At 43.7% G+C, this 144,179-nt stretch overlaps 2 long non-coding RNA genes across 10 annotated transcripts; one reads left to right on the top strand and one right to left on the bottom strand.

Annotated features, from left to right (window-relative positions):
- Nucleotides 1–13,831: 13,831 nt before the first annotated feature.
- LOC127493075 (uncharacterized) lies at nucleotides 13,832–34,621 on the bottom strand. Of its 2 annotated transcripts, XR_007923020.2 has the most exons (3): nucleotides 32,671–34,621; nucleotides 19,737–19,809; nucleotides 13,832–15,522 (listed from the first exon to the last, which is right to left on the bottom strand). It is a non-coding gene; the product is annotated as an uncharacterized lncRNA (long non-coding RNA). The 2 variants fall into 2 exon arrangements; XR_011388764.1 differs by lacking the exon at nucleotides 32,671–34,621 and having other exon boundaries at nucleotides 19,737–20,167.
- A 38,306-nt stretch (nucleotides 34,622–72,927) lies between these two features.
- On the top strand, nucleotides 72,928–143,704 carry LOC138849703 (uncharacterized). Of its 8 annotated transcripts, XR_011388760.1 has the most exons (5): nucleotides 72,928–73,105; nucleotides 75,482–79,155; nucleotides 89,890–89,976; nucleotides 110,488–110,538; nucleotides 114,518–118,231. It is a non-coding gene; the product is annotated as an uncharacterized lncRNA (long non-coding RNA). The 8 variants fall into 8 exon arrangements; XR_011388762.1 differs by lacking the exons at nucleotides 110,488–110,538; nucleotides 114,518–118,231 and adding an exon at nucleotides 141,027–143,704; XR_011388761.1 differs by lacking the exons at nucleotides 110,488–110,538; nucleotides 114,518–118,231 and adding an exon at nucleotides 102,664–103,963.
- Nucleotides 143,705–144,179: the final 475 nt, after the last annotated feature.

The following is a 144,179-nucleotide window of genomic DNA, read 5'->3' as shown; positions in this document are numbered from 1 at the left end:
TGCCTCTTATTCACTGCCACATAAATGCATTTTTTGTGCCAAATCAATCAGTAGAAATGAGAGCATTAAATCTTTGTATGTCAACATCACTGGAAAAATAAGATTTAAGATTTTGGTACATAGAATGGGCAGAAAAAGGGCACTTACTTCTTTTTGAAATTGAAAATACAGTTAACGCCCAGGACTCTGGCATAGTGATTGGTTCTAGTCTAAAATATGCTAATGCTTCTAAACATTAAGAAATAATTTTAAAAGATTGATTTATCTATTTGAATGGTAGAATGACAGAGACTGAGGGAGAAACAGAAAGAGATCTTCCATCTGCTTGTTCACTCCCTAAATGTTTGCAACAGCCAGGCCTGGGCAGGTCTGAGCACCACTGGGTCAGACCCAGGGCTCCCACGGAGCCAAAAACTCCATCCGTGGGTGGCAGGGGCCAAGGCACTTGAGCCATCAGCTGCTACCTCCAAGTCACATTAGCAGGAAGCTATGTCAGAAGTGTGGAAGAGCCAGGACTCTTAACCTGGATGCCAGGTTTAATTCTCTTCCTATTGGCTGAACTTACTCTGGACAGCTTTACTGTAACGAGCTACCATATTGCTGGGTTGGAGCTGAAAACAACACTTCATGAGAATGAAAATCCCTGGTTTTGGTTAGAATTGGAGGCTTGTGCTGGTGTCTGTCACCACGGTTTGGCATCTGTTGGTGCTTTGGACATAATCAAATATACCTGTGACCCAAGCCAAATCATACAGAGGTAGAAACACACATGGAGATTCCTTCTGATGGTTCACTCCATGTAAAAGGGGACTTCGAAAAGTTCATGGGAAAGTGTAAATAAGAAGAGAGGCTTAGGCAGGCGCTGGGGCACGGTGGGTTAAACTGCCTCTTGGGATGCCCGCATCCCGTATTGGACTGCCTGATTTGAGTCCTGGCTACTCCATATTTCTGATCTACGTGAGTACCTACCACACAAGTTGGGAGACCTGGATGGAGTTTCTGATTCCTAGCTTCAGGGTGGCCTAACTCTGGCTGTTGTGGACATTTGGAGAATGAACCAGTGGATAGAAGATCTCTCTCTCTCTCTCTCTCTCTCATCCTCATCTCTCTCTCTCTCTCGCCTTTAAAATCAATCTTATTTAAAATAAGATAAGGTTACTCTTGGGCAAAATGAATTTGTAATCCATTTTTTTTTGTAAGATGCATTTTCTGTAAACTTCTTGAACCCCCCATAGAAAGGAATATTAGTTATCCAAAAATTACCTTACAAATTACCACAGAGTCGGTACCTTTAAACAGTGGAAATGGATTTAGTTACAGTTCTGGATGGATGAAGCCTGAAATCAGGATGTTGGTGAACATCCTTCCTCTGGAGGTTTTAGGGGAAACTCTGTCCCATGCCTGGCTTTTAGCTTTTGGTGTTGCCAGTAACCCTTGGCATCCTTAGAATGTAAACACGTCACTCCAATTGCTCCCCGCCTCGGCACATAGCATTCTGTCTATGCACTTCATGTGTCTGTGTGTCTTTTCTTCCTGTAACAACACTGGTCATATTGGATAAGGGTCCATTCAAATGTCCTTCTCTTAATCTATTACATCTGCAAACCCCCCATTTCAAAGTAAGGTCACAAGTTAGGACCCCACAGCCCAGGAACCGCACAGCAGATACACCACGACCATTGAGTTAGCTCTTTAGTTAGATGCCAGCCCAGCCACACCTGGTCTCAGCCCTGAGTCCCTGTTCTCATCTCTCACTTTGGTTTCTGAGTCATCTCCTATTTTGTCTTTCCAGCGTGACAGACTAGCCAATGGGAACTTTGATCATTTTATACAGGTTTCTGACTGTGAGTAGTGCTCTTAGCATGCCCCCTCCTTACCCCAAGTTTTCGAAATAGAAACCTTTGATTAGAACCTGGAAACCATTTCTAGCAATCTCTCCTGTTGGTCCCTTTCCTGTGCTCTTCTTTGCTTCCCTGTTCTGCTTAGGTTTTCCACTGTCATCACTTCAGTCGTCTTGCTGCAACTCCCTTGCTTCTTCACCCTTCTCACCCACTTGGAGCCCAGACTCAAGTAAGTCCAATGCTTTGGTCCCTGGGTTCACACCTAAGCAGCTGAGCACTGAGGGGAAATCAAACCAATGTTTAACTCATCAACTTACTCTTCATTTACCCACAGAGACATTTCATTTCCTCCATCAGAGCCTTAATCCTATGACATCACTGCTCTCCCCCCACACATACCTCTCTCCTCAACACTTAATTCAAGGAGGAAATGCACAGGTACCTTCTTTTTGGCAACACATCAATCTACAGATTAACCTTAATCTGCTCTGTAACTTTTCTCCTCCTTTTCAACAGAAGCAAATAAAGTCCATCTAAGCAGCTTCCCCTGGCCTCAGTCCCTTCCTGTCTTTTATATACCCAAATACCTAGTTAGCACTGTCACCTGTACCTTCACTCTCCATCCCCTTTATTGGTTCTCTTCCTAAGACATTTTGAAAGTCTCTTTTATTTTGTATGAACTAAAAATCCTCCTTTCACCAAAAAAATTCTCTCTTGATACTTGCCTTCATCACAAAAACCATTATAATATCCTTCTTTATCTTATGCCTTTGGTTTTGATTCTCTGTCTTCCCATTTTCAGTAAAACACCTCCAGTTATTTACTGGTGCTGTCTATAATTACACACATCGCTTGTTAGATCCAGTAGACTCTCTCAGCCTACCACTCCAATGTCATTAAACACTTGCTTGCTGCTGAATCCAATAGCGTTCTTTTGCATTTAATTTATTATTAGTAGTACTAGTATTATGTTTTGCTTTTTTTGCAGTGTGCACTAATTTTTTAATCAGTACTTCTTGAACTGCTCTCTACGTAGCTTCTTGACACTTAAAATTTCTGGTTTTCTTCCTAACTCTCTGTTGTGTCTTCTCATTCTCATGGTATTTTGTAGGCTTTTCCCCCTCTCACTCTCATAAACATTAGTGTTCTTTGTTCCCTGTTCTTAACCATCTCTGTTCCTTACGCTAAACAATTTCCCATGGGATTTTTGCTGCGCCCATGAATTTTTTGACTGGCAGTTCGCAAATCTGTAGTTTTTGTCCCGATTGCTCCAGAAACTCATGTTCCCATAGCTGTCTACTAGACAGCTTCACTTAGATATCCCATGGACACCTCAAATGGCCCATGTCAAAAATCAAGTTCAGTCTCTGCTCTCCAGTACTCCCCTTCAACTCTTGCTACAGCTCCTGTGTTCTCCATCTAAGTTAATCCTTACTCCATAACCCCAGACCAGAGACTGGATGTCAGCTATGCAGGTTTCCCCTGGGCCTTACCACACCATAGTGCTCCTGCCTGCCTTTGCCAATAGCCTGTTTGGGTTTTTATTTTTATTTATTTATTTTTTGCCTAAGGGCCTAAAAGGAAGCAACAGAAAGCTGTTCTGTCTGGTGAAGAGTAGGCTACACATGCTGGGAATTAAACCCCTCAGCCAATGATGCATGGGAATTGCTTTGTAATTCCCTAGCTCCTCTTGGACAACATTGAGACATTTGTCTTTTATCATTTCACAGGCTTTCTGCAGGAGATATGCTCCAGACATTCACAGCATCATGAGTATGTTAGTCACCTTTTTTACTGTAATGAAATACTGGAGGCAGCCTAATGTGTGAAGAAAGGAGATTTGTTTCCGCTCACTGTTCTGGAGGTACAAGGTCCAGGGGCTTCGTCTGCTGGCATTCTTGTCAGCACAGTCCCAAGGCAGCAGGATGAGCATCATGTGAGAAGACAGTGCACGCATGTGTCTATGTGACCTCTTATGAAGCCATGAAAAATTAATCATGGGGCTCTGGCCTGATGACCTCATCCACTGTAATCACTTCCCAAAGGCCCCACCTCTAAACCCCATAGTTAGATTATCTTCCTACCCTCTAGCAGTGCATTGCTATATACTACATACCCCTACCCCTCGTCCCCTTTAAAGAAATCTTAAATTGTACTGCTGTGTTACTTTTTTTTTTAAGTTTTATTTATTTATTTATTTGATAGAGTAGGGGAGGGGTGGAGGGAAGAGAGAGAAACTTCCATCTGTTGATTCATCCCCCAAATGCCTACAGCAGCCAGGATTGGGCCAGGCCCCAACCAGGAGCCTGGAAATCCACCTAGGATTCCCATGTGGGTGTCAGGAGCCTGGGCCATCACCCACTGGCTCCCAGCCCCATTAGCAGGATTCTGGATAGCACAGAGCAAGGGGGACTGGAACCAGGCACTCTGATGCACGCACCCCAAGTGGCGGCTTAACTCCCTGCAGCACAATACTGCCCCCAAGGTCCACCCTTTATGGGCTGTCTTTCCTTCTCTGTGTCACTTCCTCACTTTCCTGCCAATATTTTCGTTCTTCATAAGTCAACTATTTGCACTTGACCCCTTGCCTGGAGGTCTGTTTTCTGTAGCAACCCAAAGTCAGACATCATCCTTCTTTGGAACCCCTCCATTTCCTCTTCCAGTGAATCATCCCCGTTTTATTAATTCTCCTTCACAATCATCCTGAGAAGCCGGCCACTTTCTTCAGCCCCACTGCAGCACTCAGTCTCCTTCCTGCCTCCCTTCAGTGTTGTGGCTTCTTACACTTTCTCCTCCCTTAGGCAGTGATCATTTAAATATGCAAATTTGATTAGATCACCAGTACCCTAAGCTGTTCAGGTCTCATTTACATGTAACTTCCTGTGGGAAGCTTTCCTTGATCTTTCAATTCTCGGGACCCATTAAAGAGAGCCATTTCCCTTTTAAAGTACCTCTCATACTGCACTAATTGGCTTGTATTCATCACTTGACTGTAATCTCTCCAAGGACTGAAACAGTGTTTTTGTCTTTTCTTTCCCCATCCTTTTCCGTTCCTTGTTTCTCTTTGTTGTTGTTACACCCCTAGACTGTAACTCCACACAGGGTACAGGGTACAAATTAAATATTTGTTAAATTAAAGGATGCTTAACCAATCATTCCTGTCTCATTCATCTTGGCCAGTTTCTGGAGGGCCAGAATCTCTGATTCTTTGCAGACATTCTGTGATAATAAGTGAGACTTATTAAGTGAGATAATAATTTGAGACTTGATTCGTGTCTACTCTTACATTATAATCTAGGTTTTTGTTTTTTTGGAAAACAGTGACTGGTGATCTCACTAGGATATATAGGTTTAGCAGACTGATTTTGTCTAATCTTAATAAGTCTTACCCTTAATAGGTATAAAAAGAAGTGTGGACATGATGATAGCTTAGAGTCTCCAAATTCTTAACATTTAAACACGTTCATTAATAGTTTATATTTATTATTTATTTTATTTATATTTATTCCAAGTTGACAAATAAAAGCTAATATATTTATGAAGTATATACAAGACATTTTGATGTATGTGTATATTGTGAAATTATGAAGTCAAGTTAATTAATAGATCCATCACCTCACGTACTTGTTTTCTGTGTGTGTGATGAGAACATTTCAAATCTACGGTCCTAGAGATTTTCAAATACGCAATACATTAGCATTAACTGTGGTCACTATGCTGCACAGTGTCTCCAGGATGTTTTCCTGCTATTTGAATCTTTATATTTTTTGACTGGCCTCTCTCTCTTCTTCCCCGTTCCTCAGCTGCTGCTAACTACCATTCTGCTCTTTACATGTAGATTCCACATATTAGTGAGGTCATGCAGTGTCTGACTATCTGGGCCTGACTTCCTTCACCTAGCATAGTACCCTCCATAGAGTGAGCATAGTGTTCATTCATGTTGTTATAGATGACAAAATTTCCTTCTTTTGTTTTAAGTCTGAATCACATTTTTTAAAATGTGTAGATCTATCAGATTTTTAAAAATCCATTCACCCATAGTGGACACTTGGATTTGTTTTTCCATCTTTGTGAATGTGGATAGTGCGGCAATGAACACGGGAATACAGATAATCTCTCTCCTACATATTGATTTCATTTCCTTTGGGTATAGAACCAGCAGTGGAATTGCTGGATCATATGACAGTTCTATGTTTAATTTTTTGAAGAAGCTCCATACAGATTTCCGTAATAACTATGCTAAGTTACATCCACACAAACAATGTCAGAGGACTCCTTTCCCCCCACAGCCTTTTCAATGCTTGCTACTTTTATTTCTTTTTGATAATAGCCATTCAAACAGGTATGCAATGATATCTCGTGTTTTGTGTTGCATTTCTCTAATGATTAGTGATGTTGACCATTTTTCATGTACCTTGGACATCTATATGTCTTTGGAGAAATGTCTATTCAGGTCTGTTACCCATTTTAATTTTTTTAGCAGGGTCACTTGTTTTCTTGCTATTGAGTTGTTAGAGTTCCTTATATATTTTGAATACTAACCTCTTATGAAATGTATGTTTGTAAATATTTTCTGCCACTCCATACATTGACTCTTTACTCTGATGATTGTTCTCTTCGCTATGCCGAGTTTTAATTTGATACAATCTCATTTATCCATATGATTGTGCTTTTGGAGTTACATCTAAAAAAATCTTTGCCAAGACTAATGTCAGGAAGCTTTCTTGCTAAGATTTCTTCTAGTAGTTTTACAGTTTCAGGTCTTTATGTTTATGTCTAAGCCTTCATTCATTTTGATGTATTTTCTATCCATGAGATGAGATTAGGATCTGATTTCATCTTCTTGTATGTGGCTATCCAGTTGTCCTCATTTTAATTGAAGAGACTGTCCCTTCTTCATTGTGTGTTCTTGGCATCCTTGTTGAAGATCAATTGACCATAAATGTGTGGATTTATTTCTGGGATGTCTATTCTATTCCATTGATCCATCTGTCTGTTTTTATGCTAGCACCATACTGTTTTCATTACTCTTTTGTAATATATTTTGAGAGGCAGCGTGATGCTTCCAGGTTTGTTCTTTTTACTCAAGACTGCTTTAGCTATTTTAAGTCTGTTGTTATTTCATATGGATTTTAGAATTTTTTTCTGTATCCATGAAATATGTTATTGAAATTTTGGTAAGCATTGCATTTGATCTGTACATTACTTAGAGTGACATGGGCTTTTTAGCAATATTAATTCCCCTGATCCATGAATATGGGTTATCTTTCCCTTTATTTGTGTCTTCTTCAGTTTCTTTCATCAATGTTTATTGGTTTTCAATGTATAGATCTTTCTCTAAATATTTAATTTTACTGGATGCTGTTGTAAATGGATTTTTTCTTGATTTCTTTTGTGGTAGTTCATTATTCTCTTATAAGAATAAATTTACGTCACATCATTAGTGCTTATTATCATTTGAATGTTAATAGAATCTATTAACATAGGCATGTTTGTATTTAAAAAGAAAAATAAGCTACACAGTTTTACAAAATTCAGACTTCAAAGCTTTGTTCATATCCATGCCTCTAATGTTGAAGCTTTCTTTTCACACTTAAAAGTATCATAAAATTGCATCTATTCATTCTAATTACATTGATGGAAATGGGTAGCCTGGACTCTAAGTAATAATATTTGCATTATAAAATTTTAACTACCAAATACTAACCACTTTATTTTTCTCTTTCCTTTTCTTGTGTGTGGGGTAGGCACTAAAAGCATGAGTTTTAGGATGAGACAGACAGGCTAGATAGAGTCTTGATTCTACTAGTTATGAAGCTGTATGACCTGAGGTAGGTTATTTCACTTCTCTATGCCTCAGTTTCCTTATTTGTTGAAAAAATAACGTGATATCTTCTTCTTAGACTTGTATTTATGTTCTACTTAAAACTATTGGTTGAACTCTGTAATTAATACACAATTACTCTTAGGTGTTTAATTAATGCTATAACTAGTACTCAAATAGTATTTTATACTTTGTGTTTCTGTGTGGGTGCAAACTGTTGAAATCTTTACTTAATATATGCTAAATTGATCTTCTGTATATAAAGATAATTGAAAATTAATCTTGATGTGAATGGAAGGGGAGAGGGAGTGGGAGAGAGGAGTGTTATGGGTGGGAGGGAAGTTTTTTTGGGGGGGAGCTATTGTAATCCATAAGCTGTACTTTGGAAATTTATGTTCATTAAATAAAATAAAATAAAAATTAAAAAATTTAAAAAAAGATGAATGAGACCACAGACACTCAATGAATGACATTGTTATTATAATCATCATGGTTATTATATTATCTATTGGAAAATAAACATGTTATCTCATTTAGTCTTTATAACAATATTGTAATATGGGCCATGCTATCATCTATATCTTTTTTTTTTCATCTATATCTTAAATAAAGAAATTGAGGCTCAGCAACTTAATTTGCAACCACCATAGTGCTATGTTTTCAGTGTGCCTTGACTCCCAAACCTGATGCAGTTTCCACAAACTCTTATGTTAATCATATGAAAAGGGTATTATATATCTGATTATGATGTTGGACGATGAGGCCTTTGGGAAGTGATTATATTGGATTAGGTTATTGGGGTAGAGCCCTTGTGATTGAATTCTGGTGGCCTTATAGGGACAGGGCCAGAAGATGCATGCACTCCCTCTTCCTGTGTGCCTCCTTGGAACTGTGCCACATCACCACAGGCTGAATCCTTGGAGCCACCCAGTCTTGGACCATGAACCTCCTGAACCAAAATGAACATCTTGACTTTATAAAGTTAGACTGCCTGGGTATTTCATTCCAATTACACGCTGCAAATAAAATAGCAAATAAATATAGAGCACTCAAAATATAAAGTTCTCATCACATGTCAGGATCCATTCTAAACTGTTTTCATGTGAATTCTTTCATTCCTCAACTGTAAGAACTAGATCTTAGCATCATCTTCAGTTTGCAGAAGGGACTGAAGCTGACAAGTGTGCGATGACTTAAGCCAGTGTAACTGGGATTCCAACCCGGGTAGTCTGGCTTCGGAGAATGTTATACTCCCTCTGCAGTCCAGTGATAGATCTGCATGGGATGTTAAAACAGTTAAAACCTGTTATCCTTAGTGAAATAAGCCAGTCCCCAAAAGTCAGATACTATGTGTTTTCTCTGATATGTGGAAGTTCATACAGAATACAACAAATATATAGGAATGAAATGGACAACTTGTGTTTTGATTGTTGTTTTTAGCCCTTGTTTTCTACTCCTGTGGAACTTTGGTCTTCTTACTTGTAAAAAGTTGAATATTATGGTTAGTGGTGAAATAAGCCTATGATTTTACAGTGGATTGAAAGTATGTCTTGGGTCTGGCGCCGTGGCACAACAGGTTAAAGCCCTGGCCTGAAGCGCTGGCATCCCATATGGGCACCGGTTCAAGACCCGGCTGCTCCACTTCCAATCCAGTTCTCTGCTATGGCCTGGGAAAGCAGTAGAAGATGGCCCAAGGACCCAAGTCCTTGGGCCCCTGCATCCACGAGGGAGATCCGGAAGAAGCTTCTGGCTCCTGGCTTCAGATCAGCACAACTCTGGCCGTTGTGGCCAATTGGGGAGTGAACCAGTGGATGGAAGACCTCTCTCTCTCTCTCTCTCTCTGCCTCTCCTCTCTCTGTATAACTCTGACTTTCACATAAATAAATAAAATCTTTAAAAAAAAGAAAGCGTGTCTTTGCAAAAATTAAAGAAAAAAAGAAGGAAGAAGGTGGATAGAGAGAAGGAGAGTTAGAGGGAGGGAAGTATGTTTATCTTCTTAGAACTGAACCTATGAAATTCATGAAATCTGTTCTTTTATATTTATAAAAAGGAAAAACAAAAAACAATTAAAATCATGAATACAGAATAGGAAGTTTGAGGAAAACACAGAAGCCCATTTTAATTTTAAATTTAGGAACATCTAAGATGTAAGTTGTACCTATTTTCCGATACTATACAGGGTCAACAAAACATTTCACTGACCTATCTCCTTTTGAGCTGTTCACAGTGGCAATTGAAATTCTGTAACAAAAATTGCCATAACAGCCTAAGCTTTGGGGAACAAAACAATTTTAATCTCAGTGTCTTAGACAACTATGGATTTTATGTTGTTTTGTTCAAACCAAACTCAGAAACTTCGTTCTCTCGGAAAAAAAAACTTGGAACTCTCATGGAAAATGTTATCCTTCTCTTTTCTCTGTAATATTGATATACCTGTCACACTCAAGCAGGACCCATGATTAATCTTAATGTGCAGGGCTCCTACCCGAGGCCGGATGCTTGAATTTGCTTCATCCTATGCAGTCTGCTTTAATTTTGATTAATTGCCATCAGGAATAATAATTTCTCAGGGAAGATCATTAGGAAGCTACCAAATCGATTATGTTTAGTTACAGAATATGTAAAACTCGTCACCACCACCGACATGATCACAGATGCCCTTTATGTTGCATGTACAGGAACACTTAGATTTCACTTCAACTGGATTTCATAACAAATTAAAATAGAGTTAGAAATGCATTTTCATAAATAAATAGTCTTTCAGTTTGCCTTTTCTGTTCATCAACAGATTCTCCAAATTCTACCATGAAAATCAGTGGTCATAGATGGTAGGCATAGTGGAAATATTATGCTTTCCATATAAACTTGTGAATATATCTCAGTATATATTTGCAGTAATTCATTGGGAGGCTCATAAGCCCCTCATGCATAAGAAAGGACACAAGCTTACTTATAACCCCACCCAAGACCACTGCCTTAGTTGAGGCGTTGATTACTTCACATTGTGGCTAATGCCCCTGCCTCCTATCTGCAGCTTCATCCGGTCTTGTGTAGTCCACACTGCCACCAGAGCAACCCTAAACACAAATATTATATTATATCACCACCCTATTCAGTTCTTAATAGTCATAGGGCATCTTTTATATAAGGTGTGAACCCTTACTTGTAATATTCAGGGAAAACATTTTAACTGCTCTTCCATGACTACAGTAGTCAGATTAAGTCAAGAGTGCTGTGGTAATAAACCTTCTCCACTTCTCACTGGCATGATGCAGCAGCAGTGTGCTTTTCTCTCATTTGAAGTCAGCCATCTAAGGGATGTAGCTCCTTGGTAGAGATTTGATTGCAAAAGTTGGCCATCTTAGTACAAGTTCTTCTCTTTGATGGCAGCAGCAAGAGAAAGGCATGGAGAATCGTGCCCTGGCATGGACAAGGTTTTTCCTGGAAGTGGCACATGGCCTCAAGTCTCACAGCTCATTGGCCAGCATCTGTCATGTGGCCCCTGCTTAGCTTAGTGGGGCAAAGAAATGCATCTTCTCCCTGAGAGGGCAGGACAACTGGAAATACTGGCAGGCATTTGGGATATCTACCATCATAGCCTCATATATGAAATGTGAACAACTCAGCATAATACGTAAGGAAGATCCTTCATGCCCAGACCTCTGCCCACTTCACTAGCCTTCCTGCTGTCCAGCTTCTTCTTGATGCACCCCATCCACGCATGTTCAACTGTTTGCTTTTCCCTAAAACACATTGCTGTAGCCCGTCCTTGCGCTTGACCCTCAGGATGCCCTCTTACTGGGGCCGGTCATCTTCACATTTCAGGATTTACCTAATTACCCCCCTACTCCAAGATGCCTTGCTCATTGTGTTGCTCCTCCAAGGTGGCCCTTTTCTGTGTCCCCTTGCTTCTTGGGCTCATTTCTGCATGACCTCTATCACATTCTATCATCACTAAATATCCATTTCCTCCATTGGACTGTGAGGTTGTTGAGGGGCAGAATTTCTGCTTTATATCTAGTGCAGTAGAGCCTAATCCCTCCCCCCCACCTCCCTTTTCAGAATCTGCTGAAAGCTCCAAGTTCTAACCTCTACACAAGTTACTGTAAATTTTGCAAATAATTTCAAGAAATTCTGAAACACTCTAGATCTGTCTGTAGAATTTAGGAATCCATGGATCCTGAGTTAAGAAGCTCTACACTAGTTCCTGGATACATCAGAAACAGTTACCACTTTAATTACTGCTTCATACGTGACAGATGTGAGCACTTCATGTGATCTATGCCATGTATTCCTCACAACCATCCTGTAAGGTGATCCTGTAATTATCCCCACTTTGCTGACGAGTAAACTGAGCGACTGCATTTCAGGAACTTATTCAAGACCATTCCTGAGGCCTGCCCTCTTAACTACAGCATCATATTGCCTTTCAGCCTTACTGTGGTACTGCACATAGTACTCTACCTCAAAGGCACTCCATAAATGTCCATGGAACTGGGGCAGGTGCTTGGCACAGCAGGTAAGCAAATGCTTCAAATGCCAGCCAGCACACACCAGAGTACCTGGATTTGGGTTCTGGCTGCACTTCTCATTTGAGATTCCTGCTAAAGCACCCCTGGGAGGTAGTGGTGATAGCTCAAGTGCTTGGGTCCATGCCACTTACGGCTGAGAGTCCCCAGATTAAATTCCTGACTTCGAACTTTGGCCTGGTCCAGCCCCTCTGGCGCAGGCATTTGGGGGAGTGAATGAACAGAAGGGAGATGTTTTTTGCTTTGCAAATAATTTTTTAAAAAAAAGATTTCTATTGGATGAATCATAGAATGAATGCAAACAACAGTGATATATCCCAACAGCTATAAATAAAGTTAAAAATTGCTCAGAATATAGAGGATTAGCAATCAAATGGTTTGTAACTACTGGGGTCTTTCTCAGTGGGAGTAGAAATCATAGATCACAAGCTATGTCCAACCTTCAGGTATCTTTAAGGTTAAGGGGTAGAAAAGGAAATAACTTTTATTGATACTTATTGTATAGATTGAGTTTTTTTCCTTAACAGACCACATTGTGCAATAGTGCCAATATATCTTAGGACTGCAACTGAATTTTTAAAAATATGTATTTATCTGAAACACAGAGATCTTCCATCCACTGCTTCATTCCCCGTTTGTCTACAATAGCGCAGGCTGGGTCAGGCTGAAGCCAGAGAGCCCAGAACTTAGTCTGGGTCTCACAGGGTGGCAATGACAGGGGACGCAAGAACTGAGCTATCACCTGCTATTTCCCAGGTGTGCATTAGTAGGAAGCTGAAATTGGACAGCAGAGCTCGGTCTTGATCCCAAGCACTCTGATATGTTGATGTGATGCTTGCATCCTAAGCAGCATTTAAACTGCTGCATCAAACACCTGCCCTCATCAATTTTGAGCCCAAAATTGTCTATGGGGAGGCACTAAAATGAAAAATGTAGTATTACGTTCTTGAAGGCAGGCATTAGTAAACCACAGCAGTTTGTAAAATGCTGGCTCCCTGTGGCATCAACCAATGGAAGTTTTACTGCTAGAACGGAGAAAGGAAAAGGAGGTACAGGGGTAACTTATTTCTTTATTTTCATAAAGATAAGACTTGGGCCGGCGCAGTGGCTCACTTGGCTAATCCTCTGCCTGAGGCACTGGAATCCATATGGGCCCCGGGTTCTAGTCCCGGTTGCTCCTCTTCCAGTCCAGCTCTCTACTGTGGCCCGGGAAGGCAGTGGAGGATGGCCCAAGTGCTTGGGCCCTGCACCCGCATGGAAGACCAGGAAGAAGCACCTGGCTCCTGGCTTCGGATTGGTGCAGCGCGCCGGCCGTAGCGGCCATTTGGGGAGTGAACCAATGGAAGGAAGACCTTTCTGTCTCTCTCTCTCACTGTCTAACTCTGCCTGTCCAAAAAAAAAAAAAAAAAAAAGCAAAAAATGATAGCAAATATGGTCTCTAGTCTAGAGCTCCTGCTCCTGCTAGGATCAGTGGTTCAAAATGTCAAGTAATTGATTGGAGGAGGGGCCTGGCAGGTATGATTACCCCATTTCATGAACCTTGAAGACACAGAACAGAATCTATGTGACACAACATTAGCAATTCTAATATTGTCCATGAGCAGTTTTAAACATAAGAAGGCCGAGAAACAAGAGCGCATCTTCAGGATCATTTATCCTAAGGCCCATCTTAGTGTGTTTTTGAATCTGATTCAGAAGGTCCCTCCCAGGTAAGCTTTGAATCACTTGTAGCCTGTGTGTGGAGTTCGCCCAGATTTGCACAGGGCCAGTGGATAACTGTAAAGCTCTAGGCGATGTGAATTTCCATGCCTGTTTGGGAGTGGGTGGTGGAGGGTGTGGTAGGAGGGTGTTTCCAGGTCAGCCTCAGGGGTAGGTGACGCTATTTATTGTCCAAGTTTGTGTCCTCAGTGGTCAAAGGACTTGCAGTTCCATCTCATGTATAGCTGGTTATGCTTTCCCTGTAAGTCTTCCTTCCTTCCCTTCCTTCCTTCCTTCCTTCCTTCCTTCCTTCCTTCCTTTCTTTTTTTGCCCACACCGTTCATCTTCATTGCTGGCTTTGGGTATCTTGGTTTCTCAGTGTCAATGTGTTTGGCTTAAGGAGGATGATTTAAAGCACAAAGAAAAACATTTGGAACTAAACTTAAGGACATTTTTCTGGTTTTATTTTTCTGTAACAAATACTAATGTATTAGCAAGTTATGAAAAGATATTTGCTTGAAAAAGTTTTTAAAATTTTCTAATATTGTCTTGAATACTCTTTATAATTAAGCTGTTTTAGATAACTACCGTCTATATGGAACTCTTAGTTTGAAATACAGTCATTTTCTCTTATAAATCATCTGAAGGGGGCTAAATCAAGCCAGCTTTCCACTGAGTTACAGTAATGGAGACTCTAATTATCCAGTCTGCATCTCAAGTTGTGTTGTAATTCATTAAAATTCATTTTTGCTCCTTTTCAGTTGGATGCATTTCAGCACTAAATTCTAGTCTCTTCCTGTTTCAAAAAAAAAAATGTAGACAGTGAATAGAGTATATTTGGATCTCATTTGTTTGTTAATTTGATTTTGTAATGATCTCTTTGTCCCTTCATTTCTGTAACCCATGACTGTGCCTATCTTACCAGTCAAAATGCAAATTTTCCTAGAGCCTAGCCCCTGCAGTTCCATAGCAAAAGAATCTTGATCTTTCAGAATGATTTGCATGTGGTTGAAGATTCCCACCACGCAATGGATTTGCACCTGGATGTAAATCCAGAGTAGGCTCCAGGCAGGAGAGGGAGCTGGTCTTTAAAGGGAGACAGTGTTACAGCCTGTGGAGAATGCAACCCTAGGCTCGGAACAGAAGGACAGTGAAGCCTGGGGTTTTGCCCTTCTGGAGGGTCTGCATAGGTGTGTAACCACTGATGTTGGCAGGTCAACTGCACATTATCAGAGCTGTCAGATTTCCGTCAGTGGTCTGGACTTCAGCTTTCCCAGATGTCTCTGAGCAGCCGGACTCCGAGAGGTTATCAGGTCCCCTGTCTCTTGGTGGGGTAACTTGTATAAACTCTGCGTGGGAATGTGTATCTTTCCTGCCCGTGGACCATATTGTCTTTGTTCCCAGGCACCCGGGGAAGTCTTGAAGTATTCCTGCTAAGAATGCACAGCGTTGGTGTTGCCCACATGAAGTTTATCTTTGCTTGTTCTGGCATTTGCTCTCTGGGGAGGTTTATCCAGGGAGTAGTTTGTCTCAGGTGTGAGGCTGATTCTCATTTCTTCTTCTCACCCAGTGGAAAGAGCAGGTCTTTCAGTGTCAAATCAAATATAATTCCATCAGGAAGAGTAGACACCTAGGAGAAAAGGCAACTGAGAATGACAAGATATAGTGTATTTCTTCCTCAAACATTTAGAGAAGAAAGGACTATGACTGACCCTGGAAAAGGACTATGACTGACCCTGGAATTCTGCTTTGTATTTTAAGATGTGAGGTGCTTACAAAAGGGGAAAGGAAGCTAGAAATAACTTTTCTTACATATCCAATTACCTGAGCAGTATTTTACAGACCCAAATAGAGAGAACACAATTTTCAGATTGCACGTGATAGCCCAATATGTAGAAAAACGAAATCAGATTGCTCATCGTGTATTCTTTTACTTAATGTAGGTTTTTTTTTTTTTTTTTTTGACAGGCAGAGTGGACAATGAGAGAGAGAGAGAGAAAGGTCTTCCTTTGCCGTTGGTTCACCCTCCAATGGCCACCGCGGCCGGCGCACTGTGGGCGGCGCAACACGCTGATCCGATGGCAGGAGCCAGGTGCTTCTCCTGGTCTCCCATGGGGTGCAGGGCCCAAGCACTTGGACCATCCTCCACGGCACTCCCTGGCCACAGCAGAGAGCTGGCCTGGAAGAGGGGCAACCGGGACAGAATCCGGCGCCCCGACCGGGACTAGAACCTGGTGTGCTGGTGCCGCAAGGCGGAGGATTAGCCTGTTGAGCCACGGTGCCTACTTAATTTAGTTTTACTAACAGGAATTTTCAAAAGTATTCCCCTATTGCTAATGCAGTGATTATACTGGCTAAGTGTTATGCACTATAACAAGATAAAAACATTCGAGCTGATTAGGAATTTTATCTAATTACATTGGTCCATTAAAAGATAGTGTCCCTAGGTTGGCTAAACAGCAGAAGTACAACAGCTAAAGCTGTTGCTAGAAATTCAAAAGCTGCCTCCTTTCACTTTTTCTTCCTTTGTCCTGTGGAACATAGAGTACCAAAGGATGTTATTTATATTATTTGGGATGTATGTCACATTTTTAAAAAAGATTTATTTATTCATTTCAAAGGCAGAGTTAGCGAGAAGGAGAGACACAGAGATCTTCCATCTACTGATTCACTCTCCAAATGGCCACAGCAGCCAGGAACTTTATCCGGTCTCCCACATGGTTAGCAGGGGCCAAAGCAACTTGGGCTATATTCCGCTGCTTTCCCAGGCACATTAGCACGGAGCTGGATCGGAAGTGGAACAGCCAGGATTTGAACTGTCGTCCATATGGGATGCTGGGTCATAGGCAGAGGCTTAATCCAATATACCGTATGCTGGCCCTGTAGGATGACTTTAATAGCTTTCTCTGTAAGTTCCTTCTGCAAGAATCATTCCTTTCAATTGGTAACCATATTTATAATTTAGGCCTTAAATTCCTGGAAACCCTTGGATTTAGCTTAAGGAGTCCTGAAATCTACGAGGTATTCCAAAGAGTTCCTAGAAAATTGAATTAAATTATTATATTTTGGTACAAAAATTTTTGAAATTCATGTAAAATTTTTTCATACCATGCATTTATTCAAAAATTTGGATCTATCTCTGTATGAATGGATTTCAGTTTTTTTGCACCAAAATAAACTTATCTTTTTTCTTTTTTTTTTTTTTAAAGCAGAAGGATTTTTAAATTTTAATTTATTTGAGAGGAAGAGTTCCAGAGAGACAGAGAGAAAGGTCTTATTCCCCAAATGGCCACAGTGGCCAGAGCGGAACCAATCCAAAGCTGGGAGCCAGGAGCTTCTTCCGGGTCTCCCATACAGGTACAGGTGCCCAAGCACTTGAGACATCTTCTACTGCTTTCACAGACCATAAGCAGAGGACTGGATCAGAAGAGGAGCAGCCAGGACATGAACTGGCATACATTTAGGATGCTAGTGCTGCGGACAGAGGTTTAGCCCACCATGCCACAGTGCTGGCTCCAAGCTTATCTTTTCATTCCATTCTCCACCAACTTTCTGAAGTATCCTTATGGATTTATTATCAAGGACAGAAAAAATAATGATTACAGTATCTCTACTACTATTTTTCACAGTATGTAGCTTTTTAATGATCAATAAAAGCAAAACATGTTGCTTTCATGGTAGCTTTTGATATTCTCAATCAACAGAATCTAAAACAAAACTACTCTTCTTAGCAGAAAAATTAACTAGGCTGTCCTACCTGAAAAGTTTGGACACTACTAGATACTAGGAGTATAAAGTGTCACCAGAATGACGAATTTCCATTTCAACTAAAGTTCCTTGAGAGCACATGGTCAAAGAAGTTATTGAGTTCTCAGGATGAATCATGCTTACATAACACACTGGTCTCAGAAGTGCGCAGCGTGAGAGTTTGTGGGGAAAAGGAGCACCTTCTAATGCCCTGCTGATACAGAGTCTCTGCTTTGTTTTCTCAGTGCCCTCCAGTTACCACGTTACAACTCAGCAGATGACCGCTGGCCATAGATGTCTGTGAACTCATTTTCGTCATGCTCCCAAGCAGCCAGGATCCACTGAGTCATGGTTAAGAGAGGACTCAGTGAAAAGTGCCCAACTCCACCCCATTCCCCACGGCTCCCGCCTCGGGATTGTGCCTGGGTTGGGACACCTGGGGCAGTGAGAGATGGCCACCTGGAGGCAGATACCCCGGAAAGCACAGACAGAATTATGAAGAGAGGAGGTCCCTAGCAGACGGAGCACACCTTCAGTGTTCAGAGTCTGCCCCTGCCACTCTGATATGGAAACAGAACCCGTCCTCTAAACGTCAAATACAAAGAACAAGGGAAGGCGGGAGGGGCCACATTTTGAATCACAACCCCCAAGTTGTCAGCAACCAGGAACGCGTCTACTTCCACACTGAGTAGGCAAATAAAACCACTTATTTTATATACTCCACAGAAGTTTTTATTGTTTATAAATAATTACAGCTCTCTTTCATGTTTCAACATTCTGGGCCTAAGGAGAGAACGGAGTTGGGCCTGTTAACCTTCGCATGCAACTCGGAGGCGGTTTATGGCTGGCCAGGTGCAAATGCCCTATCTAATCTTTCCCTGTGCCTCTCATGTAGCAGCTGCAGCAGTTGGAGGGAGTTAGGGAGTGATTAAATATCAAGGAAATGTTTGTGCCAATACGGTCCCTCTTCACGGTGGCATGAGACGTTCACAGGTTGTTTTCCACTTAGGAAGAATGACAATTGTTAGCCAGAAAAAGCCATTCCACTAAGATCTCAGCAATAGGGGTGAGGGTAAAGGGACCCATCCAGAGCCTAGAGGGAAATTTGGGACCCTCCATCAGTCTGCTTCCTTATAAGCATCCTGGCCCTTATAGGTGCAGAAGCTTTGACATGCCCTCTCTTTAGCACCTCTGGGTCCCTGTGATTGCCAGTGGGACATCAACTACTCAGAATCAAGCTATATTGACTTGAAGAATAAAAGCTCTCTGTAATCCCCTGTTAATGGCCAAGGATAGGTTCACAGTATCACTTAGAGTAAGGTGAATTGAGGTTTCAAAGAGAACGTATGAGGCAAAAGGAAGGTTTGTAGGAGCTATTTGAAGGGTTTGGTAGTTCATAAGCGCTGGCTGTGATAATCAGTGTGGGCTCTAGGACTCAGTGGATGGCTGAGTTGGTACAATGCATCTGAGCCCCGATTTCCTTATCGGCACAACAAGCAGCTGAGTATTGAAAATGGCATTTATTATTACAAGCCTTATTAAAGGTATACCACAGGGGCTGGCATTGTGGCGCAGCCTATGAGGCCAACATTCCATATCAGCACAGGTTCGAGTCCTGACTGCTCTACTTCCAACCCACATCCCTGCTAATACGCTTGGTAAGGGAGTAGGGAGTAGAAGATGGCTGAAGTACTTGAGCCCCTGCCAGCCACATGGGAGATCCAGATAGAGTAACAGGCTCCCGGGTTTGGCTTGGACCAGCTCTAGTCTTTGTACCATTTGGACAGTGAACCAGCAGATGGAATCTCTCTCTCTCTCTTTCTCTCTCTCTCTCTCTCCCTTCCTTCCCTCCCTCTGTCATTCTGCCCTTCACATAAATAAAGTAAATCTTTAAAAACAAAAAATAAAGGCATGCCATGCACCAGAATGGAGAGATGACAACTATAAAGGAAATAGGACACAAAGATGCACTCTATATGATTGAATAACCATACAACGCAATATTAGCAGAGGTAAAACAATTACCTATTGACATGTCAATTTTTACAAAGATATTAATGAAAAATCAGCCTGGTGAATGGTTTTGCAATCGTTTACCTTCAGTGTTCCATCCTTAGCTCTTCTCTATTTCTTTTTCCTTCCACATTTCTCGAGAGGACTAAGATGGCACCTGTATCAGGTAGAAATTGCATTTGCTGAAGACAACAGAAGCTTGGCCACAGGCTTACTCAAATGAGTTGTTTGTTGGCCGGCACTGCGGCTCACTAGGCTAATCCTCTGCCTTGCGGTGCCGGCACACCGGGTTCTAGTCCCGGTCGGGGCGCCGGATTCTGTCCCGGTTGCCCTCTTCCAGGCCAGCTCTCTGCTGTGGCCAGGGAGTGCAGTGGAGGATGGCCCAAGTGCTTGGGCCCTGCACCCCATGGGAGACCAGGAGAAGCACCTGGCTCCTGCCTTCAGATCAGTGCGGTGCGCCGGTTGCAGCGCGCCGGCCGCGCCGGCCATTGGGGGGTGAACCAACGGCAAAAGGAAGACCTTTCTCTCTGTCTCTCTCTCTCTCTCACTGTCCACTCTGCCTGTCAAAAAAAAAAAAAAAAAAAAAAGAGTTGTTTGTGTCACATGACAAGAGTTTGAAGGTTTGCAAGGACTGGTATTGTGCCCCGGGCAACTTTTCTCCACTCCCTATTGTTCTTAGAATTTGGTTTTCAATTTACCTGGAAGTCCACCATGACTTCTGCTTTTCACCTTGTTGGTGAGAACTGTATCACAGGATCACTCTAAGCTGCAAGTTTTGCTGAGAAATAGATTACTCAGTTGGGGCCCATTGCTAGCTACAACTGAACCAAATCACGCATTTGTCAGTAGAAAAGGAGGTGAAGATGAATTTTGAGTATGCAGTTAGCAGTGGCTGTCATGGGACTATAATTTATTTATTTGATAGAGTTAGACAGTGAGAGAGAGAGACAGAGAGAAAGGTCTTCCTTCCATTGGTTTACTCCCCAAATGGCCGTTACAGCCGGAGCTACGCCGATCCAAAGCCAGGAGCCAGGTGCCTCCTTCTGGTCTCCCATGCGGGTACAGGGGCCCAAGCACCTGGGCCATCCTCCACTGCCTTCCCGGGCCACAACAGAGAGCTGGACTGGAAGAGGAGCAACTGGAACTAGAACCCAGCGCCCATATGGGATGCCAATGCCGCAGGCAGAGGATTAACCAAGGGAGCCATGGTGCCAGCCCCGGGGACTATTCTTTAACTCTATAGTTCAATATTTCCACCTGTTCTCTAAAAATGTTAACTAAATGTTAGCAGTATCGCAAAATCTGTGTCTAGAAAGGTGTTCGTCTTTGTCTTTCTGATCAGTACATTCGTGTGACACTGCTCTTGACTGAAGAACCCACACTCAGAGAGCTAAGAGCTGTTAGCTCCTTCCTCGCCTTAGTCTCAGAGGGCACAGATGGTGTTCAAGGCTAACTCCTCCACCCTGTGTTGGCCCTTCCACTTCCTGGGTCCCCAACATACCACATTCTACTAAGTCGTTTCACCTGAGCTATTCCCTCATTCAAAAAGTTGCCAACCTAAAAGAAATAACCCCTACAAAACATCATTTGTAGAATCGTATGCCTTGTAAACAATTGCTTCTTCTAAAATGTCCTTGCAAACCACACTTCATAAAAGAATAATGGACAGGGCCTGGCGCTGTGGCTTAGCAGGTTAAGCCGCGCCCTGCAACACTAGCATCTCATATAGGCGCCAGTTTGAGTCCCAGCTGCTCCAATTCTGATCTAAACCTCTGCTAATGGCCTGGGAAAGCAGAAGAAGATGGCCCAAGTCCTTGAGCCCTTGCACCCAAGTGGGAGACTCCAGAAGAAGCTCCAAGCTCCTGGCTTTGGCCTGGCCCAGCCCTGGCCATTGAGGCCATTTGGGGAGTGAACCAGCACGTGGAAGATCTCTCTCTGCCTTTCAAATAATAAAACAAATCTTTTTTTTTTTTTTTAAAGTATTGGGCATATTCTGTCTCTACCTCCTTACCTCCCACACACATGCCCTGGACTTGGTAGTATGAAGAACCTCCCCTGTGATGCAAAGTTCAAGTTCCCACTAAGGGGCAGCCCTCTTTATAAATCACACAAGTTTACAAACTGGATGCTCCTCCCTGGGGCTCTTCATTTGTCTGATGTTCTTTCAGGAAGCATTCATAAACCTCTTACAAATTTTGTTTTCACAAATGTGCTCTCTTAAATCAATATAACTTTTAATTCATTCTGAAACTGACCCTTAACTCTGCATGGTTTCATTGACTATACAGGTTTTCTCATTACATTATCCTTAACACAACAAGGCTAACCACACCTGCTCTTTTATACATAGGAAATTATTTTGGTGAGTGTAACTGCATTTATTTACTTTTGAAGATTGATTTATTTGAAAAGTGCAGTGACAGAGGAAGAGGGAAAGAGAGAGAGAGAAAGATATAGTTTCCATTGCTAGTTCACTTCCCAATGTGTGCAACAGCCATGGCTAGGATAGGCAGAAGCCAGAAGCCAGGATCCCATCTGTGTACCCCGATGTGGGATGCACGGCCAAAGTAACTTGGGCCATCACACTTTGCGTTCCAGATGCGTTAGCGGAAGGCTGGATTGGAAGCACAGAGTAGTCAGGATTTAAACCAGGCACTGCGATATGGGATGCAGGTGTCCCAAGCAGTGGTTTAACAAGACCTGCCACTACATTTAGTTTATCATGAAAGCAGTGATCTATTGAGTGACAGAGTGAATGAAAGTGAGCTGGTTCCATTTTGAATTATCAGCTGGCTAAGCACCAGTGACAGGAAGGATCTAAGGAAAGAAAACCCACAGTCGATCCCTAGGATTGTCATTTCTCCAGTCCTACACCCTCTGAGAGTGCAACAAACCTGAGTCACTTTGGCAGAACCTTTGGAAGTAGAGAATTTCACAGAGGCATGGAAAACCATATCAACTGAGAGCTGAATACAGTTATGTTTATGCACTTCCCCAGCTAGAATATGAATATGGTAAGAACACTGGTGGTGTTGGGAAGTTCTCGTTCTCACTGATTTTAAGCCTTAGGCCACTTCTGCAAGCAGTAGTTATGATAAGCAGTACACTTCAAGGAAAAGTGGCCCAGTTTCTAAAGATAGACGTGAAAAGCAATACAAACTTACTATCTTGTTAAGATAGCAAGTATGTTTTTCTTACCAGACAACTTACTTTGTGTTTTTTGTTGTTGTTTCTTTTGCAGGTTTTGACCTTGACTATTTGCAGAGCGTGATTAGAATAAGAAATCGCTAACTAGAGGATGGAAGGAGAGGCCAGGTCCAGGACCAGTATGGGTGGAGGGTGAGTAGGGCTATGTAACTGCATCATTTGAGATGAATGAGACTGTGAGAGGGTGTATTGGATCATTGCGTGTGTTTTGAACTAGCACTGCAAACTTTTAAAAATATACCCACATGTGTTAAGTATTGGTGTGCATTACTCGCTCAATGTTTTCATTCCCAGCTTAAAATGTATAAGCCTGAGACAGATAAGGCAAGTGATTTACCCAGTGTCTGCTATTTCCTAGCTTAAAAGGCTCCCCCCTTGCTGCATACAAACACTTGTGTAATTTTATCTCTGACCTCCTTTAGTTTCCATCCCTCAGCTGGGGAGTAGGGAGGCCATAGAGAGGCAAGCAGACTTGCCATTAGAATGAAATGGAATAGGAAGTTAGTGATACTTGGGAAGCAATTCTGAAGCGCATTCAGATGCTAGAAAGAGTACTCCACTACATAAATAGAAGCCCTCGCACCACTGTGTATTTTTCCCAAAACAGACTGCATTTACTGATCAACTTTCCAAAGCTGGTAATAACCATTCCTAAAGATTTTTAAAAAGGAAAAAAGTCAAGCTCCTTGACTAGGTGTTCTTTTAAAATTTATTTTCATTTTTATTTGAAAGGCAAAGAGGCAGGAGAGACAGAAATCTTTTATCCACTGCTTTACTCCCCAAATGCCCACAACAGCCAGAGCTGGGCCAGGCGGAAGCCAGGAGCTAGGAACTCAACCAGGGTCTCACATGCGGGTGGCAGGAACCTAGCTACTGGAGCTGTCACCACTGCCTCCCGTGGTGCTCATTAGCAGGAAGCTGGAGCTCCCAGCTTGGGCTCAAGCACTCTGAAATGGGACACATGTGTCCTTACTGGTTAGCTGTTGTGCCAAACACCCACTTCTGAACCTACATTTAGAACCTGCATTTCAGTGTCCCCATGTCTTACCAAAAAGTATTGTTCAAAAGAGTTATGGCTTAGTGGTAAATAGAAATATGGGAAAAGAATAACCTTAAAGTGTTCCACAGATAAAATAAACAGTTCAGGGGAATATTCTATTAAACATGCTTTCATGGAGGGATCAAATAACATGCAATTATTTTGCAATTACCTTTCAGCCCCTGCTATGTAATTATTCACTTGGTTATATGTGCTTTACAAATTAGCACCCCCAAAGATCTAAAAAAAATTACACAGAACATGGTGATTATCTTTGGAGTTACATGGTTTCTCAAAGGGTAATTGCCATTTAATTTGCTAGATCTGGATTCATATCATGGCCTCCTGGTAATCATGTACTTATGGAGTGACTTGTATGGATATTGGGGCCTCAAAGTATTATGCACAACTGAAACATTGGAAAATACTTAGGAACAGGTGAAAACCCCAAATGGTGAGTTCTGTGTGTTTGTACCTGCTCCTGGCCCACACAGGGCTCTCAATCAATGTGGTTGAGTGCGTACGTGAATGTAGATTTGCTCACATAAACACACACCTGAGGGTACCTTTGGTCTCATAAAGGCCAACCAGCTTCCCAAGGTAAGGAAACAGTTCACCCAATAAAGGAAGAGCCATCCCACTTAAAAATTATCCACATTTTTTAAGATCTTTTCACTGATTGAGTGAAGGAAACATAAATGTCTCAACTGTCTTTTAAAGTCAAAAACAACAGAAGGGAAAACACTGTCATTAAATACAAGAAGTAAAAATACACAGTTTGGGAGGGACAGCATTAAACATACAGGAGACTACCTGAAGTCTTTAAACACCAGAGAACTCTATGTTTAATTAAGAGCTCTATGTTTAACTCTGTTTAATTAAGTCTGCCTTGAATGTATAGACACCCCTCACTCTCAGGGGAACTGGTTCCAGGACCCCTCCTTGGATACCAAAACTTGAGGATGCTCCACCCCCTTAAATAAGATGGCATAGTATTTGCATATAACTTACACACACCTTCCCATACTGAAATATGATAATCGAAGTCATCCCTAGATGACTTATCACCCCTGGTACAGTGTGAATGCTGTGTAAATGGTTGTTACACGATACTGTGGAGGGAGTCATGACCTGAACAAAAGTCTGTTCATGTTCAGTACAGATGCAATGTTTTTGGAGTACTTTTGATGTATGTCTGGTTGAATCAGCTGACACAGAATCCGTGAAGGCGGAGGGCCAATGCTACTGGAATTATAAAATGATACTGCATCTACTAATCTAATCCAGCAGTTGGTTACACTGCGGGACTCTTGAAATCAACCATGATGGCAGCGTTGACGCCATGGGAATTGGCAAACACTGCAAGCCAGCGCTTCCATCCCCCTCACCTGAGAACCAATTTACCAGCCCCTCACTGAGTTTGAGTACCATTAAATACTCGGATGAAAAGGCCCAATTTCCCAATAATTCTTCTTTGACAAGTTTTGTCTGCTCCCCAACTCAGACTTTAAGCTTTCTCTGGAGTGTCTCCACGTCTAGTGTCTATGTTTTCCTTCTTGCTCTAGGCTTTTCCAACCCATTCGGAGACTGAAACAACTAAATACCATTGGTAGAGAGTTCATACTTGAATGCCAGTGGCTAAGAGGACAAAATTTGAGTTTGAACTCCAATGACACTAGGTTTGAATCCACAGTGTGTAACTTGGGCAATTCTCATGATTTGGGCTTTTTGTGAAAAGGGCCTGATAATACCTGTCAAATGGAGTCCTTGTAGAAATGCTAGTAGTATCGTCTTCACAGGGTTCTTGTTGGGGTTACATGAGTTACAGTACAAAGGGACTTCAAACAGTTCATGGCAAATGGAATTTAAAAATAATCCATGCATAGTTTTTTTTTTTTTTAGATTTATTAATTTAAATGAGAGGCAGAGTTACAGAGAGAGGCAGAGACAGAGAAAAAGGTCATCCATCTGCTGGTTTACTCCCCAAATGACTGCAATGGCAGGAGCTGGGCCAATCCAAAGCCAGGAGCTAGGAGCTTCTTAGTCTCCCACATGGGTGCAGGGGTCCAAGCACTTGGGCCATCATCCACTGCTTTCCCAGGTCATAGCAGAGAGTTGAATTGGAAGAGGAGCAGCTGGGACACAAACTGGTGCACATGTGGGATGCCAGCGCCGCGGCAGAGGCTTAGCCTAATGCGCCAAATGCACGTTTTTTTTAAATAATAACTTTTATGAACTGTTTGAGGACCCCTCGTACATATGAATTTGAAAATATTTTTGTACCTGGAACACATGCTGTAGTACAGTGAATTTAAGCCCCCCCCCCCCCAAAAAAAAAAAACACTCGTATCTTTTATGAGTGCTGGTTTGACTCCTGGCTGCTCTGCTTCCAATCCAGCCCCTCCTAAGGTGCCTAGGAAGTAAGTAAGGTGGTCAAAGTACTTGGTGCCCTACCATCCACATGGGAGACCCAGAGGGAGTTCCAGCTCCTGGGTTTGGCTTGCTCCAGCTCTGGCCATTGAAGCCATTTGGAGAGTGAGCCAGAGGATGAAAGATTCTCTCTCTCTCTCTCTCTCTCTGTCCTCCCTTCTACACATACCACCCTCATCAGAAACTGAACTAATGGGGCTGCCCCATCCTAGACTGCGAACCTCCACAACTTAAGCTGAATTAAATTTCCTCCTCCCCAAGTAGCTCCTCACAGATATTTTAGTAAAATAAACAAAAAAAGTGACTAATACAACCTCTTAGAATTTATACAAAAATGACACCACCACTTCGAATCTCTATCACCCTTAAGAAAGGGGAACCATAATACAAATCTCCGTTCTCCAGAAACGCAAGTTGCTTGTGATAAAAATGTCTTTCTTTATGTCAGTGCAAATTAAGTCCATTTGCCATGATGACCAGTTGAATAAAAAGAAGGAGGAAGAGGAAAATAATCCTAGCAGACAGTCCTTGGGAGCCGTGTGTTTGTGAGGATCTGAGCTGAGTGGTTTCATGTGCACTACTTCATGTAATACACCTAATGACCCCAGGGGCGGGCAGTGTTAGCCCTGTTTTATAGAAGAGGAAGTTGGGTCTCAGAGAAGGGGATTCCCTTGTGCAAGGTCACACAGAAATCAGTGGTATAGGCAGGATTCAAAAGACGGGCCCCGGGGTCAGCACTGTGGTTAAGCCGCCGCTTGTGATGCCCCATCTCATATGAGTACCAGTTTGAGTCCTGGCTACTGCAGTCCAGCTCCTTGCTAATGTACCTGGGAGAGCAGTGGAAGATGGCCCAACGGTTGTGCCTTTTGTTTGTTTATTTATTTTAAAGATTTATTATTTATGTGAGAGGCAGAGAGAGAGAGAGAATGAATCTTCCATCCACTGGTTCACTCCCAAAATGGCCACAACGACCAGGACTGGGCCAGGCTGAAGCCAGGAGCTTTTTCTGGGCCTCTTACATGGGTTCAGGGGTCCAAGGACTCAAACCCACTACACCACAGTGCCAGCCCTGCCTTATGTTTTTTAGCATTTGGATTCTGGGGATGGAATAAAGAACACATGAAACAAGTAGGCATAAATACATTACAATACATATACCTGCTCTCCAAAAAAAAAAAAAAAAAAGCAACCACCCTGATTTGTAGTGTTTCATAATGTCTGTGGTATAAATATTCCCTCCATGGTTAATTTCAAGCTGTCAATGGTTTATTACTAAGCTTATAAAGTTACTGAATTAAAAAAATTGTCTCTTTCACCAGCTGGCTCCAGCATATCAGTGACTCAGTGACTGTAAATATATTATAGGAGAGAGTCTGATGTAGATTTCACAGACTTAGGTTTTCCTGTTTCTCTACTTAAATGACACTGCAACAACATAAAACATTTCTGAGCTTCCAATTCTGCCCTCAGTTATAAAATAAAAATCGGAAGAATCAGTTGCCTTGACCTTTTTTCCCCCTCAAGGAGCTTTGGGAAGGGTCTGTGTAAAGTGATTTTATCAGTTTGAAAAAAAATTTTTTATGCAAACATGGAAAATATGTGAGTCACTAAAAAGATAACTTTTTTTTTTTTTTGACAGGCAGAGTGGACAGTGAGAGAGAGAGAGAGACAGACAGAAAGGTCTTCCTTTTCCGTTGGTTCACCCCCCAATGGCCGCTGCGGCCAGCGCACCACGCTGATCCGAAGCCAGGAGCCAGGTGCTTCTCCTGGTCTCCCGTGCGGGTGCAGGGCCCAAGGACTTGGGCCATCCTCCACTGCACTCCTGGGCCACAGCAGAGAGCTGGACTGGAAGAGGAGCAACCGGGACAGAATCCGGCGCCCCAACCGGGACTAGAACCTGGGGTACTGGTGCTGCAGGCAGAGGATTAGCCTAGTGAGCCACGGCGCCGGCCAAAACGATCACTTTTAAGAAGACACATTCAGGAGCCAGTGCTGTGGTGTAGAAAGCTAAGCCTCTGCCCTGGAATGCCTACATCCCACATGGGCGCCAGTTCGTTTCCCGGCTGCTCCTATTCTGATCCAGCTCTCTGCTATGGCCTGGGAAAGTAATGGAAGATGGCCCAAGCTTGAGCCCCTGCACCCGCGTGGGAGAATCAGAAGTTGCTGGCTTCTGGTTTTGGATCACCTCTGTTCCGGCCGTTGCAGCCATCTGGGGAGTGAACCAGTGGATGGCAGACCTTTCTCTCTCTCTTTCCCTCTCTCTGTGACTCTACAACTCAAATAAATAAATACATCGTGTTTTTTTTTTTTTTTTTTAAGAAGACACATTCAATTTTAAGTTTTAGTTCAATGTCCTCTATTCCCCTTCCCATCCCCTTATCTTCTGTACACTGTTCTTGACCTTGCTTCCATACTGAGTAGTAGTTGGGACAGAGACAGGCAAAGTAGCTTTGCAGTTTCACCTTGGAAGAAGTTTTTTTTTCCGTGGTAAATGTTCTTAAGGGAAGATAGTTAATATAATTAGTTTCTTTGTAATCCTATTTATTTTTATTGTGTACATGTAGAAAAGCATTACTGGGAAGTAATCCTCAGACTTCCTAAGACTGCCAAATGGTGTGTGGTAAAAAAGAAGGAGGAGAAGAAAAATTCTGAATGGAGAACTCAAGGGAGCATGAAGGAGAATTTTCTTCCTCGTGTGTGCTTAAAAGGGTAGATTTCTAGCAAATGTGTTGAGAACCACATTTTCATCACCCTCTTTCTCCAAAAGGCAAAAATAAAATGTGTGTCTTATACCTCTGAATAAATATCTAAATTAACTTAAATGTATTAGACGTCCTGGATTTTGATTGACTTTCTTTCATAAAATGTGTTCTCAGTTTCTCCACTCTGCTCCCTTTTTGTGTTCTTTGCTGTATAATCTTTAGGTCAATATTTGTAGGATGGCAATTAGCGTTCCTTCAGTGCTTGGGACAAATGTGTTTGATTTCACGACCACCTATAATGAGAGAAAAGCTTTATGTTCTCACATTGGCAAGTTGGATGTCTCTGAGTTTTGTTCTAAAAACAGATGATGATGTTGTCATTTCACTTGCCAGGCAGGGTGGCAGCACTACAGCCGTGACAGCCCTCCGAGAGCTCCCAAGTCCACTGAGAGGAGGACACCAGGGGTACCAGGAGTCCCAACACGAGGCAGTTAGTGCTGTGAAAAGGAGGCGAAAGAGCCATGGAAGAGTGCCTGCCACAGGTGGCTACAGTGTCCCCACACAGAGGCATTTGAGTGCAGCACCCCATGTACACTTCCCTATTTCAGTAATTCCCTTTTTATTGATTTGTACAGAATTGTGACAGTAAAGATAGGTAGGTTTAAACATTTTCTATTTATAAATTTTTAAATTTTTATTCAAAGGGCAGAGAGAGGGAGAGAGATCTTCCATTTATTTGTTCACTCTTCAAATGCCTGTGACAGCCAGGGCTGGGCCAGGAGCCAGGCGATTCAATCTGAGTCTCCTATGTGGGTGTCAGGGACCCACAAACTTGAACCATCACTGCTGCCTCCCAGGTGTGCATTAGCAGAATGCTGGAATCGGAAGTGGAACTAGGACTTGAATCCAGGCCTGATGATATGGGATGCAGGCCTCATAAACAGCATCTTAACTGCTGCAACAGTGCCTGCCCCCAGATAGGTAAACTTAAGATTTGTTCCTTCATCCTTTTATTCAACTATAATATGTATGATGGGGGAGGAATCTTGAAAAAGTTCACAGTGAATGCATAGTATGAAAAAACTATGGCTTTCAAAACTTTTGTATCAAAATAGACTTACCTTATAAATCCATTTCCCATGTACTTTTTGAAGCCCTCTCATAGAGTGTGTTTGAATTTCCAACCACAAATTCACATGCACAAAAGGGAGTCCATGATCTTATTGAATTAGTGGTTCTTAGTCTTTGGTACACAGTTTAGTTAGTTGTGTGTGGGAGTGTTTTTTTTTTTTTAATACTATGGATGGGGTCCTTTTTTTTTTTTAAGATTGATTTATTTATTTGAAAGAGTTACAGAACAAGAGGGAGAGACTGGGAGAAGAGATCTTCCATCTGCTGGTTCACTCCCCAGATGGCCAAATCAGCCAGGGTAGGACTGGCCAAAGCCAAGAGGCAGGGACTCCATCCAGGCCTCCCACGTGGGTGTAGGAGTCCAAGCCCTCAGGCCATCTGCTGCTGCTTTTCCCAGACCATTAGCAGGGAGCTAGGTTGGAAGTGGAGCAGCCAGGACACAAACTGGCATCCAAGTGGGATGCTATCATTGCAGGTGCGGCTTTACCCGCCAGCCACAATGCCAGCCTTGGGGCCACTTCTTCCTGATGGGCAAAGGCCTCCTGAGAAGAATCACAAGCAAAGAAAGGATGACTTTGAGGAGAGTAAGAGCTGTCAGAATATCTCCTGCCCCAAAGACCTGCCACGTGTCCATGCCACGTGCTAGCCAAACTTTCCCTACAACCATCAGGACAGGTGCCTTGGGCCAGGACTCAGCATGTGACGAAGCAAGAGGAGCTGTTTCCTTCTGCTGCCTCACCTTCGGGAGTCACTTCCTACCTGGACAGCTGATGCTTGGAATTCCAAAATTAGACAGCCACACCTTTTCTTTTCTCTGTTTGTTTCGTTTCTTTTCTAAACTAACTGAGGTTTTTGTTTTGATTGCTTGTTTTTAAAGATTTGTTTATTTGAAAGGCAGAGTTACAGAGAGGCAGAGAGAGAGAGAGAAAGAGAGAGAGAGAGAGGCCTTCCATCCACTGGTTCACTCCCCAGATGGACACAATGGCTGGATGGCCGGAGCTGCACCTATCTGAAGCCAGGAGCCAGGAGCTTCTTCCCGGTTTCTCACACAGGTGCAGGGGCTCAAGGACTTGAGCCATCATCTACTGCTTTCTCAGACCATAGCAGAAAGCTGTATTGGAAGTGGAACAGCCAGGACTTGAACTGGTGCCCAAGTGGGTTGCCAGTACTGCAGGTGCTGGCTTTAGCTACTATGCTGCAGCGTCAGCCACAGCCACAGCCACACTTTTTCTAGAAAAGGTGAAAAATGAAAATGCCTCCGAGGAGCCCCCCAAAAATATATTGGTGATTTGTATCATTTGGGGTTATGGCCTGATACGATACAAGCAGAGTTCCAAGGAGAGCTTATGACACTTCAGGATTCCTATTAGTGAGAGCTGAATGGAATACAGGAGAGAAGCCTGTGTCTGGCCCCCTTCAAGAGGCCCCTCTCAGCACTGGCCTGTAGGGCCTCCCAAGGTGGTACCAGCCCCTTATTTGAACATCATGTGATGCTCATTGTAATTCTGTAGTTAGCTGGGCAATCATCTTTCATCTAGTTTCCACCTCTCTGCTATTTAGAAGCTTCCTCTCGACCAAGAGTCATGGCCAAGAGAACCAAATTCCTAAGACAGAAATGGGGAAAGCTGAGATCGCTGAAAATCCTTACAGTGTGAGGGGCATGGATCAGCAGGGCCGGTCTCTGTGTGCGGTTCCTGCACCATGTGTATGGTTCTGATCCTGCACCATGTGTGTAGTTCTGATCCTGCACCATGTGTGTGTAGTTCTGATCCTGTACCATGTGTGTGTAGTTCTGATCCTGCACCATGTGTGTAGTTCTGATCCTACACCATGTGTGTAGTTCTGATCCTGCACCATGTGTGTGTAGTTCTGATCCTGCACCATGTGTGTGTAGTTCTGGCTCCGACTCGCTCACAAGCACCTGTCCCCAGGGAGCTCCGTACCGGGCCATTGTGTAGAGCACTTAGCACATCGGGAGTGTTCTGGAAACCCGAGAATAGGAGGTTGTCTTCGGAGATGTCTCCTCAGAGGAAGGTGCTGTGCAAGTCCTAGTATTGTTATTCTTATAGCACAAATTTATAATTGACTTTCTGTTAAACATTGCAGTGAGTTAAATTAATTCAGTATGATTACAGTCATTAAACAAATGCCTGGTAATGACGGCTTTCTTATTTTAGCAATTCCTCAAACCACTGGGGTAATACCACGGAAGGCTTTCTTTCTGCTGCATTGTCGGATTAATTGGGATATACAACCTGCCCTCTGTGACAGAGCATGCACGCTGCCTCCAAGCAACGGCACCATGATTTAAGGCTACTGCTGGACTTGTTCTGGTTTTTCCTGCTGCCCTTAGCATTTCGTGATGTACCATTTGCTAGTTCATTGCAGCCTACAAGTAGCTTAAAACAATTTCTACCTGTTCAAAAGAAAGAAAGAAATGTGCTTTTAAACCCAGAAGCTGGGCAAGAATTCTCTGGCAGTTATCCTTGAGATGCTGAAACGGACCCACCTGGGAGGGACAGTGAGCGTTTTAACCCGATTTCCCTCGGGAACGGTCGTCCCAAGAATGACACGTTAGCACGCAGAACAGAAATAGTTAAGTTCTGAAGGCTGTGCAGTAGAAACTGCCCGCTGGAGAGGAAGGCGACGCAGAAGTCCCTGCCAGGTGTGCGTGGACAGAGGCGGGCCGCCCTCCTGCAGCTGCTCTCTACGTTGGCGGTCAGCTGTCTGGTGCCACCTTAGGAACTGGCCTGATTCTGGAGAGGACATTGAATGATAACTCCCTGCAAGTCAGCTGACTGCCGTGTCGGAGCTGCTGCTCTCGGCATTCTCGCAAGTGCCAGCTCCGGCTCCTGCAGCTTTCTCTTCGCAGTGCGGCAAGGCAGAGGCATGGGACGAGGCACAAAAGCGACCGAGTTTTAAAGTCTCTTTGCCTGCTGGCTCCGTAGCGTTTCCCACACGAGGAGTATTTACCTTCGCTAGCCAGGAGCCGAGCTGCAGCCTGAATGTAGACGTGGCTTCTAACTTGGCAGCGTGAATTTGCAGCTGAGCAGGTCCTGCTCGGAGCCCGGGGACCAAACCGCTTCTGCTGGAGCCATGGCTGGTTTCCCACCACTCGTGTAAATGGTCCGGGGGCTTCTGATGCCAGGCTGCTCTACCGGCAGGAATAAAGGCTAGGACAAAAGGAGATGGTGCTTGCCACGGTGTGCCTGGCTGGGGCCTGGGCAAGCGACTCACCGCGTTGACGCTGTGTGAATGAATCCCCAGCTCCCATGTAAGGCTGGCGCAGATCCCCACTCCTCAGTTAGAACAGCATTTAAAGGAGAAACCAGGCTCAGTGACCTAAATCAATACCAGTCCTCTCTGGATGCGGGACAGCTGTCGACTGGCAGTGACACCACCAGCCATCGAGTGGAGAGTCCCCGCGGCCGCAGTGTGTGTGCAGGAGGAGCCTGTGAGAATGACAGTCTAAATTTCGGCCATCCGTTTTCCTAAATAATCGTACTCGCTCAGTAGACAGTGGTCTGGATTGGTCTGCCTGCCTCGCAGTCCTCAGCAGCTCCGGCTGGATATCAGGGTGCCAGGCAAGCCTGCGTTAGCACCGGCTCCCTTCTGCAGTCTGCTGCACAGCTAGGATGGGTCACACTGACAACAAAGGAGGAAGCAGGCAGCTCCACTCTGTCTTCTCCTGTGATGTTAGCGGGGCTTGACTCGTCTTCGCAGTGATGCCCTCGTGTGTGTGTGTGTGTGTGTGTGTGTGTGTGAATTCCTGCTGTTGAAGAGCCTAACAGATAACATCATGGATGCATTTTTTTAATGATTTTGGGGAAAAAGACAGCCCGTGGAGACAGCGATTTGAGAGAGAGAGCAGCACATTTAGGTTATTGCCAATTTGAAATTCTTGGTTTATGAAGCCCAGCCCTAAGGGACAAGCTCGGTAACTGAGAAAGAGATCGTAGATAAAGAAGTAAAAATGACAAGGCTAATGGAGGCTCCGAGAAGAGACTGTCAGAGCATCAGTTCATGGATGGCAATTGCGCCAGGCTGAGATTGAATAATTCATAGATTGAAATTACCCTGCTTTCACCTTTCCATTTAAACCGGCATGATCTGAATCTCTAATAAATTTTCAAGATAAAGTGAAATGCCAGTTTGAATCTGAAGAGCTTTCCAAACCAGATGCTGCCTTCCTGAATCTTTCGGTATCTTTCACAATTATGCTGTGAGAACTGCACTTCATCATGAAGCACCATTACCAGGGAAAAATCACTGTGATTACAATAGCAGCAATAGAATACCACGCAATGGTCTCTAATTTACCTAATTTGCTAAGACTGTGTGGGCTTAGTACTCATTGTGTGTCACCCTGCCCGGCGACCATGGATCTATTGCATGCTGGAACAAAAGTGGGGTAGTGCATGGACGACTGTAACTCCAAAAGCCTAACAAACAACATCTCTAGGCTACCATGTCGCTTTCATTTGGCTTCATTCTTGTGTTTCTGGGTTTTTGTTTGTCTGTTTGTCTTCATTTTTGTTTTTGGGTTTTTTTTGTTGTTGTTGTTTGTTTGTTTTACTGATGCTTCTGTCACAAATGCCTGTTTGGGGAAGTGGTGAGCCTGTTATGGATTGCAGGTATATTCTTTGCTACAAGAGAGAATTGGCTTGTTAATTTCCACACCCTCTTTAACGTATACAAGTGTGTTTACCGAAAGGGAGGAAGGATTCTATTCTGGGAGAGTAGTCTAAAAATGCAGCCCAGTGTATGTGTTTGTTTCTGCTTTGAATCCCCTGTCAGCTTTCAGGTTGGAAATCATTTCAGGGAGCTGTAACTCTGGCGTGCTTTGTTAAAAACCTCTCAGACTGAAAAGCTCAGGAGACAACAGCAGTGGCAACTCTGTGCAGATGTTATTGAAGCACACGTGCTGGTTTCGGTGCGACTTTGGGTGTGCTTGTGTCTGCTCTGTCTTGAGTCCCAGGTCTGTCCTCCAGGGAACTTGTTCTCTGACCTGACCAGGTCAGGGTCACTGTGCCATCCTGAGAGGGTGGCCTGGCTCATAAATCCTCCCTGGAGAACAGACTGTAGCCATCTAGTAGGCACAATGACTTCTGGACCTGTACCGTCAACAGCATGGCGCTGGCATGGGTTCCTGCTAGCCAAATGGTGTCTCTACATTTAATTCTCTAATGTAGGGTTTCAAAGGTCAGACAACCATTTGGGAAGAAGGTATTTCTGAAACATACCTGTCCATTATTCTGGGATTTTTGCTTGAGACTCTTAGCTCTGATGTGTTGCTTACTGCATCGTCGTAGCTTTACCCTTTCCTGTGTCCTACACCCTACGAGTGCCTTCACGGAAGAAGGTAAGTTGTGTTTCTGATCATTTCTAGAATTGGGTGTGTTTTTGTTTGGTTTTTGTGAATACACACTTTTTATGTTATCTTTTCTTTCCATGATATGTTATTCTTCCTGCTCTCAGAACAACTCACAACTCCCCCCCACACACACCGTGGGTTTCAAAAAGTGACTTAATATAGTTTTTGTTCCCTTTCATTACATTAAAGGTTTCAGTGCATTTCAAAGGGGAACAGTTTAACTCAGTGAACAGTTTATGTAAAAATATTAAGCAATCACCAGATATCAATCATGTTACCATATTGCTTTCTTTAGATAGCTCACATTTCTAATACTAGATTTGTTATTGTTACCTCTGGGAATGACAAAGGGCTTCTCAATAGCCCCTTCCCCCCCCCCCCCCCACTGCATGCATGTCCAAATGTTTTCTTTTTTGCTAAACCATAGTCTGGATATTCTGCGTAGTCTGGCATTTTCAAGTTCTTCAGTAGTCCAAGTTTGAATAAGGTAATCATTGATGAAAATTGGTATTTTCAGTCATACAGGCATCCTAAAATCATCTAGGATCAGAAATCAGATAGATTCAGACACTAATTGCATTCACTTGATAAAAACAGCAAATGTAGAGTTATCATTTTATGATTCTATTATTTGTATTCATAGCATTGAAAAATGAGGGGGTTTGGTTTTGTTCTTTTAGGATGCTAGTGCCAGAATATTAGTGTTTTATATAAAATACAAGTAAGAACTTACGGTCATCTGTTAGTGCTTGATGAGGATGGAATCTACTAGTTTTGACACACACCCAAAAAATTGTAGTGCTTTGTACAGAACCACTAACTTAAAAGTGTTAAACTCCTGTATTTATTTGAAATCACATGTGCTTTTCCAATTTTAAGTAATTGAATGCGTATTTTTAAAATAAGTTCATCAGATATTTTTCAATATGACAACCTTTCCACTATTTGTAGACATGTCTGTCTTACCTTGCTCTAAGAGAAGTAAAGATGATAACTGAAAAAGACAACAAGGATAATTTTACAATTGCAGATACTTTGACCATAAAGAATTAACAGTGAAAGTATACTAGTTGGGGTTAATTTAAGTAAAATCTCTGGCAGTTGTGGCTTAAAGCTATTTTGTAGGTTTTTGTTGAGGGGAACATGAGAAAGACAATAAAAAGATTACTCCTGTCTCCCAGTTACTTTAGGGCATCAGCTGCAGTTGTAAGGTGTGGTTTAAGATTTAGACACCTGCAAACACGCTCATGCAATCCACAAAATCTGCCTCATGCTTTCAGATAGACTGTGTAATTTTATTATTCAATAATTTCAGTTGGTTCTGAACAAAGTGCATTTTAGATTCCATCTCTTACTAAAGTACAAAACATAAAAGTAAACTAAGTGACAATTGTCTACAGACAACATGTTACTCTCCCCAGTGTTTATGAGTTAACAAACACTGTGGTAAGTAGATGCATTTCACACATAATCAAATGGTATAGTCATAGTTGACAAGCATAGCTAGATTTCTCTAATTAACATATTTAGAAGGGCAATGACATAGAATATTTCCCCCTAAGTTTTAAGTGAGTATTAAGGAAACATGCCTTTACCAGTATCACTACTTGTGCTATGCTAGTCTGTCGACAAGAAACTGTCAAGCAAGACAAAGACACAGAAAAAAATTTAAAAAAAGAGCACTCTATTATTTAGGAATTTAAAAAATAGCATGATTTAAAAAGTGATAATCTTGGTTCTGTGTACCTTTAAAATTTTTTTTTAGTTTTTGGTTTTGTGTTTGTATCTTTTAATGAAACTTTTGTCTCTAGCAGAATATTCTTCCAATATTCTATCAAAAACTTCTTATATAGACGAGTAAATATACTAAGAATACCCATATGTCAAGTACTTTGACTCTATAAAAAACATTTTGCTGTACTTTTTGTTATGTATCAATCCCAACTCTCCACCCTTACATTTACCTTTCAATCCATCTTATTTTCTGGATTATTTCAAAATAAGCTGCAGACAGCAGAACACTTCATCACTAAGAACATGCCTGTTGAGGTGTTCAACTAGAATTCAACATTTGTTTACAATGCTTTCCTTTAAGTCAAAGGATATGTGGAAGATGGAATTTTGAAAAATAATGCACTGTTTTTTCTTATGTGGCATGAACTAAGTCTTCAACATGATAGGTGGCAGGATGCAAACCCTCCTGATCCTATGTTTATTTATGGTCAAGGGAAACCATTTATGGTAGAGGTAGATGGGCCACTCGCTGCCTGAACCCCCTCCCCAAGGCAGTTTTCCTCCACTAAGCCCTAAGACCATGAGTAGCTCACCACCAGTTTTGGGGTAGATGAGGGGTCAGGGAAGGAATGAATAATTGCCAGTGTCTGTTTTCATTCCTGGATGACCAATCCTTTCTATCTCCTACAGGAACATAAGAGTTAACCCAGTGCCCTCTTAAAAACCACCAACTCTTCTGTTTCTCTCTTCTCTCCTTCCCTTTCCTCCTCCTCTTGTCCCACGTGGCTTTTCCTTTATTGCTTTCTCATAAATGTTTTTTCTCAGAAAAAAAAAATCAGATCATACCACTGCATACAACGTCACGGAAGTGGCAATAGGAAGCAAAGATGGGGATGCAAGAACCACAGGAGGTCTTAAATGGATTCGTGTCTCTTGGTCTTAGTTATACATAAAGGAGTTGAGGATTGCTCTCTCAAGATCTCTTCACAGAGTCATCTCTTGGATGAAGTCTTGTGGATACAATTCACTCATTCCTCTCTTCACCAGCCTTTATACCAAGCGTCCCTGAGCTTAGTGTTGGGATAGCTCCTCAGACATATCTTGTGCTCCCCAGATCTGCCAGGGTCCATGGACTGAAGCTGCCAGTCACCGTCTCTGGTCCATAGTACTTCCATTCAGGAGCAGCACAGGGCTGGACGTCTTTGGCTCTTGCCCTCTCCCAAGCTTTCTTCTCCAGGTTTTGGTCCATCCGCATAAGGCCCTCAGTCGCCTTCTAGGTAGCTTCTCCCTCCCTAGGCCATTTTTCTTTATTCAGTGTAGAATGTCTGAGGCTTTTATTGGACATTTAACATTGGGTCTGTTCTTGGCTGGAATTCTACCAATTTGCCTGTCTTTATAAAATAGTGATTGGATTTGACAAACTGGTTACAAGTTTAGGCTCTGTAGTAAGACAATCCTGCAGTGTAATCTGTTTTGCAACTTAACTAGCAGCATTACTCCAGGCAAGGTAATGAATCATTTTACTCTTCTTCAAAGTGTTGCTATATTAGTTGACATTTATGTATTATATATATATATATATATATATATATATATATATATATCAACATAGCACAATGCCTAGGTCTTAATTAGTTCTCTCTGTGTATTAGCAATCTTCCATCATCACCACCAACAGGTGCCCTGTCATTCTAGAAGTCAGCCCTCCATCCATCAGTATCATAGAACAGATCCTAGTAGACTGCTCTGTTTTCCTACATCTAAAAGTTATTTTAAAAGATTTGCAAGACAGGCCGCTAGCCTGGCCCCATACTTCACAGGACTCTGCCGCTCTGCTTGCCGTGTCATGGCACTGTCCCTGGGGTAGGACTGTGCTTCATACTCTTGCAAAAGCACCCTGGGGGCTCCCAACCCTGACGTCCTGGGCTCTCTGCAACTCCAGGGCCTGTGTGGGTTTCTTCCCAGCCACCATGACCCTGAGGCCAGCTGCGCTGCTGGGTCTGCGCTGTGGCACCAAGGGTGAGGCAGGAGACTGGCAATATGGCCCTGTGGGAGACGCCTTTCCTAAGTAAAGCAGGCTAGGGATGGCAGGGAGGGAGCTCAGGAAGGGGAGTGCCCACTGTGCTGCTGCTACATTTTGGTACAGGACACTCAAAGCTGGCAAGAATCCTAAATTGGATTCTGTTTCAGAAAGATGTGTTTGTCACTTTAAGAGAACAATAACATGCTAGCTTGGTTTGTCTTTCTAAATATGTAAAAATACTATGTGGAGACTCTACGTGCACTCTTACCCATCCAGGTCAGCTGGCACTGGAGGTAGATTTGGAGGCCTGAGTTCTCCAAGGATCTGATTAAACAGTGGTTGCTGTATTAAAGGGCAATTATATCAAGGAAAAAAGGCTATTTACTCCTTTAACTAGGGTGATAATAGCATCTTTCACAAGCTTTTAAAATTTATTTAAGAGGGGCCGGCGCCGCGGCTCACACGGCTTATCCTCCGCCTGCGGTGCCAGCACCCTGGGTTCTAGTCCCGGTCGGGGCGCTGGATTCTGTCCCGGTTGCTCCTCTTCCAGTCCAGCTCTCTGCTGTGGCGTGGGAAGGCAGTGGAGGATGGCCCAAGTGCTTGGGCCCTGCATCTGCATGGGAGACCAGGAGGGAGCACCTGGCTCCTGGCTTTGGATCAGCACAGCGCTCCGGCCGTAGCGGCCATTTGGGGGGTGAACCTGAACCAACGGAAGGAAGACCTTTCTCTCTGTCTCACTGTCTAACTCTGCCTGTCAAAAAAAATTTTATTTAAGAGGTTGACACACACACACACACAGAGAGAGAGAGAGAGAGAGAGAGAGAGAATGAGACCAATGCAGAAGGTCCTATTTGCTGGTTCTTTCCCCAACTAGCAGAAGTCAGGAACTCAATCTGGATTTCCTACATGGGTGGTTGGGACACAACTATTTGAGCTATCACTTGCTGCCTTCCAAAGTTAGCAGGAACGTGGCATCAGAAACAGACTGGGAATCAAACCCCTACACAGTATGGGAAATGGACATTTCAAACAGCATCTTAACTGGTTTTGTTTTTTTGTTTGTTTGTTTGTTTGTTTTGTTTTGTTTTGTTTTTTTGACAGGCAGAGTTAGACAGAGTGAGAGACAGAAAGAAAGGTCTTCCTTCCATTGGTTCAGGTTCACCCCCCAAATGGCCGCTACGGCCAGAGCGCTGTGCCGATCCAAAGCCAGGAGCCAGGTGCTCCCTCCTGGTCTCCCATGCAGATGCAGGGCCCAAGCACTTGGGCCATCCTCCACTGCCTTCCCACGCCACAGCAGAGAGCTGGACTGGAAGAGGAGCAACTGGGACAGAATCCGGTGCCCCGACCGGGACTAGAACCCAGGGTGCTGGCACTGCAGGCGGAGGATAAGCCTAGTAAGCTGCAGCGTCGGCCCATCTTAACTGTTAACTCAAATGCTCATCCCTAGCTGAAAGGTGATAGTCCAAACATTTTCAAAGTCAGTAAATTCTAAGCATTTGAAAGTTCCATTTTGTATTTATGTATAAAGTTTAAAAATATTTATGCAGTTATAGAAAATATATATGAAAAAGCTACATGCATTTAAATTTTTTTACCAGATAAAATTATCTTTTAATTCCCTTTTCCATGAACTTTTTGAAATGCCTTCATATAGTCTAACAAGTGAGAAGACTGCTCTTTCCCGATGCCTTTCTCTCTACTGGAATATCCAAAAGGTAAACTGGTTTTTGTACTAGACCTACCCAGAAAGTCAGCAGCCTGTTGAGTCAGATAAGCAATGACTGGGCTCAGCACACAGAAGAATGTGGACCCACGGGAGCTGTTTCTTGGAGCTGCATGGTTTCCTTTCCCCATACTGAATTTGGTGTTTTCTGTACTGAACAGGTGAAGTGAGAACAGAGAAGTTAAGACATTAACACCCAAGAGAGGGAGACTCATTGTTCCACAAAATAAAGGCTGGACTAGGTCTGATCTTTTTCTCCATTGGATTTCCAAAAGAAAAGTCAGGAGACAAAAGAGAAGGCAATTTGGAAAGTATAGGGAAATAATGTGCCTGGAACTGTGCAGGTGTTTTGCATACAATAAATCATTGATGTGCAAATGTCATCCAGTCCAGGGTAACATAACATGGGAGCAAACACGAGGATACTGCAGAAAGTTATGGAGGGAGGGGCAGCAGGTAAGCCACTACTTGGATTTCCTGAATCTGATATGGGAGTGCCTGGGATTGAGTCCCAGCTGCTCTGCTTTGAATCCAGCTTCCTGCTACAATGCCTGGGAGGCAGCAGAAGATGGCTCAGTACCTGGGTCCCTGTCCCCAGGGAGACCCAAACAGAGTTTCTGCCCTCTGCATTCAGCCCAGCCCAAACCTGGTTGTTGTGGGCATTTGGGAAGGAAAGCAGCAATTGAAATCTCTCTCTCTCTCTCTCTCTTTCTGTCTCTATCTCTATCTCTATCTCTTCTGTCTCTGTAACTCTGTTTCTCAAACAAATAAACATTTTTTTAAAAAAGTTAATGGAGTTCTTAGATAAGTATGTTTTGGTGCAAAAATTTGCAATATGTATATAATTCTTTTCATAATACACATTTTCCATGAACTTGTTAAAGACCCCTTATATGTTTGGATTTCAAAATTTGAACCAAATAAATTTATCTTTGCATTCCAGTTTCCATGAAGTTCTTTTTTTTTATTTTTATTATTTGAAAGGCAGAGTGACAAAGAAACAGAGATCTTCTCTGCACTGATTCACTCCCCAGTGGCTACAGCAGTCAGGTCTGGGCCACACTAAAGCTGGAAGCCAGGAACTCCATCCTGGTTTCCCACATCCTCCACTGCCTTCCCAGGCACATTATCAGGAAGCTCGATGGCAAGCAGAGTAGCCGATGTGGGATGGGCATCACCAGCATTGGCTTAACCTGCTGTGCCACCATGCCCAGCCTCCCCACAGAGTTCTTAAAGAGCCCTCCTGGAACACAGTGGTAGCCAGATGGTCGGGACTTGAATCTTGATTTTGTTGTTTATTCTCTGTGTCACCTGGGATGAATTTTCAACTCCCTTGTTTCTGTTTGCTCAGACATAAAGTAGGGATCGTAGCACCTTCCTCATAGGGTAGGAGTAAGGATTCACTTTGTAAATATTTGCAAAATGTTTAAAAGAGTGGCTGGCATGTAGTGGGTGCTGTGGACATACTTGTTAAAGAACAAAGAAAAGTGAAAGATGAAGAAATTAAAGTCCAGAGAGTTACCAACTTGTTTTCAGTCATATAGTCCATCAGTAAAAATCCATTGTCCAGCCTGGCTGAAAATACTTCCAGTCCAGTTCCGACAATTGTGCATTGCCCAAGAGCTGATTCTGGCCAAGATAAAATATATATTTGCATCATGTATTAGTTCTCTAATGGAGAAACAAGAACAAATGTTATGCTATCAAATATTTAAGTTTTTCCTGTATTTTGTATTTTTCTTCCCCATTGTCATTGTATTCCCTTTTCAAGTTAATTTCTTATTCCAACCCATCGGCTTATTGAGATAGGTGACTGCTTCACTTCAGTTGGTTAGCTACTCCAAAAAAAGGGCCAGTGCTCCACGCCAACCCCCAGCATTGCTGTACTGTGCCCAAAAGAATCACTAAAAAAGTATCTGAGAAAGTAAGAGACTTGAGCAAATGCACAGAAGCTTAAGGAGAATAAACTTTAATCAAAAGCTCACTGCCTGTAGATAAGCACTGATTATGACAAGGGGTGTGTGTGTGTATATATATGAAGTTCTGAGATTGTTCTTACTTTGCATATCCTATTTTATGTGGCTATATCTTTTTTTAAAGATTTATTTATTTATTTGAAAGGCAGAGCTACAGAGAGGCAGAGGCAGAGAGAGAGAGAGAGAGAGATCTTCCATCTCCTTGTTCATTCCTCACATGGCTGCATCAGCAGGAGCTGAGCTGATCTGAAGCCAAGAGCCAAGAGCTTCTTCTGGATCTCCCACATGAGTGCAGGGGCCCAAAGATTTGGGCCATCTTCCATTGCTTTCTCAGGCATATAAACAGGGAGCTGGATTGGAACTGGAGCAGTCAGGACTAGAACCAGTGCCCATATGGGATACTGACACTGCAGGCAGTGGCTTTACCTGCTATGCAGTGCTGGCCCTGATATCTTTTTTTTAAAGATTTATTTTTATTTATTTGGAAGTCATGGTGACAGAGCAGGGCAGGGAAAGAGAGAGAGAGAGAGAGAGAGAGAGAGAGAGAGAGAGATTTTGTCCACTGGTCTACTCCTCAAATGGTTACAATAGCTGAGGCTAAGCCAGGCCAAAACCAGGAGCTTGGAACTACATCTGGGTCTCCCATGTGGATGGCAGGGATCCAGACACTTGAACCATCTTTCCCTGCCATACCAGGCACATTAGCAGGGAGCTGGATAGGGAGCAGAGCAGGGGTACTTGAGCCAGTGCACTGATACAGGATGTTGACATTGCAGGTGGAGGCTTAGCCCACCATGCCACAACAGAAGCCCCCTACTTTTTTTCAAATGAGTATATTAAGAGCATGTTTTCAAATCACTGAAGTAATGTTTAAAAAAAGTGCATCCATTTAATTGTTGTATCTTACTCCAATGTAAAATCCCTTTAGTAGCATATTCAAAGATTTTCTAGATTTTTATCATAAATATAATCATATGACACATTAAAATTTTTATATGGCAAGATAAATTTTTTTTAATCTTTTATTTAATGAATATAAATTTCCAAAGTACGACTCATGTGTTACAATGGCTTCCCCCCCATACCGTCCCTCCCACCCACAACCCTCCCCTTTCCCACTCCCTCTCCCCTTCCATTCACATCAAGATTCATTTTCGATTATCTTAATATACAGAAGATCAGCTTAGTATACCTTAAGTAAGTATTTCAACAGTTTGCTCCCACACAGAAACATAAAGTGAAAAATAATAGATGATTTTTTTTAAATGATGATGAAATCAGATCAGACCTATTGTCATGTTTAATCCCAGTGAGAGTCAAGTTGGGAATTGATAATTTCTTTCTTTTTTTTTTTTTTTTTTTTTTTTACAGAAGATCAGTTTAGTGTACATTAAGTAAAGATTTCAGTCGTTTGCACCCCCATAGAAACACAAAGTGAAATATACTGTTTGAGTACTCGTTATAGCATTAAGCCTCAGTGTACAGCACGTTAAGGACAGAGATCCTACATGAGGAGTAAGTGCACAGTGACTCCTGTTGTTGACTTTACCAATTGACACTCCTGTTTATGGCATCAGTAATCTCCCTATGCACCCGTTTATGGCAAGATAAAATTAACCAGGCCTGTTTTCGAGGTTGTAGTCATTATCAAACAATAGGGGACTTCCTTTGATTCTCTTCCTAAGGACCTGCTTGGGGCTTTATGTTTGGACAAACTGAGCTTCCCCTGGTCCCCTGGTCCCAGGGTAAGGGAACAGGCCCTTGTTTGCAAGAATGTGTGCTCCGTAAACTGGGAGGTGGGAAAGGGATGGAGGCTTTGAATTTCTAGAGTGCAAAGGGGGAAGAGCCAGACCCCTCTGTGAGTGGGAAAGCGGGGGACTCCTCAGGAAGGAAGAGTTCCTCCGAAGGCTGGTGAGGGCAGAACCATGAGACTGTGGCGAAACCTGGAGACTGTGCTGTGTCGCTGTGACTGACTCCTGCCTACAGTTCAGCAGAGGTGCTGGCTGGGACAGTGTGCACGCGAGTCCCCAAGATAAATCTAGGTGCATCCTTTCCCAAGTGGGTGCACAGTTCATGCCCAAGGAATGTACACAATCCCAAGAGATGGTAGATGACAACTGAACTAAAGGGATTGATCGGGCTTCCCACCAACTCTGGCTGGTGCTGACCAGTCAGACAGTTTGTGCAGAAGATCACGTAAGACTCAAGCAGCAAGAGGAGTTCATGCCTGGCTCCTAAGCAGTCCTCTTATAGCTGTCACTTCCTGAGCCTGGTTATTTGTTTAGGATAAATTCCTGGAAATGAAATGAACTGCAAAAAGGTCAGAATGGTTGGAGACGTTTTGTGTCTCATTGCCGACTTCTTTTTAACCTTGACAGGAGGTTAGTAAAGACAGGAGGAAAAGCAAAACTAGACAAGCTAATTGATTATTAAGTATAATTGACTATTAAGTATAAATTTCTATTTCTAATCTATCCCACCCCAGAAGAATTCAATTACTGAATTGCTTTATTGATAATAAGCCCAAGAAGTAGTTGTGGGGAGCAACTCGGACTAGACTGTTACTCGAATTAAGACTTATTCTATGCATCTGCTCTCCCACAATATGGCGCTGGGAGAAGAGGAAACAGCTTCTACACAGCTGCCTCCAGTTCAACCAATAAGCAGCAGGACCTGCTCCTGATTGGAGGAGAGCAGCGTACTTGGCGTGTGGGTAGCAGAGTTGGGATTGGTGGAAGAGGACTATAAAGGAGGAGAGAGACAACATGCACTGGGAACATCTAAGGGGAACATCCGGATAACATCTGAGCAGCCCCCGAGAGAGCCGGCCGGCGGTGTGCCGCTCCCCCGCGGAAGTGGGGAAAGTGGCAGGGGGAACCACCCTTCCACGGAGGTGGAAGGGACGGTAGCCAACCCGGGAAGAACCAGCAGCAAACCCGGGAAGGGCCGAGCAGACAAAAGAACAGCGCAGGGTCCTGTGTCGTTCCTCCACGAAGAGGGGGAGCGACATAATGGTGCCGTGACTCGGATAGGAAACCTAGGCAGGGTTCAGTGTCGCTCCTCCACGAAGAGGGTGAGCCACAGTAGTGAATCAGGAATCATTTCAGAAGTCAATATAAATTTCCACATGAGAAAGTGACATGGGCTTTATCAAGTGTGCAGACTGTCAAGAAAGTATCCAAAGAACTAACTAGAGCCAGGCACTGGAGTGAGCGAGCAGAGGTGGTCCCGGTCAGTCCCCTAACAACTTGCTCCACAGCTCTCGGTGTCTTCCCAGCCGCCCCCAGGTGAAGCCCAGCTCCTTGGCAAACTCTGTGGGAGCAGGACTCTGGGCAAGTTGCTTGATCTTCAGTTTCCTCTCCTGTAAGCCCCGGGTAAAAATGGGACTCACTTCCTGGGTTTGTGGGCAAGTTGAAAGCATTAATATGGGGGATTTCAAAAAATTGGTGGGAAAGTAGGATCAAAGCTGTTTATTTTGGTGCAAAAAAAGTTTGAACTGCATATGGAAGAGTGTTCTTCCAAAAGTTCATGAAAGGGGCCGGCATTGTGCCACAGCATATTAAGCCACTGTTTGGGACATCTGCATCCCACATGGAAGTGAGTCCGGCTACTCTGCTTCTGATCTGCTCCCTGCTAATGCTTCCTGGGAAGCAGCGGATGATGGCCCAAGGACTTGAGTCCTTAATACCCCCAAGGGAGACACAGATGGAATGCCTGTCCCAGTTTCAGATATTGCAGTCATTTTGGGAGTGAACAGGTAGATGGAAGATTTCTCTCTCTATCACTCTGCCTCTCACATAAATAAATATTTTAAAAGAAAATTGCAAAAATGAATATGATTGTGTGTATGTGTGTATAAAAGATACCCCAAAAGTTCATGGAAAATACAAATGTTGAAAAAACTACAAATGGATTTCACGCTTTTGGTGTCAAAAATAAATTTCTCTGTTGTATTTGTATTTTTCTGTGAACCTTTTGAAGTGCCTTCGTGCATGTACTGTACTAGAAAAGTACCTGGCACTGTCTGGGCACCATGTAAATGTCACCGTGCTGAGCACACAGCATGACATCAACAGGTGCCTCCTGCCTGTTCATCTCCAGTGTATCCCTCTCTGGTCTTCTCACTGCAGACCCTAGCTACAGTGAAACACTGGACATCCTCTAAACTTCCCACAGTCCCATTCTTCCTGCCTTTGTACATGCAGCTTTTCAGCCTGGAATGACCTTTATCCCCTTCTTGGTGAATTCTCCTATCCCCTTGCTGATTTAGCACTTGTGTTAGTCCTGTTCCCGCGAAACCCAGTAGTTTGTGCTGGGCACCCTCTTCATGTTCACTTATGAGATGTAGCAGAGAATATTCGACTTTTTTTTTAGTTTATTTTTGTTTATTTAAAAGGCAGAGAAACACAGAGACAGAGAGCTGGTTTACTCCCCAAATGCCTACAGCTGGGGCTGGGCCAGGGCAAAGCCAGGAGGCCAGAACCCAATCTGGTCTCCCACCTGGGTGGCAGGGACCCAAATGCTTGAGCCTCCATCTGCTTCCTCCCAGGAAGTGCATTAGCAGAGAGCTGGGCTGGAAGCAGGGCCAGGACTCAATTCCAGGCACTCCGGTACAGGATGCTAGTGCCCCGGGAGGCAGCTTAACCTGCCTGCCGCAACGCTGGCTCCCAGCAGAGAGTGGGTTCATTGCCCATTGATGCTGCTGTACCCAGGCCCTCAGGTGACATCAGGGAATGTGCTTTGCTGGCTGTTGCATCCACAGAGCCCAGCGCAGTGTGTCCCATCCTAGGGACTCCACCATCACTTACTCAAAGTCTACATTTGCCATAGGATAATAGATGGTAGTGGGGGGGGGGGTGGGGAGTGGGGCAGGACCCTTGATATCTGTAGAGCATTTTCTTCCTTTCTTTCTTTCTTTCTTTCTTTTTTTTTTTTTTTTTTTTTTTTTTTTGACAGGCAGAGTGGACAGTGAGCGAGAGAGAGAGACAGAGAGAAAGGTCTTCCTTTTGCCGTTGGTTCACCCTCCAATGGCCGCCGCACCCGGCGCACCACGCTGATCCGATGGCAGGAGCCAGTTACTTATCCTGGTTTCCCATGGGGTGCAGGGCCCAAGCACTTGGGCCATCCTCAACTGCACTCCCTGGCCACAGCAGAGAGCTGGTCTGGAAGAGGGGCAACCGGGACAGAATCCGGCGCCCCAACCAGGACTAGAACCCGGTGTGTCGGCACCACAAGGCGGAGGATTAGCCTAGTGAGCCACAGCACCGGCCTTGTAGAGCATTTTCAAGTATTTCAGTGTACACCTCGCTTGGTTTGCATGGAACAAGCAGGGGCTGCTTACTGTCACTTTTACAAGATGTGGAGGCTGGCGCTGCGGCTCACTAGGCTAATCCTCCGCCTGTGGCGCTGGCACCCCGGGTTCTAGTCCCAGTCGGGGCGCCGGATTCTGTCCCGGTTGCTCCTCTTCCAGTCCAGCTCTCTGCTGTGGCCTGGGAGTGCAGTGGAGGATGGCCCAAGTGCTTGGGCCCTGCACCCGCATGGGAGACCAGGAGAAGCACCTGGCTCCTGGCTTCGGATCAGCGCGGTGTGCCGGCCGCAGCACGCTGGCCGTGGCAGCCATTGGAGGGTGAACCAATGGCAAAGGAAGACCTTTCTCTCTGTCTCTCTCTCTCACTGTCCACTCTGCCTGTCAAAAAATAAATAAATAAATAAAGATACTACAAGATGTGGAAGCAGAGGCTCGGGGAGGTTAAAAGCCTTGTCCAGGAGGCCACAGAAAGAGGCGGAGGCCAGGTCCTCCAGCTGTGCTCCTGGCAGCCAGGACTAGCCTTTTGTGTGCCACATTCATCTTGTAAACCAGTCTTCGAAGGTTTTTATTTCGGTTTTTAAAGAATTGTTTGTCTATCTATGTTTATGAAAGGGGAAGTGACAGAGAGAGAGGGAGAGACAGAAAAAGACCTCCCACCCTTCTGATTCACTCCTGCATGCCTGCAACAGCTGGGGCTGGGCCAAGCTGAAAGCAGGAGCTCTGAACTCAGTCCAGGTCTCCCATGTGGGCGGCAGGAACCCAAGCACTTGGGCCATCATCTACTGCCTCGCCCGGTATGCATTAGCAGGAAGCAGGGCCAGGATTCAAACCGAGGTTTGATATGGGATGCAGGCATCTCTGCTGCCATCTTAACTGCCATGCCAAATGTCTACCCACATTGTGTGTGCTTTGGCTAAAGGCAGATCTCAAAGCATGAGTTAGAAGAAAGTGGAGACAATACTGTGAACATGGAGACAGGTCAGCTAGGGGACGCAGGGAGTGGCCTGTGGACGATGTGCCTTGCCGTGGGCTGGGGAATAGGTCAGCTCCCTTACCACCCACTTTCGACAGAGAGCTGGAGGCCCCCAACAATTCTGGTTCTCTTTCCTTCATTCCTGCCTCTGTGATTCTTGTCCATGGCCACGTACAGGTGATTTGAGGTTCACTCACCACCTGGGAGGTCGCCGCTTGTCCTCCATTTTCCTCCCGTACTCTGTGAGCCTCCCATCAGAAGCTGCAATGGCCGCCCCACCAGGACTCTTTCTTTGCTTCATTTTGTATTTCACCCTTAGAAGGATCTGCTCTTGCCCCCAGTCATGAGAAAAACCAGCGCTCTTAATAATGTCATGCGATGGATGCCAGTAAGAAGGGGTTGTGACAATTGGAGTTTTGCAAAGTTGAGCTGAAGTGTCCCCTCGCTCTGCCTTTAGTTTTCAGTGCCTCCTGCTTCATGAACTAGGGTCATGGCTGTTCTTTATGTATCACTAACTTGGGAACTGCTCTCGTATCCATCTCATTCATTTCTCACAGTCCAAACTCAGGCCAGACAGCAGCTGAGCAGCTCTAAGTTCCCCTGCTGGCGAGCCCTGGATCAGAAGCTCAGGGCTTCCTGCCCGCAGGCTCACGTTCTTTCCCTGCCTCCCTGAGGATCCTCTAGCCAGGAACTCCTAATTCCCAGCCAGAGACCAGCCCTCCACGGCAATGCATGAAAATGCAGATTGGCTGCCCTTGGAATACAAGGCTTCTGAAGTCAGATTCTGCAGATGAGTGGTCGAAGGGACCGGGTAAATTCACACTGAGTTCAACCAAGGCAGGGTTCTCCTCTTCGTTTTTAATTCTTGTGCCAGGAGCATTAGCTATTTTGGCAGAGTAACCTTAAATATTTGGGAATTGTAATCTCTAAAAAGATAACAGTGCCTTTACAATAAGGGGCCTTGATGATCAAGCCAGTTGTTGGGAGGCAGGCAGCAGGGTATCTGGTAAACAGCACGAACTGTGGCATGAGATCACTGTCTTGCAGGCAGCTTTGCTGTGAGCTTGTTCCGTGACCTTGAGAAGTTGTTTGTTCTCTCTCTCAATTTCTTAACTTCTTCAATATTAGCCAGTAGCCAATATCTCATAATGCTGTGAGGATTAGCAATAGCATGTGCTCCTCACACTCACAACGGCAGCTCCAGAGATTCAGTTGGGTGGGTACATGAATTAGAGACAACTGACAGTGCACTTCAGACAGAGCCTGGTGTGTGGCGAGACAAGACCTCTCAGCCATCAAAGCTAGCCAGAAGCAGTAGATGCTATTTGCTAGAGCTCCCTACATGAATCTGGTAATGTAATAATGGTAAGTATGTGTGAAAGAGATCTTAGTTCTCCTTCTGGTTCCATAAAAGACTAGAGGGGGAAGAGTCTTTTAGACCTGTACCATACGTGGTGAAGAAGAGGGATTTCACCTCTGGTCTCTCTCACGCTCTCAGGCTAGCAAGACCAGGCTGGTCTGAATCTTGAGTGGGTTTGTGAAGTTCAGGCCACTGGTGTAGCAAAATTGCATCACATCTGCCAAGCTTGTGTAAGTTCACAATGCAGTATTGTCTTCCCTCCCCTGGGGCATGAAGGTTTGTCTGGAAAAGGTTAGCTGTTGCCATTATGGGGCCTGGTGTGGCCAAGACTGTGATGTGAAGCAGAAATAAACCACGGGCTCTCAACACATTTGCCAAGTGATTTACAAATGTGTTTACTTAAAAAATAAGCATAACACACAATCTTGTATAACATTATGTCTAGAGAAGTTTGTGACTGTGTTCTAAAATGCCTACATCATACTCAAGTAACTCCTCCACATGTGCCTAGTAGGATCTGAGATCAGTTTTTAGCTTTATCCAGACGCATTTCAGGAAACTAAACAAACTTTGATTTCCTGCTATTTTGCTTGCACCTCATTTATCGAGTACTTTTTTTTCTTGACATACTTGAAGCCAGCTTGGGATAAGGGGAAGAGCAGTGCCCTCAGGATCTCTAGCACAAGGCTCCTCTGGAAGTTTTCCAGTGAAGGAGACAGCAGGGAGCAGGGCTTATCGTCTTGTCTCTTCTAGTATTTTGCTGTGCTTTGAAGGGTAGGGAAGAGGCCCAGCTTTGAAAGAGCAAATCAAATGATCGTAGACCAATGTGATCATCTGGTCAGTCACTAGGTTCCAGGCAACTAGGTTTTTAGATCCGTAAGGCACAGAGGAATGAATAGCTCTGAACTTGAAGCTCTTCAGAAATGAAGGCCCTAGTCACCTGATTGGAGGGTTAACAAAGTTTTTCCTATGTCCAACTGAAATTTCTCTTGTCTTCCTCATGGTACATGGAAAATGATCCTGTGGCAGACAAACAGATGGACAGACTCAACAGCAATTCCTAATCACTTTTTCCTTTCCTGCCTCCACTATAGAAACTGGGAAAGTTAAACACTCACATTGCCAGCTTCCTTTGTAGCCGGGAGTGATGATGTGAAAACTCAGGCTCCTGTTCAGTGGATGAATACCCTACTGGGTGGTGTGAGTAGGGACGAGCTTTTGGTCCCTTGATAAATCATGACAAATATACCTGGCCACACTAGTTGTCTTTTCTTCCTGTCTTAAATTCAGATGTGATGTCTGGAGCTCCAGCACCAGGTTAGAATCGTGAGGAAAAAGCCAAGGGACCTACAGCGACAGCGTGTCCATTTTTCAGTGACTGAACACCGCTGCCCATGACCACTAACCCTCAGACTTCCACTGAGAAAAGTTCACCCACTTCCTTTCCCTCACTGTCGTTAGGTTTCTATTTGCAGTTGATCCCAGTCCTGTGTTTAATGCTTCAACGGAAAGACTTTGGGTGGCTGTGATGTAAATCCATGCAACTTCCCAAGGCCGGCCCCATTCCACACCCTTGCATTTTTATCAGATCTTCCCATCCCCAGTCAAATCAGGCTCCTGGAGGCAGTGGTTCCTTTGTTGCTTTCTTCTGTTTCTGCCGAATCAACTTCCTCTCTGCCACAGCATCACATCTGCTCCATCCTTAAAGGTGCGTACCTGTCTGTAGCCTTAACTACAGTCTATGCAGGCACCACAGTCGGGAGCAAGACGTTTCTGCAGTCCAGTATAGCACGTAAAGCTGCTGCATCTCATATGGATGCCAGTTCGAGTCCCGGTTGCTCCACTTGATCCAGCTTCCTTAATGGTCTGGGAAAAGCAGCAGAGGATGGCCCAAGTGCTTGGGTCCCTGCACTCACGTGGAAGACGCAGGTGAAGCTCCGAGCTCCTGGCTTTAGCCTGACCCAGCCCTGACTATGGAAGTCATCTGGAAAGTTGAACCAGTGGGTGGAAGATCTCTCTCTCTCTCTCTCTCTCTCTCTCTCTGTGTGTGTGTGTGTGTGTGTGTGTGTGTCTATCTCCGTTTCCCCTTCCCCTCTCTCTATAACTCTGACTTTCAAATAAATACTTCTTAAAAAGAAAAGAAGAGACTGGTGGAATTTTCTGTGCAGACCCAATAGCGACTTTGCCCCATTGTCTCTATGAATATACTTACACTTGTTAGACCATATTCCCTGGTTTGTGTATGAGAGAGGCAGTAACAAAATTAATTTCATTTCTGTTAGTTCAATATGAGTTTGAGGAATAGGGCCATAGATACTTCCTGTTTTGACTTCTTCACAAACAGACTGTTAGTTACAGAGTATTTTGTCTGCTTCTCCAAGTCCCTCTACTAGAAACACAAAAAAGAGGCAGGACAAACGGAGCATGGGATGAAGAGACTACATTAGAGGCATGGGCTGCTTAGAAAATGACAGGCAACATTAGTTCTTCCGCCATTCCAGGTACTCCTGCATCTTCTCTATTGAAAACGGAGTTTCTGGGGCAGATGTTTGGCGCAGTGGTAATGCTGCTGCTTGGGATGCCCACATTCATATCAGAGTGACTGCATTCAAACCTGGTTCCACTCCCTATTCCTGCTAATGCACACCCTGGGAGGCAGCCCGTGAAGGGTCAAGTACATGGGTCCCTGTGGGAGACTCAGATCAAGTTCCAGCTTCCTGGTTTATATGTTATTTTAAAAAGCAGAGAGAGAGATACACAGAGATCTTCCATCCACTGGTTCACTCCCCACATACCCACCACATCTGGCTCTGGGCCAGGCCAAAGCCAGGAGACCAGAACTCCATCCAAGTCTCCCACAAGGGTGGCAGGGACCCAAGCACTTGAAATATCAGTGTGAACTGATGATTTCCAACGTATAGGCAGATGGGAAAACAGAGGCAGATGTAAATGTGTATGCAGACTCCTGTATCTGCCTAGATATTCCCCAGCGGTGTCCACGGAGAACGCCTGGGACTGGTGATGCTGCGTCAGTGTGCCGATTTGGCATCTCCACTGTGAGGAGCCAGGGCTTCTTGGAGACAGGATTCCTTGCAGGGCCAGGGTGTGTGAATCTCAATAAGAACCCGAAACATATCTGTCAGAAACCAAGAACATGCTCAAGGAACAATAGGGTCTTGTAAAACAGCACAGAGGGCAGCTCGAATGGGCTCCTTTTGGCCAAATGTGAGATAACTCAAGTATTATGGCAAATCACTACAATCACCCCTCAGTACCTGTCGGGAGTGGGCTCCAGGGCCCCCATGGGTACTCACATCTGTAGATGCTCAAGTGTTTTCTATAAAATGGTCCAGTGTCTGCATGTAACTTCTGTACATCCTCCTATATGCCTGAAATTATCTCTAGGTGCCTTTTGAGTCCTAACATAGTATACATGCTATATAAATAGGCATTAATACTGTTTTATTTAGGGAATGACAAGAAAAACTTTTTGGAATCTTTTCTTCCAAATATCCTGGATCCAGGTTTGATTGAATTAGCAGATGTAGAAACTGAGTATATGAAAGGCTGACTGCACGTAAATTTTTTTTATTTTTTTAACTTTTATTTAATAAATATAAATTTCCAAAGTACAGTTTATGGATTACAGTGGCTTTTCCCCCCCATAACTTCCCTTCCACCTGCAACCCTCCCATCTCCTGCTCCCTCTCCCATTCCATTCACATCAAGATTCATTTTCAATTATCTTTATATACAGAAGATCAATTTAGGATATATCAAGTAAAGATTCCATCAGTTTGCACCTACACAGAAACACAAAGTGTAAAGTACTGTTTGAGTACTAGTTATAGCATTACTTCACATTGTACAACACATTAAGGACAGAGATCCTACATAAGGAGTAAGTACACAGTGACTCCTGTTGTTGACTTAACAAATTGACACTCTTGTTTATGGCATGTGAATATTTTTATATTGATTTATTAACTCATCAGATAAAATAGGAAACCAGGAAGCCTTACATGTTAAAATGGAAATTTTGAAAAGGAGTGGGATAAGTACAGTTTCAAAGCACTGCCACTCAACATACTTATTCATTAGAAAAGTGCAGAAGGGAACCTCTGCAAGAGAGAACTCTGGCAAACACCTTGAGCAGCTGAACTGAGCACCTGTAAGAGGGGAAGTGAAACCATAGATCACTCCACAAGGCGTTAAAAGGGAAAAAATGGTGCAGCCCTCTGCACTGTTCCTGCCTAAGAAACACAGCCTGAGTCTAACCATGAGGGAGCAGCCATGTATCCCAGCCGGGGAGTGTTCCACTGAGAGAGTCTGTTGCACACTTCAAAACTGTGGCAGCGGGTGGGTGTGTGGCACAGCGGATTAAGCCATTGCTTGGGATGCACACATCCCATATCTAAATACCTAGGATTGAATCCTGGCCATTCGACCTTAATCCAACTTACTGCTAGTGCTTCCTGGGAGGAAATGGGTTATTGCTCCAGAGATTGGGCCCCTGGCACCCACATTGGAGACCCAAATAGAGTTCTGGGTTCCTGGCATCAGCCTGGACCGACCCTGGCTGTTGTAGGCATTTGGAGTGAACCAGTGTGTGAAAGACATCTCTCGCTTGCCCTCTCTATTTCTTCTCTATTGCTCTGCCTTTCAAGTAGGTGAAAATAAATAATCATTTTTTTAAAAAAAAAAGCATTTCCAGGTGAAAGAAAGAGAAAAAGGAAGGAAGGAAGGAAGGAAGGAAGGAAGGAAGGAAGGAAGGAAGGAAGGAAGGAAGGAAGACTGGACGAAGAAATGCTACCAACAAAAGAGAAAAAGAATAGCCAATACAGCTAAATGCAGAGTGTGGTTCTGGACTGATCATTTTGCTATCGAGTAGGTTGTTGAGACAACTGGAGAAACTTAGGTAGGCTCTGAGGATTAGGGGGTGGCAATGTATCAGTGTTAGTTTCCTGGCTTTGATGATTGTGTTGTGGTCCTGGAGTACTAAAGCATTCTGGGTGATGGGACAACAGGCTACCAACATACCCTCAAGTGGTTCAGAGAAGTTTGTTCTGAATCTCCTACATTTATAAAAATGTGTGATGGTTCTGAAATTAAACGTGAAATGTTGTTTATAGGTCTAAACTAAGCCCAAACTCAGAAGTAAAATCAATAATTTCCTGTGATCAAAAAGCTGTCAGCAACTTATTTGTTATATGGCTTACACAGCCTAAACTCAGCTTTGTTATAGGATACAGTCTGTACTTAGCTTACTTGACAGGCACTTACTAGACACATACTGCAAGGCTAGGTGCTACAAGGAATTTAAATAAATGAGTCTTGGATTCTAAGATAGTGGATTAGGGAACGACATACTGCATTAGGCTAGGGATAAACAGTAAAAAAAAATAAGTATAGGAAATGTACTCTTAGGGGAGAATTGGAGAGAAAACAACACTGGAAATCCTACAAGAGGAAGAAGAACAGCATGGACATGAGTGGAAGGTTTGTATGCACAGCACAAACATGAACACAATGCACAGCTACCCAGCTGACAGCGGGAGCGGACAGCAGCTTGGAAATGGAGGTATTTTGCCACAGCTTCCCCACAACAGCATCTGCTGCCCAGCTCAGAAAGGGCAGGGACCATTTTGAGTGTGGGTGGGAGCTGTGCATGCACACCAACTAGCTGAGACAGGAAGCCATCTTCTTGGCAGTACTGGCAGCAGTGGCAGGGAGAGAGCAACATTTGGCTCGTGGCTCTTGTGTACACATGTGATCCAGAGATTCTAGCAGAAGGAAAAATCCACAGTCCCTACTGACTTTGAGCCTGGCTGCGAGGTGGCTGGGCAACCACACAGAACATTGAGGTGCCCACAGCATCCCAGGATCAAGACACCTAGGAGGAGATATCTTGGGGGAACATCTGTGTCTCTGTTGACTGGACAGGCTGGCAGGGCAGAGAGAAACCTCTATACCCAGCGACTGTGGGAGCCTTGTGTGCTGAGACCATGGGGACCTGGTGGTTACATGAGAAGGGGCAGGGTATAACTGGGTCTCTGGGCAATCACTAAGTATGGCTCCACAAGCTCAGAGCTCCTTGATTGCCCGGAGCAAGTCATTGCAGTGGGAATTGTGCTCACAGTGAGGGCTGTGCAGATTATTTGTGCTGTTCATACAGTAGCATGAAACATATGGGGGCTAACACCTGGGAACAGAGATCTATGCGCCCAACTTGGTTGTTACTCTGGGTACTCACCCCACAATGGAGCACTGACCAGAGCTCCCTGGCCACACCCACTACACACTTGGTATTTACTGAAAATGCAGACATTCCAGTAAGCTACAGAGGTATAGTTCAAAGATAAAAGTCAATAGAGGAAAAAAGTCAACTCCACAAATGCCAAAAAACAAATGCAGAAATTTGAGAAACAAGAATAAGGAAGGGCCAGCGCCGCAGCTCAAAGGCTAATCCTCCGCCTAGCGGCGCCAGCACACCAGGTTCTAGTCCCGGTTGGGGCACCGGATTCTGTCCCAGTTGCCCCTCTTCCCAGCCAGCTCTCTGCTATGGCCTGGGAGTGCAGTGGAGGATGGCCCAAGTACTTGGGCCCTGCACCCCATGGGAGACCAGGAGAAGCACCTGGCTCCTGCCTTCAGATCAGCGCGTTGCGCCGGCCGCAGCGCGCAGGCCGTGGCGGCCATTGGAGGGTGAACCAACGGCAAAGGAAGACCTTTCTCTCTGTCTCTCTCACTCACTCTCTCTGTCTACTCTGTCTGTCAAAAAAAAAAAAAGAATAAGGAAGACACCATGATACCCCCAAAGGAACACAACAACATTTCAATATTAGAATGTGAAGATGAAGAGATTGATGAAATGTTGGAAATGGAATTCAAAAGATTAATCATAGGATTACTCAGAAGCAAATCCATGAATGAAAGAAAACCATACATGATATGAATGAAAAATTTCCTCATGAAATTGAGATTTTTAAAGAGAAATCAAAATGAAATATTAGAAATGAAGAATTCAATAGATCAAACAAAAAATGCAGTGGAAAGCCTTAACAGTAGACTTGGAAAGGCAGAAGAATATTCAAATTAGAAAGCAAACAATTGGAAATTTTATAGTCAGACCAAAAAAAAAAAACCCAAAGAAGAAAATATAAAACATAAAAACAGTGTTGGAGATATATGGGATACTGTCAAATGACCCAAAATACAAGTCTTAGGAATTCCTGAAGGTGTGAAAAGAGAGAATGTACTAGAAGACCTATTTAGAGAAATAATTACAGAAAACTTCTCCAATTTGGAGAAAGAAGGGGACGTCCAAGTAGAGGAAGTCCATAGAACTCTTCACAGACATGACCAGAAAAGATCTTCACCATGACACATTGTAGTCCAACTTTCCCACAGTAAAACATAAAGAAAAGATTCTAAAATGTGCACAAGAGAAATGTCAGATTACTTTCAGAGACTCTGCAGTTAGACTCACAGCTAACTTCTCATCAGAAACTCTACAGGCTGGAAAGGAATAGTGAGATATAGTCCAAGCCTTAAAAAAAAAAAAAAAAAACTGGCTGGCACCGTGGCTCACTTGGCTAATCCTCTGCCTGTGGCGCCAGCTCCCCAGGTTCTAGTCCTGGTTGGGGTGCCGGGTTCTAGTCCCGGTTGCTCCTCTTCCAGTCCAGCTCTCTGCTGTGGCCCAGGAGGGCAGTGGAGGATGGCCCAAGTGCTTGGGTCCCTGCACCTGCATGGGAGACCAGGAGGAAGCACCTGGCTCCTGGCTTTGGATCAGCACAGTGCTGGCCATAGTGGCCATTAGGGGAGTGAACCAATGGAAGGAAGACCTTTCTCTCTGTCTCTCTCTCACTGTCTATAACTCTACCTGTCAAAAAAAAATTTCAACTCTGAATACCATACCCTGCAAAGCTCTCACTTTTGAATGAAAGTGAAATAAAGACCTTCCATAACATACATCGAAATAATTTGTCGCCACTCATCCAGCCTTACAAAGGATGCTTAAAGATGTGCTGCACGCAAAAACACAGAAAGATGGCCATCGTTATGAAAGAATGTGAAGACAGAAAATCCCACAGGAAAAGTACAAAAGAAATCTGAAGTAAACAATAGGCCTACTTATGGGAAAATGGCAGGGCCAAGTCGTTACTTATCAGTAGTCACCTTGAATGTAAATAGCCTCAACTTTCCAATTAAAAGATACAGACTGGTTGAATGGATTAAAAAACACGACCCTATGCTTAACGTGGAGTTTGTCCTCTGTATATAAACTCAAACTAAAAATGAACGATAATGAAAAAGGAGATGGGAGTGGGAGAGGAAGGTGGGATGGGAGTTGAGGGAGGAGGAAAGGGTGGGTTTGGGGGAAAGAACCACTATATTCCTAAAGTTGTATCTATGAAAAAATGCACTCATCAAGTAAAGACTTTAAAAAAAGACGCATCTATTTGCTGCGTACAAGAAACACATTTTGACAACAAAGGTATGCACAGACTGAAAGTGAAAGGATGAAAAAAATATTCCATGATAATAGAAGGCAAAAAAGGGCAGGTGTTGCCATCCTAATATCAGACAAAATAGACTTTAACATAAAAACTATTCAACGAGATGAAGAAAGGCACTATGTAATGGTTAAGGTATCAATTTAACAGAAAGATGTGACTATAATAAATGTATACACATCCAATTATAGGCATGTGGCTATTTAAAAGAAATATTAATGGATCTAAAGAGACACATAGCCTCCAATACAATAGTAACGGGGCACTTCAACACCCCACTTTCATCAATGGACAGATCAGCTTGACAGAAAATAGCAAAGAAACAACAGAGCTAATCGACATTATGGGCCAAATGGACCAACTGGTATCTATAGAACTTTTCACCCCACAGTGGCAGAATACACATTCTTCTCAATCAGTACATGCAACTTTCTCTAGGATAGAAAATATGCTAGGCCATAAAGCAAGTCTCAGCAAATTCAAAAAAAATCAAAATCATACCATGCATCTTCTCTGACCACAATGGAATGAAGCTGGAAATCAACAACTCAAGAATCTCTAGATCATATGCAAACACATGGAAACTGAACAACATGTTTCTGAATGAACAGTGGGTCAGAGAAGACATCAAAAGAGAAATCAAAACACTTCTGGAAACAAATTAAAATGAAAATACATAATACCAAAACTTATGGGATACAACTAAGCTGATCTTCTGTATATTAAGATAATCGAAAATGAATCTTGATGTGAATGGAAGGGGAGAGGGAGTGGGAAAGGGGAGGGTTGTGGGTGGGAGGGACGGTATGGGGGGGGAAGCCATTGTAACCCATGAGTCGTACTTTGGAAATTTATATTCATTAAATAAAAGATAAAAAAAATAAAAAAATAAAAAAAAAACTTATGGGATACAGAAAAAGCAGTGTTAAGAAGGAAGTTTATAGCAATTGGTGCCTAGATTAAGAAATTTGAAAGGTACAAAATACATGAGCTATCAGTACATCTCAAAGATCTAGAAATACAACAAAAAACCAAACGCAAAATTAGTAGGAGGAAAGAAATAATTAAAATTAGAGAAGAAATAAACAAAACTGAAACAAAAAATTACAAAAGATCAGTAAAATGAAGAGCTGTTTTTCCTCAAAATAATTGAAAGGGAGGGAACCCTCCCAAACTCCTTGCATGAAACCCACATCACCTTAATTCCTAAGTCAGAAAAAGATATGACAGAGAACTATAGACCAATATCCCTGATGACCATAGATGTGAAAATCCCCAACAAAATATTAGCTAATCAAATCTGTCAACACATCAGAAATATAATTTACCTGGAACAAGTGGGATTTATCCCTGGTATGCAGGGATAGTTCAACATTCACGAATCAATCAATGTGATATATCACATTAACAAACTGAAGAACAAAAACCATATAGTTATTTCAATAGATGCAGGGAAAGCAGTTTATAAAATATAACATCCTTTCATGATGAAAGCCTTAAGCAAATTGGATATAGAATGGATATTCCTTCACACAATTATGGCAGTTTATGATAAACCCATGACCAGCATCCTACTGAATAGGGAAAAGCTAGAAGCATTCCCCCTATAATCTAGAACCAGACAAGGATATCCACTCTCACGTTTGCTATTTAATATAGACTTGGAAGTTTTAGCCAGAGCCATTAGGCAAGAAAAGGAATTCAAAGGGATACAAATTGGAAAGGAGAAATTCAGACTATCCCTATTTGAAAATGACATGATTCTTTATATAAGATATCCAAAAGACCATTCAGAGAATATTGGAACTCATAAAAGAGTTTAGTAAAATGGCAGGGTATAAAATCAACACAGAAAAATTAATAGCCTTTGTATATATAGACAATGACATGGTTGAGAGAGAACTTTTAAGATCAGTCCCCTAAATGAAAGATCTCTGTGAGTGAGATTCCAGTGGAAAGAAGGGGCCATCAAAGAAGGAGATACCTTTCTCTGAAGGGAGGAGAGAACTTCCACTTTGATTATGGCCCTGTCTAAATAATGTCAGAGTTTTTGGACTCAAGAGGCTTCCATAGCCTTGGCAGCTCATGATAAGAGCCTCAGGTGATTACTGACGTCATAAATAAGAGTTTCAATTGTTAAATCAACAACAGGAGTCACTGTTCACTTGCTCCCCATGTAGGACCTCTGTCCTTAATTAGCTGTACTATGAGAATTAATGATAAAACTAATCTTCAAACAGTACTTTATACTTTGTGTGTCTGCGTGGGTGCAAACTGTTGAAATCTTTACTAAGTATAGAGTTGATCTTCTGTATATAAAGATAATTGAAAATGAATCTTAATGAAGAATGGGATCCAAAAGTTGTACTTATGAAATTTATATTTATTAAATAAAAGCTTTCTATAAAAATTAAAAAAAGATCAGTCCCATTCATAATAGCTCCAAAAATAATTGAGTATCTTGGAATAAATTTAACCAAGGATGTCAAAGATCTCTATGATGAAGATTACAAAACACTAAAGAAAGAAATAGAAGAAGACATTAAAAATGGAAAAATCTTCCATATTCGCGGATTGGAAGAGTCGCCATCATAAAAATGTCCATACTACCAAAAGCAATTTACAAATTCAATGAGATCCTGGTCAAAATAACAAGGACATTCTTCACAGGTCTAGAAAAAATGCTAAAATTCTTATGGAAACACAAGAGACCCCAAATAGCTAAAGCAATATTATACAACCAAAACAAATCCGGAGGCATCACAATACCTGATTTCAAGACATATTATAGGGCAGTTATAATCAAAACAGCCTGATACTGGCACAAAAAGATATGGATAGAATAATGGAACAGAATAGAAACTCCAGAAATTAATCCATGCATCTACAACCAACTTATCTTTTGACAAAGAAGCTAAAATCAATTCATGGAGCAAGGACAGTCTCTTTAACAAATAGTTTTGGGGAAACTGGGAAATCCATGTGCAGGAGTATGAAACTAGACCCATGCCTTAATACCTTATGCAAAAATCTACTAAAAATGGATCAAAGACCTAAATGTACAACCTAGTACCATCAAATTATTAGAGAACTTTGGGGAAACTCTGCAAGACAGTGGCATAGGCCAAGACTTCTTGTAAAAGACCCCAGAAACAGGCAGTCAAAGCCAAAATTGACAAATGAAATGACATCATGCTGAGAAGCTTCTGCACTGTAGATGAAACACTCAGCAAATTGAAGAGGCAACCAACAGAATGGGAGAAAATATTTGCAAACTACACAACTGATGAAGGTATAAAATCCAGAATCTATAAAGAGCTCAAGAAATTCAACAACAAAACAAATAATCCAGTTAAGAAATGTGCTGAAGGTCAGTGCCGTGGCTCACTAGGATAATCCTCCGCCTGCAGTGCCGGCACCCCGGGTTCTAATCCCGGTTGGGGCACCGCTTCTGTCCCGGTTGCTCCTCTTCCAGTCCAGCTCTCTGCTGTGGCCTGGGAAGGCAGTGGAGGATGGCCCAAGTGCTTGGGCCCTGCACCTACATGGGAGACCAGGAAGAAGCACCTGGCTCCTGGCTTCAGATCGGCACAATGCACTGGCCTTAGTGGACATTTGGGGAGTGAACCAACGGAAGAAAGACCTTTCTCTCTGTCTCTCTCTCTGGCTGTCTAACTCTGCCTGCCAAAAAAAAAAGGGCTGAAATGAACCAGCATTTTTTTAAGATTTATTTATTTTACTAGAAAGTCAGACTTACACAGAGAGAGGAGAGGCAGAGAGGTTTTCCATCTGCTGATTCACTCCCCAGTTGACCACAATGGCTGGAGCTGTGCTGATGCGAAGCCAGGAGCCAGGAGCTTCCTCTGGGTGCCCCAAATGGGTACAGAGGTCCAAGGACCTGGGCCATCCTCTACTGTTTTCCCAGTCCATAGCAGAGAACTGGATCAGAAGTGGAGCTGCTGGGACATGATCTGACGTGCTTATGGGATGCTGGCACTTCAGGCAGCGGCTTTACCCGCTACTGGCCACAGTGCCAGCCCCCCAGCATTTTTCAAGAGAGGAAATTCAAATGGCAAAGAAATTGAGAAAATGCTCAGGATCACTAGCCATCAGGGAAGGGCAAATCCAAACCGTGGATCCAAATTCACTCCTGTTAGAATGGCTTTCATACAGAAATCAACAAATGCCAAATGCTGGAGAGGATGTGGGGGAAAAGGTACTCTGTTCCACTATTGGTAGGCATGTAAACTGGTGCAGCCACTGAGGAAGACAGTGTGCAGATACCTCAGAAATCTAAATATACACCTACCATATGATCCAGCCATCCCACTCCTGGGAATTTACCCAAACCAAAAGAAATCAGCATATGAAAGACTTATCTGTACCCCCATGTTCATTGCAGCACAATTCACAATAGCTAAGATACAGAAACGACCTAGATGTCCATCAACTTTTGACTGGATAAATTATGGAGTATATACACTAGAGGTACTACATAGCTGTAAAAATAAATGAAATCCTGTCTTTTACAAGAAGATAGATGCAACTGGAAACCATTATATTTAGTGAAATAAGCCAGTCCCAAAAAGACAGATATCATTTGTTTTCCCTGATTGAAGGTAGCTAATAGTACCTGAAATGTAATGTATTGGAGTGAAATAGACATTTTGAGATTCAGTGATTGTTTACAGCCCTTGTCTCTTCTGTAGAGGAACAGTGTATTTTTTTCCCCTCTTCATACTATTTGTTGAACTCTTTTACTTACCGTAGGGTGAATATATGATCAGGAAGTAAACTGAGAATAGATCTTTGTGAAAATTGAGAGTGGTAATGTGAGACGGAAGAGAGGAAGTGTTCTAGTGTGGGCAGTAGAGAGAGTAGTGGAAGAAGTGTCACTATGTTCTTAAATCTGTATATATGAAATATATGAAACTTGTATAACATAAATAAAATAAAAATAAATAAATAACTGAGTCTTGTTTGATTCTACCTACAAAGAGATTTACATATGCACGCCAGTGACCATGATCCATTTGATTCTCATGAACAAAGTAGTTTTTACAGCTTTCCCTAAAACTGTTTGCATATTAACCAACTACAGGAAGGAAAGGAAATTGAACTCTGTGTCCAGAGTTCCTTAGAAGTTCAAAGGAGAGCAGCCACCTTCAAAGCAAGCTGTAGATTCCTGGGTGTGGACTCCTGGGGCACACATTTATGTAAGCATGAGAGACCTAATATCTTTCTGTCTACCATAGAGAGACTTGACAGAATCTATCTGCTGATTCTTATCTTTTACCTTTACTCTGAAATGACAACACATACAATGGACTTGGGCTTGCCCCGTTAGGAACCATTTATTTTCTTAAAGCAATGGACACTCAAGAGTCTACTTGCCCTCTGGCTGTTGAGCCAGGTTAATTACACTTCAAGGAAGAACATGGGCATCTACAAACAGCCTCCAGCTCCTGAACAACTCTCTTTCCAGGGCAGGGAATGCCCGCTGCTCATTCTATTTAGCTTGCGAGTCAAGTGCAGAGGTCAGCATATTCGCAGTCAGAATTCTCTACAAGTCCCCCATGCAGATCTCTTTCTTCACCAAAGTAATAGGAATAACAAAGTGATTCATATTAATGTTAAATTGGTGTGCATAAGACAGAAGATCCGAGGGTGGTCTTTAGCCTGAGTACAAGTAGGGAGCATTTGCCATATTTGAGCTTCGACTTGAGACAGACCTTTATAATTTAGTCATGGCTGAAGAAACAGGACTTAGGGACAGACCTTCCTGTAATTGGCTAAACAAGTCTTTCCTTTATGTTGATAACATCATCTTCTTACTTATTCTTTAAAATTTAATTATTCTGGCCGGCGCCGCAGCTCACTAGGCTAATCCTCTGACTGTGGCGCCGGCACCCTGAGTTCTAGTCCCGGTTGGGGTGCCGGTTCTGTCCCAGTTGCTCCTCTTCCAGTCCAGCTCTCTGCTGTGGCCCGGGAAGGCAGTGGAGGATGGCAAAAGTGCTTGGGCCCTGCACCTGCATGGGAGACCAGGAGGAAGTGCCTGGCTTCTGGCTTCGGATCGGCTCAGCGCGCCAGCTGTGGTGGCCATTTGGGGAGTGAACCAACAGAAAAGGAAGACCTTTCTCTCTGTATCTCTCTCTCTCTCTCTCACTGTCTAACTCTGCCTGTCAAAAAAAAATTAATTATTCTTACTTGAAAGACAAAGAGGGAGAGTGAGAGGGAGGAAGAGAGAGTGAATGTGAAAGAAATATCTTCCATCCACTTGCTCACTCCTCAAACCCCTGCAACATCCTGAGCTGGGCCAAGCCAAAGCTAGGAACCAGGAACTCCGTCCTTGTCTCCCACAGGGTGGCAAGGACCCAAGTACTAGAACCATCACCTGCACACTGGCAGGAAGCTACAGTATTTGGAAGAGCTGGGACTTGAACCCAAGCTTCAAGATATGGGAGACAGATGCCCCAAGTGGCAGCTTAACTGCTACACCAAACACCCATACCTACACACTTTTTTCCATATTGATTTTTGTTTTTTGTCAGTGGTCATGATTCCTTTACCTCCATTACAAATGTTTCTGAGGGCTTGCTGCCCGCCAGGCATTTAACTAGGCACTAAGATGTGTCAATTAGCAAGGTCATCAATGTTCCTGCCCTCCTAGAGCACCACTACATCCTGTGTGTAATAACCCTGATGATGGCCTGTGAGGCCGTGGGTAAATACAGGGTAAAGCTCGCTAATCTAGAAATATAAGATCCAAAATGTTCCAAAATCCAAAGCATTCTGAGCATAGACTTGGCACCATAAGTAAAACGTTCTGTACCTGACCTCATGTGATAGACAGTAGTCAAAGTGTGGGCACACCAATCGTATGCATAGGAATGCCTTCAAGTTACATGTGTAAGGTGTACCTGAAACATAAATCTCACGTTTAGACTTGGGTAATATCCCCAAGGTGTCTCTTTATATGTATGCAGCCATTTTAAAGTTTAGAGCAGGCATTTGGCGTAGTGGTTAAAATCTTGGGAAATCTGCATCCCATTTTGGAGTGCCTGAGTTTGTGTGTTGCAACTCTGAATCTGTTTACAACTTTATGACAGTGCACACATTAGTAGGCAGCAGGCGATGGCTCAAGTAGTTGAGTCCCTGCTACTCAAATGAGAGACCCAGACTGAGTTCACAGCTCCTGGCCTTGGCCCGGCCCTGTCTCAGCTATTGCGAGCATTTAGGGAATAAAACACTGAATGGCAGCTCTGTCTGTCTCTGTGTCTGTCTCTTTCTCCTCTCTGGCTTTAACATAAGTAAAATAAATAAGTAACATTTAAATTTTTTTCAAAAGCCAAAAAAATTCCAAAATCAGAAGTACTTCTGGTCCCAAGCATCTTGGAAAAGGGTTATCCAATCTGTATGGGGAAACCTTGGAGATTATCCATAGTCAGGGGTACTAGCAAAACAAATTCCTGCATGAAATTGTGAAAACTTTATTGAGTATACTTGAAGTGAGGAATGATAAACACTCGGCCTGGTTGGTGAACAACCAATAGATACTGGAAAACATTTTGAGACCTTTTGAAATTTTATGTTTTTTTTTAAGCTTATTCTACATATTCCATAAAACCTTGCTTATGTTTTATACATTATGATGACCATGTTGGCCAATCACCTTTCTCCCCCCAGATGTTGGGACAGATTTCCCCCATTCTGTCCGCATTCACCTATCTGGTTTCTTTAACCCTGAGAAGAGATGTCCATCAGACTCTTGATTCAGAGTTCAGGTGAGACTGAGCTTAGAAGCCATGGGAAGAAAGGGAAGCTAATTATGTGGTCCATGTGGGCTTCTGCTTCATGTGAATGGGTATAAACTGATATAATCAGAAATAAGCCTAGGGGCCAGCACCATGGCTCACTTGGTTAATCCTCCGCCTGTAGCGCTGGCATTCCATATGGGCGCCGGGTTCTGGTCCCGGTGCTCCTCTTCCAGTCCAGCTCTCTGCTGTGGCCTGGGAGGGCAGTGGAGGATGGCCCAAGTGCTTGGGCCCTGCACCCGCATGGGAGACCAGGAGGAGGCACCTGGCTCCTGGCTTCAGATTGGCACAGCGTTGGCCGTGATGGCCATTTGGGGAGTGAACCAACGGAAGGAAGACCTTTCTCTCTGTCTCTGTCTGTGTCTCTCTCTCTTTCTCTCTCACTGTGTATAACTCTATCTGTCAAATAATCCCCAAAAAAGAAATAAGCCTAAATCAGTTCAACCTGGATCCGCTCCCTGGGCAACAGGATAAAAGCTGAGCAGTGGCACCACACTGGCCACTTGGATGTGATCATGGACTAGTGCCTTGAACTCTGTGATTTTATCTGAAATGTAGGTAGGACTCTACCATTTAAGGCTATCTTAAGAAGAAAAAGAATTTTTATGAAGTGCTGCAAAGCTCATACACAAAGGGCCTTTGCATGTACAGAAACATTTTGAGATGACTTCTGTGTCAGTTTACACAGAATGCTTGGTATAATCTACTCTCTGGTGTTAGAATTCATGGGGCTGGTGCTGTGGCCTTGTAAGCTAAGCTTCCACCTATAGTGCTGGCATCCCACATTGGTGCTGGTTCTTGTCTCATCTACTCCTCTTCTGATCCAGCTCTCTTCTATGGCCTGGGAAAGCAGTAGAAGATGGCCCAGCTGCTTGGGCCCCTGTACCCATATGGAAGACCCTGACGGAGCTCCTGGCTCCTGACTTCGGATTGGCGCAGCTTCAGCTCTTACAACCATTTGGGGAGTGAACCAGTGGATGGAAGACCTTTCTCTCTGACTCTCCCTCTCTCTGTCTATAACTATGCCTTTCAAATAAAGAAAATCTTTTAAAAAATAGAATTCATAATGATGACACAGTTGCTGAATTGGTGAAGCCAAACCAGCTTACACAGCAGTAACAAGCAGCCTTTAAATCTCAGTAGCTTTCAGGGAAATGAAAAGGTTTATCACTATTATTTTAAATTAATTAATTTTACTTGAGAAACACACAGAGAGAGATAGACCTGCCATCTACTGGTTTACTCCCCAAATGCCTGAGAGATGGGAACTCGACCCAGGTTTCCCATAAAGATGGCAGGAACCCAACTGCTTGAACCATCACCACTGCCTCCCACGTTGTGCACTAACAGGAAGCTGGAATCAGAAGCAGAGCAGGATTGAACCTAAGCACTCAGATATGGGAAGTAGATTCCAAAGACTAACTGCCAAGCCAAATGTCAGCTCATAATATCGTAATATGATGGTACATTCTTAAGCAAAGGCCATTGGCAGGTCCAGATAACCCTCAGGGAAGCTGTGCTCCTTAGGATGGCTTGGCAAAGGCCCCTCATCCAAATGGACTTGTAGGATGCTAAGGCAGGAAGACGGCAGCTGGATGCTTTGACTCAGATATGAAATGCCATTTACAGTTGGTTTCATTAGTAAAAGCAAGATAGATGGCCAAAACTAGACTCAAGGAGTTTAGGAAATAAGAATCCTTGGGGCTGGTGTTGTGGCTTGTAGGTTAAGCCTTCTGCCTGTGGCGCTGGCATCCCATATGGCACCCATTTGTGTCTTGGCTGCTACTCTCTGATCTAGCTCTTTGTTTATGGCCTGAGGAAGCAGCAGAAGATGGGCCAAGAGCTTGGGTCTTTGTACCCATGTGGGAGACCCAAAGAAGCTCCTGGCTTCTGGCATTGGATCAGCTCAGCTTCAGTCATTACAGCTATTTGGGGAATGAACCAGTAGATGGAAGACCTTTCTCTCTGGCTGTAACTCTACCTCTCAAATAAATAAATAAAAATCTTTAAAAAAAGAAATACAATCCTTGAGTTACCAAAAAAGAGAATGAGAAATATCAGTGAACAGCACTGATGGCTCCAAGTTTACCACCATGGGTGATCTGCATTGGAGGGGAAGTGGGGGCAGCTAAAATTTGCCAACTATAAAAACTGTAGTGGGCTTTCCAGTGATTTCTGAAAATGATACATACTCTTTTATAACAAAGCAATTTATTATACATTATAAGTAGCATGCTGTTTGTTCCCTGTTTTTCTTTTCTGCACTTTTTTGACTCAGACACAGCAGTGAATCACACAGTGCACATAGTCAGGCTTACAGCTCATTTATGAGTTGATCAACACCATCACAAAGAAAACACATCAGCAGAGGCAACTGATTGATAGATTGCATTTCATGCCCAAAGTCACAAGGTAGTGAGGGAGCCAAGAGACTTTCATGCTCCGTGCCATTAGCTACAAGAGAATTTTATAACTTCCTTGAGAAAAGTTGGCCTCAGAAGAGTTATTCATGTTTGTTGGCAGTTTCCAAAGGTGATTACCACTTTTAGCCTTGGACTATACTCATGCACAGAATGTTAGGCACAATATGGCGCAAAACAATGTCAGGCACAGTTAAAGACATCCTGAATGCAGATCCCCTCACAGAGAGGTCTGCCCAGAGAGAGAAAGCACAAGACTTTGATTTGTCTGTGCCAGCTGCCTCTCTGTAAAGTCTCTGCCAGTCCCCAGTTAGAATCAGTATTTCTCAAAGCCTTTGATACCTTCTTGATATGAATAGCCTCTCCATCTTTACTGGATTTTGACTTCCCTGAAGATGCAGATCTGGCTTTTTTTTAAAAATAGATTTATTTATTTGAAAGAGTTACACAGAGAGAGGAGAGGCAGAGAGAGAGGTCTTCCATCCACTGGTTCACTCCCCAAATGGCCGCCAAGGCTGGAGCTGCACCAATCTGAAGCCAGGAGCCAGGAGCTTTGTCCGGGTCTCCCACGTGGGTGCAGGGGCCCAAGGACTTGGGCCATCTTCTACTGCTTTCCAAGGCCAAAGCAGGAGCTGGATTAGAAGTGGAGCAGCCGGGTTTCGAACCGGTGCCCATATGGGATGCTGGCACTTCAGGCCAGGGTGTTAACCCGCTGACTTTTTAATGATTTATTTATTTGAAAGAGTTATAGAGAGAAGGGGACACAGAGAGAGACAGAGACAGAGAGTCTTCCAACTGTTAGTTCACTGCTCAAATGCCCTCAACTGCCAGCTCTATGCCAGGCCAAAGTCTGGAGCCTGGAACTCTCTGGGTCTCCCATGTGGGTGTCAGGGGTCAAAGCTCTTGGGCCATCTTCCACTGCTTTCCCAGGCTCATTTACAGGGAGGTGGATAGGAAGTGGCACAGCCAGGACTCGAACCTGTGATTATATGAGATGCTGGCATCACAGGCAGTGACTTATCCTTATCCTTCTGCACTTCAGTGTGGGCCCTGCAGATCTGGTGGTGTTGTTTTTTTTTTTTTTTTTGACAGGCGGAGTGGACAGTGAGAGAGACAGAGAGAAAGGTCTTCCTTTTGCTTTCACCCTCCAATGGCTGCGCCAGCGCACTGTGGCCGGTGCACTGCGCTGATCCGAAGGCAGGAGCCAGGTACTTATCCTGGTCTCCCATGGGGTGCAGGGCCCAAGCACTTGGGCCATCCTCCACTGCGCTCTCAGGCCATAGCAGAGAGCTGGCCTGGAAGAGGAGCAACCGGGACAGAATCCGGCACCCCAACTGGGACTAGAACCCGGTGTGTCGGCGCCACAAGGTGGAGATTAGCCTTCTGAGCCACGGCGCCGGCCCCAGATCTGGTTTTACTTAGGCTTCTTACCATCTGCACCCAACTAAGAGATGTCTTTTGCAAAAGAAGACAAAATAAATATTTATTGAATTGGACAGAGGACCTGTATTCACTTCAGAAACTCCAACTGCAGCACTTGCCACACCTCCTTGCTGTGTTTTAAAATTACAAACCAACATTTATATCCAAAGAAGGATACAACCTGTGTTTGTACTCTCAAGCCAAGGCATATATTGTGCCAAAAGAGAATTCAATTCCATTTGAGAGCTGAGGCCTCAGGTCCAAATTAATTTGATCCCCAAATGACCAAGTTGATTAATTGTCAGGTCTGGCCTTTCTTCCCAGTCAGCCTTAATCCCTTGTAATTTGCCATGAAATTAGTGGGAGTTGACTGTTGCAGGCATGAATAAGGTAGGTCTTGTTCAAACCTCCCCAGGCCTTATTGAGGCAACGAAGGTGATGGGGCTAGCCGCCCTGAAGAGGAGCAGGTGTAATGAGGATTAGGTCACATGGTGGGAAGGGGGCTGCGGCAGGCGGGCAGCTGGTGAAATCCCAGGTGTGTGTGAGTTGGCAGGGGTACAAAGAGAGGAGAGCTGCAAACAGCTCAAAGTCCCTGGGCTGTGCAGCTGCTTGTTTGGCACTTGCTTGAGACCCACCTGTAGTGTTGATGGGCACAACCCACTCCTAGGAGCAACGAAACATGAAAGGTCTCCGTCAAGCTGCAGCAGCCACACCCCTTCCAGGCAGAAGGCTGGAGGAAGCAGGCTTGCCCGTTGACTCCTGTGAATGGGCTCCCTCACCTCTTGTAATCTTCCAAAGCCAAGACACAGTAGATCTGCCTTTTCTCTTTCAGGAGGTGGCCCTTGGAAGACTAAGATAAAGATATATATTTCTTTGTCTTCAGGGTCCTCTTCCCAACTACACCTAGAAAGTTAAGTGAAAAACTTCCTGAGCTGGAGAGTAACTCAACACGCAGAGATAGGAAAAAAATAAAAAATAAAAAAAATCACTAGGCTCAAGGCCAAGAGGCAAAAACAAATGATGATCCCTTCTCCTGAGCTGTGGGGAGTTCGTGTAAACAAACTCATCAGAACAAGCCCTTCTTCATCTGTCTCTGTCCCAATGCTAATAACTCCTGTGGTTTTTGCAGCATGGAGCACAGTCTCAGTGCTGAGGCTAGCGTTTCAGATTTGGTGACTGAGTTATGGTTGGTCTCTTGCTCTCCAAGGAGCTGCCTGCTGCAGATCCGAATGATTGTTGTACGTGCAGGTGAAACAGGAGTCTCCCACACGTGCAGGCTGGGGAAGCACCAGTATCTGTTCTCTCTGTATTAGGCTGGCTTCCAGAAAAATAATATTCTGGGTTCAATACCCTTCTTGACCACTTACTGTTCTATGTTGGCTTCCTCTATCTCTGCTTTAAAGCAAAAACAGTAGAACCTGCTGATTCATCTATCCACGGCATGAATTCCCCTACTCTTCCCACTAATAGAATCCAAGTTTGGGGCCAGAGGACAGTGGCAGTGTGCGCAGTTATCACACACTCACCTGTCTGGACTGTCTATAACTTGGATCGTTAAGGAGACATAAACAGAGGACGTCTAGGAAATATTTCTCCACATAGGCACTGCCTATTCTGAATGCGCTCTTTTTCTGTTTGCAATGCCAGTGGGGTGTCTCAAACACTTCCTTGCTCCATGAACATGAAAATATGTGCTCAAGATGTCAGAGCAGTACAGGAGGAGCCTTGGTCCTCAGTGGCATCGTGAGTGCCGTGACCCCAGCCCTGACTCTGGATCCCTGGGCTTCCTGTTGGAGAGGATGACCTTGTGGTTACAAACCTGAGTGTGCATGCAAGAAAAAAAAGCAGATTTCTGGGACTCTCTTCCAAAGTGTCTGCTTCAGAAGCTCTGAGATGGCAGCCTGAAGTTTTTGTGCAGGTGTGCCTCGGTTTCCACGGGGGATTGGTTTCAAGGATGCTCAAGTCTCCTGTATAAAATGGTGTTGTATTTGCATATAACCTACACACCTCCCCTGTTTATTATAAATCACCTCTAGATTGTTTATAGTACCTAGTGCAATGGAAGTGCAATGTAAATAGTTGCTAAATTGTACTGTTTAGGGAATGATGACAAGAGAAAAGTCTGATGACGAGAAAAAAGTCTCTTCCTGTTCAGTATTGATGCAATTTTTTCCGAATGTTTTTGATCCTCAGTTGGTTGAGGCTGTGGATGCAGAGCCCGTAGACGTGGTGGTTGACCATATTCCCGATGATTCTGAGATGCTGCTGATGCTACTGGCTCGAGACCATACCTTGGGAACCATTTGGGTAACTGAGCTGCTGTCTGTTGAAGTCACTGCTTGTTGGGTTTCCATACACTCACAGCTGCATAAAGCCCCGAGTGACACACTGTCCCTAAACCCTCACTGGCAATGCACCACACCAAACCCTCCACCTCTAGAAAGAGGCTGAGAGCTCATGGAACCACAAGGTATAAGACTCGGTGAGGTTTATAGTCTGTGGATTCTGATCAGAGGGAGTCATTAGGTCAAAGAAGATAATTTCTGCTCGTAATTTTGAGGCATTACTGGAGCTGAGGCACCTAGAGCAGGAAGTCTGACGTGGGAACTCTGATATCAGACCATATACACCATCACCTCTTTGATTTGCAAGTAGATTTTCACTACACCCTTTTCCTCTTTCTAACTGTGGAAACGGGAGGGAATGGATTAGCCTCTCTGAGCCTCAGGTTCTGTAAAACTGGAATATATTTGTCATGTGGGGCTTGTTGTAAGGCTGAACATCTATCATTGGGAAAGTAGGATGTGTGGGTGAATAACACAGAGGTAGCCGGTAAATGCCACAGAATAGATCACACATAGCAACATGAGGGATCCTTAAAAACACAGAGCTTAGTGCAAAAAGATACATAATGCACTAATTTTTATGAATTAAAAAATTAAAAAACATGCATACATAGTAATACCCGCTATGCACAATGTAAGTGGAGATATATATTAGATACATTAGAATGGTATTCAGTGAAGAGGAAGGAATGGGAATAGGCTATGGATATGAAATTTAAGAAAAAAGTGTCTATCAGATTTTTAAATGAAAACCAAAGTCTTGGAAAATAACAGATTTTAATGAAAATGAGGAGGAAAAGGAGCATTCCTGCCTTGTTGATGGGGCAGGACATTGCTATAGCCTGGTGTGACTGTAATGGCTAGCAGTGCCCAGTTCTCCTTCTACAGAGTTGAACTCTGTTTAACTGGCCACATGGTCACTCCATTCCCTCACCCGCTCTGAAAATGGTATGGCTGTGTGAATAAGTTCTGGCGGAGGGCATACGGCTGGAAGTGTTATTTGAGATTTCTGGGCAGATTCCTTAAATGAAGGACACTCGGTAAATGACTGGGGATGGAGGCCAATGCCAGAGAGAGATGACAATGATCCATAATGTCTGAAATCCACCCCCAACCCCTTAGCTGACCCAGCCCACAATTGGGAATCAAGTAACTATAAATGCTCACACTGTCCTTGAAGGAGAGAGCAGTGGCCCTGATAAACTACAAAGCGATCACCTAGTGTGTAACTTGTCAATATGGCTGCACCCTAAGAGGAGAAATCTACGAGAACGGGGCAGCTATAAACAAAGTTAAAGTGGTGAGATCTGAGGCTTCAGCACAGGACTTAAGCAGTCTTTTTAATTAACTTCCTGAACCTCCGCTGCAGCCTGGGGATTTGTGAGCAAAAATAGTGTTCCTTGTTTGTGCACTCTTCGACATATGCACAAATAAATAACTTAGAGTTTGTTTTTGATGACTGGGCGAGCCCTTAAAGCAAAAGGATTATGAGTTCAATTTGTTCATATTTCTCTTTCCTAAAAAAGAAGACATTATGGTTCTTAGTCAGCTGCCTTCTTTCAGTAACAGTTTGTCTACCACTGAAAACCATAGCCCCACATCTGTTCCTAATAAAAGCCTATAATCAGCAATGCCCATTGCCTTTCAAAACTTATTTCCTTCATCCCCAAACTATGCACAGACCTGGCCAAAGCTTGTTTCTGTTGTCACCAAGACATAATGGCGTTGCATTTATTCCAGGATAAATAAATCAGCAGTGATTCCAAGTAGAATCCGTGTCAGCCACTTAGGCTTTTGAAAATTTAAGCCTTAACTACAAACTGAAATTTTTCTTTTTATTAAAGTGCTGAAGTGTGCAGCTTTTTTGTTTTTAAGTTTGTAACATTCAACCCTTTGTGATACTTTGTTTCAGGTCACAAGGCTAAAAGACATTTGATAATAAAAACAGTTTTCATTTTCAGTAAAAACAGATTCTCCAGGGAGCAGCCTTCACACACACACACACACACACACACACTCACTCACAGACACACACACACACACACACATTGATTTTTGCAAATTGTGTACTTCACACGGACCTGGAAGCAGCAGAGGAGGCCACTATCTAGCAAAAGACTTGGTGTAGAACCAGCTGGGGTCCCCGGATATGGGATTCAGGGATGGCCTGCAGTTCCACTTGCAGCCAGTGTCTGCTATGTGAGAATCAGTCTGCTGTGCTTGTTTTAAAAAACAGCGTTTATAAAAGCATAGTATATAATTCTGGGTGAAAGTTGAGGGTCACTTTTCCTGGCAGTGACAAACCCAATATATTTTCTTTTTCTTCCTCTGAGAACAGTTGATCCTCAATGTTTTTTCAGCTTTGAGCCATTTTCAAAGAGAAGCACATGTTGGAAGCGGCAGCAAACTTCCGTTTGTCCTAAAGCTACGGGGTAAGTGTGCAAAGCAGTGTGCAAGGGGACAGTCACAGCAAGCAAGGGACGTACAGTGACACAGGCAGCAGTAGGGGCAGCTGTGAGGCCTCTGAGGCTTTTGAAGCAGCTGTGGGTATAGCTACCTAGAAGCCACAATGGGAGCTACATCTTGCCTGAGTCCAAGGTGGGCTCAAACCCATGCTGGTCACTTCAGGCAACAATGTCTTCTGGTTATAGTGCTCGCCTCTAATAGGCATCTTTAAGCAACAACCAACTCATTCAAGGATGCTGTAAACAGCATATTCTTTCAACAGATTGCATTATTTTGCAGGAATCTGTAGGTTTTAAACACAAGGTTTGTAGAGTGTCACAAATTGAAGTTTGGGGAGTGATGGGAGGAGAAACTCAATGCATAGAAGGAACATGAAGAGGTTGTAATTGGGGATATTAAGGAGAAAGAGGAAGATGACTTAATGATGCTATTTTGTTCTCTCAACTAAGAAACTCTTAATATAATGTGAATAAAAAAAGAATACTGATTTTTCCAATGCCTTAAATTCAGTAGAGCTGTGCTGGTTTGTGCTCCATTAATGAGTGGGTTTGTACACAGATATCTGCAGTTGAATTTCCCAGAAAACCCCAAGAGAACTGGGATTGTGTTCCAAGGAGGCAGTGGCTACTCTCCCAGGGAGTGAGGAGAAAGTAACCATTGCCTTTGGCAGATAAACTGGCAGAAACAGGAGCAGATGGTAAACTCGGGACCTCTGACTCGAATGAGGATGAATTGTAAGGTGTCTTAGACTGGAAACTTCAGACACCTGGTAACAAAGGAAGGCTTTCAGTCTCAGCGTCTGAACTGACACTAAGAGATCCGTGTTGGCTGCAGGAGTCCAGGCTTTATTTTGCCTTGATCACCTGGAAGAAGAGGATGTAGGAAAGCAAGGAGAGGATGCAAGTTCTCTAATCCTCCTCCATGCTGAGGGTTTGCCCATGAGCCAGGTACGTGTAGACCCAGTCCCAGAAGCAGCTGTTGCCTTTGAAGACTTTAAGCAGAAACAGCTGGCTGCCTCACTTCCAGACTGCATGCTGAGTAGAGGTGACCCCCCCACAGGTTCACCTGCTAGGTACGAGAACCTTTCGAAGACAGCACCAGCAAGTCTAGTCCGTTGGTAATGTTGACCTGCAGCATGTGACCAGAAACAGACTGGGGACAATAGACAGAGGTCCTGAGAGTAGTGGGGTACAGGGAGTGCTGAGAGCTATCAGGGTTTATATTTCATTGTAAATATGATGTCCTCCATACCCAGAGGAGCGTGAGACTTCAGATATTTAGCTTATGAATACAAAGAACCAAGGAATGCTGATTGTACCCCCAGCCAGGTAAATGGACAATACAAAGAGGATTCAGAAGAGTTCACACTCTCAGGGGTAGAACCAGAGTCAGGGCACCATATCTGATCTTCCGTACAAATACTACACTATTACAAATAATACACTCTTGGTTAAGGCTGAGCAAGGTGTCCTTGGCCAAGGACAGTCAGCAATGACTGTAAATGGCCCCACTTTGGGCTTCCTTCCTTCATTCACTCAAAACGTGTTCACTGAAAATCTAAAATGTGCCGTACACTATCCTGGGAGCTGGAAACACAGGAATGAACAAGCCTCATGGGGCTTACAACTTACAAAGCCAATAGATAATAAGAGACATTTTCAAACTGCTTACTATTTAAAGAAAAACTTTTAGACAAATTACATTTCACAGAGCTTATTTGAGCAAAGAACAATTTGTGGGTCAGGGAACACTCAGAACCAGAAGCTCAGAGAGCTCTGCAGAGCAGCAGAAGCCGTCGTCACCCGATGGCTATAGCTTATTTGGGCATGGCGTGATGGGTTGACTGCCTGTAGGATGATGAAACCCAGCTGTTGGTGATTCGCTGAAGCCCGGCTATTTTTTTAACCAAACAAATATTTCTAAGTTAGGTTACAGGTTTGTTAGATAGGAGCTTAAAGGATGGAGGCAACCTCAGGCTCATGGCCTCCTGCTCATTTTGCCGTTAGCAGTGAGTACTAAGAATTGATATAAAGCATAATTGGGGGACAGAGTGTGGGTGGTTACAGGTGCAATTTCAGGAGGACGTGGGAGTCAGAAGACGCATCATTGAGAAGGTGACCTTTGAGTAGAGATGCAAAGGAGGCCATGGAGCAAGCTATGCAAATGCACGCGGAAGAGCACTCCAGGCAGCAGGCAGGCAGGTGCTGAGACCTGAAGCAGGAGTGTCCTGCAATGCTGGAAGGGCAGTGCAGAGGCCGCTGAGGTCGGACTGGATTAAGAAAGGGAGGAATCGTGACGCCCGAGAGGTGACTAAAGACCCCCTCCGGTAGATCACCGTGCCCGTTGTAATCATCCTGTTTATACAGAGATGTGAAGCCTTGGAGGGTGTGGCTCAGAGCAGGGAAATGGTCTAATCTGAGGAGGAGTTTTTCCTTGCAGAGTTTTTGCCATTCAGATCCGAACAACTCTTCCCCTAGACTGCTTGGGAGGACGGGCTCATTAGGAAAAAAGCATGCTGCAGCACAAGCCTTTGAGTTTGGAACACTTGAATTTAGATTGCGGGTGAACACTTTTCCTACCTTCTCCCTCAAGCAGGAAGCCTTCGAAAATGAAAGTTTCCTGAAGACGGAACAGATTCCAAATCGTCCACCATACGGAGGCTGGAATACAGACCCAGGCAACCCAAAACCCAAGGAGAAGCAGGCAGGAAGTTGCGACTAGCCAGCTTCTGGGGCTCTGCCCAAAAGCTGCCCCTCTGGCTTCAGACCTGAGCTGCATGAGACCCCTGATCAGAGGACAAGGCAGTTACTCCTGCTGATAAGCGTTTGACCAGATGCTGGAGGCCCACAGCTGACATCCGAGGAAGCTGTGATGAGAAAGGACAAGAGGATGCTTGAACAAGGGCAGTGTTGGCGGAGACTGAAGCTGCAGCGAGCTGCACTCTCTGTTAAAGGTGGGTGCTATCTCTGGACCTACTCCCGATCACCCTATGAAAATGTCAATCAGTAGGCTCCTTCTCCAGGCCTCTAATCAAGGTTCTAAAACAGAGTTCTGCAGTTGACCTGGGATTGCCCTTGGGGCAGGAAAGCAAGAAGGGATCCATGGGGAACACCTGGAGTCCTCCTACCTGTTTCAACTCCATAGCAACTGGCCAACATCCAGAAAATTTCTATAAGTTCTATAGACTCTTGTCTCCAAATAAGAGCCTATTACAGTATTGAATGCTTCCAGTTTTCAAGAAAGTCCTGTTTACTAGAACAGCAAACCATTTGGGGACATTGTGTGGCTGATAACAAAGGCCAAAGCCAATTTGGGTTGTCAGACTTTACTGTCTGTTACCAAACAGGATGAAACTTGTCTTTGTGGAAGAGGGAGTTGAAGGTTAAAAGGTAACTTCGCCTACAGGTTGAGATTTGTACGCAGAATTTCCAGAATGCTGAAATTCAGCAGGGATCCCCGTGAAGACGTTGCAACTCATCTCGCACGGACGTCACAGGTGAAGGGGCCTTGACAATTGAGACTTCTCTAATAAGTGACAAAAATTATGTGAGTAATAATTTGATGTTTTCCGAGTTAAAGTCTCTATTGAAACAGAATGCGTAAATTAATACTCTTAGGAGACCTGCTTAAAGGAAAAACAGAATGGGATCACGAACCCTATTAACTCACATGTCTCAAGCCTCTAATGAAAAGTTCCTGAGGGAAGGGGAGTGAGTAGGACGCTTTGAGAGCACAAAAACTCTGTGAAGCTTGCAAACGTGGCTTTTATAAAGTTGCAAAGCAGCTTCCTCAATGGATTTTCTAACTCAGATTCCCACCTCTAATCAAACAAGATGCATAGCAAGCAAATGACTCTGCTAAGACTTTTCTGCAGAGGGAGTGATAAGCCCACCAAAAATGTTTACTTTGCTGAGTGATCTATTTTTTTTTTTTTCTGTAAGTTCTCCACACTGCCCCAGGTTGGAACTCAAAAACTATTGTTGCCATCAAATCAATTTCTCCACAGAATGAAGAATTCAGTTCTGTTACTATGCTTAAAATTCATCATCATCTGTTAACAACCCAGCTCCACAAGAATCACTGAGATTACCAAGGCAGTGAGGGTAGAGAGGACGCACAGGGGGAAAGAGATGCATACACTGATTTTCCTTAAAAGCTGCTCATTCTATCGGAAAGTGGAAGGAATTAAATATAAACACATTTGTTTAAACTCAGTTTCTCTAATGTTGTGAGGGTTGCTTTTTAAGAAAAAAGATGTCGGCTGGCACCGCGGCTCACTAGGCTAATCCTCTGCCTGCGGCGCCGGCACCCGGGGTTCTAGTCCTGGTCGGGGCGCCGAATTCTGTCCTGGTTGCTCCTCTTCCAGGCCAGCTCTCTGCTGTGGCCCGGGAAGGCAGTGGAGGATGGCCCAGGTGCTTGGGCCCTGCACCTGCATGGGAGACCAGGGGAAGCACCTGGCTCCTGGCTTCAGATCTGCGCAGCGCCAGCTGTGGCGGCCATTTGGAGGGTAAACCAACGGAAGGAGGACCTTTCTCTCTCTCTCTCTCTCTCTCTCTCTCTCTCTCTCTCTCTCTCACACACACACACACACTCTCTCTCTCTCACTGTCTAACTCTGCCTGTCAAAAAAAAAAAAGTCATTTATTGGGATAAAAAAGTTTATTTTGGTACAAAAAAGTTTGAAATCCATGCAGTTTTTTTTAACAATACAGATTTTCCATGAACCTTTTTAAGACCCTTGTATGAATGGGTTTCAATTGTTTTGCACTAAAATAAACATTTTTTCCCAGCTTCCTGCTAATGTGTACGCTGGGAGGCAGCAGGTGCTGGATTTAGTACTTGGGTCCCTGCAAGTCATATAGGAAATTCAGATTGAGTTCCTGGCTCCCAGCATTGGCCTAGCCTAGCCCTCGGCTAGGGCATTTGGAGAGTGAACTAGTGGATGGAAGATCTTTCTGTCTCTCTCTCTCTTTCAAAGAAAATGAAAATAAATAAATAAAATTTTAAACATATTTGAGTTCCATTTCCGCTAACTTTTTGAAGTACCGTTGAGTGTTTCGAATCACATAACATCAAATATTCTTAACTGACAAATATATTTGTCCATATCTATGGAGTAAAGTACTGTAATTCAGTGCATGTACATAATGTATATGACCAAATCAGGTTAATACATTCCAAATTTATAATTTCTACATTGTGGGAAACTTCGGATTCTTTATTTTGAAATATACCATAAATTATTGGTTACTATAGTTATGAGTTAAAAAATTAAAAACAAAATAATTTAAAAACAATAGTAGCTATAATTTATTCCATTCCTACTATGTGACAGATTTATTATGTAGTTTATCAGTAATGCTTTCAACATCCCTTGAAAACAGTGTCCCTGTGTTACAGATGTGAAAGCTGAAGTTTATGGAAGTTACACAAACGTGAATAAAGTTTTATCTGTCAAAAAATAAGTATAGAATCGAATTTGAAGCTGAGTCTAACCCTATGAACTTCGCCCTACTGTGCTCTCTCAATACTGCAGCAATTGGCCAGTTGTTAAGTAGAAATTCAAAGACCCTAGCTTTCATAAATAAAATCCCTCATCCATAATTAAGGGACATAAATTCATTTCAAATATATTTGTGTTCGTGATTCTCCTAATCAACTTCCCTGATGGAATTCAAATTCAATAGACTTCTTTATCCTAAAATGAAAATAGAACGGGTCTGATTTCCCCTACGCTGATGGAGCACCTGCTAGGATGTGCGGGACTGCTTCAGGCCCTGGAGAGTGGAAGGCCTGTGCGTTCAGGTGCCTGCATTAACACTGTAACAACAGCAGCTGTGAGCCCTGTAACACTGCTACCGTCTCACCTGTGGCTTCACCTCACCTCTTCTCAACCCACCTGGCCACTACCCAGCACTTTACACTGCATGCTTGTTTCTGTGCTTGGGTTATAAATTAAAGGTGAAGAGAATGCTGGGATGGAGGCCAGTTCTGCTGTGTACCTGCACTGTGACTTAGCGCTTCTCCAAGTCTGCTTCTTCGTGTATAAACAGGTACGGGAGGAACTCTGTTAGGGAGCTGTGGCTCAGCCTCTTCAGTGCACTCTCCAAGTACCTGTACTTCTCAGTCCCATCCACGCTCTTTCTGTCACCCAGAGTACCCCAGGATCCTATCTCTTTGAATTATTTGCTTTTTCTGACACCAAATACTTCCCACACCTCCAGGGCCCTTGTTGGTTCCATATCCAGGGCTTCCCAGCATCCCCTTGTCTGTGGAAATCTCTTGCACCTGGTATCTTTCTTCCACCTCTTCTACCAGCTCCCTTCTCTGCACTGCCCCAGCACTGCACCCACATGTCCAGCACAGAGTCTCACTTTTCATTGAGTTGTTAATGATCGTCATCTGGGCCAGTTTTTAATCCTCTCTGATCCCTACTACACTCAGAATAGTGCTGGCCAGAGACAGATGAATAGATGTTGAGCAAGTAGAGAAATCCATTCTCAAAGTAGGAAGAGGGGCAGGGAGGCCCTCTTCCCTAACCAGACGCCACTCAACAATCAGGTCAGTTGTCCAAAGGACATGTAGAAAGCAACTTTAAACAGTGCACTCTCCGGTGAGGATAGGATCCACCACCACTTAAAAAAATCCTCTGCAGGACTCCCACAGAGAAGTGATTTTGCAGAAACTCAATCAGCAGCCTCCAATGTGTTGATGAAACCTTCTGAAGATGGTTTGAGTACACACAACCACAAATGTACATGAGTATTTGGTTAAATCAGGGTATGCGTATCCACACTTATTTAGAATGTATGCATTAGTATAATTAATATGGCATATTCAGTAAATTATAAAATATATACAGAAGACAGTGTTTATAGTGAAGAAATCAAGAGCTTTCATGTTTTCTTGTTGCAGTCCCAAAAAACTTCATTTTGGCTGAACAGTATCTTTTTCTGATAGGAGAAAGTCATGTTTTTCTTTCCCTTTTTTTTTAAACAAAAAGATTTATTTATTTATTTGAATGTCAGAGAGAGAAAAAGAGAAAGATCTTCCATCCGCTGATTCACTCCCCAGATGGCCACAATAACCAGGGCTGGGTCAGGCCGAAGCCAGGATCCAGGAGCTTCTTCTGGGTCTCACATGTGGGTGCAGGGTCCCAAACACTTGGGCCATCTTCTGCTGCTTTTCTCAGACCATTAGCAGTGGAGTGGTTGGCACTCGAACCAGTGCCCATATGCGATGCTGGCATTGCTGGAAGTGGTTTTACCTGCTACACCAAAACGCAGACCCCTTATTTCTTCTTTTCGAAAATTTGTTTATGGGCCCAGCACTGTAGTGTAGCGGGTAAATCCTAAAGCCCCCACCTGCGACACCAGCATCCCATGTGGGCACCGCTTTGAGTCCCGGCCACTCCACTTACAATCTAGCAACCTGTTAATGCACCTGGGAAAGCAGTGAAGGATGGCCAGGGTGCTTGGGCCCTGCACCCACATGTGGGAGATCCGGAAGACGCTTCCTGGCTCCTGGCTTTGGCCTGGCTCAGTCCTGGCTGTTGCAGCCATTTAGGGAGTGAACCAGTGGATGGAAGATGTGTCTCTCTCTCTTTCTCTTTCTCTCTCTCTCTCTTTCTCTCTCTCTCTCTCTCCAACTCTGCCTTTCAAACAAATAAATCAATCTTTGTTTTTTAGATTTATTTTATTTATGTGTAAGGCAGAGTTAGGCAGATGGAGAGAGAGAGAGAGAGCGCTTTTCTTTCCTTAGACTACTCCCTGATGTTGACTGCTTCCTCTCTGTCTTCAAGTTCTCTTACAAGGCCACCAGCATGTTTCAAATGTTGGTGAAATAAAACAGGAGGAGGGGTTGGTGCTCTGGAGCCTCAGTCTGGAAATGTCACAATTTAATCCCAAGGGTTTGCTGTGAAGCTGTAATCATGACAATGTGAAACTTGACAGATTATTCTTGAATTCTTTCTTTGTTTTCCTTGTGACTTGACTCATAAAATTTATTTTATTTTTCTTCCAAGCTCCCAGGGTATGTGGTCATATGATTTTTGTAGAGAAAAACATTGTCAAAACATTATCAAGGAATTGTCACTTTTACATTGTTGCTATTAAATAAAAAGCCTCAGTGTACAGATCTAATATATTTTTATCTGCAACCCAAGGAACCTATACTAAGATTAGTGTTAGTTGTTATTTTTAGTATGATTATAGTTTTATCTGTATTTTAAAGAAAAGGTCAGTAAATATGAAAACACAGAGTTTGTTTTGAAAATGCATGCAAGTGTCCACAACATTAAAACTATTTTAATTGCCCACATACACAAGGAAAAGATCAGATGGATATTTTATTCACAATTATGAAGGATTATGTCAGAATGATGAAACTAGGTTTAATTTTTTCTTTATTATGTATTTTTGTAATTTTCCAAACATTCTACGATTGCCAGTGCAGATCCTGGAAGTCAGCAGTTATGGCTCAGTTGAGTTTCTGCCACCACATGGAGACCTGGATTAAGTTCCCGGCTCCTGAATTAGCCTCTAAGCATTTGTGGAGCAGGGAAGCAGATGGTGGTTCTCTCTCTCTCTCTCTCTCTCTCAAGATTTTGCTTATTTATTTGAGAGGCAAAGTTACAGACAGAGAGAGGGAGAGACCGAGAGAAAGGTCTTCCATCCACTGGTTCACTCCCCAGATGGCTGCAACAGCTGGAGCTGGACTAATCCAAGCCAGGAGCCAGGAGTTTCCTCTGGGTCTCCCATGTGGGTGCAGGGGCCCAAGCACTTGGACTGTCTTCCACTGCTTTCCCAGGCCATAGGCAGAGAGCTGGATCAGAAGAGGACCAGCCAGGACATAAGCTGGTGCCCATATGGGATGCAGGCGCCACAGGTGGATTCTTAGCATACTATGCCACAGCACCACCCCATGCTCTCTCTCTTTAGCTGTCCTCTCTTTCTGTCTCTGCCTATGAAATAAATATATAAATAAATAAACAAGAAATACACTTAAGGACCACAAGATACTAATACCCATCCAAAGTTTTCCTTTTTTAAGACTTTTTTCTAAATTGTCATAGTCAAGCTCACTTTTGGTAGTCCTAAGGAAATATGACAATCAGTCAAATAAACAAAAGTTATAATCATTGCAGGGTTATCATAATAGTACAAGTTTGAAAATAATCTAAAGGTCTAATAATGAGAGAATGGTGAAGTAAATTATTATATAGCTACTCAGTGGAATATTCTATAGTCATTAAATTAAAGACATATAAGTCATGAAGACATGTAAGCCAAGAAGGTAAATAATTCTGAAATAGTGCATTTATAAATAAGATGTTAGTGGTGGATATTTGACCTTGTGCCTGCATCCTACCAGAGTACTTGATAGATATCCAGCTTTAACCCCTAACTTCAGCTTTCTAATATTATGAACCTTGGGAGGTCGTGACGATGGCTCAAGTAATTGTGTTCCTGACACCCTCATGGGAGACTTGGATTGGGTTCCTGGCTCCTCGTTTTGGCCCTGGCCTGGCCTTATCTGTTACAGGCATTTGAGGAGTGAAACAGTAATGGGAGGTCTCTCAAAAATTTTTTGTAGATTTTTAAAAATTTATTTTTTAAGGAATACAAATTTCATAAGTACAACTTTAGGAATATAGTTATTCTTTCCACTATACCTGCCCTCCCACCCACACTCCCACCCTCCCCTTCCCAGTTGTATTCTCCATTAAGATTCATTTTCAATTAACTTTGTACACAGAAGACCAACTCTATACTAAGTAAAGCATGGGGAGTTAGTACACAGTGACTCTGTTGTTAATTTAACAATTAACACTCTTATGTATGACATCAGTGATGACCCGAGGCTCTTGACATGAGCTGCCTAGGCAGTGGAAACCTTTTGAGTCCAGAAACTCTGTTAGTATTTAGACAAAGCCATAAGCAAAGTGGATATTCTCTCTTCCCTTTATAGAAAAGTACATCCTTCTTTAATGGCCACTTCTTTCTGCTGAGGTCTCACTCATAGAGATCCTTCATGTAGAACATTTTTTGCCACAGTGTCTTGGATTTCCATGCCTGAAATGCCCTCATGGGTTTTTCAGCCAGACTAAGAAGCCGCAAGGGCTGAGTCCGAGGTCAGAGTGTTACTTAAAACAATTAAACAATTGTAATTCTTTTTTTTTTTTTTTTTTTTTTTTTTTTGACAGGCAGAGTGGACCGTGAGAGTGAGACAGACAGAGAGAAAGGTCTTCCTTTTCCATTGGTTCATGCCCCAATGGCTGCTGCGGCTGGCACACTGCACTGATCTGAAGCCAGGAGCCAGGTGCTTCTCCTGGTCTCCCATGCGGCTGCAGGGCCCAAGGACTTGGGCCATCCTCCACTGCACTCTCGGGCCATAGCAGAGAGCTGGACTGGAAGAGGAGCAACCAGGACAGAATCCAGCGCCCTGACCGGGACTACAACCCGGTGTGCCGGCGCCGCAGGCAGAGGATTAGCCTATTGAGCCACAGCGCTGGCCAAAGCAATTGTAATTCTATGAGTCTGCTTCCCATGTTGGAACATTCTCTCCTTTTTAATTCTATTATTATTACCAGAAAATTGATCCTGTTTATATGATCACTTTAACACTTAATCCTATATAAATATGTTCACTTTAACACTTATTATGATCACTTTAATATTTAAGATGGCATTTTTGCCACCAAGCTTAATGGGATTTGGAGTTCTATGACAAGGTTTTGAACTGCACCCTTAGAAGTAAGTCTGCAGGAATGTATGCAGAACTATACAGCTTTACAGTTATAAACTTCCTCCTCAAATAAAATGTTTTTTAAAAAATTGTAAATAGAAAAAAATAAAAGCAGGATGATGGCAGCAAACTACATTTGCAAATATATGAATAGGGACATAGGAAAAGAAGTCTGCCAAAGTGCAAAGTGTGAGAGTGTTAGGGTGGTAGGCCTACGGATATTTCGTTTTTTGCTTTTCCCTGTATAACAAATTCTCTGTAATCTTAAAGTAGTTCTGTTAGGGATAAACGTACAAGATAATTAATAATGAAAGCAATGTTAACATACTGATCATCCTGAAAGTATGAACTTTTAAGCCAAACAATCTAGATGGATGAAGTTCTATGTAACGTGAGCATCTCATAAGTCTTCATGGCGTGTCAAAATTCTATGCTATAAATTCACCTATTATTCATTTCAGTGGTACCTTATTTCCAGGCATCTCAGTTCTCTGGAATGTGGTCAAGAAGTAGGTCACAGTAAAAAGCAGCAAGATTCTAGCAAGCAGAATGAATGTCAAAGCTTGTGTAGCTTCTCAGCCACAGCCTCTTACCAGAACCAGTTAGGCTCATTCTTGCTCCAGTCCTAATAGGCTAGAATTTCTAGGCCACAGCATGTGAGAAGCAGGAAATTGGAAAATGGATAGGATTGCAAAGAGTAGCAATTGCCAGCCCAACCGTCAAGTTCAGAGATAGAGAAAACCACCCCGAAGTGGACCAAAACATTTTGAAAATGATTGATTATTGGGTGCCAAGCATAACTGTACTCCAGCACTCTCCCCAGCAGTTGGCTGTGCTGATGACATCGGAGTGCTTGGAAAGCAAGAAACTTACCCTACTTGGAAGGCTGTCTTGTCACAGAAGCATGGGGAATACACACTTTAGAAAGAATTCCACGCAATATGGTTGCTTTTCAAAATGTCTGTTTGGTGCTTATTTTGCCTAAAAACCAACCAAACAAACAAACAAAAACACCCCAAGATAACTACAATGAATTGTTCACTCCCTGATAGGCGGTTCAAGGAGTTACAGTTGGATTTTTCTGAGAAATGTGGCAATTTCTAGAAGCAACTTTCTCCTCAATTTTTCCTCACTTTGCTCTGTTGCTAATTAAGCTTGCCGAAAATGATTTTTTTTTCAATCTCAAAGCTTGCAGTGTGTCCTTTAGTCTCCTTTCCAGACCCTCCACCCACACCCATCCCCCTGCGTGCTTATCACAGACTTGAGCTGCGCCAGTCTCCGGGGAATTAGAACGGAGATATGTAAATGTCAGTTTCTATTATAGCTAACAAGAAACTCTTCCACAAACGTCTCAGCAAGTGCTCCCAGCCCTGGGAGATGCCCGGGTATCGCAACAGTCAGGCTGTTTGGAAAGTTTTCAGGTTGTTTGGTGAGTGGATTTGTTCCAAGAGAGGCACATGTTTTTTCAAGAAACGAATGCCAAAGATAACAAAAAATGCAAAGGAGCGGGGGAAAGGGAGACTTATCCAGAGTGCAGGAGTGAACCAGGATAAGACTTAGTACAGAGAAGAATGTTCAAGGGCACCTGAGTCTCCACCACAGTTAGAGCGACCCCGAGAGACCAGGGTTAAACACAAGGCACAGAGTCACTCATAATGCAGTGATCCGGGACCCTGAACATATTTCACATCTTCTTCATGGCACTTGAAGCATAGGTCACTGTGTTCTTCTTTTATTTAAGCTGTTTCCAGCTCTGTTGGAGTGGTCTTTGTCGACAGTGTTGTTTCTGAGTAATTTTCTAAAAACACTCTGATGCCTGTTCCCTGTCATTAGCTGCTGTAATTTGTTTTCGGGGTTGATGGCCAGCACCATAATTGCATTTAGAACACTGAATGGGTTTGCATGATGATTGGGTGCTCCTCTGTGTTACACTCACACTATTTCTTAAACCTACATTAGAATTAAAATAGTGTGCCACTTCCATCTTTAAAGAAGATAGTGGAAGATGATTACTTTCACTTTATTATAACTTAACGTCTACATAACACTTACCTTTCCAAAGACATTGCAATCATGTATTATCCAGCCCTGTTCCCTTGAGCTCTACACCATTTGGATTTCTCTGATTTCTAGATAAGCCAGCAAGGCTGGGGAAGGGTAGTTGGTTGATGAGAGGTTCCTCCCTTCCTGTCAGGATTCCCATCCTTTTTCCAGGTCACCCCACCCAGCTGGGATATGCACAGGCTAGCTTCAGTACTGTTTGAAGTTTTGTGTTTGATGTTCTCTGAATGTGTGTATGAAGCGTATTCCAAAATCTCATAAAGATCACTTTTGCATTATTTGATGTTCTGGATTTTCCCTGTTAATATTCACTTCCATTCATTCATTTGTTCACTCATTAAAACCTAGACTGAGTTCCCATTTATGTCAGGCAACACATTATGCTCTAGAGAAAACTGAGCTGTGGCTGCCAGGTAGGTAGGTAAGAACCCAATTGGGAATTCTATCAGGTGTTACATGCATTATTTCCTGAAGAAGATCCTCTGGGTGAACAAATGGATTTGTTTCTTGGAAAGTCAGGGATGGTGTTCTGGCTGCGTGTGTGTGTGTGTGTGCACATGTGCACATTGGGATGGGATGGAGAGGATGAAGAAGAGATGGAATTAAACAGCTTTATGCCATGGAGACACAATCACACAGAAGATTAGAACTTAGAGAATAGTCACTCATTTGCCTTGATTAAATGTTTTATTTTAAGGAATTATGGTGAATTGAGACTGGAAAATGACTTGGAGGAAGGTTCTGGATAGTTTTGAATTGTCTGCTGACTGGGGTAAGCTTCTCCATTAAGGCATATCTCCCCAGTTGGACTGTAGACAAATGGAAGTGGCAGAAGTATAGAGAAAGCAGTAGGTATGTATGAGAGGCAGTTACAGAAGAGATTAATTAAATAGGTAAGAAACCAAGTGAAGAAATAACCAAGCGAGCCAAACCAAGGAGCTTGTTGGCCTTCTCTGTCTTTCCAGTGTGGAGGTGGATACTGCACAGGGTCTGCAGAGAGAAGGGCTGGGGGCATCTGGGTTCCTCCCTGAGAGTCACCATCAGAGGGCTCCCTGGCCATGTGCCAGATGTTAGCATTGGAGGTAGCATTTATCCTGGGGGTGAACTGATCAAGGAGTAAATTATATTGGTGAATTTTGGAACCACCAAGAGCAACTGCAGACTTTACTGATTTTACATCATTAGATAAATAATATCTTGAAGAGCCACTCACTGATTCATTATTGGTAGGTGATTAAATGGTTCCAGACTCTGTGACTGACAGATCTCATTTGCTCATATAGGTGCCTTTGTCCATTCCTGTCTGACTTTCTGTCTCTGCCCTGTACTGTAAACCAGATTCAGACAAAGATGCCTTCAGGCCACATTGCACAGAAAAGCCAACAATGTCAACGATACTGGGATCTTGGCAGGTTATGGAAATGTGCGGGACATTTCACAACCTGTCCATTTTGCTCTCTATCACCCTGCTTAGAAGCTGCCCCTCGTGACAGATGGCTCTGCCTACCTGATCTCTGTCATGGACACTGAAGACCACGTTCTTGACCCACAATCTTGTTCTGTAAGTATATAAAGTACAATAATAAAGAACAACATCATTTATTGAGCACCTACTGTATGTCAAGTTCCATACTGCATTTACCCACATTATCCCATGTAACTCTCCAACTGTATGATGTGGGTATCACTATGTCATTTTACATACAAGGAAAGAGAAGCACTAAGAAGTTAGAATATGCTCAAAGTGATCCAAATTGGAACAGGCAAAACTGTCAGTCACCAACCAAAGTGTGGCATCTCAACAAAGCAATGGATCAGAATTGTCTCCAGTGACTTGATTCTGAAGACATTGTCCTAGGCATCCTCTGGGTAAGAAGTAAATAGGCCTTGGCACAATTTTAAATCGAGGAACCTCAGTTATTTTGAATGAAGAAATTGATAAATTAGGAATTGATTATGAGTTAATGTCCCTGATAATTAAAATGATGGATTTTCCAAACACCAAGCCTTTTAAATGTTCACTCTTTATGGTAAAATCTTTCCCACTCTTATTTCTTAAGTTTTGTGCCCCCAGATTCCTATGTTGAGTCCTAATGCCCAGTACATCATTTGGAATAGAATCCTTCCAAGAGGTAATAAAATTAGCTCATTCTAATACAATATGACCAGTGTCCCTATATTACATAAGGGGGAAATTCAGACATAGGGACATACATGGAGTGAAAACATTGTGAAGAGACCCAGGAAGAAGAGGGCCATCTACATCCCAAAGTAAGAGGCCTAAACAAGCTGGTGCCGCAGCTCAATAGGCTAATCCTCCACCTGTGGCACTGGCACACTGGGTTCTAGTCCCAGTTGGGGTGCTGGATTCTGTCCCGGTTGCCCTTCTTCCAGGCCAGCTCTCTGCTATGGCCCGGGAGTGCAGTGGAGGATGGCCTAAGTCCTTGGGCCCTGCACCCACATGGGAGACCAGGAGAAGCACCTGGCTCCTGGCTTCAGATCAGCGCGATGTGTGCCAGCCGCGGCAGCCACTGGAGGGTGAACCAACGGCAAAAAGGAAGACCTTTCTCTCTGTCTCTGTCTCTCTCTCTCACTATCCACTCTGCCTGTCAAAAAAAAAAAAAAAAGGCCTAAACGGATCCTCCCCTCACAACCTGCAGAAGGAATTAACCATGCCAACACCTTGCTTTTGGATTTCCAGCAACTAGAAATGTGAGACAAGAAATACTTATTGTGTAATCCAGCCAATTTATGGGACTTTGATCTGGAACCATTAGCAAATGAAGACAGACCCCCCAACACAATGATTGTTGGAATTCCCTCTTCCTTCTTGGTATTCGTCAACATCAATAAGAATCAACTGAACTGACAGCACTTTGATGAGCTGCTGTATTTTAAACCATATGCTAGATAGTGAGCTTGCCCTGTAAGAGTTTCCTTTTAAGTTTACTGCTTAAATGATTGAGTATATAAGAACAAGTATTTGAATATTACTAGATCAAAAAAGTTAAATACAGGAACAAGTTACTTTAGAGCTTGTGACCACATTGGAGCCCAACCCAACCATAGCAGGTGTTGGCTGTAACATAGATGAACTTCTAGATGGTTACCAATGAGCACCAGTAGTATTCTAAGCAGGTCTTAACACAAGCATATACAGCTTCTTGATTATGATGTGTGAGAACCCTCTTTATTCACCCCTTTTTGCAAGTAATTTTCAGGACAAGCTCAAACATAGTTCTCACAGTTGGTGCCTAGAAGAGTTAATGACTCCAAGCTCAAAAGGAATGGCTTTTTTGATTATCCATTTGACAAAAGTCTCCCTAAGGCCACACCTTTTACCCCCTGCCTACTTCCCTAGTTGAAGTTAGTGACCATGTATTAATTAGTTGAAGCCAAATTTCAGGAAGCACTAACCCTTGTCTTGGGTTCACATTAGGAGGCAAGTAATTCTAAATTTCCTGCAGGCTTCTTGATATTATTCCCTGAAAGGTTCCTGGTAAATATTTTGTACAAGTTCCCAAATTAAGGACCTTTCATCTCAGTAGCACTCACTCTCCAGGAAGACAGTTGGTTGCCTACGTGAAACTATTGGAATTAACAGAAATGCCACCTTCTTCAAAGCATTTTTTACACTGGCTTGCTGCAAATGTCTGAATTTCAAACCAAATACACTGTCTTCACTTCCGTATCAAGATTTACCACCCCCAGATGAACTGACCTCTGATTCCTACCTGAACCCACCCACAGGGATGGGGGCTAAACAGAGATGAGCCATAAGGTCCACACTATGCTTTTGAGGATGAGGTGCAGTTTTCCAGGAAGCACTAGGACACCTGGTAGCCACAGAAACCAAAGTAGAGTACCTGGCCCAGAGTGGTGAGAGTCAGGTCTGGGCTGGCAGCCTTTCTCGTGATTAAGGTTGGGCTTCCAGGACTCCTGCCTAATGGGGGTTCCATACACGTGGTTCATAGCTCAGTAGTACCACTTGGATGAGAAGCCCATCACTGGACAAACAGACATTTTGAGTAGCCTGTGTGTTGGTATGAATGAGACCTTTGTGTGTAATTTTCTATGTGATCCAGCTGATGACAGCTGCATGAGAGGCTGGGTCTCCATTGGAGGTTGCAGGAAGGGGTCACCAAAAAGAACAAAAGAGCAAACTGACGGCAAACTTCTTCCATTTAGAGTGTTGGATGACTCTATCTCTATAGAATAAGGGCGTCCCATTCTTTGTGTGACTTTTTGAATAAAAAGAGGATGGTGCTCTGGGTATCTTAGTGATAAAAGCACTTTGGGACAACTCAAACTGCTTATTTTGCTTTGCAGAGTGAAGAGAATTCCTTAGGTGTAGTACACGGGGACTTGCAGGCCTTCCAACATTCTTTGCCTGCCAAGTGACATCCAGGCTTCTGTTACAACCAGGGCCAGCTGCATAATGTATGGGGCCAGTGCAAAGTGAAAATGTAGTGCCCATTGTTCAAAATGCAGGGTAAAAGGCATCCCTCAAGTACATACAATAGAAAAGCTTTCCCTTTCTTCCATGATCTCTCTTTGAGTTGTCATGATTTTTTAAAACTTTCTGTTTGATATTGTTGTGAGTAAATGAAAGTTGAAGTTTTAAGCTGTTAGCATAAATTCTACCATTCATTTTTCTATGTGAAAATGACAATTTTAAACTGTTTTTAACTTGTGTGTGGAATCACTAAAATTACCAAATTTATATTTCATAGCTTATATGTGATAAAGTATTTGGTTCCTGCTAGAACAGTAGAAACACTGCACAAACTACCTCAAATGTCATTTCACTTCTTGCTACATAAACTGTCTGCCTTCATCCCACTTGTAAGTCAGAAAGGGTTGATAGGAAAAGGACTGTGGGTGGTCTGGCTTTTCAGGCCCTGCTAGCGTGTTGCGTGCCCATGAAGCCGGCCCTGGTATCACAGTATGCCACATGAGTTTCAGGTATTGCCAACCCCTCCTTGCCCTTGAACTCACCCTTCCCACCATCTCTCACTTCTCAGTCCCCGTGATCTTCCACTTACTCCTTTTCTCTTTAATTACCTTCTTTATCCCCTCAGCATTTCTCAAGGATGCTATGCACATTTGACTTGGTTGGGCTTTTTGTTTGTTTGTTTTGCTATTTTGTGTTCAGTGATACTACCCCTCAAAGAGATATCTTGAAATCCTAAGCCCTAGTATCTCACAGTGTGAGGTTATTTGGTAACCATCTTTATAGAGGTGATCAAGTTATAATGAGGTCATTGGGGTGGGGCTTCATCCCATATGATTGTGTACTTATAAAAAGGGAAAATGTTGCATTAGGTTGGGCAGCCATAGCAAAATGCCATGGACTGGGTGCCTTCAGTGTCTCACAGTTCAGGAGGCTGGTAAGGTTAATATCAGGGTACCTGCTAATTTCCTCCTTGGTGAGGGCTCTCTTTCTGGTTTGTAGGCAGCTGTCTTCTTGCTGTGTCCTCACATGGCAGAAACAGTTTGTCGTGGTGGGGGTGGGGAGTGGACAGAGAAAGTGCTCTGATGTCTTTTTCCTAAGGGCACTAAACCCATCATGAGAGCTCCACCTTCATGACCTCATGTAAACCTAATTATCCTCCATAGACCCAATCTCTAAATAGTGGAGGACTTATAAAAGCTCTTGGAAAATGCATATTATGAAGGAACTATGGGCATGTGTCAGCTCTTCGTTACCACAACAAGATACCTAAGACAAGTACTTACAGAGGAAGGAAGCTTATTTTGGTTCATGGTTTTGGAGATTCACAGCCCAAGATTGGGTGATTCCATTGGCTTAGCCTTCTGATGAGGCCGGAAGGTGACAGTGGGGGAGTATGCATGAGGAAACAAGTGTGCAAGCCAGGAAGCAGAGCAACTGAGCCAGACTCAGGTTTATCTAATCAAGCTTCTCAAGAGAACTACCTTCTGAGGGTACACCCCCAATGGCATAAAGACCGCCCACTAAGTCCACCTCCTAATACAACATCTTGGTTGCATTGAATTTCTACCTTCTTAATACTGTTAACTTATTACTTTGGATATTAAGCATTTACGCGAGTTTGAGAGCCACATCTCTTTCAAACAATAGCACTATGTATGGGTTCTCAAATTTATTTGTACCAAAATAAACTTTTCACTTATTTTTTTGATTTTTTGAAATTTTATTTCAATTATACAATTTTCGAGTATTTCATATATTCAGATTTAGGAACATAGTAGTACTTCCCCCCCACCCTCCCTCCTGCCCATACTCCAACCCCTCCTCCTCCTCCCTCTCACATTCCCACTCTCAATTTTTACAAAGATCTATTTTCAGTTACTTAATGATCATATAGTTAACTCTACACTAAATAAAAAGTTCAACAAATATTATGGAAAAAAAACCCACTTCCTCAACAGAAGAGACAAGGACTGTAAACCATCATCAAATCTCAAAATGCCTACCAAAATAAACTTTTTTGATTCTGTTTTTTCACAAACTTTTTGGACCCTCATATCATCACATTGCAGAATATGACTTGTTTTTTTGTTTTGTTTTGTTTTGTTTTGGGTTTTTTTGTTTGTTTGTTTGTTTTTTACAGGCAGAGTTAGACAGTGAGAGAGAGAGACAGGAAGGTCTTCCTTCCATTGGTTCACCCCCCAAATGGCCGCTACGGCAGGCGCGCTGTGGCCAGTGCACTGCGCCGATCCGAAGCCAGGAGCCAGGTGCTTCCTCCTAGTCTCCCATGCGGGTGCAGGGCCCAAGCACTTGGGCCATCCTCCACTGCACTCCTGGGCCACAGCAGAGAGCTGGACTGGAAGAGGAGCAACGGGGACAGAATCCGGCGCTCCAACCGGGATTAGAACCTGGGGTGCCGGCGCTGCAGGCGGAGGATTAGCCAAGTGAGCCGCAGCACCGGCCGCAGAATAAGACTTCTATAGATGAATTTTGGGGAGACACCATTTATCCCATTGCAAATGCGCATGATATGAGTAGAAGATGCCCATCTACAAGCCAGAAGAGAGGCTGGGACAGATTCCTTCACATTCCTGAAAAGGAACCAATCCTGCTGACTCCATGATCTCAGAGTTCAAGCCTCCAGAACTGTGAGAAAATAAATTTTTTCTTGTTTTGTTTGTGCTACTTTATTATGGCAGCCTAGAAAGTAATACATTTGCCTTCCATTAGACTCCTTATTTGTGTGAACTTCCATAAAAGATAGGAAATGCTTTTCTCCAAATAGACTGCTTCCTTCTGTTGGAGGCTGCGACTCTACACTCACTCAACATCCAACCCTCCAGGGATATTTAAAGTAATTTTAAATTGATCAGTTATGTCCTAAAATTAGGGCTAAGTAGACCAAATCCATCACTGAAAATATATAGTTGGGCAAGATGATGAGATAATCCTTAACGTGTGGTGAATTCTTGGAACCAGAGCTTATAATAGCTAATAATCTATACCTACTATGTACAGTATCAGCATTGTAGATGCAGACTCTATTCTTGTAAGAATTCTGTGATTGGAATCTTAATGCAGATATACGCTAATGAAATAGGTACTACTATATTCCCTTTTTCAGAGGAGAAAGGCGAAGTATGGAGCAATTAAAGTGCTTCCCTGACACCACACAACTAGTAAGAAGAGGCATTAAAATTCCAATAATTAGGCTCTAGAGGCTGAACTTTTAATCACTATGCTATTTTGCTAAGGAACTTAATTTAGCTATAGAAAAACAAAAAGAGGTTGGAACCCTACCTCACACCACATAGAAAAATGAACTCAAACTGGACTGAAGACCTAACTGTGAAAACTATATAGCATATTGGCCGGCGCACCGTGGCTCAATAGGCTAATCCTCTGCCTTGCGGCACTGGCACACCGGGTTCTAGTCCCAGTCAGGGCGCCGGATTCTGTCCCGGTTGCCCCTCTTCCAGGCCAGCTCTCTGCTATGGCCCGGGAGTGCAGTGGAGGATGGCCCAAGTCCTTGGGCCCTGCACCCGCATGGGAGACCAGGAGAAACACCTGGCTCCTGGCTTCGGATCAGCGCGATGTGCCAGCCGCAGCGCGCTGGCCGCGGCGGCCATTGGAGGGTAAACCAACAGCAAAAGGAAGACCTTTCTCTCTGTCTCTCTCTCTCACTGTCCACTCTGCCTGTCCAAAAAAAAACCATATAGCATATCTTAAATAAATACATGCTAATTAATTATTATTTCCTACCAAAAAGGCTTACAAATAAATAATATTTGTCTTGATTTGATGTCTTTTCTCATGTGGCTGTCCTACCTCTAAGCTGTAATGTTTTATCTTCTGACTAGCAAATGCATTTTCCCCATCTACTAATACTGGCTAAAAGCTGGCTACTCTGACACATTATTTTCTTTCGATTGTGTTTTCCCCATCTAAGAACGTTTATTCATTATGCATCATGCCAAACCGCATAATCTGAAAGAACAAGCTACAGGTCCACTTGGAAAGACCTAACTGGGTTTTAGCCATTGTGAGGAAAATTGTGGTCCCTGTTCAAAATTATTATTTTAACTGGCCAAATGCCTTTTGTTCCCAGATTACTAGTCTCTCCATGGTGCCTGAAATCTTGATGTTATTTTCACTTTTACGCTAAATTTCACCAAACCAAAAACAAGAAAACCCTAGCACACCCTCAATTTCAGAAGTAAAAACTTCTGTGTTTTTCTAATTCCCCATTTCAGAGGCCTAAGCTTCTGAAAATAAATCTCACTACATTGGTTTTAGTGATCTTTGTCCATTCAACCAGCCATCTGCTTTGGCTGATGAAAGGAAACAATATTTGCTTATCATTCACTTATTTATTTCAGGGGAGCTTTGCCATGTCCTAGTTTAAATTATTTGTATTACTGTTAGTCTAGTGACAATGAAATATTTGTGGACCAAATCAATTTTAGACAGTAGCATTGGGATTGAATTAAGTACAACAGGTTTGAACTAATGTTGTATATGCTTACTCAGTTGTAAGACACTACAAAATCTAACAGTAAAAACATAAGCAAGGTCAAAGCATCAAATGAAGTATTGTTTCTGCTGCAAGGTGTTTCATCAAATATAAAATTTTAGAACTTTCAGTGAACTGTGCATTGTCTCCTGGTAATTAACAGAACAATTAAAAAACTAGTGTGTAATTTCAAAAATTGAGTCTTGCCTCCCCCAAGATAAAGCTTGAATCTATTACTGGTAGCAAGGAAAATAATTTATTGATTTCATGGCTTTCTCTTCTTCCTCTGTCACCCCGACACCTCCAACTTCTGAAATAGCCCAAAGTCAGGAAAATGTTAATGTTCAACCCAAAGGCAAACTCATGTGGAGTGTGTAAAATTCAGCCTCTGAAAGCCTGAAGCTGACTGCAATTCCAGGAAGATTCTGAGGAAGAGACAGTCTAGCAAATCAATTGAGGAGGCTGCACTTAACATCACCATGGGGCCCTGCCTTAGTCCAATAAGCCCAGTGCCCTTCCCCAACCAGGGGCATTCTGTGGAAGAGGATGGTAATTGCCCTTGGGTGTTAACTCTTCTCCCCATCCTGTTATTGATTTATTGTCTGGATATTTGTCTAAACCCTAAAGCTATTTGTCTTTTCACCAGGGTAACAAGTTTTGTGTGTATCCAATTTATTACATAAAATAAAACTTTTTTATTTTTCCCTTCAACTAACATTTTTAAGCTTCAAAAAAGATTCAGAGATTTGGAGAACAAGTTCTTACACAGATTTTCCCTAACTTTCTTAACAACATGGACTTCGGTCCATCCCCTCAGCTTTCATCTTGATCGCCAATACTTTCATCCCAACAAGCATGGGGGGAAAGGTGGGAGAGGAGAAGATAACCCCTGTGGGAGGGGAGGGAAGGAAAGACGCATGGCAGGGGTCAGGGGACGAAGTCTTGATGTGGCCATTGCACAGAAAAGGCTTTTTGTAAAACACTAGGGACCACCCGGTAGAAAGTTCTGCACATTCTCAAGAGGTGTGTGCTTGAAGGAAAGAGCTGCAGGTTAAGTCTGTTGCTACACGTGACAATAGGATTAAAAATAAAGTCTTGGTATAATACAGAGTTTCTAAGTCACAGATTTTAAAACCTCATTGACAAAACAGGTCACATACTGGTATGAGTCCATGTATATGAAATATCAAAGTAGGCAGACCCATAGAGACAGAAAGATTAGTGGTTGCTGGGGGCTAAGGGGAAGGGGGAATGAGGAGCGGATGATTAATGGGTACAGAGTGCCCTTTGGGGTGATGAATATGATTTGAAGGTGGACAGAGCTGATGAACACACCACATTGTAAATGTACTAAAAACTATTGAATTAGTGTGTACTTTAAAATGTTTAATACTATGTTACATGAATTTTAACTAAAAAAAAAAACACCTTAGAATAAAAACTTGAACATATAAGAATTCAGTGTAATGGAATTTGAGTATTACAATGCACATTAAAATGTAAATGTTAGGACTCTGTATAACCATTTCTCATCTTATATATATAGATTATATATAATATGAGCAGGCCTCAAACGGTTCATGGGAAATGAAATGAAAAGAGGAATTTATTTGAGTGCAAAATTTTTTGAAATGCAGGCACAGCTTTTTCATAATATGCATTCTTCATGAATTTATGTAGCCCCCTTTGTATGTATTGAATTAATAGTCAACAAATATTTCAGTGACAACAACGTGCCACCCACTTTACAACTGTAGGGAATTTATCAATGAAAAACATAAAACTGACTCCTTTCTGGAGTTTTCATAAATTAACCGCACAATTGTGGCGCTATGTGAGCAGCACTAAATCCAGAAGGCGTCTACAGCTGTGGAAGGGACATTTAACCCAGACATAGAGGGTGACAGGTGTCCTACAAAAAGCAATGGCATTTAAACCCCCACTCACTCGGCAAATGTGCACCAAACACCTAAAATGTAGCAGTCATTGATACTTGCCCTATTGATACAGCAGTGAACTAAACAAAATCTTGCCCTCATAAATCTTACATTCTACGGAGAGACAAACACAGTAAACAAGAATATTTAGTATATAAATGATAAGTGCCCTGGGAAAAAGTAATGTAGGGAAGAGCTATATGGGGAAACAGTTGCTTTACACAGTTAGGTCAAGGCCTCCCTCAATGCTAAGCTGAAATTTGAGTAGAAACCCCAAGTTAATGAAGAAGGGAGACAAGTTGCTGCCAGGAGAAACAGTAGTGTGGACAGGAAGTAGCAAGTGCAAAGACCTGGATGCAGAAGAATTCTGGGTGGAATCAAGAGATAGCGAGAAGGACCTTGAGCTAGAGAAAGGAGGGTAGGAAATGGTGTAGAGAGAATGCCTGTTGACTCTGAGATGGGAAGCTCTGGGAGATTTTGAGCAGAGCTGGAATTTTGCTTCATTTTATTTTATTTATTTGAAAGAGTCAGAAGAAAGAGGGAGGGAGAGAGAGAGAGAGAGAAGGGGAGGGGAGGGGAGAGGAGGGGAAGCAAGGGAAATCTTCTATCCACTGGTTCACTCCCCAGATGGCTGCAATGGCCAGGACTGAACCAGGCCAAAGCCAGGAGCCAGGAGCTTCATCCAAGTCTCCTGCATGTGGCCCAAACAATTGGGCAATCCTCTGCTGCCTTCCCAGGTCATTAGCAGGGAGCTGGATAGGAAGTGGAGCAGCTGGGACATAAACTGGTACCCATATGGAAGGCTAGCATCACAGCCGGGAGCGTTGCCGGCTACGCCATGATGCCGGCTCAGGAATTGGGAGTTTTAAAGGACTCCTCTTGCTGCTATGATCAGAAAACAGACCCAAAGGGCAAAGTGAGCAAGCAGGAGGTGGAGGTAAGGACAGTTGACCAGGCAAGAGACAAGGGTGGCTGTGACCTGGCATGAAGAGGAAGCTCTCAGAGATAGCTAGATTCTGGATTAGAGGTTCTCTGATGGTATTGCCAACAGTTTTGGTGAATGGATTGGATGTAGGAAGTGAAAGATGGGATGATGGTACCAAGGTTTTTGGCCTGATCCAATGATGACTTGAGTTGTCGTTTGCGGATAGGAATGACCTCAGGAAGAACACCTGCTGGGATTCAGGAATTCAGATTCTGAAATGAATTCAGATTTGAAATGCCAGTGGGACCTTCAGGTGGTGAGGTTGGTTAAGAGGTGAGAGTTCAGGTAGAATGTTTGGCAGTAGAGGTAACTTGGGATACATCTGCAAACAAGTGACATCTCAGCCATAAAACAATGAGATCACCTAGGAGTGAGTCACTCAGGCTGGAAAGTCAACTACAATCAGAAGGCCCCAAGTCTTAGACTGAGCAGATCGTTTATGTGGGTTAGGAAAGAAGTCATAACAGAGCTGGGAAACTCGGCAAGCATTGATACGCCGGATCCAGGTTTTACCAGACATCTCGAAGTGGTTCAAGAAAGCATCAGTGCATGTGCACAGACAGAAAAGAAGGCGTGTCTTCCAAAACAGACAGGCCTTGATTTAGGAGGGAGAGGTGTGGCAGTCATTACCACAGCTAGCTTGTTACACAGCCTTGCCAGCTCCCGAGATTCCAGGGGACTTGGAGAGTTAACAAGAATCGTATCCCAGCTCGAGAAGCTAGACACCCAGAGCACTTCCCCTCTGGGTTTAGCCCATCTTGTTTCATTTCATCTTATTATTTTGAACATGTACTTGTATTTCTAGGAAGACAATTAAAGAAACTTTCCAGAATATATAGCATGAGAATTTTTAACAAAGATCATTTCCTGTTCACTCTTTTTAACCAACAGAATGGTTTGTTGTTGGGGGAACTGGTTCACAGAGCTCAATGTTCAAATACAACCAGGCCTAAAATGTCCATTTCCTTCTCTGGCTGGCCTGAGATATGGGTCTGAACACTTATCTGATGATGAAACATGCATTTGCAATGCTGTGCTAATGCAGGTGAGACACTTTGCTGCCGGTTCTCATAAAGTTTTCAGGGGAATAATTCCTTATGGTTACCCCACAGGTTATTGTTGGTTTGTTTGTCTTACTAACTTTTCCCCAGCTCTCACTCACCCAGACTCCTTGTTGTTGATCCAGAACACCCACATTTCTGGTAACCTTATTAAAATTAGACTCTGCATTTCATAATCAACGATGGTAGCACTTTGTTCAATTTACTGACACACTTAACCTGACCAAAATTACTTGAGCAGAAAGCTCTGTAAGAACCATTGATTGCTTTTATTCCTTTCCTGGGGCAAAATGCTCGCATTTCCTTTCAGACAAGTTCCTTTTTTTATTTTTTTTCAGAACTAGATTTGTTTCCCAGCAAAACCAACAAAAATTCTGACAATTATTGCCAGTTGTTAATGGATACTAACAGCAGGATGTGCTGTGACAGAGCCAACCACACAAATAGAAGGATTGGGTGGCCTGTGCCTGGATGGCTTAAGGACAGTGGCAAGGTCTCCAAGCAGAAATCTCTTCCAGGCTACCCAGGCCCTGGTGCCTGGAACTTCACCTCTAGTGAATCATGTCTTCGTAGCAAACCTTGCCTTCTGGAAAGCATTCTTCAAAAGGAGTGTCAAATTTAAGTCAGTTTGGTGGCCAGGAGGGTGAGAAAGGGGGCACCACAAACAGAGGAAGAGAGGAAGAGAGTTGAAATAAAGGTGGTAATAGGAAACTTTGTGTGCTGACAGTTTTATGAAGGACTGTATTGCAGCATCGGTGCAGAGTAGATACCAATTATGAGAGAATGATTCCAGGATGGCTGGAACCACAGGCACATGCCTAATGTGGCCTTATTATTTATTTATAGGAAAGCTTAATAAATAAGCACAGATTCAACCTGACTTGTAATTGGCCTACTAATTCAATACAAATTATAGGTTTCTTGAAGACTGATTTTCTACTGTGGGCAATTTTGCCCTACTCTGAGAGGTCACCGGCGGTATCCAGAGACATTTTGGGGTTGTTACATATTGGGATGGGGTATAGGGTTCTACTGGGGTCAAGTGGGCGGAGGCCAAGGGATGCTGCTAAACACCATCCAAAGCACAGGGCAGCCTCATTACCCAGACTCCCCAACTCAGGTGAGATCTGCCAACTTGGCTCAGTCTCTGGAAACCTGAGCCGGGAGTGGAAGAAATGTTTTCAGTCCCTTCTGAACCCAAGCCCACCCTCCCCTCAGAAGAAAGCCTTCTGTGGGTGATGGTCCCTGTGCAGGCTTGGTTCCAGGCTCTACTGCCAATCAATTACTTCCTCTCCTTAGCACCAAGACTCCTGGCCACGGATTTTGTGTTTTCTCACAAAAATCTACCGGGACTGTTAATTCCAAAAGACTCTTTTAGTACTGCAAGTGCCCTGACCCAGCACCACGGAACCTTCTCTCCACCATCTTCTGCTGTTTCTGACTTGGATCACGGAATCTGTGCTCCTGGAATGCTGGCCTCAAGTCGTCATTCCTGTTTGAGACCCGGCTGCACCTGACTCTACCCTGGCTGTCTCTCTTGGCTGCACCTGACTCTACCCTGGCCTGTCTCTCTTGGCTGCACCTGACTCTACCCTGGCTTGTCTTTCTGGGACACAAGAGAAACATTGCTACATGGTGAAGAAAACACATCCAGACCTCCAGCCGGAAGGAGAGAGATGGGAGGGGACTGAGCTCATCTTCATTCTTGCAGGGGAGATACACAGGCTGGGAAATGTCTCATCTGTAACAACCGAATCACGGCGTACTCCTTTGTAAACCCTTTCGTTAGGCAATTAGAGAAGAACAAAAAATACGATTCTTCTTTTCCCCTGGCCTTTATTTAGTCAAGTTGTGACAAACCACTGATTTCTGCCCTATAAATTATGTAGAATCCCACCTTCACATCGGAATTGGAAAATCAATCTCCCTGATTAAAAAGTGACCAGCTCCGTGTATCCAAATGTCTCTTTAATCTTTTAATTGTGTCTGGTTACGGGCAGCATGAGGCCCAAAGCAGCTGAGAACTGCACTCTGTACTAACTGAACTCAAAAGAGCTGCAGCCCAGCAACCCTCTTAACCACTTAGCATTGTTACTGTCGGGTCAGACTACCCACAGAAATACTGCCGGACAAGGGACCTGTCATTAATATACATCTATTTCAAGGTCACACATAAGGGTTCACTTTTTCTAACTTCTGCAACTAAAAATAAATATTATGGGGTCTAATGAGAGGCATTACAGGTATAAGTGCCAGTTCCATTTAAAAAAAAAAAAAAGCAAGATTTAAAGAAAGAGAATGTTTGTATGCAGGCCTGAGAATTCAACCCAAATGCACCATCTTAGGGAACCAGCATTGGGGTGCAGCATGTAAGCTGCCACTTGCATCACCAGCATCCTATATCAGAGTCCCAGCTGCTCTGCTTCTGATCCAGCTTCCAGCTAGTAATGTGCCTGGGAGGATAGCGGAAGATGGCCCACGTATTTGTGTCCCTGAACCCCTGTGGGAGACCCAGATGGAGTTCCAGAATCCTAGCTTTAGCCTGGCCTGGGGCCTTGGCTGTTGTAGCCATGCCTCACCAGTGGATGGAAAATGTTTGTCTCTGTCTCTCTCTTTCTCTGTGTTGCTCTGCCTTTCAAATAAATACTTTTTTTTTTTTTTTGACAGGCAGAGTGAAAGAGAGAGACAGAGAGAAAGGTCTTCCTTTGCCGTTGGTTCACCCTCCAATGGCCGCCGCGGCCAGCGCGCTGCAGCCGGCGCACCACGCTGATCCGATGGCAGGAGCCAGGTACTTATCCTGGTCTCCCATGGGTGCAGGGCCCAAGTACTTGGGCCATCCTCCACTGCACTCCCTGGCCACAGCAGAGAGCTGGCCTGGAAGAGGGGCAACCGGGACAGAATCCGGCGCCCCGACCGGGACTAGAACCCGGTGTGCCGGCGCCACAAGGCAGAGGATTAGCCTAGTGAGCCGCTGCGCCGGCCTTTTTTTTTTTTTTTTTTTTTTTTTTTTTAATACTATCTTAAATAGAAGGAGCTACAGTAACCCAGTCAAGTATACTATTTGTAAATGGGCTACAGGTGCCAGGATTTTGGGAAGAAGAATCACAATCCCTTCAACAACCCAATTCTTCAGAAAATCTTCTCCTCTCTGGCAAGCAAAACAAAAAACAGACACCAGAAAGGCTCTCAGATGTAAGCCACAGGTTACTTACTGCACAGCAAGGAGAGACAGAGACAGAGAGAGAGGGAGGGAGGGAGGGAGGGAGAGAGGGAGAGGGAGAGAGGGAGGGAGGGAGAGAGACAGAGAGAGAGGTCCAAATAAGCCTCACGGTGATTCTTGGAGAAGTCATTTATCAGGTGCCTTGTTTGAATATGTAGCGTCAATGGCCATACCACCCTGAATGCGCCCGACCTCAGATGAAAATGTAGCGAAGTCTACAACAACGTGGTTCAAGAAACCAAAGCTTTCAAAACCCAGAACACAGACACGCAGCAAGCTATTCTACACCCTCGGGACCATGAGCAGAAACCTCAGCTGACTAGTGGAAACTGCTGTTTCCAGAATTCTCACTGCAGTAGGAACTGCGCCTTTCCATGTGTCTGCTGGAGAAAAGGCACTGCATCTCCCAGGGCAAAGTGCAGTCTGAAAAGACAGCAATCAGAGGCTCTAGGGCAGCTCTTGAGAGTTGAAGCTGGACTCCAGTGTGAGACCGCACGGTTGGGATGCTGGGGCAGCTAAAGCCCTGGTGAACCCGAAGCACCACACGCAGCAGCAGGAGGAGACAAGGGAGCCAAGGACCTGGGCAGTCAGCGCTGCTGTAGGCTGTCGTATGCCATCAGGGCTGGACACTGACAGCACCAGCTGGAGCGGGTGAGTTCATGGTCATGCCCACGATACCCTGAGTCCGTAGATCTCCGCCTCTTAAAAGGACAAGCTCTTCATCTGTGCTCGTGTTTCCCAACCACAGCTGAATCTCTCGGAAAGAATGGAAGCTCATATTGTCCTCAGCTTTTCTGAAACAGATGATTTAGCTCATATGCTCCAGTTAAGCTGCTACAGTGTTGTAATGGCCTGAGGACTTCCTCAGCAACTTTAAAATGTGTAATTTAAATGTTAGGTTAAATCCTTTTCTTGGAAGCCCTCTGATCTGGGGAGAACGCACACTGTATCTATTTTTCCTAAAGGATTAGGAAGATCTCCAGCCAAAAGCTCTTCTGGCTTGATCTTACTTAAATATAAAGGCAGCAGCACAGTGTTTGACCTGGGGGTTAACCACAGGTGAATGTACCCCGATCCCACATTGGAGTGCCTGCGTTTGAGTTCTGGCTCTGGCTTCTGACTCCAGCTTCCTGCTAATGCACACTCTGTGAGGCAGTAGTGGGGTCCCTGCCACCCATGTGGAAGACCTGAATTGAGATCCTGCCTCTCAGATTCAGCCCAACCCAGCTCTGGCCATTGTGGACATTTGGGGAATGACCCAGCATTCAAGATGCCCTCTGTACCTTCTCTCTCTGCCCCTCAAAAAAAGAAAGAAAGAAAGAGAGAGAGAAAGAGAGGAAGAGAGGAAGAGAGAGAGAGAAAGAGAGGAAGAAAGAGAGGAAGAAAGAGAGGAAGAACGAGGAAGGAAGGAAGGAAGGAAGGAAGGAAGGAAGGAAGGAAGGAAGGAAGGAAGGAGCTGTTGGCTGGTTGCTTGGTAGGTCCCTTTGGAGCAAGGAGTGTTTCAAGCATGATGGGGAATAAATAAAGGAAGAACAAGGCATGGTCTCAGTGGGCAAAGGACTTCCAGCCTAGTGAGGAAGAGAAAAATGGCTGACAGAATGATGTTAAAACTCAGTTCTCAATTCGAAATCATATGTTGCCAATTATAGTAGCTGGAGCGTTCTGCCCTGGTTCAAGGTGTTAGCTGCTAAGAGAGGGAGACTGACCCTGCTGGAAGCAGAAGCAGATACTGCCCCGACTGCTGCTGTAAGAACAGCATTGAGGCTGAGGTTATGCGTTGTGAGTAGCCCTGATATAGCACAGTTGCTTATGCCAGATGATGGTGAAAAATTGTTAAGGCGAACATGGCTCCTGCCTTCACAAATGTGTTAGTGAAGGGAGAGACCACACTTCAGCTCTGTGGCTGGAAGCTACAAAGATGCAAAACCACATCGACTCCTCTACCTGCTGCCTCTTGCCTTCTGACTTGCTCTGCAGGGTCTGCAAGCCCTGGCTCCCTTTTCATCTGAGGGGCTGCCTAGAGAAATGATTGCCTGGTGGTCTTTTTAACCAAGAATGAGACAACCTGGGCTGCACAGATACCTGTTTACTTCAGGAGCACCTTAAAAAATATTCCTTACTACAGTGTACAGAAGCGTGTCTGGATCCAAAGTGTTATTTGAATGTTTAACAAAAAAGTGCTAGGGTTCCTGAGTTCTGTTTGTGGCACCACAGAATTACTGACTCAAGAGCTTAGAAAAGAATGGGGGCTTATTAATACCAGCAGATAATTAAGGAAGAACATGGTGAATAATAATTCATATAGCAGGAAAATACTTCAATCTGTGGAATTCAAACTTCCCTTATTTGCTCATTCATTCAGTATGGATGCAGTAAGAGCCAACTTCAGGCCAGCATTGCACAAAGGGTGGGGCCACCCAGAGCAGCATGATGGGTTGTGTGGCCTGGTGGCGACAGAAGAGAAAATGTCATCTACCATTTGTTCTGCATCCACATCCCATTAAGGACTGCCCTCAGCCCATTCCTGCTTTGCTTATTTTTTAAAAACTTTTATTTAAGGTTTATAAATTTCATATATTTCATATATACAGATTTAGGAACATAATGATATTTCCCACCTGACCCTCTCTCCCACTCGTCTTCCTCTTCTTATTCCCTCTCTTAATTTTTACAAAGATCTATTTTCAGTTTACTTTATACTCATAAGATTAATCCTACACCAAATAAAGAATTCAACAAGCTCATTTATTTAAAAAAAAAAGATTGATTTTATTTATTTGAATGGCAGAGTGATGGAGAGAAAAAGATCCTCCATCTGATGGTTCACTCCCCAGATGGCCACAATGGCCAGGCTGAAGCCAGGAGGCTGTGTGTCCATCTAGGTCTCCCACTTGTGTGACAGGTTCCCAAGTACTTAGGTCATTTTCCTCTGCCTTCTCATACACATTAGCAAAGAGCTGTTGTAGAAGTGGAGCAGCTGATGGGGCCGGCGCTGTGGCGCAGTGGGTTAACACCCTGGCCTGAAGTGCCGGCATCCCATATGGGGCGCCAGTTCTAGTCCCGGCTGCTCCTCTTCCAATCCAGCTCACTGCTATGGCCTGGGAGGGCAGTGGAAGATGGCCCAAGTCCTTGGGCCCCTGCACCCTCATGGAGACCCGGGGGAAGTTCCTGGCTCCTGGCTTTGGATCGGTGCAGCTCCGGCCGTTGCAGCCAATTGGGGAGTGAACCATCGGATGGAAGACCTCTCTCTCTCTGCCTCTCTTCTCTCTGTGTAACTCTGACTTTCAAACAAAACAAAATCTTAAAAAGAAAAAAGAAGTGGAGCAGCTGAGACTCAAACCTGTGCTCTAATATGGGATGCTGGTACCATAGGTGGTGGCTTAGCCTGTTGCACCAAGATGTGGGCTCCCTACTTTTGCTCATTTAATACAAGATTTGTGAGTTAGGTATTACTGTTTTAGCCTGACGTCACAAAAAGTTGAGGTGGAGCAAGATCAGGCAATTTGACCAAAGTCGTGTGTGAAATTCAAACCCACCCTTCCTGGCTTCAAAGTATCTGCTGTTTCTTCCGTGTTCTGGAGCCTCCGTAAAACGAATCAGACCTTCAGCCTGCCCTCAGGTGGACATCACACAGACATGTTTACATGCAATAATTCATATGACTGCTGTGATAATCACACACTTTCAAGGCCTATTCAGAACTCTTCTTAGCACCGAGGAGCATTCTGGATCCCACACTGGATCAAATCTGAAAGGCAAAGACTGGAGAATCTCATAGGAGAAGATGTGTGTTTAGTGTTTCCCACCTGCCCTGTGATGGTCTCCGCAGGTACAGGCTATCTGCTAAGTTGTTATGGTTTCCCACCAGCACAGTGGCCAAAGCGTTGGATTCCACCAGTTTCAACATGAAGAGCATTTTTATCACCTTAAAGGAGAATGGCGCGCCCAGTGATTTGGTGCACATTTCCACACCGAGACTCGTTACACTGTCTAACCCTTCCCTGTTCTTACTAGATAGTGAAGCTCTCCAGACCAGGAACTCTGTTCCATTCACCACGATATTATAGCACACAGAGCAGTTCATTATGTACTGCAAATGATCATTAAAATGTTTATTGAAAATTTCTTTGCAGTGGTCTATGCCAAGACCTGGGAGAGCGTCCAGTACAAAATTGAATGAGATAAACCCTGGCCCTAGTTAGCATATCCAATGTCCGCCCATTAACAGCTTAATTTATAAGGGAAATCCCAGTCTTTGCAGGTATCAACACTGAAATAAGTGCTATCAAAATGTGGCATATCAGTTCCCATTTCCATTTTATTCATCAATATGTTAAAGTTCAACACTACTTAAAACAATCTATAACTCAGAAGTAAACCTTAATTGGATTACAAAATTCATAGTCACTTAAATGTAAGACATTGGAAACGCACACACATGTTTATATCCACTCCTTCCTGGTAACTCACTTAAGCGTCAATAGAAGAATACAAAAATATGAGTTCACGAGAATGAATGGACCATCCAAGAGAACATCAGTGAACAAGAATGTCAATAAATACCTGCTGGACGGAAGCTTTTGAAGGAGTGATAGTAGTTTAAGCAGGAAATGATAGGCTGCCATGAGCCCATCAGAGGGAACCCAAGAAGAGACAAGCTATTCATTCTTCAGAGCTGTAGAAGGGCTCAGGAAGTGCAATCATGTGGTCGGCCTGCCATGAGGTCAAGGGCATGAGGCATGAGGTCAAGGGTGGAATGAAAGTCATCATAAAGCTCAGTTGGCTCCCTAGATCTGTCCATCATAATTACTTCCCAACCCAAAGACAAGTTGGTTCCTTCCAAAAATTGCATCAGATAGGTTCAGGATCAGAGACTCAAGGCACAGGAAATAGAGAAATAAGGACCATTACCAAAAGTCTAACCATCAAACTCTTCTTGACCTCTTCCACCTACCACTCAAAAGGCTATAATCAGATTTATGATCCCCAGGAAGATGTTTGGAAAATCCTCTTAGGAGAAATAAAAGGGCTAAAGTAAAAGCATGTATAACACAGGGGTACCCTAGTAAAAAGTATGGGCTCATTTTCCCATCATCCTATAGTGAACCACTCAGTGGGCCTTACAAATGCACACAAGACATTCATTCATGTATCATTCCTTCACAGACAAGGATCACCAGATTTCAGGACAGCTTCCAACATGAAAGACAAAGACAAAATAAAGAAATAACAAATAAAGAAATCAGAGGGAAGAAAAATTAGAAGAACACTTCAAATAAAATATGAATTTCCAGAGAATAAAAAGCATTGCATACATAGAACAAAAATTGGTGCTATTAAAATGGAATATTAAAGATTTCTTTTTTCCAAAATATTTGTTTTATTTATTTGAAAGACAGTTACAGGAGGAAGAGATACACAGAGAGGTCCTCCATCCACTAGTTCACTCCCCAGATGGCCACAATGGCCAGAGCTGGGCCAGACCAAAGCCAGAACATAGGAGCTTCCTCCAGGTCTCACACATGTGTGCAGGAGCTCAAGCAGTTGGGCTATCTTGCACTGCTTTTCCCAGGCATACCAGCAGGGAGCTAGATCAGAAGTGGATCAGCTGGGACTTAAACCAGTGCCCATATGGGATGCTGATGTTGCAGGCGGTGGTTTTACCCACTATGCCACAACATTGGCCCTAAGATTTACTTTTTTTTAAAGAAGATTTATGTGTTTATTTGAATGGCAGACTTATGGAGAGACAAAGAGAAAGAATCTTCCATCAACTGGTTCACTTCCCAAATGGTCGCAACAGTCTTGACTGGGCCAGGCTGAAGCCAGATGTCTGGAGCTCTGTGTCTCCCACATGAGTGGCAGGGCCCAAGTTCTCAAGCTATCTTTTGCTTCTTTCCCAGGTGCATGAGCAGGGAGCTGGATCAGAAGTGGAGCATCCAGGACTCAAACAGGTGCTCATATGGGATGCCAGTGTTGCATGAAATATCTTTTTTTTTTTTTTTGGACAGGCAGAGTAGACAGAGAGAGAGACAGAGAGAAAGGTCTTCCTTTTCCGTTGGTTCACACCCCAATGGCCGCTCCAGTGCACTGCGCGAATCCAAAGCCAGGAGCCAGGTGCTTCTCCTGGTCTCCCACGCGTGTGCAGGGCCCAAGGACCTAGGCCATCCTCCACTGCACTCCCAAGACACAGCAGAGAGCTGGACTGGAAGAGGAGGAACCAGGACAGAATCTGGCGCCCCAACCGGGACTAGAACCCCGTGTGCAGGCGCCGCAGGCGGAGGATTAGCCAAGTGAGCCGTGGAGCCAGCCGCATGCAATATCTTAACCTGCTACACTACAAGCCAGTTCTAAAAGATTTCTTAGAAATTAAAAATAGGAGCCCAGGAATGGCATTATGGCAGAACAGATGAAGCCATTGCTTGTGATGCCAGGATCCCATACCAGACTGCCAGTTCAGGTCCCAGCTGCTCAGCTTCCAATCCGGCTCCCTGTTAATGTGCTGAGGAATACAGTGGAAGATGGCCCATGTACTTGGGCTCCTGCCACCCATGTGAAAGACCAGAATGGAGTTCTAGGCTCCTGACTTTATCCTGACTCCATCCTGGCTCAGCCCCAGCTGCTATGGCCATTTGGGTAGTGAACCAGCAGATGAAAGATATTTCTCTCTCTCTCTCTCTCTCTCTCTCTCTTTCTTTCTCTCTCTCCTTCTCTCGCTCTTTCATATCAATCTGCCTTTCAAATAAATAAATCTTTTTTTAAAATAGGAGGCCTGGTATATTTTTAATAAAGATTTATTTATTTATTTATTATTTGAACGTCAGAATTACACAGAGAGAGGAGAGGCAGAGAGAAAGAGAGAGAGAGAGAGGTCTTCCATCCGATGGTTCACTCCCCAGTTGGCCACAACAATCCGAAGCCAGGAGCCAGGAACTTCCCCCGGGTCTCCATGTGGGTGCAGGGGCCCAAGAACTTGAGCCATTTTCTACTGCCTTCCCAGGCCACAGCAGAGAGCTGGATCAGAAGTGGAGCAGCCAGGACTCAAACCAGTGCCCATATGGGATGCCAGCGCCTCAGGCCAGGGCATAAACCCGCTGCGCCACAGCGCTGGCCCCACCCTGATATATTTTTTAGAAACCATAGAAAGATTAGGAGACAAAGTGAATGAAATCTTTGGGAAAGTAGAAGAAAAAGACAAAGCATTAGGAGAGAATATATAATGGTATCAATCCAGAAATGTCAATAACTGACAATTAAGAGTACCATAAAAGAAATGAGAGATGGGGGAGGGAAACATACTATCAGAGAAACATTAAAAGAAAATTTCATTGACTTTTAGATTAAAATGACCACTGAATGCCCAACATCATAAGAAAAGACTTAACCAAGAACATCGTTTTGAAATTTCAGAACACCAGAAATAACACAACGCTCACATAAAAATGACAGGGAATCAGAATGATGTTGGACTTATAAACAGACACATTGAAAGCTAGAAGATAATGGTTCAATGCCTCTAAATACAGATGGGAATTATTTTAAAACTAGAAGTTAATCCTTAGCCAAACTGCCAAACAAATTCAGGGGTAGAATAAAGATACTTTCTGACAGGAAAATTCCCAGCAAATTTACCTCACATGCACTCTTTCTCAGGAAGGGCGTGCTACCAAAATGAGGGAATAAAGCAAGAAAGAGGAAAACATGGGGACCAGGAAGGACACGAGAAAGAGGTAAAGAATCACTAAGATGATGGCAGAGGGAAGCTCTAGGACATTAGTGGTGTGAAGGCCTAAGAGAAAAGCTAGTACACATTGAAAAAAGAAAGAAAAGCACCCCACAATGACACGGATAGATTTATCTATTATTCAGTACTATGTGGAAAGTTTTAGGGAGACAGTTGGAAATGTGACGGTGCTTAGGGATAGTTATATACAAGGCCAAGCTGGTGAAAAAGCAAGGCAATTATTAACTCCAAGAAAAACAAAAAGTTGTACAAGAAAGGAAAAGTAATTATAGTGTAGTGTTAGCTCAGTAGAGAACATTATTTACATAGCTATAATAATATAAACCCTGAATATTGATTTAACCAAAAATGGGAGCAAGAGGAAACAGTGTTGAGAGCTAGGAGACTTAAAGCCTCACCAATTATAATCGCCACTAAACAATAGTCTAGTAAGACATGTGTATTATTTAGAAATGTGGAAGTCAGTACCAGTTAAAATTAATTAAAAGTAGTTGCCTCCAGAGAGTAGGATTAGTGGTGAAGAGAGAGAAGCAGAAGATTGTTGTGGTTTTTTCATTTTTTTGAAACCCTTCAGTAATATTATTCCTAAAATGTGTGTTTATTTTAATAATTTTGCACTAATTTTTAAAAAATATTAAGCTACCATAACTTTGATTACTAACTTGGCTTATGTCCAACAAATTAGTTACATTTCAAGATTCAAACAACGTGGACAACAAATCTGAGAAAACCATCCAGACTGTTTTCTAATATAACAAATCATGAAATTTCAGAACCAGTCTGAATGTATTTGTTCTTTTTTTTTTTTTTAAGATTTTATTTATTTATTTGACAGGTAGAGTTACAGACAGTGAGAGAGAGAGACAGAGAGAAAGGTCTTCCTTCCGTTGGTTCACTCCTCAAATGGCCGCAATGGCCAGAGTTATGTGGATCCGAAGCCAGGAGCCAGGTGCCTCCTCCTGGTCTCCCATGCAGGTGCAGGAGCCCAAGCACTTGGGCCATCCTCCATTGCCTTCCCAGGCCATAGCAGAGAGCTGGACTGGAAGAGGAGCAACCGGGACTGAAACCCGGCGCCCATATGGGATGCCGGCGCCACAGGAGGAGGATTAACCTACTGCACCATGGCGCCAGCCCCTGTATTTGTTCTTTACCAGTCTATTGAAATACTTTAAGTATGAAGACATAATATGAGCAGATAGGCCTATGGTTTTCCAAGATACTTAATCGATTAATTACCACTATCCGAGTGAATATCTGAACATGGTAGCACTTGTTAACCAAACGGTTGTGTCTATTGAAGGATAAGTTCAAACAGAGGAGGCACCATGGGATGGAGTTGGAGCCAACTTTTGCATACAATAGATGTGCAGTTTGAAGTGTAGGAAATAATTCTACCCCTGATGCACAGAGAACAGTGTGCAAGGAGGAAAGTTGTAGGTCAAATTCAGAGTCAGAATGGCCCTGGGAGTTCTCAGAAATTTGCAAGCTTTGGAGAAATAAGACGCTCAAGAGTCATGAGAATGTAACCTGCTAATTCACCCCCAAACTGCAATCTCTTCATCACAGCTGAAATCCCTGGTAGACTAATAAAGACTCTTCGCCTAAAGCAGCATCAACCCCAACCAAGCAATAGCCAGCCGCCTCACAACAATAATAATGTGTTAATGACTTTGATAAGGGAGGATACATATCATTATCACCTCTTAATTACCTTTTGGGTAATGGGAAAGCAGCTGTGGAATACACAAATCAAGAAGCTGGGGGAAGAAGTTTCCCTTAAAGTGGTCCCTGGGATTGTTAATTTTGGGTTTTCCTGCCTCCCTCCACTGTCTTTCTTTTATAAAGGTTGCCTGCCATTTGTTAAGAAGCAAAGTAAAATGGTAAAATCAGTCTCAATTACAAACGTGGGGTTTAACTCTAGGAACAAGCTTACTGTTGACACCCCTCGTGGACTTCCCTTGCGACTTCACTGGAGGCAGCTCTGCACAAGGAATCTGCAAACCAAGGTTGGGGAGACAGCGACCTTAAGATTCCCTAAGAAGGCAAACCCAGTTTTTACCTTCCACAGCACCCAGCACAATATATGGCATGAAACAGCCACACAGTAACTCTTAGTTGGGTCAAATCCAGGTGTTTATTATAGACATTACACAGGTTTCGCTTTTTTTTTTTTTTTTTTTTTTTTGCAGACTGTTTTTGAGAGTCCTATATTACACTGTACTCAAATGGACAAATCTAGACCTTCCCTTTTCAGAAATGCAGGAACCAAACTTGTTCAGACAAGTCACACACCTTTCCAGGTAAGGGCAGGCATGGCTTTAGTTCTAACCAAGATCTTCCTCAAACTCTCACCTCATCCTTTATACATGTGGGGAGTAAAAACTCCAAAATATCAGTTCTGGGGTGTCCCATTCCCCCCAAAACCCTGGCCCATGGCCAGTCAGGGAATGAATGATTTTGTGCAGTAAGTCAATATCCTTTTCTGTCTCTATACAAAAGGCCATCACCAACTTCACTTTTTCTTTGCAAGATGCTCTGTGGGAATTAGAGGTCACCTGAATACAATTGCCATTACTACTTCAGGATTCTTCTGTCTTTAGGATAGTAGTCCTCAATGGAATTCTTTTTCGGCTGCATAAGATTCCCCACCCATCTTTCACTGTTATCAGCTGTAATACTCCTGAAACAACTCATTTCCCTAGGTTGGCAAAACCATTGCCAGCTGCCCTGAAAGAAGCAGGAAGAGAGGTGGGGAAGACGATAAAGAAAGGCCAGGAGGGAGGGAGGCAGTTGGGGAGAGAAGAGAAAAGGAAGGAGGAAAGAAGAAACGAGGTCGTGAACATATTCAGTTGAATAAATTGAAATGCTGATCCTTACACTTTGCCTTTTGTTTTTACTAATGTTATTCTAACTTCTGTTTTAGGCCTGTAGCAGAAGTAAAAGTGCTACTGAAGTATTTTAAATGAAATGAACCCAGGGCAATATAAATCTAAGATTATCCCTCAAATCTGAAGTTGACATAAAACCACAAATGATGAGTAGGCAGTTGAGATGACCACAGATTGCACTATTTGGCTGGGTTAAAAATAGATGAGTAAAAGTATTATCTAGATTAATAGCTATCCTGATTTTTATACTGGGATTATGAATTATATCTTTTTTTTTTTTTAAGTCTCACAGGTTATTTGAATTTTGTTGAAAAAAAAATGCAGGCAAGTGCAATTCACTGGGCCAGTTTGTATATTTTCTTTCTTTTTTTAAAAATTTATTTGAAAGACAGAGTTACAGAGAGAGAGAGAGAGAGAGAGATCTTCCATCCGCAGGTTCACTCCCCAAATGGCCACAACAGCTGGAGCTGCACCAATCTGAAGCCAGGAGCCAGGAGCTTCTTCTGGGTCTCCCACGCGGGTACAGGGGTCCAAGCACTTGAGCCATCTTCTACTGCTTTCCCAGGCGCATTAGCAGAGAGCTGTATCGGAAGTGCAACAGCTGAGACTTGAACCAGTGCCCATTTGGGATGCTGTCGCTTCAGGCCGAGGCTTTGACCCACTGCACTACAGCACTGGCCCCTGTATGTTTTTTATTCCTTGGCCACAACCAGACCTGGAACTGCCCTTGCTCTAACCTTTTGGCGATTGCAACTGTCAAGTACTTAACAACTGCACTGAGCAAGGGGCATCAGAACTGATCAAAGTACAAGTCCCAGAGAGGCGAGGAAGTGGGAGAGAAGCCACGCAGCCCTTTCCTTTCCCACCCCACCTGCTGCAGGCTCCCCTCCCCCCAAGCCTTGCCCAGTGCCCACCCACAGTCCCATCCACCCCTCTGCTCTAGCATCCACACCCATTTGTAGCCTGGGGCTGACATTTTGCTAAACTGAGGAGTAACGACTGCTTTAGAAGACGGTGTTTGGGAATAACCCAGGGTTCGCCTTCATAACCTCATGAGCCTTCCTCCTCCCAGACTGAAGCTGAAGATGCAGGAAGAAGAGGGGTGAAAGTTCCACACTGCCTTGCATTTGCTGTCAGGATCATAAATAGCAGACAGCTATAAGGTCAAGGAGAAAGGCAACCCCAGTTTCTGGAAACCACGCTGACCAAACTGCAAGGCTGATACCAGGCCTGTGGGGGCAGAGGAGACAGCAGTTACCTTTCCTCTGGTTGTACAAGCAATGATGAGAAAAACCAGAGCTGGACTCTGCCATGAGACTGCTCGGTGCAATCTCAGTGATGTTCTTTCATCTTCAGAGTCTCCATTTTCATCTGTAAGTCGCTGTGATAGTGCATGTGGGCTGCTCTGAAAATTAAAAGTGATCATATTATAAATAGACTAGTAGTCCTTGATGCTAATGTCTAATAGTATCTAATCAGTATCTAACAAGCATAGTGAGCTCTCAGGAACTACTAAGCTTACTTTACTGATAGTTGTCCTTAGTACTCAGGTCTGCACCTTGCACTCTTCACCTCTGAGCCTCACAACCACCTAGGAAGGGACAGAATGTCTTAGCAATTACAAGAGCTGATGACCAGAGGACATCTCCCGATGGTTTCTTCCACCAAGAAAATGATCCCAAAATCTTGGCAGCACAACTGTCCCCATTTTAGAGCCAGCAAACGTGGTTATGGTACACAGAGCCCTTAAACTCCTCCCATCTTCTCATAACCCCCTCCTTGAAACTCTGGCCCTAGGCTGGGAGTCCTGAGCTTCCATGAAAGAGGCTAAATGACTGTCATGTTCTTCATATGACACCAGGAAAGCAGGTGGGAAGGGCAGGGTGCCGTGGTGCCACTGTGCAAAGTTGGAACCCTATTGCTTTCTGGGCAAATCCGTTTACATATGGTTAGAGTCTATGGTATTAATATTATACTACGCCAAACTTTAGGTACATAGTGGAAATAACAGGCTTTTGTGTACTAGCCCCAGGACATAAACACACTATGTAAAACTTTGTTTGAATTAGAAAAAGGTGTTCCAAAGTTCCAAGGCATATTCTTAGCAATGAACTGTTTGGGCACAACTGGTATATAATTTGCAAACTTCCTGTGTGATTTTAAGTCAGCTTTGGTCATTTCTCTCCTAAGAATTTGGAGATCCTACCATTCAACCAGTGCTCATTAAGTCTCAGTAATGATCGGCTCCGACCTCACAAGACTGTAACTGAGATGCCCAGAGGCATTGGGTGCTCACTCTCTGCAATTCCGAACCTTCCTCTAGTATGGTTCTCTTTACCTTGCACTGTGTTTGTTGGTTTGTCTTTCCCAAGAGACTGAACTAGGCTTTGGTTACCTTTATGTCTCCAGAGATGCACAGAGTCCAGTCTCCAATAGGTGCTGGAAAATCTTTCTTGGCTAAATACTAAGAGTTACGAATGGGCAGGTTTCAATTCTGAATAAATACAGAAGGATGGGAGGAAGGAGAGAAGAAGGGAGAAAAGTGGAGAAAAAAAGGAGAGATGGAAAGAAATAAGAAGGGACCATGGATGTGGTTACCTCCCTAGTACAGCAGTGTTTATGTTCCCATCTGTTAGCTGGATTAAAACATCCCCATTCTAAGATTCCATGAATTACTGAACACCCATTCTGGGATTAGCACTGGAAGAAAGGAAAATGAGGTGAGTTTAGCAAATAGATATTAGTCACAGAAGTTGTCCCTATGGTGTCTACAATTTAATTGGGGGACTAAAATTAACACATGAGACAATCAAAGGACAATACATCCTAGCACATAATGAGGCTCTTAGCTACTCATTACAGACAAAATGATGAAGACAGAAGCTGAGAGTCCATGTGAGCTGGAGGAATGATGGGCGGTGTCTATGGGTTTAGGAACTTGGGGACCCTTGAAGTTGACAGGGAAGAGGCAGGACCTCAGTGAGGACAAAGGCAGAGATGCCACTGTATGGCATTAGTGAGACCAGTTGGCTCTGGAGGGATAGGGTGGGTTGGGGCCAAATTACAGACGGCACTGGAAGTACACCTAAGGCATTCACACACAATGCAGTAAAATAGAAGCAGCCCCAGTGGTTTTCTCTTCTCTTTCCAATGGCAGAGGTGACTTGCTTGGCCAGACCATCCCATGGGTGATGAGCTCCTGAGAACATGGCAGATGAGGGTGGAGCAGCTTCTCCTGCTGCTTGCTGGGTGGTGCTGAATCTAAGCCAAGAAGCATCACTGTTTCCCCAAGTTCTGTGACTTCACCAAAGTTGCAGGGAAATGGTGGTGAGGAGAAGCAACAGCTTTTAATCAGAGCTTGGAAGGGTGATATTTATGGAAGGCATAGGGCATCCAACTCAATCTAAGATGCTTTCTACACACGTCACTTCTCTGGACAGGTAAGGGACGAATCAGAAACAGAGTCCTTAACAAAACACCCCAACTTTTCTTCACCTTGGAGATTTTCGGTAGATAGTCAAAGCAGTGTTTTACACTCCCTAAATATGCTTAATGGATTATATACTAATGGCCCCCAATGAAAACAAAATGTACCACAGCCTTTGAACCGGCATTATACCATCCTGATTATCTCAAAATAATAACTGTTTGGAGTGATTGTAGTATTTATAAAGTATTAGAGCTTTCATAAAATGAAAACATGTCATAAAATAAATTTCCAAATTTCATGTAAATGAATAAATGTTAATTAAATTTACATATGCAAATTAATTCTTACTAGCCATGTTTTCATACTTAGCTATTAACCATGATTTTGCTTTATATCTCATTGCAATTGGCTCTTCATTTAGAAAATATTAACAAAAGAATGCTTAAATTTTTATGCACTAAATATTATCATTCAAGTAAAAAGTAGTTGAAAATTTACTATGAAACAATAAGAAACAATTTTATGGAATGAGTTTTATGTTAATTTGGGAATTGAGAATGGAGAAACCATATGCATTGTGCTTCTAGGATATGCAGAGTCTTCAACAAGTTCATGGAAATGTGTAGTATAAAAAACTAAGCATGCTTGTCAAGCATTTTTGCACCAAAGTAAAAATCAGCTGCGGCTCCATTTTCCACAAGCTTTCTGAAGAACCTGCTATCCCCAGTGGTCCTGCTTCTTTGTTTCTCCATCAGACTAAGCTTCCAGATGATTTGAGAAGGGAACAATAAAAGGAATCTCTGACAAGGACCCAGCCTGGGAGAAATTTGTGTTTGGGGGAAGTGTTGAAGAGAGAGTCTGATCCTTTGTTTCATACATCAGTGAGTGATCCTAGCTGTTTTAGTGAGTGTGTGCTCTGCCACCTTAAATGCATTTCAGATTGTATTTCCCAAAGACACGAAGTCAAAGCCAATTCTTACAAGATCCATTTTTGCAGGTAGAAAAACTGATGGCAAGAGTAAATGACTCAAGAAAAAAAAAATAAATGACTCATCCAAAGATGACTAATGACATAAAATCTGGCTGTCTTGACTTTCAACTGGAAGTTCTTTTCACTAAACCTCACTTATGTCCAGGATGTCACTAGCACTGGACAAGATCTTCCTGGGCCCAGAAAAGGGCTCAGAGGAAAACAGATGACCTTAGTATAAATCTCCGTATCACATACTTCTCCTCTGATTCAGACAGGAAATAAAACCCCCGGTTCCCAAATGTGCCATGTCATCAAAACCACCCACAATCACATTCCACACCAGAGCTAATAAAACAATCTTTGGAGTCCTTTTTAAAACTTTTTTTTCCAGAAAACAAAATCATACTACATTTGCTAATCAAATACCTGCTATGCTTTGTCTTTTAAAGCTACCTAAGCACTCACCTGCTACCTCCCAGGATATGCATAACCAGGAGCTGATTTGCAAGCAGAGTAGCTGGGACTTGAGCCAGTCACCCCAGGATGGGAAATGGACATCCCAAGTGGTATCCTAAGTGCTGTGCCAGAAGCCCACCCTGAGGAGAGAATTTGTAACAGACCCAGTACCCTAGTTCACATCCAAGTGTTACTCTGGCACTTGACAGAATGCATGATGTGTGTGCGTATATGCGTGCATGCCCTCCTGTTCATTCAACAGTGGAGGCTGACTTAGGGTCAGGCAGGCACTGGGCTAGGAAATGAATTTATGGCTGTGAACATGACAGGTATAGTCCTCCTTTCTACTTCTTCCACTCTAGCACTCTAGCTGGGAAACACAGAACTGTGGCACCCAAACTGTCCATTAGCAGCGTTTTGCAGAGGATGTTGGAGGGGAAAAGCCCTTGTCAGCTTAGGCTGCAGTAACAGAATACCATAGACAGGTGGTTTAAACAACATTTATTTCTCCAGGTCTGGAGGCACAGAAGCCCCAGACCCAAGGTCTGGTAAGGGTTGTTCTTCTGGTGGGCAGACGGCGGTCTTCTGGTTGTGTCCTCATGGGGCAGAAGTCTCTTACTCTTCTAGTGAGGACGCTACCCTCATCATCCACACTTAATTTGTCTGCCACAGGACCCTCCTCCTCGTACATTCCACTGGGGGTCAGGGTTTTGACATATGAATTTGGAAGGGGCACAGAAATGCAGTCCATCACAGCCACCCAGACCTGTGCTGTCCAACAAAAAATTCTATTTTACTGAAAATCTGGAGTTGCACAAATAGTTCTTTATAACATAAAACTAAATGGATTTATACATAACAGTTACATTCAGCATTTATAAGAGGCAGTACAAAAATGTGTTCTGCTTCTACATGATATAAATTGTATAGAATACCATGATTTAAACAGTATTAATTATATTAACTAGTGCCGTGAGATACATCTTACCCAGAATGTCTGATGTTTCCCACAATGGAGGGAAAATATGCAGTTATATGAACAGTTGAGGTTTTTTTCATTTCCAAATTCATTTTAGTAATGGTGGGAAGATTTTGGGATGATCCTTTCATTGAAGAAATAGGAGAAAAAAGCTCTTAAGCCACCAAGCCCTTGAAGAGAGGTTCAAATCAAGAGAATCTGTGAGTATAAAATACATATTCTATTTTGAAGATGCAGCATGCACAAAAAATGGAAAATATCTCATTCATACATGTTTTTTTACAGGCAGAGTGGACAGTGAGAGAGAGAGACAGAGAGAAAGGTCTTCCTTTGCTGTTGGTTCACCCTCCAATGGCCGCCACGGCTGGCGCGCTGCGGCCGGTACACCGCGCTGATCCGAAAGCAGGAGCCAGGTGCTTCTCCTGGTCTCCCATGGGGTGCAGGGCCCAAGCACTTGGGCCATCCTCCACTGCACTCCCGGGCCACAGCAGAGAGTTGGACTGGAAGAGGGGAAACCGGGACAGAATCCGGTACCCGGACCGGGACTAGAACCCGGTGTGCTGGCGCCACTAGGCGGAGGATTAGCCTGGTGAGCCATGGCGCTGGCCCATTCATAAATTTTTAAGATTTTTTTTTAAACTTGAGAGTGAGAGTTACAGAGACAGAGGGTGAGACAGAGAGAGAGAGAGAGAGCATCCATCTGCTGGTTCACTGCCCCAGATGATTGCGATGGCCAGCACGGAGCCAGGCCAAATCCAGGATCCAGAAGCTTCTTCCAGGTCTCTCATGTGGATGTCAGGGGCCCAAGCACTTGGGCCATCTTTCACTGCTTTTCTCAAGCCATTAACAGGGAGCTGGATTGAATGTGAAGCAGCCAAGATTCAAACCAGTGTCCATATGGGATGCCAGCATCCCAGATGATGGCTTAACCCACTGTATCACAATGCGTGCCCTCATACGCAGTTTTTATATTGTTGACATGTCAGATGACAATATCTTGAATACAGTGGGTTAAAAAAACTATTATTAAACTGCATTTTGCTAATTTCTTTTTTTATTTAGTGTAGCTTCTGGAAATTTTAAAATGACTTTTTTTTTTAAAAAAAAAAAAAAGACATTTATTTATTTGAAAGACAAAGTTATAGAGAGAGGAAGAGACAGATACAGTGACAGAGAGAGATCTTCCATTTGCTTGTTCACTCCCCAAATGGCCACAACAGCCAAAGCTAGGCTGGTCCAAAGCCAGGAATCAGAAGCTTCTTCCAAGTCTCTCACATGGATGCAGGGGCCTGAAGGCTTGGACCATCTTCTGCGGCTTTTCCAGGTGCATGAGCAGGGAGCTGGATCAGAAGTGGAGCAGCCAGGACTGGAACTGGTGCCCACATGGGGATACCAGCACTACAGGCAGTAGCTTTACCCGCTATGCCACAGTGCTGGCCCCTAAAATGACTTTCAAGTCTTGCATTTGTGTCTTGATTATACAATCTTGAGCCAAAACATGATGTCTCAGTCAGCAACAGAACACATCCCGTGAGATTGTGATGGAGCTAAAAAGTTCCTGTCATCCAATGACATCAGAGCCATCACCATGGTACACCATGGAGTACCGTGTACTACAGTACAGTGCATTACTGGCATGCTCTGTACAAGCACAGCTACCATGCTGCCAGTTGTACAGTCCATAAAACAGCACATACATTTTCTTAACACTTGATAGTGATCATAATGACATTGGTTTATGTATTTACTATCTATACTACATATTATGATTCTAGCATATACTCCTTGTATATATTAAAAAGTTTCCTGTAAAACAGTGCATGTGACACTAGCACCAATCTCATACATCTCGTGTTTATTGTATCTCTCGATTGCATCCAGAGCCCACACTGAATGGTGGACTTGCACTATCAAGGTCTGTGTGAGTGTATTCTGTATGGTTCACACAATGGCATCATTGCCTAGTGACTCTGTGCCCAGAATTTCTCCCTGTTGTTAAGTGACCCGTGTCTTTGAGCAGTCATAAAAAGTATTCACAACAAATCTCATTAAGATCTCTGTTCACAACCTAATTATGTATAATCGAGACTGATCAGTGCTTTCCATCATAAAGATTTTCAAGTTCAATGTGAGCAAATGAGGCAAGGGGTTCATCTTTTGGGAGCTAATTTCTGCCTGACTATGTTACGTGTTTTTGAAAAGTTAAGAAGAGCCAGAATTGTGGCACAGTGAGCTAAGCTGCCACGTGCAACGCCAGCATCCCATATTGGAGCGCTGGTTCAACCCTGGCTGCTTTGCTTCTGATCTGGCTCCCTGCTAATGCTCCTGGGAAGACAGCAGAGGATGGCCCAAGTGCTTGGACCCTTGCTGCCCATGTGGGAGAGCTGGCGTTCCTGGCCCTAGTCTGCACCAACCCCAGTCATTTGGGAAGTAAACTAGCAGCTGGAAGATCTCCCTCTCTCCCTCTCTATATCATTTTGACTTTTAAATAAATAAATCTTTTAATAAAATCAAATAGAGAAGTTAACAAATTGGCTGAAAGCAGTCCTATCCTTATAACATTCTGGGAATAACTTTGCTTTTGAATATGTCTGATTTCAGCCGCTCTACTTGTTTTTTCTTATTCTCCTATATTTCTAATTATTCTGGCTCTCTGGGTTTTAGCAAGGAAGGATAACCTTACTTGGATTTTATGCACAAAGTATATGAAGTTATTGGATCACAGAGTTGGGGACTTTGACTAAACTTATCTTCATGAGAAGGAAAAGCACAGACTCATCCAGGAAATTCTTCATAAATTATTTCAGGAAAATGAGTTTCCCTCATTCAGTCCCTAAGAACGGACACCTACCCCACATGGTTTCATTCTGAAAGTTCTTCTTCTTTGAACTTCCAGATCTGCGGGTCTTGTTCCCTGTAACTTCCCCTGCTCAAAACACAACTGCTGCTTTGAGATTGAGATAAGTAAAGCATTTGCATTTGTGCATTTGTATTTTTATGCCTAGAATTCCCTGGGTTCTTTTTTAAACAAGCAGGAGGTAGTATTCCCTTACACTCTAAATCTTCAAAATTCAGGCACAAGGCAGGCTTCCCTTGGAAGTAAAAATAAATTGGTTAGTGATGGGTGAACAAAATTATCTTGTTATAGAAACCACTTAAGGAAGACCAGGATTGGTCTGCAAATACTGTGCTGCATTATTCAACCACAGGAAGAAAAAAAGGAAACCACATAACTTTACATAACTTGAGTACCTCATATAACCTCCCAGCCTCCTGCCCCCTCTAACAGATCTATCCTCTGCCTTTAAAGCACTATCGGTTTTTGGAGTAAAAGATATCCAGGAAAAGTAGTCCTTGGCTGAAAATAAGCTTAACTAACCAAGATTCCATACGATGTTTGACTGTGTTGAAAAGCAGAAAGAGTACCAAATTGAAATGGAAGAGTTCTCAGATAGTCCAGCTCTCCTGTTGGGTACATGGCAGGAGCGGGTGGCTTTCCCATCCTTTTCAGCTTAGACATGGCCATGTTAGTGGCTTTGGCTAATGAAATATGAGCAGAAACAACACACACCACTTCCGATCAGCTTTAAGACAAAGTGATTATGGCAGCAAGCATCAGATAACCCAGATGCCTACATAATCAGAGCCCCCTCCCCCAGCACATCCACCTTGCATGATGGGGTCTTCAAATAGTTAATGGAAAAAAAGCATGTTATGAAAAACTAGACATGGGTTGGCCGGCGCCACGGCTCAATAGGCTAGTCCTCCGCCTGCGGTGCCGGCATACCAGGTTCTAGTCCCGGTCGGGGTGCTGGATTCTGTCCCGGTTACCCCTCTTCCAGGCCAGCTCTCTGCTGTGGCCAGGGAGTGCAGTGGAGGATGGCCCAAGTGCTTGGGCCCTGCACCCGCGTGGGAGACCAGGAGAAGCACCTGGCTCCTGGCTTCGGATCAGTGCAGTACGCCAGCTGCAGTGCGCAGGCCGCAGCGGCCACTGGGGGGTAAACCAACGGAAAAAGGAAGACCTTTCTCTCTGTCTCTCTCTCTCACTGTCCACTCTGTCTGTCAAAAAATTAAAAAAAAAAAAAAGAAAGAAAGAAAAACTAGACATGGTGTTCAAAGCCAATGTTCACACCAAAAGAAGCTTACCTTTTAAAAAATATTAATTTGTTCAAAAGGTAGAGGGAGAGAGAAACAAAGGGAGAGGGGGAGAGAGAGCTTCTGTTCGCTGGTTCACCCCACAAATGCCCACAACAGCCAGGTAGGGCCAGGCCAAAGCCAGGAATGCAGAACTCTACCTGCGTCTCCCACATGGGTACCCAAGCCATTGTCTGCCACCTCCCAGGATGTGGATTAGCAGGGTCCGGATCAGAAGCAGAGCATCCAGGACTCAAACCAGGCACTCTGATAGGGATGCCGGTGTCCTATGCAGTGACTTAACTCGACATGCCACAACACCTGCCCCTACACTTAATCTTTTGATCCCATTTTCCTAGAACTTTCTGAAGTACTCTCATGATTGTGGTATTAAGTCACCGAGATTTGGGTTTTCTCAAGACTGGCATCCCCTAGTCTGTGAACTAATAGAACACATCACTCGGTATCTAGCATCTTTTCTATGTTTTAGCAAAGACTGCTGACTTCTTCCTACGCTACCTTGGGACAGGGAGTTTCATAAGCACCCTTGGAAGAGTTCCTTTTGAAAGAAAGACACACTGAAAGCACAGACTGGAAACAGCAAGAAGCACGTAGTCTTCTGACGATACCCATTTCTACTGCCATTCTCCGTTTTTTTCTCCTTTTTTTTTTTTTCAAAGTGCCCCTTCCCCGTGTTCAATACGGTGATTTGCTCCAGTGTTTAATCTGTGCCAATTCAACAACGTTACCACAGAATAGTTTCTAATGACCAGTTTTTCCATGCCTGGATTTTGGTTGCAGCCAGTTTTCCATGATTTCTGCTGTTTGTGGTCCTTGTAGGACTCGCTTCGGAAGGAGACTCCCTGCTTGGAGAACACCTGCAGGGCCTGGATTCCGTAACCAACTTTTCCATGCACTTTTTTTTTCAGCTCACCCACTGGGTACTGACCACAAACATGCAAGCTTGAAGGCTGAATGCTAATCAAAAGGGAAACCGGGGTGGGTTGTGACAGTGTCTTGGTTGGAAATTCCTCTGGCCACCAGGGCATGTGTCGAGCACATTGCCTATTGATTACTTGAAAGGTCAGTTCTTTTTCTCTTTGGTTTCCATGCAATTTGCTGTTTTATCGAAATGGAACATGAACATCATTAAACAAATTAAACAATGTTACAAAGCTTGTAATGGAAAAGTACCTTCTACCTCTCTCTCTTTCTCTCTCTCTCTCTCTCTCTCTCCTGGCCTTTGATTTATGCTCCTCAGATCACCCACTTTAAAATCTAGTCATTGTTTTTCTCTCCATGTTTCCAAATCACATAGATGTGTTGATTTCCCGTTGTAGAAAGCAGGACTTAGCTTTATTTTATTAACACCTTCTGCACACACATGCACACAGCAGTGATTTGCTTTTATTATGTAACTAGCCGCCCCAGGACAGGCTGTTTAAAGCAAGTCTTAATCCTGTGGATCAGCAGTTCAGACTTGCTGGGCAGGCGATTTTGGTCTTGCATGAGCTCATCCGTGCAGCTGTCGTCAGTTGCTGGGGCGGCTCGGGCTGACTGACCTCATGGCTCCATGGAGATGCTGTCTGGCACCCCTGGCGGTCTTTCGCCCTCTCACTTGTTCAGACAGAGGACTGGTGGGGTTGGGAGAGGAAGCTTGGAAAGCTTCCTGAGGGTCAGGCTTAGAACGGGCTACCTGGAGCCTCCACCACATTCTCTGCCCAGGGCAGTCGTGTGGGATGGCAGCAGAGGTGGATTCCACCTCTTGATAGGAGACGCTAAGAAGCCCCCGTTGCAAAGAACGCAGGGAGAACAATTTTTGGCCATTTTTGCCATGTCAGACATAACACACATAATAGGCAGACACACACTTCCCCTCAGCACCGTTCTCTACGCAGCTATAACACGTCCTATACCACCAGCAGGAGCTGAATCCACATTCAGTATTTACCCTAGTGTGATGATGGAGGCTTATCTCTAACTAGACCTCATAATGAACGAAGGTGATTACTTTTTCCGGTATTAGCATTTCAGCAGCAATGCCCTCAGAGTAAATAGCTGTCTGTTTTGAGTGGTTTGCTTGTTTTTTTAATATATATATATATATATAGAAGTACCACTAATTCTGCTCCACACTCCAGCAGTAAGTGTAATGGCCTAAGAACAAGCACAGTAGGAGCAGGCTCCTTTCTGTCCACCACCACCCTCTTTCCCCTGAAGTTATCCCCCTAGAGCCTGCTCTTCAGACCTGCTAACGATTGTCACGCTGAGCGGCCTTTACCACGTTCTCTGCTCCGTGTGTTCCTTCTGAGTCTTCCCTCTTCTGGGAGTGGTGTATCTTCCAGTAGATTCCTGAAAAGGGGTGCTTAGAGGGCACCTTGAGTGTCTAAAAATACTTAGCCCACTGTGCACCTGTTCGGCAGCCTGCAGAGGAGCTCCAGGTGGGAGTGATTTTCTTTGGGGGCTGTTAAGCATTGCTCTTCTCCCTCCCAATATTATTTATGAGACCGCTGAGGCCATTCTCATGCATGATCCTTTCCAGGTAATCAGATTTTCTTTTCTAGAAGTTTCTAGGATCATCTTGATATTACTAGACTTAAAAAAAGATACTGTTGTATCTTAGTAGGGGTCTTTTTTTTTTTTTTTTTTTTTTTTTTTTTTTGACAGGCAGAGTGGACAGTGAGAGAGAGACAGGGAGAAAGGTCTTCCTTCGCCATTGGTTCACCCTCCAATGGCCGCTGCGGCCGGCGCACCGCGCTGATCCGAAGGCAGGAGCCAGGTGCTTCTCCTGGTCTCCCATGGGGTGCAGGGCCCAAGGACCTGGGCCATCCTCCACTGCACTCCCGGGCCACAGCAGAGAGCTGGCCTGGAAGAGGGGCAACCGGGACAGAATCCGGCACCCCAACCGGGACTAGAACCTGGTGTGCCGGCGCTGCAGGCGGAGGATTAGCCTAGTGAGCTGTAGCGCCGGCCAGTAGGGGGTCTTTTATTCATTAATGGGATAGGTATACTGACACCTTCAACCTAATAGCTTCTACTTTCTTCTGGGCATCTTCTGGCATCATTTACAGATGTTCTATTTTTATTGTTTTCTTTTTATTCTAAAACTGTTTTGCATCTTTTTACCTTTTGAGTGGTTTTAAAACTATTTTTCTTCTATTTAATAGTCACTTATTCTATAATTTTTGAAGTCTAAGAACTCTTTACGACTATTCCTTTTGGGAACTGGCACTGTGGTGTAGTAGGCTAAGCCTCTGCCTGCAGTGCCGGCATTCCATATGGACTCTGGTTCTAGTCCTGGCTGCTCCTCTTCCCATCCCGCTCTCTGCTATAGCCTGGGAAAGCAGCAGAAGTGGCCCAAGTTCTTGGGTTTCTTCACCCACATAGGAGACCCCGAGGAGGCTCCTGGCTCCTGGCTCCTGGCTTCAGATCAGCCCAGCTCCAGCCGTTGTCACTATTTGGAGAGTGAACCAGTGCGTGGAAGACCTTTCTCCCTGTCTCTCCCTCTCTCTGTTACTCTCTCTCTAATAAATTAATTAAATTTTTTTAAAAAAAAGATTATTCCTTTTAATAACATTCTATTCTTTCATAGATGCAGTATCTTTCATCTCCTTGAAGGTTTTTCTTCTGCTCCCTGGATGTCTTCTTGCCTCTGTTACGTTTGTTATCTTTAGACTTCGCCTTTTGTGTTAGAGCTTTTTCTCAAATATCTACTACTCCTTGGCTGTCCGTGTTTAGGAGTCCTATAAAGCCGGTGGTAGCCGATGTACCTATAACTGATTCACTGGAGGGCGGTCAGGTATTTTGCATTTGCATTAGTTTTCCAATGCAGTTGTAACAAATTACCACAAACATGGAGGCTTCACAACACAACCGTATTTTACCCTGTGGAGGCCAGCAGCCTGAGGCAACCTGACGGTGCTAGAATTAGGACGTTGTTGGGCTGCAAATCTTTTCTGGAGCCTCTGAGGGAGAATCTATTTCCTTCCCTTTCCCAGCTTCTAGAAGACTCCAGCAACAGCGGGTTCAGGGTGTTCTCCTAGCCCATGACTCTGATGTTCTTTTCTGCCTCTGTCTTCTACTTGGACGAAACCTAGTGATTACATTGCACCTGCCTGGGTAACCTAGGATACCACCAGCTGATCAACCAACTTAGTGCCACCTGTCACCTTAATTCCCCTTTGCCGTGGAACCCAGCACACTCACGGGTCCCATCTACAGCCTCCCTCAGCTTCCCCCCATGCTGTGTAGGCCTGTCTGCCAGCATCCTGTCAGCAAGAGGAAATTAATGCTTGCAATGCCACTATTCGGTCTCTACCAGCCCCCTTGGTCTCCCTGGTATCCAAATGTCACCAGTGTCCTCAGCTGTGCCCAGTTCACCTCTGCAGAACCTTCTCATTCAACCTCATTTGGTGGAATAAACCACCAGTCTTGTATGAGTTGGGAAGGGATCGTGGCAGGCAGAGCAGATACCATAGAGAACTTAGCATCGAACTACTCCTTCAACAGATTTTACTCACTTCTGTGTTCAGCCCTGCCCACATCCTTTCCAAGGCAGCGGGCCCCTCTATTGCTGAGACTCTCCAGGGGTCTGTGGCTTCCTTCAAGCTGATTTTTGGATTGCCTTACCGGCTGTCACCATGCAACCTTCCCCTGTCTGCTAAGTCAGTGATTGCCCACCCATCTGCTCTGTAGTGTTGAAATATTGCTTTAGAGAAGGCTAGTCTGTCCTTCTCTCCTGGGGGTAGACTGTGGGAGAGGCGCCCCTGTCTCCCCCTCCCCCACCCCAGGGTAAATATCCTAAATAGAGTCTGGTGGGGAGGCCAACGTGAATGTCATACAGCTGCAGCTTGTAGAACACCAGGGACACGCCCACTGGGTTTGACCTTGAACCACGTGTGCTTGTTTACTTGAGCACTATTTAACGTTGTGTGCTCTAGCCTGGCCTGTGGATTATAAGACCTACTGGCTGCCATCAGTCCCTTCCTTCGTACAGGTAAATCTCTCTCAGTTGGACGTCTGGGTCGTGGCCTTTGGAATTAATGATGTTATACATGAGTCCCCTTGCACTTTGGGCTCTCTTAGTGCCAGAGTTGCTGTTTCCTGTTTTATTCTCCTGGTACTTATTGATGTGTGCTCTTTGATTCTCTACTGTCACCGTAGTGGGCCTTTGTTAGAGAGGGGAGCTACAATTTTTTTTTAAAGATTTATTTATTTACTTGAAATCAAAGTTGAGAGAGAGCGAGCGAGCGAGCAAGCGCTCTTCTATTTGCTGATCTACTCAGCAGTTGAACACAATGTCCAGGGCTGGGTCCGGCTGAAGCTGGGAGTTTCTTCCAGGTTTCCCATATGAGTGCAGGGGCTCAAATATTTGGGCCATCTTCTGCTGCTTTTCCCAGGCCATTAGTAGGGAGCTGGATCAGAAGTAGAGCATCCAGGACTTGAACCAGTACCCATATGGGATGCCGACATCGCAGGCAGCAGTTGTGCGAACTACACCACAGCAGTAGCCCCGTAATTTCTTTTGAACCTGCTTGTGTAGCTAGAGGTCCCCATGGTTTGTTTTTTGGAGCAATGAGTAATTATGGGACCAATTATTTCTTTGCATTTTGCATGGTGACCAGTTTCCATTAGTTTTCATTAAATATTGGTGACAAGAGTTCAGACACTTTTGTATCCCCTGTGAAAGAAAAAAGATTGGAGTAATGGTGGCAATTATCAAGTGGCAATCTCAAAATAGTAATGTAAAAATACTGCGCTTTGCTGGGACCAGAGTAGATGCATAATAGGGCATTTGTATGAATTGCATGATGCCTAAAGTGCACTCCAGGAATCCTGCAGGTCCAGGCAATAGTCCCAATATCTCTAAGCACAAACTGTACACATTGAGCTGGTTCTAAACGAATACTTGATGAATCTGCTCATTGTTTTTTCTCAGAGTTGAAGCTAGGAAAACCAGCTTGTTCTCAGTGTTGTAAGCGGATGTTGAAAAGTATTACATCCTAATCAACTTCAGTAAAGGTTAAGATACTGAATTTCTTGGAAAGCATAAATATAGTAGTTATCCTGATAGCAGGTCAGTTAATTTAATATACAGAATATGTGGGTTTTGCTACCTCCTAGTTTATTAATATGTGATTGTTTTCCTTCTGCCCCCAGAGCATACTATTTCGGTCATTGTTTCTCTTTTCTGACACCTTCCATTCAGGGAATGGAAGTTTGGCCAAATGCTATTTTGACAGTGCAAGTGAGTGCGGTGGGGACATCATCCAGTTAGAAAAAGCATGAAAGCGACAGTCTCGGACTTTATTGTTTTAGCACCATGGCACTTGCTGCAAGTACTTGCTGCCCTTCTGTCCTCTGTGGATATCTGAGAGATGTGGGATCTGGCGCTGGGTTCTCGGGAGCCTTCAGGCACACAGCAGTTTGCTCAGTCCAATAGTGAACACCTTGACTAGTCAGGCCCCAAATGAGGATGCTGGCTGCTCCCAGAAACCACCTCCTGGCCCAGAGCCAGTGTCCCCAACTTTACTGGGCTTCCTTGACTCTGGGAGCAGCAGCACCAGAGCTCACCGGAGCTTGATTGTGTTAGTCAGGTCTACCTCTCTGAAATGCTACTAATTAGCTGTTAACACATGGCGCATTCCTACACACCTCCCTGCATAGAACAGCCAGCTCAACTCCAGCTTGAGTTGACAAGTGAGAAGGAATGGTTATGAGACATTCTGTTCCTCTAGAGGAGAGTGAAAGAAGTCACTGGGTAAATTGTATGTAATGGTGTTTGTTGTGCCATATTTATGACTCCACACATGGGCCCTCATCCGGAGTGCATGGTGGGTAAGAAAACAGAAGGGGAGGGAAAATATTTCTATTTAATCTGCGCTGCAAAGACATAAAAGGAATTGAAGGGATACTTACTAAACCTAAACTAGCTTTGTGACCTTCGACTCATCTTTCTTCTCTTGTGACTTCAATTTTTACTCATTTGTAAGTGAAGGGATTGAATTTTATATATATCGAACTAAAAGGGTTGTTTTTTCCAATGTTAGGCCTAAGATTTCAAGAAAGGTAATTTTCACAAAGCAGTCAGAGACAACAGCCTCTGAAAAAATGTATCTCCCATCAGAGAAGGATTTATAATTCTATCCAGCTTGGACTTAATGCCTTTGTACAAATATAGGTGTGAGGGGCCGGCGCTGTTGCTCAATGGGCTAATCCTCCGCCTGCGGTGCCAGCACACCGGGTTCTAGTCCCGGTCGGGGCGCCGGATTCTGTCCCGGTTGCCCCTCTTCCAGGCCAGCTCTCTGCTTTGGCCAGGGAGTGCAGTGGAGGATGGCCCAAGTCCTTGGGCCCTGCACCCGCATGGGAGACCAGGAGAAGTACCTGGCTCCTGGCTTTGGATCGGCGCGATGTGCTGGCTGCAGCGCGCAGGCCGCGGCAGCCATTGGAGGGTGAACCAACGGCAAAAGGAAGACCTTTCTCTCTGTCTCTCTCTCTCACTGTCCACTCTGCCTTTCAAAAAAACATAATAAAAACCAACAAATAAAGATGTGAGAATCTTGTAATGAGTGAGGAATAGACTGAAGTACAGAATAGGAAGAAGTAACATTTTAGAAGTTTCTAAAAAATGAATGCTTGAAGGGCTCTGTGCTTTGGTAAATTGTCATCTAGTACCAAAGAGAACGTTAGACTTAATTTATCATTTCATTTGTCCACATAGAACATTCTAAATATCATGCTGCTGTACCTGTCTGCTGTTGGTACCTGAAGATTTCAGAGCCCAAGGCAAAGAGAACAGGGTGCTGTCATGCACTGGGTCCTGGACATCTCGGCACCTGTACCATTTGTCTCAAATCACCTCATGTAGATTCTTCTCCCTCCTCTCCCCTCCTTCAAGATTTTGAGAGGTAGAGTTACAGAGAGGGAAAGACAGAGAGGTCTTCCATCTGCTGGTTCACTCCCCAATTGGCTGCAATGGCTAGAGCTGGACCAATCTGGAGCCAGGAGCAGCTTCTTCCAGGTCTCCCACGTGAGTGCAGGGGCCCAAGCACAAGTAATAAATAAGTAAATCTTTTAAACATTTTTTTTTAAAAAAAGCACTCACCTTTTGAAAAATATTTATTTGAATGACAGAGAGTGAGTACTTCCATCTATGGGTTCGCTCCCCAGATGGCCTCAACAGCCAGAACTGGGCCAGACCAAAGCCAGGAGTCTGGAACTCCATCTGGGCTTCCCATGTAGGCGGAAGGGGCCAAGCACCTGGGCCATCCTCCATTGCTTTCCCAAGCACATTAAACAGAAAGCTGGAGCGGAAACAGAGCTGCCAGGACTCACAAACTGGCACTTGCATGTGATGGTGGTGTGGCAGGCTGCAGCTTAACTTCCTGTGCCACAACACCAGCCTTCAAATCTTATATTTTTAATTTATTTTCTTAAAAGACTTATTTATTTGAAAAGCAGAGTTACAGGGAGAAGGAGAGACAGATTTCCATGTGCTGGTTCAACTTCTAAATGATTGCAACAGCCAGGGCTGGGCCATGCTGAAGTCAGGAGCCAGGAGTTTCTTCCAGGTCTCACACGTAGGTGGCAGAGCCCCAGCACCTGGGCCGTCCTCCGCTGCTTTCCCAGGCACATTAGCAGGGAGCTGGAATGGAAGTAGAACAACTGGGACTCAAACCAGTACCTATATGGGATGCTGGCACTGCAAGCCATGGCTTTAACCTCCTGAGCCCCCAGCCAGGCAAATCTTATTTCTTATAAGTTATAGATATACGAGCTCAAAATGCTGTTTGCAGACATTTTCAAAGCCTAATTTCACTCTTTTGGGTGGCTGATACAAGTTTGGTATCAGATTCCTCATGAACTATAGGTAAAGCTGAGTATTGCATCCCGCTTCAGCTTGGTTTCCTGGGGGAACCACCAGTTTTCCTGACTGGGAGTGGATTTCACAGGCAGATACAACAAGGTGCTGAAGGCAGAGAACTGGTCCAGGAGCCCCAAGCAAACATTGTTCAAGGCCCAGCTGTTACTAACTAGCTGGCTACATAAGGGCAAAGCCTCTTTCCTGGGCCCTGGTTTCTCTACAATGTGTAATGCCTGTGTCATAGTATCTTGCATGGTTTGCTTTGTGGAACAGTACCAGACTGAAAATAGCTTAAATAAGCAGAGATATTGAGTTGTTCTAATATGCTCATTACCATGTGACCAAATTTTATATCTTGCATTTTTTTTTTTAAATCCAACTAGTGATTGCCTAAAATGTTGCCAAAAATTCACTGTCTTCTGGAGGCCGGCTTTGTGGCAAAGCAAGTAAAGACACCACCTGCAACACCAGCATCCTATATGGGTGCTAGTTCGTGTCCTGGCTGCTCCACTTCTGATCCAGCTTCCTGCTAATGGTCCGGGAAAAGCAGCAGAAGATGGTCCAGGTGTTTAGGCCCTTCCCTTAGACCTGGATGGAGCTCCCTGCTTCGGCCTGGCCCAGTGCTGGCCGTTGCAGCCATTTGGGTAGTAAACCAGTAGATGCAAGATTTTTCTTTCTCTTTTTTTTATTTTTTATTTTTTATTTATTTTTTGACAGGCAGAGTGGACAGTGAGAAAGAGAGACAGAAAGGTCTTCCTTTTTTGCTGTTGGTTCACCCTCCAATGGCTGCCACAGCCAGCGCACCGCGCTGATCCGAAGGCAGGAGCCAGGTGCTTCTCCTGGTCTCCCATGGGGTGCAGGGCCCAAGCACTTGGGCCATCCTCCACTGCACTCCCTGGCCAAAGCAGAGAGCTGGCCTGGAAGAGGGGCAACCGGGACAGAATCTGGCGCCCCGACTGGGACTAGAACCTGGTGTGCCGGCGCAACAAGGCGGAGGATTAGCCTAGTGAGCCGCGGCGCCGAGATTTTTCTTTTTCCACGTCTCTTCCTCTTTCTGTAACTGACTTTCAAAATCTTAAACAAAACACTACCTTCCAGCCTCCGTAGTGTTTTGTGCTCTCTCTTGAACCTGTGCCTATCCTGACACTTGCTCCCCAGCTGCCCCCTTGTGAGATTGTGGATTCTGGCCTCAGAGAGCCCATCCATGTTGACTCTGAAATCACCAGCACAGAAGCCGTGGACTTCGTCTACTCTCGCCAAGGAAAAGGAAGTAGTCCCTTCAGAACACAGTTCTGATCTCTCTCTCCCATTCCGTGATACATTTTAGAATCCAGATAGTGCATTGGTAGGGTCTTGTTTGAGAGCAATTTGCAGTTCTCCAAGCCCTGCTCTTTTCCATGACTCAATTCAGCTAGGATTAGGCTCATGAAACCCTGTGAACAATGAAACGCTGACAAAGGCCTAAGACAGAGGCCTGATTTCTATTCATGTACAGGAAGGTTGGAGTAGGTTCCTCACAAGAGCATTTTCAAAAAGCCGTCACTGACACAGGCTCTATCTTGCTGTCCAGCAGTTTTTAGCACAGGACTTCTACTTTGTGATGAAAGACAACTGCTCCAGTTTCATCCAGACGTCAGTCTCTTCTGAGCTCAGGCACTGGCTTTGCCACCTGTGGGTGTGTGATTTGGATAAATCACTTGGTCTTTCTTTAAGATTTATTTATTTAAAAGGCAGAGTTACAGAGAGGCAGAGGTAGAGAGAGAGAGGTCTTCCATCCGATGGTTCACTCCCTAGATGGCTGCAAAGGCTGGAGCTGCACTGATCCGAAGCCAGGAGCCAAGAGCCTCTTCAGGTCTCCCATGTGAGTGCAGGGGCCCAAGGACTTGGGTCATCTTCTACTACTTTCCCAGGCCATAGCAGAGAGCTGGATGGGAAGTGGAGCAGCCAGGACTCAAACCAGCATCCATGTGGGATACCAGCACTGCAGGTGGCAACTTTACCTGCTAAGCCACAGCACCGGCCCAATCACTTGGTCTTTCTAAGCAGCTATTCCTTCTCCATGGGAAACATGGATAAAGCTACTCATTTCACAGGGTTTCTAGGTTAAATAAGAAATTGGTTTATAGGAAATAACTTATGCAAATGTCATTGTGTGGGTTTGTTTTTTTTTTAAGATTTGAGAGGCAGAGTTAGGGAGGGGAGGAGGGAGAGAAGGACAGAGATTTGCCATCTGCTGATTCACTCCCCAGATGACCACAATGGCCAGAGCTGGGCAGGTCCGAAGCTAGGAGCTTCTTCAGGGTCTCCCATGTGGGTGCAGTAGCCCAAGGACTTGGGCCATCATCTGCTGCTTTCCCAGGCACATTAGCAGGGAGCTGGATCAGAAGTGGAGCAGCCAGTTTCAAACTGGTGCCCATATGGAATGCTGGTACCATAGTCAGTGGCTTTACCTACTGTGCCACAGCACTGGGCCCAAAAATGTCACATCTTGAAGCTGGGAGGACCCCAACTTAATATGGCATTTCCTCAACAAATAGACATTGTTGTATGCCTAATGTATACAGGTAGGCAATGTAGTGGTAAAGACACTCCGGGGGCCAGCATTGTGGTGTAGTGGGTTAAGCCAGCTGCAACAGTGGTGCCCCATATGTGCACTGGTTCAAGTCCCGGCTGCTCCACTTCTGATCCAGCTCCCTGCTAATGGCCTGGGAAAAGCAGTAGAAATGGCACAAGTGTTTGGGCTGCATGTGGGAGCCCTGTAAGAAGTTCCTGGCTTTGGCCTAGCCCAGTGTTGGCTGTTGCAACTATCTGGGGAGTGAATCAGCAGAGGGAAAATTTTTTCCCAACCCCTCCCCTTTCTCTTTCCTTCTCTGTAACTCTGACTTTCAAAACAAATCTTAAAAAAAAAAAAAAAGACTATGATTTTGGACTACCTGAGTTCACATGCCAGTTCCACAATTCACTAGCTGTGTGTCACTAGGCAAATAGCATCTTTGTGCTTCAGTTTCTTGGCAAAATAGGATTCTACCTAAGTACACAGGACTGATATGTGCATTAAGTGTAATAGTTCCTGTAAAGACCCATACTGGGCTTAAAGAAGAACTGTTATGATTAGGAAATGACATACATCATCTTGCATTTTCATCCTAAGGAGCAGAGATTGTATTCGCTCCATTTGGCAGGTGGGAGAGATTACAAATTTCTAACGTCACAGCCCCTGTAAGTACCAGAACTGGGATTTGAACTTGGGCCTTTGTGAATATATGGTAGTCCACTGAGTCTAGTTGGAATGCTAGCCAGTTCATACTCATCGACCTTATTTCTAAGAAAATCAGGAAAGCCTTTGGCAGATGTCTCCCTGGATTTCTCAGGGATGAGAGAGCAAAAAAGGCCTGAGCCTTGGATGTAGCAGCAGCAGAGTGGGCTGGGCATGCCTGGCCTGGCATGTCGGGGGAGGTTTGGGGGTACAGTGGATGAGTCCACCACTTCTGAAATCACTTGGGAGCCCCAGGCCCTGCAGCCCAGGATGGCTCCAAAGTTCATGGAACACAGATTTGAGAGCTGGCACCTTCTTGATTTAATGACCATTTCTGGAAGTCATGTCACACTAAAGTTTATATGTCATTAGCCAAAACTTAGTCACATGGCCATAGCCAGCTGCAAGAGAGGCAGGAAAATGTAGTATTCAGGCAGTCATAGGCAGAGCGTAATGGAAGTGTTGTGGGGAAAGATCCCTGGAATCTGTCCCAGATCAAATATTCTGGATTTTTCCATGATCAAATATCTATGAACTATTTTCCTGGAAAGACTTCAAGATTAAATTAGGAAGAACTGTCCTGGGTAGGACAAGCCAAAGAGGAGAGAAGATGTGTTAAAGACAATGGCAAGATATGTTAGATTGCTCCAAAAAGTCTTAACACATCCACATGGAATTCTGTCCACCTGTCGGGGTGATCCAAGGTCGATAGTGGTTATGGGTTAACTAGAAATGTTTCCATGGAGAAATTTTATTCCAAATCCAAAAAGCAGGAAAGATTACATAAGACAATGAGACAAGCTCTTTCAGGAATGAGCAGAGTTGCTTTTTCACAAAACCACAAAGTAAAAAATTTTTGGAGTACTCCTCACTTCTAACTGCTTATGTAATTTCCCTCTCCATGCGTACTTTTGGGGCATGTGATGTATAGGCACACACACACACATTCATGTGTGTGCCTACACGGAGGTGCATACTAACGCTTGCATGAACCATGAAGGAAGATTTCATTATGTTAGCACATTCATTTTTATGCACTTGAGATTTAACTTGCTACCCATTACAAGAGTCCTGTGCAAATTATATTTTGAAACTTAGAAACGAATATTCCTTCAATTCTAGTCAACAGGTGGCCTCAGGGGAAGTAAACTGAACAACCCTTGGAAGATTATAAAGAATGTTTCTGCCCTCAGAGAGGTTCTGCTCCTACAGGTAGAAAGCCAGGCACATACCTTCCAAGAAAAATACACAGTATGAATATTCAGATTACTATGAGGCCCTGGGATTGCAGAATCTCATCCTAGTTTGAGAAGCGGCTGGTGAGAAGTGGGTCATACTTTCTGGGTAAAATTGGAAGTGGGCAAAAGACTGATACTCATGTCGGGCAGAAGGACCAAGCTGAGAAGTACAGAGATGGTCAGTAGTTCCCGTGCTGGAGCAAAGCTGTCGGGGAGCCCTTTGACTCGACACTGAAATTGCCACTTCAAGACAATTCTTGTCTTGAAGACCCTAGAACTTTAATGAGAAAAATAGGTGAGACAAGAAAGTGAGATGAGAAAATACCTTGAGCAAGGCTGGTCAACAAGAAATGATGTCGGCAGGCAGCACGCTGGCTGGAGGTAGAAGAGACAGGACCCAAGCAGACAATGCTGGAAACCAGCCTCTTTCCAGAGGAGGGCTCTCAGGGGCCAGACTAGAGGCTGTGGGGATTGAGAAGACTGAATGTATCACAAAACAGATGCTTGAGGGAGGGCGCCCTTCTAAGAGCAGGTAACAGGATGTGGACCTCCACAGTTTGCAAGCTTAGGAACATGGGAGGGAAAGGCTGGGGAACCATGGTGGACCAAAGGAAAGAGCGGAAGAACACAATTGTGGACCTGCAGAGGTGAGGGGCCCTGTAAGCCATTCAAGAGTCTTAGTTTTTTACAGGCTTTGGGGACATACCAGTAGCAATAGAGACATGAGACCTGCCTTCCCTGATACTAGTATCTCAGCAGGAGGAAGATATACAACACCCAACACCATCTTGGGGAAAGTCACCAGGCAAATAACAAACTGGGGGAGACACAATGTGTATCACAGATACATGGTGAATTTCATAATGAAAAGCGCATTGATCAGAGAGTAAAAGATTAAAAGTCCAAAAGAAAGCAGACAAGAGCCTGAGCAGATAGTTCACATACAGGAAAAAATACACAAATGATCTTTACACAAAAAGATACTCAACATGACTCAGTCAGTGTTTCTTCCCTCCCAATCAAAAGTTGGACCCAACCTGACTGTTGAGACCGTGAAAACATGCACTGTTTTTCTAATGAAAGTGCAAAATGATACAGCCCACCAGGAGGGTGATATGGTGATGGCTACCAAAATTACTGATTCCCTTCTCCATTGGCACAGCAAAGTAATTCTGTTTTTGCCTCCCCACACGTCCACCTGTGCATGCATAAAACAGCACACACACATGTAGCTGTTCTTGGAGCATTATTGAAAACAGTCCATTGGTTACCATGAAGAACTGGTTCCAAGAACTGTTCACTGTGGAATAAGGTGCAGCTGTGAAAAGGAGACAGGAGGTTCTTTATACCTTGCGAGAGAATAGGCTCCAAGCTATGCTGTAAGGGGGAAAAGCATGATGTGGAATATGCATTAAGTAGGAGGAAGTTCCAAAAAGTGTGTGGAAAACAAAATTAAAAGCCATTTGGTTGCAACATGTTGAAATCCCTGTATAGGGCTATCTTCTGAAGCTTCACAGAAATGTGTACTATGAAAAACTGTGCATGCATTTCAAAAATTTTTTGCACCAAAATAACTTCTAATTCCAATTTCTCACAAACTTTTTGAAATACCTTTGTATGTTATCTTTTGTGTTACAAAGACGGAAAACACAAGTCTTACATTTTTATTAGCTTTTTTGTTTACATTTGTCTTTGTAAAACAGAACACTGGAAATATAAATGAGAAATGTCTAAAGGGAGTAGGAATGCTAGATAGCTTAGCATAGATCTTTATTTCATATTGATTTTTGTTAACTACGTAAACATCTTAGCAACTTAAATAACCACACCACAGAATTTAGAATTGCAACTTTAAATAAATGAGACATAGGTGGTATGATCATAGCCAAGAGATTTGACCTAATCAGAGTAGTCAGGGAAAGCTTCCGTGAGGTGGTGGCTCTTGAACTGAGATCTGAGGACTAAATAGAAGTTAACAGATTCAGAGAGCAAAGAAGAATATTAAAATCTGAGTGTAAAGGCCCATTGAAGGGAAGCAAACTGCGCTTAGGAAGAACTGAAAGAAAGCAGTAAAGCAAATCAAGCTACGAGACAGGCTGGACCAATAAGGGCAGGTTCCACTTGGGGCTTGCAGGCTAAGAAATGTGTGTGTTTTAATTCTAAAGGCAATAAGAAACTAAAAGGGTTTTTAACAGGCACACATGATGGAGTCTGGGAGAGTTTGTACTTTATTCAGGGGTTATCCATAGTCACTAAAAACTGAAGAGGAAAAAATTTGGTGCACTCTTGTTCATAGAAACAACTGCTAGTCTCTCAGTTCTCCCACATGCACCCATAAAATCACACACAATGCTGCTAACAACATTTCACATATTTTAATTATGACCCATCAGTTGCTATTTGCTAAAAACATTACACAAATTGCACAAAGGATAAAGTTGTTATAGTCTAATTTACATTGGAACTTATCTCCGTTTCCAGGCAACATCATTGCACTGGATAATGATGGCTCCGACCCTCAGAATCTTTCACAATCTGGTACGTGAAATAAAGGAGGAAACCAATTTCTATGTGTTCAGGCCAGTATCACAGCCTATTACATCCAGCCAGGGAATAAAACCCATTGTTAATGCACCATTTGATAAGAACACTTAACCTCAGTATGTGTTGTAATTAAAGAGATAATTAGAACTTCACTAGAACTGTTTAAGACCAGGCATACATTTGAAATTCACCTAGAATGAAAATTGCATTGTCTAAGACCAATCCAAGATTTTTTCTTCCAAATTTACCTTGCCTGCTCTTCCTACCCCCAAAGCTTTTGCAATCTAAGAAATGTGAAAAGATAAGAACTTCATAGGTAGTGCATATCACAGAAGACTAATGGGTTCAGTCAAAAATTGCTTTACAGTTATATGAAAAGGGGGGAAAAAAAATCTTGATTTTGAAAACCAGCTTCAGAGACCAAGCACAGAGAAGATGAAGTGCGTCATGTATGCAAAGAAGGAAAAAAAATCCTGCTCGTGCATGAATCCACTCATAAAATGTTAATATATGCATAAGAAAATTGTGTTCCTTAATCTCTGAAGAAACACTTATCACTAAGAACCCTTTAATTCTTTTCCTGTGCTTGATTTATTAGCTTATGAAATTATGTTAATAGCCTTCATGTTAATGGTTTGGGGGCTCCAATGACCTGATTTTAATAATGAAGTAATTTATGCAATAAATGCAATCAGCATCTATGAATCTCACTTAACAGAACATATTGGTGATTAGCCAATGCTAAAACAAGTGACAGTCAGCTTGGGGCAGGCCAAGCTGTGCTACGGCAGAGAAAATAGAGCTGCTGCCGACAGGGAGGTGGGGGCTCTTCCGTGCCCATGATCCAGGCTGCAGCTCTGGACAGCAAAAGCTTTGCCAGAGAAATGGAGACTGAACTTGAAATTAATTTGCGAAGTGTTAAATGAATCTGATACCTCAGTAACTGCACAGCTCATCTACACAGGACGTGTATGCGTGACAAGGGATATCCGCGTCTTTGTTGCAATGGAATAGTTCCTTGAAAGAGACTGGGGAATACAGAAAATGACAGCCAACCCGCTGAACCCCAGAAGAGGAAGGGCTCTGAGAAGCTGGTATGGGAGATTCCAATCCTGCGACTGTAAAATCCGTATCCTGGAGTAGCCGGGGTGCTGCTGTTTCTCCGCGTTGGCTTTGAGAGCGTTGTGTTGAATGTCGCTTTCGGAGGAGGTCTTTTGACTTCTTTCTGTTCCCTACAGATCTGAAGCTTAGAAACAACAGACACCCATAGGCACTCACTGTAGTATACTTGCTCTGTGATGGCTAATTGAGATCCCCCCCCCCACTTTGTTTTTCCTTCAGAGAAACTTCTCTCCCCACCTCCTCCCAGGAAGTAAGTTTCCATGTCTTTCTCTTATTTCATAAATATGCCTTCCAGGAATTCCATAGGAGGTCTTCAAAACGTTCATGGGAAACAGAATTAAAAGATAGTTATTTGGGTACAAAAAATTTAGAAATCCATGCGTAGTTTTTTCATAATCCACATTTTGCCATGAGCTCTTTTAATGCCCTTCATATCTCCCTTCTAACTGAAGTCTATTAAATCATTCTCTTTCTAGAAATCAACACAGGTGACTGCCATTGCCCTCCAGTCCCACTACCCTCACCATTGACTACACCAAGCCCCAGCCTTGGCTGAGGAGAGCAACCTGAGCTTCCACACACCCACATGCACCAGCACAAACATCCTGGCAGCCCCCAGCCCCCATCTCCTCTGCCAACACTGCCATGCCACGAGAGTCTTTTGTGAGTGTTTACGAATATGGCTGGCTGGAGTATTTGATAGAATGCTACTTCTCCCTCTAAGAAAGTTTAACATCAGCTAAGCTTTGGCCAAACATTAAGTGCAAAAAAAAGCAAAAAATTAAATCAGCTAGACTCTAAATTGTAATGTAGGAAAAACAACATTGGCTTTGGACTCAGAGCCCTGGGGCTTATAACTTGGCTTCTACCTCTCCTTACTTGTGGAGTTGGTCAAAGGATTTGACTGTTTGGGATTTATATTTATTTCTGTTTTTCTAAATTTAAATGAATGGGTATTGTGATGGTTAATTCTGTGTGTCAACTTGACTAGGACATGGAGTACTCAGATCAAATGATATTTCTGCACACGGCCAGCATTTGAATTGGTAGGCTCAGTAAAGTGGAGTGGTTGCCCTCCCCAGTATGGGTGGGCATTGCCCAATCTCTTAAAGGCCTGAATAGAACAAGAAGTGAAAGAAGGCCGGCGCCGCGGCTCACTAGGCTAATCCTCCGCCTAGCGGCGCCGGCACACCGGGTTCTAGTCCCGGTCGGGGTGCCGGATTCTGTCCCGGTTGCCCCTCTTCCAGGCCAGCTCTCTGCTGTGGCCAGGGAGTGCAGTGGAGGATGGCCCAGGTGCTTGGGCCCTGCACCCCATGGGAGACCAGGAAAAGCACCTGGCTCCTGGCTCCTGCCATCGGATCAGCGCGGTGCGCCGGCCGCAGCGCGCTGGCCGCGGCGGCCATTGGAGGGTGAACCAACGGCAAAGGAAGACCTTTCTCTCTGTCTCTCTCTCTCACTGTCCACTCTGCCTGTCAAAAAAAAAAAAAAAAAAAAAAAGAAGTGAAAGAAGGGGATGGGCGTTTGGCGTATAAGTGAAGATTACTGAATTCAGTAGAGGAGTGCTCGGGTTCCATGTCTGGCTCCGGCTCCTCATTCCAATTTCCTGCCAGTGCAGACCCTGGGTGTAATTGAGTTGCTGCCACCCACATGAGAGACCTGGACTGCATTCCCAGCTCCTGGCTCCTGCCAGGCCCTGACTTGGCTGTTAGAGGTATGTGGGAAGTGAACCAGCGGATGGGAGATCTTTCCCTGGATTGTTTTCTCTCCGTCTCTCTCTCTCAAATTAATTAACTTAAAAAGTAGAGGAAGGGGGTTGGTGCTGTATTACGGTAGCTAAAGCAGCTTTCTATGACTCCAGCATCCCAGCGGGCACCAGTTCGAGTTCTAGCTGCTCCACTTCTGATCCGGCTCCCTGCTGGTGGCCTGGGAAATCAGTAGAGGATAGCCCACTTGTTTGGGCCCCTGCCA

This window comes from Oryctolagus cuniculus, chromosome 5, assembly GCF_964237555.1.
Source record: "Oryctolagus cuniculus chromosome 5, mOryCun1.1, whole genome shotgun sequence".
Classification (NCBI taxonomy): domain Eukaryota; kingdom Metazoa; phylum Chordata; class Mammalia; order Lagomorpha; family Leporidae; genus Oryctolagus; species Oryctolagus cuniculus.
The sequence above is the reverse complement of the archived record's forward strand: the minus strand, read 5'-3'. Positions and strand labels throughout refer to the sequence as shown.